Source organism: Synchiropus splendidus, chromosome 1, assembly GCF_027744825.2.
Source record: "Synchiropus splendidus isolate RoL2022-P1 chromosome 1, RoL_Sspl_1.0, whole genome shotgun sequence".
Lineage (NCBI taxonomy): Eukaryota > Metazoa > Chordata > Actinopteri > Syngnathiformes > Callionymidae > Synchiropus > Synchiropus splendidus.
The window spans coordinates 41374993-41489052 of NC_071334.1; the positions used below are offsets into that span (position 1 = coordinate 41374993).

Below are 114060 nucleotides of genomic sequence, written 5' to 3' on the forward strand. Positions count from 1 at the left end.
TTGTTGCTACGTGTCGTCCCTGCAAGGGTGAAATATGCAACAGTGGCAAATCAATAGCAAATATTGTCATAGAAGGTCACTTCTGGACCTTTCAGCTTTGTCGATACACACACCCTGCACTGAATAGCAGCCACATAAAAGACACAATAAGATTTTATTAAACACTGACAAATGACAAAATGACACACAACAATTGTAAACTTGCACACACTTGCACTTTGTGCGGCTGAGCCTCCCTCACGTGTGAACTCGGCAGGCTACTGAGGAGTACTAAACCTCTCTGCTTGGCTTCACTGTGGTTTCCTTGACGCTAAGTGTCCCTCTCTTCTCTGTGCCTGGGGTGAGCAGAGGTAAAAATAAACAAATAAAGAGACAAACAGCAAGAGCCACTTAGAGCCACTTAAAGCCAAGGCTCCTTCCAACAGTGAAGCACTTCCCCTGGGCTACTGGTGTCTGCTTGCCGCTGTGGGAGATGAAGACAGAGAAAGACAAGAGGCAGGGAAGAACATAGCCATGTACCATGAAGGAGAACGTCCAGTGTCATGTAAATACAAAAAAGAAGAGCACGCCTTTCATGTTGCAGACACAGATCCTATTGAATCCTATTGTCATGGCACCAGCTCCAGTAAAAGAGTGCATGCAGCAGGTTGGGGAGAGTTAGTCTACATTTACAGTAGTGAACTAATCACAAATTTTGTGCTGAAACAAGTAACTATTTTTCATTTCAAATGAGCTGCTCCAGCATTGCAGTAGCAGTTCTCCAAACTATGGCAAACTGAGACTGCTACCAGACACAATAGCCCCACTGGACCAAGCATTTGACATGACAGCAGACATGACCTATGTGAGCATGCAATTACTGCTTGTGTGCTATCCAACAACTTCCTCACAGTGGATCATTTCGAGAACACCTAATATAGAATGTATTCTGGACTGAACTGGATCAGATTTTCATGCCACATCCATCATCATCTATGAGCAATGACAATGTAATTTGGTTTCTGTCGGATAGCTGAACTTCTATGTGTAAGGTAGTAGTGTTGTAGTACTCAAGATCGGTCTCAAGACCACTTTTTAATGGTCTCTGTGATTGGAGGCATTTGTACTCGGGCTTGTCTCGTTCTCAGTCTGGGCGGACTCTGGATTTCTATTCAAGACTGGTCAAGACCTACAGAGAAAACTGTCATAAATAGCAAAAGAAATCTGGCTTTTTCTTCAGTTTTGTTGATTTTCTTCGACAATATTTATCAGGAGTCTCAAACTGATCTACAAGAGGGCCAGTGGGAGCTGGTTTTGTTGTAACTTATCAGAGAGCGAGACGCCAATAAGGTGTCAAAAGACTGTTGCTTGTCAGACTGTTGTTTGCTTTTTTTCAACTGACACCTGATTGGTTTATCAATATGTTCTTTTTTTTAATTCATTGAAACACAATGTATGTATGTGTGTGTGTGTGTTCGACAAAGGTTTTTTTTTTGCTTTCTCTGTTCTAAGTACTTCACCTTGTATACCCCCCTTCTCCTTCGCTGTCCCTCCACTCTTTCATCCCCCTGACTGTGAACACAAAGGTCACCTCTCCCATGAGAGCACTGTTTTCCTGAAACGCTCCCTTCTTTTCTGACATTCACTTACTTGGACAATAAAAGAAAAAATAAGTGGGCCGAAGAGACACTCGCCGAACAGAATCGCTGAACTAATTCAGCTCCCCTTGGATCGAAGGTCTCTCACTTATTATAAACCTTTATTTGGGTTTAAATAGAAAATGTAATCATCACAAAGATTCTTCTTTTTTCGCTGGTTATCTCCTCCAATTATGGAGGTCAAGTTCAGGTTACTTTACTCAATGCCTTAACTTTCACAATAATCAACAATCATCTTTAATGGCTCTCAAATACGGTGGAAATGTTAAGAGGTAAGCTGTGAATTCAGTCACTTGTCACTCAATGTTCCTTATCGATTCAACTAAGACAGTTCTTGGATATAGTAGATGTGTGAGTAATTTATTGTCTGGCCCAGATGGATGGACTGCAGGATGAATTTTCTCATTTGAGGAAAACGATGGAATGTAAAATGCCCACCTCAAGTCAAGTCGATATTTGGATGGATTTATATGGGTTATGGATGGCCTCATAGCTAGACAGATGGAGAGATATGGATGAACCAACCTGGGACAACAGGACGAATGAATGAATTGTTCACTGGATAGACACACAGTTGACTAGATGATAGCCTGACAGAAACTGAGGTTGGAGGACTGAAAGGAAATGTGAAAGGACTGACGGATCGATGATTGATTGAGCCAACAATCATATACATATGCATTGATGGACTGACTATGTAGATGATAATGTAGATGACTAGGATAGAAAAGAACAACAGCAATTTTGGTTTCATGGATTGTTAAAAGGTTGGGTCAATGGTTGAACGGTCAATTGGATGGATGGGTGGGTGTATGGAAGGAAGGGTAGATGGATGGCTGGATGGAAGGATGGATGAATGAATAGACAGATAGATGGATGGATGAATAAATGGATGGGTGGATGGAAATGGACTGACAATGAAAACAGATCAGAACAACTGCAAAAAATTCAAATGACTCATGGATGACGAGTTCACCTAACACATAGATTATGGATGGATGGTTGCGGACCCAAAATAAGGATGGATGACAGGTCCAAAATTGTACCTCTTCTGATCATGAAACTATTAAAACTCATCAGTAGAATGTGGTGCTGATGCCATCACTGTCCGTTAACAAATTTATCTTTGCAGATCTGTTTGTGCATACTGATGGTGACTCAGAACCCCATTGTGACCTTCCTCAGAGACCCTCCACTCCAGGACTGAAAGCAGCAGGGTGGGGACCAACACAACTTTGTGATCCATGGAGTCCTGCATGGCCATATCCATTGGCAAGCTCAGCATTGTGATGTCGTGAGTCAACACGAGGCTGAACGTTGAATTTCGGTATTACGGTCAAGCATGCTCGACAAAATTAAAGACTCACACAGAGACAGGGAATCAGACCTCAAGCTGCTTGTGTCATAGACCTTCACTTCAAACCGACATTATCCGAGGGAATGACCTTCTGGGAGGCGGTGGGGTGTGTGTGAGACAATGTCTGTGAGAGAAGGTGTAAGCGAGATGATTAAAGTTGGAGACTGTTAAATGGCATGTGAGTGTACAGTGGTGATGTTTTCCTTAGATTTGTGTTCACGAAATCGCATGCAAAACTGTTTGCTCATGCTGAAAATGAGACTTTTCAAGCAGAATGGTGGGTGTCTTTCAAAAGGACAAATGCAGAGGATAGTGCATATTCCTTTTGATTCATATTGTGATTTCTGGAGATGGACAGGAATTGGTTTAATGGATGTATAACATGGTAGACAGAACCTAAGATCAGGGAATAATAAAAAGAAATAAGTGGAAAAGTTGAGGTGGACTTACGCACCGTAGGGTGGGTGAGTGGATGGATAAATGATGTACTACATAACGAAGTGTATAGATGGTCAGATGGACATCATGCTAATTGATTGATAATCAAATCAATAGATAGTTAAAGATAGTTAATGGCTCACCAATAAGTGGAACAACTGAACAACTGATGGATATGCAAACCTGACCGGTTTCCTCAGTCTCATCTGTAACTGTTGATGTGTTCCTCATTGATGACACGCAGACAGGCAAAAGTGCTTGGAAAAGAAGGAAAGGAGGTTCAAACACAGGGACAGACAGAATAAAAACATTTAAAAAGTGATCTGCTTCTCACACAGTAAAGGTACGTTCACACCGGCAGCAACTTTTTAGTTGTGGTAGTCTTTAGTCTTCAGTGGCTGGTTGCTTGCCCAGGTTGTGATTAGTTGGATCCTGCCCGATTCAAACACGTCGCCATAGTAGGTCAATTGTGGGGGGGGCGTGGTCTCAAGTGGTTGTGGATGGTGGATTGAAGATGGGGGAGCCGGTCGTCAAACTATCGCTACTCCTCCATCACCTGGATGCGCCCACAACAAGTGGTACTTCAGGCAGAACCGCCGCCAATTGGACGACCTATTGGTCCGGATCAGTGGCCGAATACTGGGCACCAAGTGCCCATGGCCTGTCCTCTGACGATCGTCTGTCTTCAGTAAGCAACTCGATGTGTAGTTATGTACGCCGAATTGTGTACAAGTCTTACTTAACTGCTATCAATTCATAAAGTCCGCAGTCGTGTTTACTGCGTGCCTGAAGTAATTTTCGGAGATACATAATCTGTCATCGTCAATAATTTGTGCACGTAAACTATTTGAAACAGTATTTGTATTTTCTTTGATTGTTGTCAGAGAGTGCTACTTTGTGGTGAAAAATTAATCCAACAGTTACGTCCACTTCCAGGAGCTGACCAGAGGACCTCAGCCACCACATATGTTTTCGTTGCAAATCATGCTTCTCCTTTTTGGAAAAAGCAGTTATCAGTGCACCACAACTGCTCATTCAAGAGTCACCCACCTATTTTAACAAAACATGGGCCCTTGCATATTATAATTCATTCATTTGTTGACATTTTACACAGTGCTTCAGTGCTTTTGATTTTGTTTTTTTCTGTGAAGCCATTTTTCATTCATTTATACTCATTCAATACATACAGAATCATAGTCAAACTTGTAGTTTGTAAGATCTAGAGGGATGAGGGTCAAGAGAGGGGGAGGAAGTGGGGCGACGTCCGAGTTCAATTACATCCTGTGGTGATCAATAGTAATAATAATCTGTATAGGACAGCAAGAGAGTTAATCAAAATGTTGTGTCACTATAACAGTGCTTAAATGACTACAAAAACATTTAAAAAAATAGAATAATGCTAGATTTTTACATACATACATCAGGACCAACAGTGGATGAGGAGGGGCCAGTGGCAGGTGGAGGAAATGAAGCAGCACCAGGTGAGGCAGGAGGAAGGTCCATCAAGAGAAGTTCCATCCACCTCCTCATCATCATCATCACCAACATCATGAGTGGATCCATCCTCCTCCTCTCATTAATGACAGCATAGCATGATTACGCTATTGTACTAGCTATACAGAAAAAAAGCTATACAGAAAGCTGCATATTTTTTTCCAAATATTTAGCTAGTATTCAGATTATCACCAATGGGTTAACATACAAATCTACCTGCTACCTTGCTGCAGCTGATGCATCTCCACTCATGTTTGCCGAGGTCTCCCTTGGAGATGAAGTGCTCCAGAGGAGAGAGGACGGCGAAGAACGGTCACTTCACGGCACCAGATGCCGCTGGCCACTCCGGTCTCCTACCTCTGTCACCATCCTCCCCTCATATATACAGACCTTTCCACTTTTCCAGGATGTCTCATCTGAATTGAATTAAATCAGAAACAGTAATTATTCATCCCATCGTCATACATACGTAGTTCCTACAGTAGCAGCAGTACATTAGCCATGTAAACTAGGTAGACATTGTGCTTAGGCGAATATAACTTAAGTTAACTTAAGTAAATAAAGATCTCAACTCACCAGGAACGCCACCGTTGTGGCGAACTTTCCCTCCGGACAAGATGCTTCCTTATGTTCCGGTGGAAGTTAAAAAATGGACAATTTGTGTCACTCACGACAGGATGTCGGAAAACAAATTGCAATTGTAAACAATTGCAGCGATTAGATTCTACACAATAGAAGTCCAGGTGAACCTTGTAGAAATGTTGATGAGGTTTACATTTTCTATAAACTGCAGCCTGAGTTAGAGCTGAAAACATGACTGGATAGGTTTGTGTATCAATCTGTTAGCGCATGGAAGTGTCTACATGTGTGTGTTGGCACATCATCTGCTTAACAAGCTGGACCGTTAACAGCCCATTATCTGGAGCATGGCAGCTTGCTCATACCTGCAAGGTATATGTGAGAGTGTTTGTGTGTGTGCATGTGATTCAGAGCATGGCAGCTGTCCTACCTGCGAGCGCCTTAGGATCCTTGGATGAGATGAAGGAGAGGTGGATGAAGCTCCTCCTTCATATTTCACATGACTAGCAGCAGCCACAGGTTCTGTCGCCCCCTCGCAGGACAAAGGAGATACAGTGCCAGAGGCCATACATACACACCTTCAGAAAGAACATGCACCTCTGCAAGTAGACCGCCGTGTGTCAGTGTGTCTTGATTTACAGGCAGTTATTTCCCCACATGCTCCGCTTGAATATGCAAATCCAGTTCTGAGCTCCTCAATTACCACGAGAACAATATAACATTGTGCCACTCATCATTGCAAAATAACTAACGTTTATATATATATATATATATATATATATATATATACATATATATATATTAAAGACTTAAAGATCTAAAATTCACTCCAGATACACAATATCACTATTTCTCGCAAACATCACAAATTTGTCTAAATGTATCATAGTGAGCCCTTCTGCTTTGCTGAGATAATCCATCCCACCTCACAGATGCGCCACATCAAGATGCTGATCTGACATCGTGATTAGTGCACAGGTGGGCCTTAGACTGTCCACAATAAAAGGCCACTTTGAAAAGTGCATGTTTTCTTTGCTTTATTGGGGTTCTGGGGACTCAGAACCAGTCAGTATCTGGTGTGACAACCATTTGCCTCATGCAGTACAACACATCTTCTTCGCATAGAGTCTATCAGATTGTCAATTGTGGCTGGTGGAATGTTGGTTCACTCCTCTTCAATGGCTGTGCGAAGTAGTTGGACATTCATGGGAACTGGTAAAAGGTGTCGTATATGCCGGTCAAGCACATCCAAAACATGCTCACTGGGTGACATGTCCGTTGAGCATGCTGGCCATGCAAGAACTGGGACATTTTCATTTTCCAAGAATTGTGTACAGATCCATTGTAAACCAATTGTTTAAGCAGCTGTCTGAGTGGCTGGTCTCAGACGATCTTGGAGGTGAACCTGCTGGATGTGGAGGTCCTGGGCTGGTGTGGTGACATGTGGTCTGCGGTTGTGAGGCCGGTTGGATGTACTGCCATATTCGCCGTTGGAGACGGCATATGGTGGAGAAATGAACATTCAATGCACGAGCAACAAATCTGGTTGACATTCCTGCTGTCAGCATGCCAATTGCACACTTCCTCAATGCTTACGACGTGTGCCATTTTGCTGTGAGACAAAACTGCACATTTCAGAATGGCCTTTTATTGTGGACAGTCTAAGGCCCACCTGTGCACTAATCATGATGTCAGATCAGCATCTTGATGTGGCGCATCTGTGAGGTGGGATGGATTATCTCAGCAAAGCAGAAGGGCTCACTATCACACATTTAGACAGATTTGTGAACAATGTTTGAGAAACATGGTAATATTTTGTGTCTGGAGTGAATTTTAGGTCTTTAAGTCCATCTCATGACAAATGGGAGCAAAAACAAAAAACAAAACAAAAAAAAGTGTTGCGTTTATATTTTTGCGTTTACATTTTGTGTGTATATATATATATATATATATATACACACAGTGATTTCCCATCTCTCTATATTTGAATTGTGTATACATCACTCTTTTTTTTTTACTTTTTTTCGAAGATGTCAAGCATACAATATGCAAACATGTTGTTGTTAGTAGTAATAGTTGCAATTATAAGTTTGCATGTTCTCCCTTTTCTCCCATATAATAATAATAATCATCATCATCATCATCATCATTCATAATAAGAATATGATTTATTTTTTTTTATTGATTGATCTCTAAATGAAACTGGCTATAACCTTTGTGTCCTTCTACCCATCACACACAGAGACCAGAGAAAGGTCTTCTGCACTGTTGCTCCTCCATCCTCCTTCCAAGCAGAAAACCTGCACAGGCCTCCTATTACACACAGACAGTCAATCCACCTACAACCACACACAACCCTGCCACATGCCTGTCGTCTCACCAGTACAGCCACCAGCGGAGGCCTTAGGGCTCAGCCATCTGCCACCACTCAGCTACTCTCCACCACACGGTCCAACCCACCTTCTCAACATATGCAGCCCTTGCCCTGGGTGAGGTGGCTGGGGCACAGGTCTCGGGCCAGGCCAAGAATGAGGGATGAAGGGGCACAGATCCAGACAGTTTGTTAAGGCTCTTTTTTAGGGGCTAGTGAGAGATCATTTCCTCATTATTATCGCTTTTTCTGACCCAAATGGTGGACTTCTATGCTCGGCACAAGAGAGAGGCCCCCTATGAAGGTCTAGTGAGGCCTGAAGCTTAAGAAGAGAAAAAGGAAACAGAAGCTTGGTGGAAAAGTGGGGAGGGGGGATGATGGGACAGCTCAGCTGGCACTGTCACCTCAGACTCTGTGTGGGTTCTCTTTCCCTTCCTGCTTCTTCCCTCTCTTTGTTTTTGCCTCGGGGCAATCAGCGGCACAAAGTCGAGTGTTGCACTTTCATCCTTTCATCCCCACCTCCATCCATCCACCGTCTGTCTTTTTCTGCCTAAGATGTGTGTGCGCCACAACAAGAGGTGTGACAGCCATGGTGGACATTTTTTCTTTTATTGCTCGCATTAATTACATGCAAAACTCTTCCATATTTCATGATAGTTCTTTTTGAATAAACGAGCAGCAGACCACTCTCCTATTCTCTTTAGTATTCCGGTATCTCTTTACGCGTTCCAGGAATGCCACAAACATGTCACTATTATGTGGGGATAGAAATCCATGCGGGAATTGTGCCATTAATACCTTGGAAAGTTTAGAAAACCAGCTGTGCTCATTGTCACTGCTGTCCAACCGTATTTGAAGTTAAAAGCGGCATAAAATCTGCATGTATGGAAACACTGTTGCAGCATCGAGCTATGAGTTCTCTTCTCTTGATACACTTTTTATTCATGAGCGAAAATTCAGCAAAATTTTGGGCCTACGTTATTTCAGAGAGCATGAGCCTCCTCAGAGACCAGTGGTCCGGCAAAACAGAACAAAATGAAATTTCTTTGAAAAAAATTCTTTGAAGTGTGGACAGATGAAATAACTTGTGTTGTGAGACTGTTGGAGAAAGAATTTGTATTAAATTACTGGCAAAAGAAAATGCACAGTACTCTCACAGAGTCTAAGAGAGGGTAATGTGGCCACACTCTTCTCCTTCACAAAGTTCACAAATATTGAAATAAAAGAGCATCAGGCAAAGAAGGGGGGGTCGTCTTTTCCTTTGTGTGTTGGCTCAGTAATTAAATAAATCATGTTGACCTTTCCTGTACCCTTTCCTCACAACCCTGTCCCCCATCTGACCTTATGAGACCCACTCACATTAAACAGCTCCTTTTTCTTTCATCTCCCGCCTTCTCATCCCTCCCCGCCACCTTCATCCCTCTAATTCTGCCTTTTGTTCTCGTTTTGCTTTCATTTGAACATGAATATTTTTGGAATGTCACCGTGGCGAGGTTTTGTTAAGGAGGCTGTTCTCACAGTGAGAGTCTTCATGTCCTGGATGGATAACAAATTGGTGTCTGAGTACGGAATCTTTTGGAAAACCCTCCGCATTTGTAAAAGGCCTTTAGTTTGTTGTTACAAAATAGATTAGTATTTTTGCAGACCATCATTAAATCATGACGAAGTCTTGTTTTAAGCCATCCAGGTTATGTCATTGGAGACAGACGTGGAGAGCCTGGAAAACATGTTCTTGATTCACAAACTATCAAGAATGACATGAATAATCTCATCTAATCTTAATGAACCTGCAACTCTGATCGAATACACTCTTGAGTCTCGGGATTTGTTTTGGTTTTATTAGTTCTAGCAGTCCAAATACTTTCTCTAATACGATCTCACAGCTTTCTGACTTGGATCATATCAAGATCACGATGAATAATTGCATATTCAACACTTAACGACTCTAGTATTGGCGATGTTCTCTGTTGCAACACCATCAATACCATAACATAACACAGGTAGCAGTAACGCTACAACACAGCGTCAGTTACGGACCATCAACAAATTGTCATTTGGTCAAAGTATTAAGGAAATACTCAAGCATGCTGAATGGCACTTTGCATGAATAATTTTGAGAATTTAATATGAATTGATGAAAATGCTTTCACATTATTAATAGTATTTTTTCAACAGCATCCATGAAATGTGTTCAGATAGGTTCAAAGTAATGATGACCTGTGAAGGATACATTGTGGGCAGCAGACAGACAGCCACAAATTTAACCTCCCAGAGAAAACTGGCTGAGCAGTTATTTAAATGTAATCAAATGATGATGTTGGCGACTCCAGTAATGCAGAGAACAGATCAGTTTGTGACAGCAAAGTTAATCCAAAAGTACAAGTGTGACAAACAGAGAAAATTCATTTATAGTGACATTTAAAAAGATGTTTAAATACTTCAGTTTGGAATGAATTCGACCAATTACAAACTTTTCACTTACATTTACATTTTTTGTTAAATTTGTGTAATCGCAGTGGAATCTTTGAGATTTCTCGTTCAAAGAGTTCTACTCGCCATGCTTTGCAACTGAACTCCGCCAGAGACACATCTGTGCACTTAAGTGTGTGTGTTTGTTTTTGGATGTGTGAGAGCTGACTCCCTGATCTCCTGCTTTAATATCCAGAGGACCTTTTGGTTCCTTAACTACAGGCGGTCAGAGTGACACACCCCACACACACAACCATACACAGATCTTCAGAGGATATCAAAGATTAGACATCAATCACTCTGACCTCTTTAAGAAGAACCAGCTCCTCATTTGAAAGGTCAAAAACCCCTAGAGAGTGCAAACAAATCAATATGCAATGATGGAGAGGAAAGGGAATCCAAATTCACAAGTGGATATGGATCATGAATGTTGCTGTTCCTTTTTATTAAGTTACATTATTATACATTATTATGTATGCACTCCTCAATCGTGCTCTAGTCAGCTCAATTCAATAATTCACCAGTTTCACAAATGCAAACAAATATAGTCAACAGGGGTCATGCCAACTTCTTGTGCCGCATAAAAGCAATTTTGTGGATAAAGTTTGCAATGTTGTTTCACTCTGCCATCCCACTTTAAACGCAATGTACTGCAAAAATCTGAGTTGATTAATAGCCAGGCACACAAACATCTCATGATGTGTGTTTCTTGGAGAGATACACAATTACGTAAGTGGCACATGCAAGTGCATAATAACAGGAGGCTGGAAAGGTGTTTGTAACCACTTAACTATGGCAAAATAAGAATTCCCAGTTGCTCAAATGCATTTAGCCAGAGAGAGGTCTTGAAGGAATGTACTGTAATATGAAGAACAGAGGCAGTCATGACACCCATATGTAGAATTGATGCCCTGCCATGCAGAATTAAAGGGGTCCTATTGTGCCTTTTTTGCAGTTTCAACTGATCGCAGAAACATGTAAAGCTGCTCAAACAAATGTGTTTGGCAATTAAAAAAATAAATCAATAAAAGTGACTCACGCCACCATGGCAAGATATCAACCAAAAACACACTTCACCTTTCGAGAGAATAGTTGGTCATCAATCCCATAATCCCCAATAACCCATCCAAATTCCCATGGCATAGCATATTGACGTTGAGAAAGTGTGACTGACGAAAAAGGCAGCCTTCTGCGTAACATGTTGACGCAGACGCATTGGTGTTTCAATGGACTAAAAGAACATTTCCATTCCTGTGTAGCATTCCAGGCGGGGAATGCTACATGCACACACACACACACACACACACACGAGAGCTATAATGAGAACTTCTGGCTCAAAGAATATTTGTTATTTCTGAAACAAAATTATTCTGAAATGGAAAGTGGAGCATAACATGGCCCTGTTCAGACCAGCTCGTACTGATTTCAGGTATGTCGACCCTGCAAAAGACTACATGACATCCTTGGTTCACAGGGAGAGACTCTGACCTGGAACTCGTTCAGGTCAGTTGCTACACTTGGCTGTGGCTGCCAGTGTAGGGGATTTTGTTTCAGTAAGGCTTTGTTCAATGTCTTAAATTTAGTTTCCAGTAACGCAACACAATATTTAGTGGACAGTCAAGTTTTGTGACTGCACTATATGCAGATGAAGAGCTAATGCTGTTTTTTCCTACTTATTTTCCTAAACTTTTCATCAGTTATGTTGCCGAACTTCTCTTGGCCTGGAAAGACAAGTAAGCGATTGAGATAGCGGCAAGGCTTATCTCTCTATGCTTGGTGTTTGGATGGCTATGATGTCAGACCAGTTCTCATAAAGCTTCTGTGCTGGCTGCACAGATAAGCTCAGGGATCTGGAGGAGGTAGAGACATATGCAGGTAGCAAACAAGACACAATTGAAATTGGAGCAAGAGAAAGGGCCCGCTTCCGTTTTTTGTTGAAGTGTTGTGTTTGTGCAGCACGTCCTGTGATGTTCTTCACACTGGGCCTACTTTAGCTCACCGTACTCCCTGAGCAGTGACCGGAGCGGCTTGTGCACGTCCAAGCACTTGGAAACTGGAACGAGGCGAGGAGAGGAGAAAGAAAGGATGGATAGGAAAGAAAGAATACGAGGCGACGTGGGAGAAAAAGGATGGAGCGCAAAGAAAGGCGGATGGGAGAAGAGCGCAGGCAGCAGCACATGGAACCGCACAAAACAGAAAGAACTGACGAACGAATGGAACCAAACAAAAGGAGGAGAAGAGTTGGATTGAAGGATAAGAGGGAACGCAAGGCAACCTCTCCTTCCCTCTCTCTTCCTCTTGTTCCTCCTCTTCCCCCGTGAGAATGTGTGTTTTCTTCCTCTTCAGATCTGTGGTGCTTTCATTCGTACACAAAGACAGGACGTAAACGTACCTGGCACAGGGGGGCGTGAAGGAGCTGGCAGCTCTGTTCGCATTAGAGAGAGTGAGAAACAGATAAAGAGACACCGGCTCACCTGTTTGGCAGACAAGGGCGCCGGAGAGAACGCAGGATTGAGACGTACTAATCAACAGCAGCATCCACTCCCTGCTTCCTATTGTCTCCGACACTCTGGAAAACTGAGAGTCACATCATAAAAGTTGCCTCAAGTTTTCTTTTTTTTTTTTCCTGCAATACACTGACTTTAATTATAGGCTTTTAGTCACAGCAGCTTCCTGAATATGGGTCATTAAAACTATAAAATGATAAAAAGAAAAAAAAATCCTTATTTTATCATTTTAATTAAAGATATCAGTGGACAATTTTAGGGGTGTGCCAAAAAATCAATTAATATAAAACTCACGATTGAAATTGGGATTTTATAAGTCTCAAAATCAATTTAAGAATGAAAATAAAAATCTGTCAGCCATTCACTGCGAAGCCTGTAAGTGAGACAGCACTACCAAGAGACTGAAAGAACGGTCGCCAAGACACTTGCCTCCGAATTTAACTAATGTTTTTTAAAGTACAGTGGAACTTTTATTAGTTAGTCAAGTAGTGTTTGATATTTCTTTTATGTTAACAGTTGCAATAATTCCATCTTAAGCATGGATAAATGATTAAAATGTCTAACTTTAATGTCTCTATTTGTCATTCTGACAGCAAAGTTAATGGGAGTAGATCATGATCAGAAATCATTATCAATGAAATCATTCTGAATGGCCCCCAAAATTGGAACTGAATCCTGAAATAGTAAAAGATTCACATACCTCCACATGACCATAAAATTTCTAACAAGCACAGTATTTTCACGTGCCAGACTTAATGAGAGAGATACTTTTTTTTATTGTTGCTGTTGGTGTTTTTCCCTGCATTTACACGTTTCTCCAATAAGATCCGAGTGGTTAGTCTTATAATAAGTTGACAAAAATGTGGCTAAAACATCACATGTGCATAAAATAAAGCTCTCTTCAACTGTATCTAGTTACAATTTGGTTACAGAAAGGAATGGATGACTGAATGGGGGTGAACTTTTCCTCGTTGATACGTATGAAATAGTCACTAGGTGAAGATTTGATTGGAATGTGGAATAAGTCTTGCCCATAGATTAGAATTGATGATATGACCATTGATTCTTCAAATGGATGTACAAACCAACTCACATCCGAACCTATGCAACTGTGAGATCAAAGGACTCTGTGATTAGTGAATGTATCACAATTAAAGTTGCGCAGGAGTCCCAAAATTCTTAAGCTAAAAAGAGAGTGGGAGTGTTGGGACAGAATCATGTCTCTGTCTTTAGTCTGCCAGGGGTGAGCACAGGCTCTCTTCAATTATCGTTTTAATTCCATTGATCAAAACTTGGCCAGATACCAAAGTCTAAATCACATGAACAATTAGATATGGTTTAGTGCCATTGGCCACAGACTTTCCAGGAAGATGGACCCCCAAATAGTTCCAGCGGCATTGATTACAACACTTAAAGACTCCCTGTGTATTGTTTCACACCAGATGGAGTTTAAAAAGCAACAATTTTGCCGGGTAACAATTATTGCTTTCAAAGCATGTGCAGATAATTTCCATTTTTGTTTAAGAGCCCGATTTTGCTTTGAAATTGGATGAGAATTCAAATTGCCACCCTACAGCTGTGTGATTTTTGACTGCGGCGCTAAAGTGTGTGCATGCTAAAGAAATAGGAGGAGGTCTGCAATGCGACACAAACAAACAATGAAGAGAGAAAGTAGACATATTGATGCACACATGGACACACACACACAGCAATTGGTGATGTTGCAATTAGCTTGTTTAAAAGAAAAGAAATAACTGTAATTTCAGCACAACAGCATCCATAACAATTCACCCCTAGAGGGGGATCAGCTATTTTAACACACACACACGCACGCACAACCAAGAGTTTCACACAGACAGCAACGTAGTATGTGTTCTTCTCGCCTGTGCCAAAACACACACCCACACACACCTCCATTAAGTGTACTTGAGAGCATCAGAAAGGGTCAGCTCAGTTATTACACTACTTTGTTCTGCCTCAGTGAGAAGGAAGCCACACATGCACAAACACAAACACAGACACACACAAAGAATATTATCCATCAACACCGAAGGTGCAAATATAAAAGCACTGGTCTGATAATGGATTGGAAGGGATAAATTAAAAAAAAAAAAAGTAATGGATGAAATGAAGTGGCTGCTGTGTCTTTGCATGCAAGCAGAAGTTTGCTGCAGTCTCTTTATGTCCCTCCACCTCTCTGTCCATCAGTGCATCTCTGCTCTGGATGCACAACAATGGCATGAAACATCTGCGGCTACCAGGTAATTATGACCGAGCCAAAACAGTGGGCAGTGCAACGGCAATGAGCCGTGGCACCCCGCAATTAGACCCACATCTCCATCTCCCCTTAGCCTGTCTGTCTCCTCCCCAGTGACCGCCGTATTATCTCGCTGAAGAGACCCCAGCGGAGCCGAGTGGAGTGGGAAATAGACAGATGAGTGGTCTCAGGGGGTGTGAGTGCTGAGAGATAAGCACCACCATAACTGCACATCTGAACAACTCTGATTTTACAGCATGTACTTTAATTTTGACAGACTCTAATGCACACATCATTTAACCATGATAAGTTTACTGCGGAAGAAACCAAACCAGTGGTGTGAAGTCCATCATTTAACTGTAGATCCATCATCGTTTTCAAATGCATGATCGCTGTCATCTTGGCAAGTCCTGCAGTTGTCTTTCTGTGACTGGTTATATTAAACTGAATTACTATGTTAGTCCGACTAAGTTTGGACTTCTAAAATGCATGTGAACTGCTTATTCCAACTCCTTGTTTGTAATTTCTCTTAGTCGGACGAGAGGACCTGCATAACGCAGTTAATAGCATGTAGCCAAGTTGCTGGACTGGGTAATGTCCAGCTGCGTGGGCTTCAGCTACGCAACATAAGTAAACAAAGTCTGAGACTAGTCACGTTCTAATGATGTCTAATAACCTTCATTTCAATCGAGAAGTTGTGTGTGTAACCTGATGCAGTATGTGTTTTCCTTGGTCTCAGCCAATGCCTGCGGTGAACACTTGACAAACCTGATATCCGTGTTCTCCACAACGATGATCTGCTGATGTGTAGATTTGTCTTCAACTTCCTTCACCCAGGTCGTTTGGATTGTTAGTTCCCACAAGAAGATTAGAAGACGTGATATGTTGGTTTAAGGAGACGACATAATCACTAAGTCATCAACCGTTAGCATGGCTGCTAAGTGAGTGGAAGCTCACAACAATGATCAAAAGCACAACTCTCTACTTACATACTCCACATCTATCATTCTTCTGATACACAGACGACACAATCTCCAGAATATTTTATTTTATTCAGAAACTTGCGAGCTTTAATCCAAAACCTGCAGCAGGAATCATATCGACTGATTCTGGGCATCTGACGTTTTAGACATGCGAAGCCCGGTCAGAGTGGTAAGCACACGGAAAATAGAAAGCAGGGTTACTGAATGTAACATCCGTTCTATAAAGTGCGCAATGTCCTCTGACCTCATTGCCCACCAGCCCCTCCTGCTTGGAGGAAATATTGAAGGGGGATTTCTGGGGCGGAAAGCCTCTTATAGTGGAGGGGCGGAGCCCTATGCTGCTGGATTGGGCAGCAAGTTGATTTGTTTTAATGACTGGCTAAACAGAGGTTTACCAATAGTGAAGCCCGGTCAGAGGGCTAAGCAGGCTAAAATAGAAGTGAAGAGCTCACAGCGCCACCCCTCATCACGGAGGTGAACTACCCCAGTTCAATTGTCTGCACTGCATGTAAACCTGGAGAACATGGCACAATCGGACTCTGTGGCTTAATCAAGCTTTTGTCTTACTCTGGCTGTTCTCTGCATGGAAGATAGATTCAGCATGGAGTAATAGATTCAGACAGGTGTGTGGAAAACATGGATAGACACTTCAATGGGATTCACTGCTGTGGGACTTAAAGCACTTAAAATGGAGCTTTCACTCTTTTCCATCAGAGGCACATTTCGGCACGTGCAAACTGGGCAGCCGCCCGTTTTGGGTTTTTTTTGTGGTCATAATGGTGGTGTTTTGATTGCACTAATAGCAAAACTCTTTGAGTGATTTGGTGTTTTGCACTGTAAATAAAGGCGCTCCCAAGATGAACCCTAAATGTCATTCATTGGAATTCATTGGTACAGTGCTTTCTAAACATCTCACTGTGGACAAAGAGTGGATTCCCTGCCACACCCAAGTTGGGCACCTAGGGGCAGACTGTAAAACTGTATCCTGATGGCCGCATATACCCCACAGCCACTAGTTTCAGTTTCCTGATCAACAGTCTCTTTTAAGAAGTGTGTGGGAAGGATGGCAGGCACCGAGAGTTCAGCCTCTCATGGGAGATTGTGTTTGCAAGTAGCTAAAATTGTATGTGCAGATTGCATTGCTTGAAAGGATTTGTGGTCTCTTATCATGATGACCTTTCTTTGTATGTTTCTGCGCATCCAAAGTGGAATGGCAGGAATGGCCTGCCGTTGAAGACAAGAAAAATACTGTTGAGCTGCGAAAGCAAATTCTTCTGGCTTCCTTTACTGCCTTTTGGTAGTTCATTAAACACTCTGTCTGTTGGGGTTCGCGGAGCGGGACCCAAATGCCTTAATGAAAAAGACTCACGGAGTAGAAATGAACGATATTTAATCTCAACAAAAACTCCACAATAATCAATACCAGAGATCAAAACTACAAACAGAAGGCGTCACCGAACCGGGAGAAGAACACAACGGAGATAAGTCCAACAAAAAGCGTCACCGAACCGGGAGATGAACACAAACGGAAATCAGTCCAACCAAAGCGTCACCGAACCGGGAGATCACGAATGAGGAATCTGAAAATACAAGATAATGTTGATCAGGGACAAATAGTAAGATCACAAACGCGGTTGTAAAAACGAGAATACGAGAATAACTAAGCTACAATCAGAATAAACAAGAAGTACACGGAGATCTGAATTAAACGAGGAATAAGACAAACCTAACTCAGGCACCAGGGAGACTAAACCAAGAGATTCGAAAATACAGAGCGAGCGGACAAAGGGAAGAAAACGCGGAAGCCAATTACCTAGCAACAAGTTGATTCGATCTGGCACTCACTGCTGGAACCAAGGTGCTTAAGAAGGGGAGGGATGATGATGTGTAGATTAGTTCCAGCTGAGTGCCGGCTCCAAAGTGAAGCTCCAAAAAATCAGAGGAGAAGGAGACGAAAAGAGGAAGTGGTGCAAAATAAAAGCGAATCATGACAGAACCCCCCCTTTAAGGAGCACCTCCAGGTGCCTTACCCGGTTTACTGGGGTTTAGTTGGTGAAAGTCATTGATGAGCTGACGGTCCAAAATGAGAGATGGAGAGATCCAGGACCTCTCCTCTGGGCCGTAACCCTCCCAGTCGACCAGATACTGGAATCCACGACCACGCCGTCTGATGTCGAGAATCTCTCTTACTTTGAAAGCGGGGTGGTCATCGATGATGAGGGGAGGAGGAGGAAGCTCGTTGGGAGGACTGAGGGAACTGGTGGTGACAGGTTTCAGGAGAGAGACATGAAAAGTGGGATGAACATGGAGAGAAGTGGGGAGCTTAAGGCGGACAGCAGTGGGATTAATTATCCTTTCGATTTCAAAAGGACCGATGAACCTGGGACTTAGCTTGCGGGTTTCGCCTGGAATGGGAAGATCTCTGGTGGAGAGCCACACCTTCTGACCTGGCTTGTATTCCGGAGCCGGGATACGGTGTCTGTCAGCCAGTCTGCGGTTTTGATCAGCAGTTCTTGAGAGGGCGGCTCTGGTGTGACTCCAAATGTTGTGGCATCGACGCAGATGGTGATCAATAGAAGGGACGGTGGCTTGTGCCTCTTGGTAGGAGAATAAAGGGGGTTGGTAGCCATAAGCCGCTTGGAAGGGTGACATCCCAGTAGCAGAGGAAGTCAGGGTATTGTGTGCGTATTCGACCCAGGAAAGGTGTAGTGACCAGGAAGCAGGGTGTTGAGAGGAAACGCATCGGAGAGCAGCCTCCAGGTCCTGATTTGTCCTCTCAGTCTGCCCATTAGACTGAGGGTGATAACCTGAGGTAAGACTGGCTGTAGCCCCAATGGCTTTACAGAAACTGCGCCAGACTTGAGAGGCAAATTGGGGACCACGGTCAGAAACAATATCGATAGGAATGCCGTGAAGTCTAAAAACCTGAGAAAACATGATCTCTGCCGTCTCCAGAGCCGAAGGAAGTTTAGGTAGGGAAACAAAGTGTGCCATCTTAGAGAAACGGTCAACAATGGTCATGATGGTCGTCATACCTGCAGAGGGTGGTAAGCCAGTTACAAAATCCACAGCGATATGCGACCAGGGACGACTGGGGATAGGTAGAGGTTGAAGCAACCCGGCAGGAGGTCTGTGGGAAGACTTGTTTCTGGAGCAGGTCGTACAAGCTTTGACAAAGTCCTTGACATCACGGCCAAGCCCTGGCCACCAGAAGCGCTGGCGAATAAGGTTGGTGGTGCGGGAAGAGCCAGGATGACAAGCCAACTTAGAGGAGTGACCCCATTCCAAAACCCGAGTGCGTACCTGCGCAGGGACAAACAAACAGTCCTTGGGTCCTTGACCTGAATCAGGGTCTTCTTTCTGGGCTTCCAGAACTGCCCCTTCGATGTCCCATGAAGCAGCCCTGATAAAACAAGAAGCAGGCAGTATATTGTCTGAATCTCCGTCACTGACGCAATCGTCATGAAGTCTGGAGAGAGCGTCTGGTTTGGTGTTTCGACTGCCAGGACGATAAGCGATGGAAAAATCAAACCTGCCCAGGAATAGAGCCCACCGAGCTTGACGAGCATTGAGGCGCTTAGCGGAACGAAGGTAAGTAAGATTCTTATGATCCGTCATGACCAGGAATGGAACCTTGGATCCCTCCAGCCAATGCCTCCATTCCTGAAGGGCAGAAACCACTGCCAATAGTTCCCTGTTGCCAATGTCATAATTGCATTCGGCCGGAGTTAGCTTCCTAGAGTAGAATGCACATGGGTGAACCTTACGATCCGAGGGATCCCGTTGTGAGAGAACAGCTCCAATGCCAGAGTCTGATGCATCCACCTCCACCAGGAACTGAAGAGAAGGGTTGGGATGGCGAAGGATCGGAGCTGTGGAGAACAGGTGGAGTAGTTCTTTGAAGGCAGAATCTGCCTCAGGTGTCCATTGGAAGGACTTCTTTGTAGACGTCAGAAGGGTGAGAGGAGCAGCCACCTTGCTGAAACCTCGGATGAATCGTCGGTAGAAGTTAGCAAAACCCAAAAACTGTTGCAACTGTCTGCGTGTGGAGGGAACTCTCCAATTGAGCACAGCTTGAATCTTAGCAGGATCAGGTTGTAGTTGACCTTGACCGAGAATAAAACCAAGGAAGGTGATGCGCTCCAGATGAAATTCACATTTCTCAGCCTTACAATAAAGTCTGTTCTCGAGCAGTCTTTGTAGCACCAGTCGTACATGTTGCTGGTGTTCTTCAAGAGTTCTTGAGAAAATAAGAATGTCGTCAAGGTAAACAAACACGAAGAGATTGATCATATCCCGGAGAACATCATTAATTAAAGATTGAAAGACTGCAGGAGCATTAGTAAGTCCGAAAGGCATGACAAGGTATTCAAAATGACCGATGGGGGTCTTGAAAGCGGTCTTCCACTCGTCCCCCTCCCGGACTCGTACAAGGTGATAAGCATTTCTGAGATCCAGCTTGGAGAAAATAGTAGCCTGATTTAGGGGTTCAAAAGAAGGGTCCATTAGAGGAAGGGGATAACGATTCTTAATCGTTATGTTGTTAAGGCCTCTAAAATCAACGCACGGTCTGAGAGTTCCATCCTTCTTAGAGACAAAGAAGAATCCTGCCCCAAGAGGTGAGGAAGAAGGCCGGATGAGGCCGGCTGCAAGAGAGTTATTAATGTAATCCTCTAGTGCCTCCCTCTCAGGACGGGAAACATTATACAGCCGACTAGAAGGAAGTGGGGAGCCCGGAATTAAGTCTATAGCACAATCGTATGGTCTATGAGGGGGAAGAGAAAGAGCCTTGTCCTTGTTAAAAACTTCACTTAGGTCGTGATAGCAAGAAGGAACAGTCGACAGGTCAGAAGGAGCAAGAGTGGGAGTAGGACTGCAACGGAGAGAGAAAGGAGCTGAACGGAGACAATGGGCATGACAATGAGTGCTCCACCCAGAGATCCTAGTATTGGACCAGTCAATGTGAGGATTGTGGAGCGTGAGCCAAGGAAGACCAAGAACAATAGGAGAAGAAGCGGAAGTAACTAGAAAAGAAATAGCTTCTGTGTGGTTACCAGATATGGTTAGTTGAATTGGAGCAGTGCGGTGAGTGACTTGAGGAAGGGCGCTGCCGTCTATCGCACAGAGAAAGCGAGGTGAGTCCAACCTAATGAAAGGAATGGAAAGGGACTGAGCAAAAACCGAGTCAATGAAATTGTCATCTGCCCCTGAATCAATTAACAATTCTACCGGAGAAACTAAATCATTAAAACGTAGTGTGGCAGGTAACAGGATACGATTCAATTTAGCAGGAGGAGGAGTATCTTTACTGACCTGGGTACGAGTCACAGGAGGAGAACGAGAGCTCTTAGGACATACAGGACATGTCCTAATGAGGTGACCAGCAACACCACAGTATAAGCAAAGTCCATGAGTGAGCCGGTACTGCCGTTCCTCAGGTGAGAGACGAGCTCTCCCCACCTGCATGGGTTCCACAGAGTCATAAGTTTCCAGGTGTAATGCTCTGCTTTGACCGGCAGATGGCAGTAACGTAGCGTCAGTCCTCTGGATACCGGTCTGTGTCTCCCGGCGGCGTTCCCGGATGCGATTATCTATCTTTATAGCCAGAGTGATCAGGTCCTCCAGTGACTCGGGTTCGTCCCGAGTGGAAAGTTGGTCCTGTATCTCGCAAGACAAACCTCTAGAAAAAGCGGACTTAAGAGCAGGCTCGTTCCAGCCACTCTCAGCAGCAGCTACCCGGAAACGAAGAGAATACTCTGAAACCGGCTCAGATCTGGCGCTTTGCTGGAGATTAAGAAGACGACGGGAAGAACAAGCTCCGCTCTTGTATGGAGCGTCAAACACGCGGCACATCTCAGTGGAAAAAGAAATAAATGTTTCAAGCACCGGTGACTTAGACTCCCACAACGATGCCGCCCACTGAGCCGCTCGGTCTCTGAGGAGATTAATAACGTAAGCAATCTTTGCCCGATCAGAAACATAGGAACGTGGCTGCAGTTCAAAAACCAGACTACACTGTAGTAGAAATCTGGAACATGCCCCGATCTCTCCAGAATAATTATCTGGTGAAGGAATTTGGGGCTCTCGAGCAGAGAAGGAAAGCGTCTGCTCACTCGCAGGGGGAGTGTCTGAAGGAGCAGCAGAAGCAGTGGGGGAATCGGGGCGTGAGGACAGACGTTCAACCGCACCGGACAGCGTCTGTAACTCCTTGATAATAGTTTGGGTGGCATTCTCAAGTGTCCTAACCCTGGTCGCCTGAGTACCTAACGCATCCTGAAAGTCTTTCATTAAGGCTGGGTCCATGTTTGTATGGCCAGATCGAACTGTTGGGGTTCGCGGAGCGGGACCCAAATGCCTTAATGAAAAAGACTCACGGAGTAGAAATGAACGATATTTAATCTCAACAAAAACTCCACAATAATCAATACCAGAGATCAAAACTACAAACAGAAGGCGTCACCGAACCGGGAGAAGAACACAACGGAGATAAGTCCAACAAAAAGCGTCACCGAACCGGGAGATGAACACAAACGGAAATCAGTCCAACCAAAGCGTCACCGAACCGGGAGATCACGAATGAGGAATCTGAAAATACAAGATAATGTTGATCAGGGACAAATAGTAAGATCACAAACGCGGTTGTAAAAACGAGAATACGAGAATAACTAAGCTACAATCAGAATAAACAAGAAGTACACGGAGATCTGAATTAAACGAGGAATAAGACAAACCTAACTCAGGCACCAGGGAGACTAAACCAAGAGATTCGAAAATACAGAGCGAGCGGACAAAGGGAAGAAAACGCGGAAGCCAATTACCTAGCAACAAGTTGATTCGATCTGGCACTCACTGCTGGAACCAAGGTGCTTAAGAAGGGGAGGGATGATGATGTGTAGATTAGTTCCAGCTGAGTGCCGGCTCCAAAGTGAAGCTCCAAAAAATCAGAGGAGAAGGAGACGAAAAGAGGAAGTGGTGCAAAATAAAAGCGAATCATGACACTGTCCTGATCGTGTAGAATAATTCTTGGCCATTTACTCATTTTTTTAAATCAATTTAGCTGCTGCAACACTATCAACAGCAAATGGACAAGCATCACTGAAACAGGACACATTCTTTGGGGGCGTGACTCGTCTGTAAAGTAGATAAAAGTGTGTGCGGTATAAATTCAGAGAATTTACTGTCTGACTGAGAGTTAAAAGAGTGGACTCAGGTGGTTGTGTATTTATCTCTAAGAGCATTAGTGCAGTACTGAATGGTCCGACACACAGACTACAATGTTAGTAGGCTTGGTACCAGAGTGAATAACAGAATATGACCTTGAGTTGGGATTAATTCTTGTATTGCCTGTCTGAGGATGAAAGAAACTAAAGTGTCTTAGAAGTCAGCAAAGGTAGGTTGGCTTAGGCCGGAGACATGAATGTTACAGTTACCTGAGAGCGTAGAAAACTCCTCAATAAAATCACAACTGGCTTATGTAAATGGTCAAATGTTCAAAGGACTAAAGGATGCACCCACTGCGGCCCTTTGAGGACCGGTTTGACACCCCTGCTCTAACTCCTCCCTTGTGATAGCTTGGGTTAGTGCCTGTGGGTGCAGTCAGATGGTGCTGCTTCTACAAGTGGGAAGCAGTCAGATGGAGTGATGCAATGATAGTAATACATTCAAATTTGTCTGAGGCGCACTGGTGGTGCTGATTGGATGGAAAAATCTCAATGAAATTGTGATGATAGCCATTGCTGTTTGTGATAATTAACTGGAAAAAAAAAAACCAAGTCTCGAATTTTGTTTTGTTCTGTTTTGTTTGCAATGCAAAAAGCACATAAAATGAAGGTGTGCTGTGGTGCCATGACATGGGAGACAGAGAGAGCTAGTGCTCACAGCAGACGTTAAAGCTTCCTAAAACAAGAGCACTTGCAACAATCCCAACTTTTTCAAAGGGTGCCGATGAGGACGGTACCGATACCCGTCGTCACTAATTCATCAACCTATGTGAACTTGTGATCATCCCCTGTCCGTAGCACACAGCCAGAAGATGGTCTCTGTCCACAAAAGAGATTACCCCATTGTTTTGAGGCCATCCTGTCTTTTACTTTGTTACACAGTTTTTACCATCACTTGCCACAACCTGAGTCAAAACGTGAACCTGCTCCCATGGGCTTCAGGAAAAGGCACTGGACTGTCAAGAGATGAACTTACCTGGATCAATCGGAATAAACGCAGCATTGATATCATAAACTATGTAGACATGATATCCCATAAAGTCTGCTTCACGCCTGATTACTTCCAATTCATTAGATTACAAAATGATAATAAATTAAAATTAAAAAAAAGATGAAAACCAGTGGATCTGGTAAATTTGAATTGAAGTACAAAACACTATAGGCAGCCCCTGAATCCCATTTTATTCAGAAGCACAATTATGCTGTATACAAGTGCGTTACGGTATACCAATCACAATCGTCGGTCACTAAATTATGAATTATGCAAGCAACCTAGCTTCATTGCACTGCCACTGTTTCCATCCATATATTTTCTTACTTTTTATTCTACCCTTGTCCTTTCTGTTCCCCTTCTCTGCTCAGCTGACTGGCTGTAGCGGCAGAGCCATGTTGTAGCTATCAACCACGGTGATTGGTTGAACTGACTGCACAGCATTAGGGGAACTGTTTAGGCCACCGTAACTGAGTTTTTTATTGCTATTGATGGGACCAATGCTGCTCTGCTCTAAGGTTCCCGACCCCTGGTATAAGGGGAACAAGCTGTCCAATCCAATAAACGCAACACTAGTAACACAGGAAGTTGGTGACATAGTGAACTGCTGCTGCTATTGACAAGAGTCCTGAATTTTAGATTAGATTAGATGGCCTTTAATATTCCTTTACTAGTGGGGAAATTCAATGAGTCACACCAGCCAATGACAACGAAGACACTAACACATGCCAAAGACATTGAAGGTACACAACAAACATCAAAGACATCCACAAACCATCAGCAAAAAAAGTCACAAGCCGTCAAACAACACTAGGCAAATAAATAAATACCCATAATACATTAAAAACATCATGACAAAATAAATAAAAGTAAACATAAGTAAATATATACATAGATAATACATAGATCATGAAAAATTCTATAAATAATACATTTAATTGAGTGATCAAGTGAACTGGGGAATCCAAATCCTGCGCCAGGGAATTGCGCTATGAAGCACTCCTTGAGTGACAGGGTGCCAGGCAGCCGTAGTGTGAGACACGCTTTTGAAGGGGTCAGTCTCGCGGCAATCCACTATTCTATAAAATTACATATACTGCTGTGACATTCTAGGGGCGTGGCTACGGGGAAATGTTTTGGTCAGACCAAGCTTTGTGTCCCACCATACGTAGCAAGGAGCTTCCTCTGCAAGAGATTCACTTGGTCACTGAAAATATGCATAATATCAGTACTTGTCACAGCCCAGATGTGTGAAACTGCTTCCTTTAATCGAAACTTGAGTCAATTTATCTAATCTGAGATCTGATATGAGCTGCTCTCCATGGCTGTTTGCATTATGTATTTTTATTTTTTTTTCTGACACACAGCTTTCAGAGACGTAATACCAGCTTGTAAATTTCTTTCCAAACTTTTCCATGGGTGCAGCTTCCCTCTCCTTGCTTATACCCGTTTCGCCACACTGTGTTTGATTTGAGCATACCCACATCTCACTTGTCCTTTTGTGCTCCTCTGTATGCTCACGCTCATGCACCCATGTGTGAATGTGCACTTCTGTGTGTATTCATGATGCACACTTTTTTTCTTTTTCTCTTCCAGGTCCAGGAGTCCCCGTCAGGACCCCTAGGCATCCCTGTGCCTGCTTGCCAAAAACGTCTGCATCTCCAGGAGCCCCCTGAGGCAAAGGGACATCCAAATGTCACTTGGACCCTCTACAGAGTGGTTAGAGAAGGAGGGGGGACTAATGGGAGGAGAGAGTGCAGAGCGAAAGCGGAGGAGGCAGCAAAGCAGGAGTGACAGCAGGTTTGAGACAGGCACTGATTGAAAGTGAAGACCAGTCACAGGTAACAACATCAAAAACAGAGTCAACTATCCTCCTATCAGCGCTCAGTATAAATCTGTCAATCTGTAATGAAACGTTTTTGCAAGTTTCTAGACAGTGTACGATGTTGGCCAGGCAGGCAGGTAAATGACAGTAAAATAAGAAATGTGCTTGTGTGGTTATGAATTTTGACATTTGGACAAAATAACTCAAACATGACTTTATACGATTACTGACAAGTGTTTTGTGATTTTTCTCTGTTTTCTTTTTCTCCTGCCTTTTCAGTATTGATGGAATTTTTCGATGGAGTAGTTCCATCCTCACTCTTACTTATTATCATATATTAGTGTTATGAACGACAGTTACAACCATGTGACCTTCATTTTTTTGGGTGATGAACACTACACAAAAGCGTCCTTTCAAAAATGCGGAAAAACTACAATGGCTGTTCCATCCCCAATTGGACTTGTATTTATGATGACAGATGTGAATTAATCGGTAAAATGTGAACATCTGGTGAAAGCTCCTTTTGGATAGCGAGTTATTTTTCATGAACATGACAAGGCTGGGTAAGATGTTTGCTTACGGACATCTAGTGGTACATGACTGAAATTGCAGGATCTTTTGCGAATATAGACTATAGAGCGTTCTAAATAGTGCCAAAGTCTCGTAAAATAAATCATCATCGAGTTTAATTTTAGATGTTATTCTTAGATCATACTTATTTTCATTTATTTGATTATTTTGACGCGTAGGTTTGATCAGCTTGTGACCCCCGCGGGGATTTTGGAAATGGAAATATTTTGTTTACATCTCTGGCTTGAATTTTATTTATTCATTTTATTTTATTATAGCTGTGTAGTGGTTTTTTTTTTATCTTTTTATCTTTCGACCCAAAACGCTACGATAAAATTACCATGAAACGACTAACAATTCGTGACCGTGCTATAAAAACAACTGCGTTCGTAACTTCCTGTTTACCTTTCAGAATAATGGCTTGCTGTGAACGTACGGTAAGTACTTGCGAGCAGCCATTGTCCGATGATGTTTAAAAACCCTGGAATTATTGCTGCGGGTCGCAACCGGAAATGAACAGGTGACATAACATGATCACAAATACCGTCAGGCATGAGAGGAAGTGTTGGTAGGCTAGCTGTCGAGCTAGCTGGCTAACTGGACTGTCAGCGTCGAGTGTCGTCTTTCAAACGTCTGTTTATCGTCAGTGTTGTCATGTGCTAATTCCCACCGAATGTGATTGAACGTCGATTGTTTACCAGTTACAAACGCAGGTGTGATGTCATAAGGTTCCATTTTGCTTACAGTCGGGCAAACATTGGAGCTGAAGTTTGGTGACGTCTTCAAATAACGCTTACGGTCTCCTCTGTGTCACTTGTCGCATCTTCCCCAGCGTGTCATGAAGTTATGGAGGAACGAAAGTTGAAGAGGAAGAGTCCCAAGACCCCCACCACCAACCCAGCGGCCCCGACCAGCGGTTCTACCCGGAAAGCCAGCTCTTCTACCGGGGGAAGGCACGTCGTCTATAGCCATTCTACGGGGGCTTATTACAGTCAGAGGAGTAAAAGTAAACGGTAAAATTATGTGAAATATAGAGCTCACTAAACGCCTGTGAGCGAATTAATGACATACCCATCAATTCAAATTTTAAATGCCTTGAATAAACACATATCCGCCTGGTACCTACAAATACCAGCCAAAGCACAACTCGCCGAATCATAATGACCACCTTGTTTTTGTGTCCTTGTGTTATTCAGGGGGCTCCGAGACAAAGCCAGGGCTCAGCAGGGTTCAAGTGGTCGCAACAGTCAGAACCAGGGTCCACCCATCGTCCAACACTCCTTCCTCACTGACGTTTCAGATGTTCAGGAGATGGAGAAAGGTCTTCTCAGCCTTCTAGATGACTTCCACTCAGGGAAGCTCCAAGCATTTGGTAACTCACTCAGTTACTATTTTATTTGGATGAAGTCACACCACTATTTCCCCTAAGCATTTCTTCATACTGACACGAATTTGGTCATTTGCAATGTTTAACTGCTTTGGTGAAAATGCATCTCAGTATTCTCATGTTTTTAATCTTGTTTTTTTTGCGCTAATCAGTAACACTTGAAAGATAAATATTAGGAAATATTTTCAGTGCATTTTACTGTGACTACTACTTGCTGTATTACGAGAAACATAAAGCATGGTTTACTTACAGTAGCTGTACTATTTCTTTACATATTTGTTGTCCTCCCTTTTTCCTTAGCATGATCTGTTACTATTTTTCAAAATATTGACATGCATGGAAACACAATCCCAAGTGCATTCCTCCACCTACCAACAATTGAAGCATGAAGTGTAAACATAATACAAAAACAGACAAAACACTAATAATGAATGCAAAAACTCATTTGTCTACCTTACATTCACACTCCACTTACATTCATGTGTACAGTACATTGTAGTAATGTAAATGTAAGTACTCTTTCAAGCGAGCTGCAGGTGATCACTGATAAATTGCTGCCAGTTTCTTCCAACATAAGAGAAACGTCTTAGTGAAGTGGATATCTGCTGAAGGGCCCCCAGATATCATAAAAAATATGCTGTTTGCCTTTGATTGCTTTTATCATCTTTTCAAGGAACTCGTATTAATTCAGAGGGATGTTCCTGCTTTTGTACTCACCTCTTTCCAAGCCGTTGCGATACCTGTTTTGGCCAAGTATGAGATGTCTGAGACAGAGCTTTTGGGCTGTTTCCCACATCCCAATAGGAATATTCCCCTGTAGGTCTCCTAGCTGGACATTTATTTTTTTAAAGATGATTTGGGAGATCGACTGTCCAATTCACGATAGATTTTGGAGATTAAACTTTGCAATTGGGCATCTTTTACCATTATTCTTCAAGGGGATTTAGTCTAGGAATAAATAAGGACTGGTTTTCTTGAGTTCTGATAAAATAAAAGTAAATATCAGGAAAAAAAGTTAATCGTCAAGGTCTCCAATTATCTCCTGGTGGGAGACAGGTTTTTTCCTTATTGGACTACATTGAAAGTGAGACCTCTTCTGGAAATTACATTAAATTTAAATACATTAATGGTGTTTTTAACCATACCATCATTTATTTGCTTTTTGAATTGGGTTGAGTGCAAGTGAATGGACAATGGCATTTTCGATGTATACTCCTTCATCTCTCTCTACAATGGGGCCTTCTCTGTATTGTAGAACATCATAGCTCTCAACAGTGATGCCCCTTGTTACCATAAGCAGAACATTTCAAGCTTCCTCTGTCATAAAGCAAGTCAAATAATGATAGGTGTGTCTTAAGGCGTTTATTAGTGGTACATTACGTTTCATGACACATTGGTGAGGTTTTCCTGAAACAGTGTGCTGATTTTCAGTGGCCAACAGATGGCACTGTCTGTTGAAAAATGGACTTGAACGAACTCATTCAGTGAAAGCTCACATCATTTCTAAACCAAGAGCGCCATCCAGTGGTCTCTGAAAATTAGGATGCTATTTCATCAACTTTGCAATATCGTTTCATGATACCTCATCGATCACTAGCGTTTATTATTCCCTTTTATTATTGCCTGTCTGAATTGGTGATGTTAACAGCAAGCTTTGTAAAAGATATAAAAACTCAGGGAGAATTCATTTTGAGCATATTTATTTTCCCCGTCATTAACTGACAGATTTTTGCATTTGTCTAATTAACGTGAGATGCCTTGCATTGCTGGTCTATAATTAGCTTGAATGATATTATAATAGTCTTGACTAATCAAGTCTAATATCATTGATGCTTCCGGTATTGTCAAGTAATGGTACTATTTGACATTTGCCTTTCTTGTCCATTTGATCTTGCATCTGCATTTTTATTTTATTTATAAATCTACATAGTGATTCTTTTTTCTTTTGCTCGCTCCTGTCAGGCAATGAGTGCTCCATTGGGCAGATGGAGCATGTACGTGAGATGCAGGAGAAGCTTGCACGACTGCACTTTGATTTATACGGCGAGGTAGATGAGATGCCAGAGGACCAAAGGAAAACAGCCTGCGATACAAACATGGATAAGCTGCTGCTCAATGTAATATTTCAATTCAACCAAAAAGCTATCTGAGAATTTCATCTTTTGACTGAATGTTTGCCTGCTGCACATTTACTGAACAATATGTTTGACTTTACAGCTGGAAGAGCTCAGTTCTTCAATGTATCCTTTTGACTTATCGGGTGTGACTAATCATGAACTTTTTATAGAAGTGTATGTGCGACATGTATTTGTTTTTTGTGTGTACACACTTTTTGGCTGTTCCCTAACTCTGAACTCAGACAGAAACTGAATCTACCGGACAGCCAGGAGATCACCAGAACCGCCAGTATGTGATATCTTTGTCATCACACATCGCAACAAATCCAGATGTTTTCTCTATTGTCAGTCTGTTTTTTTCTCGTCCTCTGTGCGTTGCCAATGGATGTATTAGGATTAACCATTAAATTGATTACTGATTGATCATGTGTGACTAGATTGTAAGAGCCATGTTTTGATGACGTGTGAAGGGCTTTATGAAAGTTTTTACAGCCTTGTTTTGGCTTTGTGTGAGACCATCAGGTCTTTCGAAGCATCAGAAGGAACAAAACATGTTCAACTTGATGGTCATTAACAACATTACACTCTTGGACATTTGGAAATTAATTCTTTAAACAGTAGCTGACAGAAAAAATCTTCTTGTTATTATTATTAATAATAATCATTTTTTATAAATACTTAAGAATGGACAGTTTGGGCAATAGACGGTAAACCTCTGTCCAAATTGAATGCAAGTTATATTAGAAAATTAAGATAACATTGAAAAATCAGAAGGCATTGCAGAGGAATGTAGCTTTTCACTTTATGATCCCAATATTGTACTCTTTAGGAAATGGTGCCAGACATTGGAATTATGGCGACGATCACTGTTGCTCCCTTTAAACTTTCACTTCTGGCAGTATTTTGTTAAACTCCATTGGAATACTGCCATCTGTCACAATCCCTTGAGAAACTGTTGCACTTTGATCCACAGACCACGTCAACAATCATTGAAAGCTGATTGTGTGACTCTGTATTTATCTTTTTACCAGTGCAAGCGTGGACACTTGCAATGCATTCATCAGAGAGTGAGTCTTTATATGCCAAAAAAGGAGCTGAAGCTGTGATTCAATTGAAAACATTTGCACATAATCACTCAACCACCGGCTGTGTTGAGTTGGAATGATGTGGCCCAGGACGTCACAATCCTGCCTTATTTCAGAATTTTGCCTTCTCAGTTTGCAGCTTTGATCGTCCTCTTGATCTTCCGCGAGCAGGATGCTGCTTCGATTGTAACTTCTGCATATTTTCAAAACAAGTGATCACATTTTGAACTCTTTTGTGATTCGTTTTATGATGAATTTTATTAATAAATGTGTCTGAGTACCTGTGTCAGTGTTTACTAGTGCTTTCTTTTGGAGGAGTCCCTTTTCCTGTCCCCTTTTTTGTACTAGCTTGGACATGAGAAAGGTTTGTCAAGTTTCACAGAAGGTGAAATGGAGTATTATGACACTGATTTCAAGAGTTGATAGTTTTGTCAATTTGTTCCGCTGTTTTCCTGCTGTTTTCAGATTTATTTCATTGGTCGCATTTCACCTTTTTCCACATTTGTGTGCTGTTATTAATTTATCTTAATGTTAGCACCCATTATTTATAATGAAGGGTCACTCCTCAAACTGCATTGTAATAGACCGCAGATGAAGGTCAAAGCAACTGAAGGTATGTTGAATTTAGTAAAGTCTGTTAACTCGATCTTCAACTTGTCTGCTTGTTTCCTATTCATGAACCGGAGTGTTGTGGTGGCTGTGAAGAAATGTTTGGTGACTTTGTTGATGCGTCACTATGGCAACAGGGCAGTTTGGGAGTGCTGCCTGCAGCACAACATAAAGTCGAGACAATCCAACACATAATGTTCAACTCCATGGATCTGAAGTCCCGTTCTCACTCGGTGAAGCGCTGGCAGCTTAATAGAACTGACTGTGGGGGGAGCGTTTCATGGACACATGTTTCAGTGCGTGGACACCACTCAGCCACAAACAAAGTAATCAGCAGGTCGGTGAAGCATGTTTCAGTGTTTCCAAATAAATGTGCTGTTATGTGTGTAATAAATGTATTGTTATTGATGTATTGTAGATGCATCATCTGTGGTTAGCCTTCATATCTTGTGTGGTTTTCGTGCTTTATTATCTTTGCACAGCAAAGGACAAAGCTGAGCATGTAAACTTGCTCACTTGCTACATAAAGACTAAATTGTAGCTAGAAAATAGCTTTACTGAAATAGAATGATCACAATGCTAGGAACTCAAATCAAATTAACACTGATGAGATAAACCAGTTAATAAATGAATCAAGTTGACTGTAAACAAAGGCTCTTGTCCAGCAGTTGTAGCTCTCTTGTGTGATGTTCTTTTAGATGCTGTAAAAAGCGTGAACAGGGTGAATATGTGAACAGGATTGTGTTCTCATCCCTCCAGCTATTTGCCGAGAGGATGAGCCTGGTGATGCACTGGTTTGACATGTGGACGGACAGTCAGAGGAAACATCTGCTGCACTCTCTGCTTAGCTGCAGCAACAGGAGTCAGATCAAGTAAAGCCCTGAACACGCTTGTCTTGTTTGTAGTTCACACGACTCCACCTTTAAGCCTACTTTTGCTCCCTAACAGCAGCTCACGTGGGACGTTCCTGTTGTGTGTGCTTCCTGGTGGCAAAAGGCTAATGCATTTGATTGTATCTTATAATGCGAATGTACAATGCAATATTTATTTTGGCCACCACATGCTGTCAAAGAAGCCTTGTCAATGTTACGATGCATATTTTTGATGGAGGCTTTGCTTTGGACAATGTGTTGTTCCATCGTTTGTGTGTGTGTGTGTGTGTGTGTGCGTGTGGCTTGTTTATCCTACTCTGTGGCGACCAATTCTTCACTGTACTTGTGAGGACCGTATGGCTTTGTGGGGACATTTGGCTGGACCCCGCGAGGTTATGTCTCAATTTAAGGATTAAGACTTCGAAATAATAGGATCATTATGATTAGGTTAAAGTTTGGTTCAGTTGTCTCAATGTCAATGAAATGCTTTTGTCCAGATTCAAAACTAGAACAGGTGTACCTGCCAACCAGGAATGAGCCAAGCAAGAGAGGAACCAGTAGCTTGTTTATGTGTTCTCTGTAACCTCCGGTCGAGACAAAGTCTGAATGGGGTGGTTTTGATTCCGCAGAAGGATATCTGAAGGCTGCTGTAGGAATACAGTCCTCCAGCTTTCTTTCATGTGTCACATGAGGCCTTGTGTCACTGGCCTCTTCTTGTCTGATTGTTCAGATGTGCTTGACGACATTGAGCTGTGCCCTAGATCATTGGTCTCCACACGCAGTCCCTGGATCTGGTCACAAGTGTGGGAAATTCTTATTGTGGTACTGTTTCATCCCTGTAATCTTGACCTGCAGGAGACCTGTGTGGAGGGAGTATTACTTGTCAAGACTTGAAATGTGTGGGACCAGTATCTGTGCAACCTCCTTGGTCAACAGTGGATGTATTTTCTTGATGTTATTACAGCAATTGTATGACCCTGAACAATTGAGTTGTTGCATTAATTTTTGGCAGTCAGGGTCATTGCCGTTGCATGCAGAGAGTAGCCTGACTGAGGTAATTGCTCGATTAAGCTTCTGAGTGTGATTGCATCATGTACTCCCGGTTTACGTGTAGTGCAGAGACAATTGACCTATGAGTAGTTCACCTCCGTAACGAGGGGTGGAGCAGAGAAAGAGCAGTCAAAGCTGACAGATACTGTGAGCCGGACATGGAACTGTCATCACCGTCAACATGCTTCCTTCGGCTGGTTTTGGAATCAAAGCCGCAAGTTTCTGAATAAAATTAAACATTCCTAAGATCGTGTTGTCTACTTTATGTATCTCAAGAACGGTAGATGTGGAGTGTCTAAAGTACAGAGTTCTGCTTTTGATTACCGCCGTGAGTCACTTAGCAACCATGCTAACATGGCGTTAGTGTCGTCTCCTGAAACCAACAAATCACGTCTTCTTTTGAGAACTAATGATCAAAATGGCGTGAGTGAAGGCGGGTGAAGACAAATCTTCAGATCATCGTTGTGGCGAGTTCCAAAACACAGTTGATATCAGGTTTGTCATGCCACGACCAAGGAACACACATAATGCATCAGGCTACATACACAACTTTTCCACACATAGAAGGTTATTGGACATCATTAGACCATGATTAGTCGAGGAATTTGTTTACTTCCGCTGTGTAGCTGAAGCTTGCGCTGCCGCACACCACCCAGTCCGGTCATAGTCCAGCTATCTACTTGGCTACATGCTAGCTGAGTCCAGCAATTAACCTCATTATCCAGATCGTGGAGTCCGACTAAGAGAAATTCCAATTTCTTTCCAGTCATCGGAATGAGCTGTTTACATGCATTTTGCCAGATTAACACAGTAATTTGTTTTTCCGTGTGATGTCAGCAAAAGAATCCTAGATTTGGTCTCCAGCCTTTACTTCAGACAGAGGAAATGAGAAACTCCATTGTGATCATTGGTGTAGCCATGAAACAAAACGCCATGGGGGTTCATCACGAGTTTGTGTGCAGCGAGAAGAGTACCAAGAGGACCAGACACTTCCACCCCAGTGGAAAGTAACGGTGCAATATTGTTTTTAGGATGTCATCATTGAGAAGCTGAGCCAGAGATAGGAAGTTGCTGTATTGCAAATCCTAGGGCTTACAAGATTGGTTGTAGCTTCCATTGTTCTTTATTGAGCAACACGATGGACTGAAAAGAGTTCTTCAGTTTTTTGTGTCTGGATGAGTTTACTTTTTAAATGTTCCATGGTGGGCCCCTCTGACAGAAAAAGTTGTCATCAGACCAAAATATCTGTATTTCGCTCGGTTTCAGGTTTCTGAAACACTTAACAAACATGTTAATTTCATCTCTTTGGGTTCAGGTTCTGTCGAGATTTTCTGATGGAGACACTTCCTGTCACTCATCTGAACTTCACCTCAGTCTTGCCTCGTTTTCTATCACTGCACGTGATGTCTTTTCTGTCCCCTCGTGACCTCTGTGCCGCTGCGCAGGTCAACTGGCACTGGAGAGTCCTAGCCGAGCAGGTAAAGGCAGGTCTAGCCACCTCTTTATTCCGACATGTGGATTTGCTCTACAGCTTTGATCCCTCATCCTAACCATAGGACTGTCTCTGGGCCCGGCGCTGTGTCAGACTGGGCTGGTTCCTCCCATACACTCCCGCTGAAAAAGAGTTTGGGGCCTGGAAGAAACACTATGCCCGCTGCTTCTCCACCCTGGAATCTGTGTCTCCTCGCGAGGTGAGACCAGAGAAGCAGCAACACCTAGATAAAATGGAGGAGGAGAAGGAGAAGAGAATGGAGTTGATGTACAGACGGATGATCCAAGAGAAACTTCAAGAAGACAAAAGTAAGAAACAACTCTCATTGGGGTGATGTATTGCAGAGTTATTGAAGTTAGACTTTGAATCAATCATTAGAAAAGAAACTGAAGTACCGGGAATAGGATGAAGACAATATTGGGGTTCCTGGATGTGATAAAGGAAGACATAAAGAGGACAGGTTTGATGACGATGAAGGTAGAACATGGGGGAGGAGGCTGACTTGCTGTGACACCCTGGGATTTGCTGAAAGAGAGAGAAGAAGCAGCACCCTAGTGCCCTCAAATGTTACCGGAGATACAGTATCTGAAATTCTAACATGTGGAACATATTGACTCATACATTGACTGACTATTTCTCCTCAGGGTGACATGATCATGCTACCTATTCAGCTGGAAAGCCTGCTGATTTGATCTTAAAATGCATTGTTTTTGTCATTGTCCCGTTTTCAATTTCTTTTTCCATTTTTCCCATTATCATATTTGTCTCCTTGCATCAGCTCCAGCTAGATGCGGTGCCCTTAGGAAGTCATGCCTCCCTTCATTGGAGGGCATAATCAATTTTTTCTGACTCTTGAAACAATTTTATCCACAACATTCTGTCACAGCACATGAAATGGTGCTCTTCAGTCTCTATAACTGAAGAAACCCTTTAGTGTAAGGCTTTAAGTACCATTAAAATGTATCTTTATACTTTGAAGAACTGTACTGTCTGTTTTTGATGCAGGAACCTCTCTGAGAACCAGGAGACCATGGGGGAGCTCCATCAGGTCAGTGGAAGATGTCACAAGGCTCGTCCAGACAGGACTCTCTAGCTCTGTGGCCACACTCACCCCAACACTGTCAAGCACCTCCACGAACCCCAATCTGGATGTAAATGAGACTGGGATGTCAGTCCAGGCCAGCAGGTCTGACTCCACTAACAGATTGACTCCACTAATGAGTCTGGCAGAGTTCTAACGGCAGGATGTTGTCCACGCAGCATCCACAAAGTCAGTGAGTCACTTTCCTCCTTAATCGTAAGACCTGCACCAGAACCAGCCACCCGGACCATTTTCTACTCCCATCCTGTTCTTCTGCTGCTGGTCTCCAATATGATTCCGGCTTATGAGGTCAGAAAGTGATGTAATAGCAGTATGCAGTTGCATGCAGCTTCTAAGCAACTTGAGAGAAAAGGACTGTTACAGAAACAACAAACAATTCTGAGCTTATGTTTATTTGTTATAAAAAGAAGAATGTCTGAGGAAAAGAACCAAAGAGCATTTCTCTCCACAGATGGTGTTAAGCGGAGTGAAGTCAGGCGTGATTGTGGTTCTCTACGACCACAGAGGGAGTTTGTCTGCACTGTTAGCCCAAGTGAAAAGAGCCATTTGTGGACAGAGAGCACAGAGACTGGGCCTTCTAGCTCCTGGAGGAACAGAGGAAATGCAGATCTTACACAGTCAGTGTTTCATTTATTCTTCCACTCTGTCAATGCACACTTTCCTTGTACTTTTTTTTCTTTAATTAATGAAATGTATTCAGACAAGTTGCTTGAGCCGGAGCGTCAGGGTACAGTGCTCAAATTTGGCGCAAGTGTTATTGTTTGATGTAAGTTCTGATAATGGAATGCATGAGTTTCAGCCTACTAAACACACCACAGCCTCACAGGGAATCAGGATAGGCATTTGAGACTTGTTCAAACATAAGCCAAGGAAAGTTACATTGAATACTAGGACAACGATTGGATCCACATCATCAAATTGTGTCAACTTATAACTGCTGATCTTTGATTGATTGCAGCAAGATTGGAGCAAAGTTCCTTGCCAGAACAGCAGATTGAGATTTGTTCAGTGGGAACAATAAAGTCCTCAAACCAAATCCATTATTGTCGATCATATGTTTATTGTCTATCTATTTATATGATTATTTTTTGCAGAAATATAATTTATCATTAACTATATTACTGTTATCTATTTACTTATAACTATGTATATTTTATTTATATATTTTTGTAATGATATATGTTTTTATATTATGGGTTATTTGTCTTGGGTTGTTTGATAGCTTGTGACTTCACTTATTATTATTATTATATTTATTTATTTTTAATACTGATGCTTTGTGGACATGATTGATGTTTGTTTTGAATCTTTAATGTCTTTGGTATCTGTCAGTGTCTTTGTTGTCATTGGTGTCTGGGACATGTTGAAGTGCTCCACTGTGGGACTAATAAAGGCCGTTCAGAATGGTGTGTTTCTAGCAAAGTCTTCTCATGCTTGTTTCGTATCTGATATGAACCCAAAGGCATAGGACGCACTGACATGACCATGTGTAGAGAGTGCCTCATTGTCCAGCAGAAATTCCAGAATTAGACCATGTGGACGAAGAAATCACCACAAGAGGGCAGCAGAAAACAATCGTCCATCACCGAAACCCCATGTTCTGTTTCCTCTTTTCAGATAGCATCCTTTCAGAAGAGTCTGTGGTGACACAGAGCCATCGCAGGTTCTGGTTACAAATACTTGGCCATATGTTGCCTCCAGGGGACGGTGGTGGGATTGACTTCTTCTGTCCGCTGGCAGCATCAGGTAGGTGACCACCTGTGACATGAGCGGTAGTCCGTACTGAACGAGCTCCCAGCTTCAATTTCTGATAAGTGTCACTGCCGTGCTTTTCCTCCTCTGCAGCTACAGGTCTTTCCCTGCTGCAGACTCTCTCTACTCTGACCAGTCTGAAAGTTTGTGCTCCGATGGGACTAGCCAGTGGAAGTTTTCAGAACAGTGAGTGTTAACTGCAGCTAGAAGAGTACAAACTTATGATGCACTTCATTCTGCTTTGCTTTGAAGTTTTGGGTGAGTGGTCGGATGGAAGTGTGTGTGCTGGGCTCTCACATGATCAGCCTGGCGGTCCAGCACTGGAGTACCTGTGTGAGAGCGTTCTGCAGGGATGGTGCTATCAGGCTCACTGGATGGAAGACGCTCTGCTTGAGATGAGGAGGATCCTGGGCACCAGATTGCAATGTGTCAGTCATGAAGCCAGGGGCCGTGCTCTGGGTGAGGCTTACACTGGTGATGGGTTGATGAAGATGCGTGAAGCAGCACGGTCGTTTACAGAGCTAGGTGGCGCTCCCATTCCAAAATAATTCGCTATACTTAATAGTTTGCTATACATATACATAGGGTGCATCCATAGTCAGTATACATACATGAACATGAACGATCTTAATCATCATGCATATGTCTCTGTGTTACTGTAAATGTGATAGTGATTTCATATTCTATTCAGACTTGATATTAAATCTGCCTCATTCCAAGTCTGTCCATAACAAAAAGCCAATAGGAGGGGCTGCAAGCTGACTCCTGGTACACCCCTACTCTCTTCTTGAAGGCTTGCATCACTTCAATAGCACCTCACCACCGTTTCACTATCCTCATATACGTACTCCACAGCATCCACATACGATCTGTGAGGCTCCTGATTTGCTCTTACAAAACCACCTTATTCCTCTAAAAATAAACAAATTATGATGTCATTGGAATCCTTATATGTTGTTATTTGAGCTGCGTCCTTGTCCAAGCTGTGATGACTCTGTACCTAACTTTTTTCCCCCAGGTCACTTTCTGTGGAGGGAGATGAGCCTGGAGGATCTCAGTGAATCCGAGGATTTCAGTTTGGCTCTGACCGAAGGACTTGCTGCTCTTAGGGAATATACAGTGGTCCGAAACATGACACACAACTTCTCTGTAGTAGCAATCAAAGGAAGGGTCAGTGGAACCTGTTTGTCTACAGGTAAAGCCGGTGGAGTTCCTGGCTGACTTCCTGAGCAGATGGAAGAATGACGGGTTGGACAGAAGCAAGAATGTAGAAGCATCTGTTCCATCACCGCTCTCCAGCATCAGACATGCGGAATCTGAGGTGTGGATGTTGCCACCAAAGAAAAGGAAGTGTCTCTAGGTCTGTTCACTCTTCACAGCACCCCTTAGACTGGAGAGGCGTCATCTGCAGGGAGCTGCACCACAGCGAGTGTGTTTATGTCAGCAGACTCAACAGCATTTTGAAGGTGCAACATTTCACTTTCTGACTGAAGTAAATTTAAATGTCCCATCCCTACAAGCCTCACTGAGTGACGACTTAATGGTCCATTGCTGTGCAAAAGCAGAATAGCTGACAAAAGCAGGTGCAACACACACTGCAGTAGACTTAAGTTGATTTTGTGATTTAAGACACACTGGGGGAGCTGAACTACATTCAGTAAAGTCATACGATAAACATCAATCTAGTCCAGTTCATCATCTTGTTCATGTGTGCTGATCACACCAGTGGTTCGGTTGCTTTGGTCAGAGGAACACAATGATTTAGTGACATGACAACTCACACCACAGACACAACTGATGTTTGTGTTGCTTGTTTATTTTTAATGTGTCCACATTCCTAGCTTAAAGCATTTATTTGTTTGTACTGTACATTTTTGTAAGCATTTCCTGCCTGTTTTTTTCTTTTTATTTATTTATTTACTTTGTTTCTAAAAATGAATATCATTTATTTTTCTCTGCCTTTTTGCTATTGTATAAGGTGCGGATTTTTACGATTCTATTTTTTACTTATTTATTGATACAAATGTTGTTGGCTTTTTTGCCACCCACACTGCTGACTCACTTCTCACATATCATGGTGATATGAAAAATTAATTTCAGGCTAGCACATAGTCCAAGAAAAGTAGCGTTCAGCATTACACTTTGCCAAATTGATACGTGAATACGTGGCTGTCTCCAATACAGTAGGTGCAGCAGACTGTGATCACGTTACTCTGGGCTAATCTGCTAATACTGCACCTTTAAGTACACATGACCATGGAGGTTTTCTGATGGCTTAATTTAGTTTTGGGGGGGCAGAGGGAATGGAATTTTCCTAGAAAGCTTTTGAGCAAGGAGAACTCTAGTTATTGTTGTGTTTGTGCTGTTGTGTTTAGAGTTCACCCCATTCTCTTTAATGTTATCTGTGTTACGTTTTCCTCTTGTTTCCATTTTACTTAAATGCTTTCTCATGTGGCACCATGACTTTGCATCACCCTGAGTGGTCCACGGCTGAGAATGTGGTTGAAGGTTGAATCTGCATCCTGCGTCTGACGCGATAAAAAGAGTGCTTATTAAAGAAGTCTGGCTTTCAGCTTATTCAGTGCAAAGCTCTAATATTACCCATGTCAAAGATGTGTCATCATTGACTGCAGGGTTTGTGTTGGGACTAAAAGAGAGATCACTGCCTACAGGTCCATATGGATGACTGTAATGTATTATGGAAATGTTCTTATTATTCACTGATCTCAGAATGTGTATTCATCGAAATCACGCTCAAATATTGTAAGTCGACGATCTTATTACAGATACAAGTTGAAAGTTGCATATCAGTTGACACAAACAAAAAAGTTCCATTGTGTCACTTATGACTTGCAGGAGTACAGAGATCCTCTGAGAGCAGCTCTGGACTCCCACAGAACTATCCTGAGCACCACTGACATCCTCATCATCTTTAGTCCCGTCACTCAAATGCTGCAGCTCCACAGGTAGACACGCCCACATTTGCCCAGCAATAAGGTGCTGTGCTTGACTGTGGTGGCTCTCAGGACGTTTGTGCAGGAGCTTGAGTTGAGGCTGCTGCAGTGGGGAGCAGGGCAGTGTGTGGGAGACGTGTGTGTGAAACTCTGCTCCCAGCTCAAGGTCTACACCAACTACTTCAACAACTACACAACTGCCCTCAGTACCATCGACCAGGTAAATGACTGATCAGGATTAAGAGGGTGTGTTGAAGACATACCGTGCATGTTGGCATGTTCTGCCATATTTGTGAGTTCCATGTCTCGACAAGCCTGTGAGGACATTTTGTCCTGTCCTCACAAGGTATAGAGGGTTAAAACGTCAGTAAAAGTTGTTTATTATAATTAGTTTCAGTTAATGATTAGTTTTCAGTTGTTCAGGTGAGCCACATGTTTTGATTGTTTAAGGTGAGAGACTGGGGAAGGCATGATGTCAATGAGAGGTCCACAAAGTTGGTGTGACAAACGTGTGTGTGTCTGTGTCTGTGTATACCTGGTTTAGCTACACTTGAGGAGGATCACACAAGAGGATCAATTCTTGGAAACACACCTCCTTGTGGGGACCTGCTGCTATTTGCAATTGAAGCCTCAATTTTAGGATTACAACGTCAAAATAACTGGGTGATTATAATTGGTCTTCAGTTCAGAGTCCTGGTTATGGTTAACCATGTGTTTTAGATGGTTAGGTTTAGGGTGAGAGGCTGGGGAAAGGATTATGGCAATGTGAGGTCCTCACAAAAGTGTCTAAACAAATGTGTGTGTGTGTGTGTTTCAGTGCACTGAGCTGAAGCCTTTATTCAGAGCATTCCTCAAGAAAACAGACAGGACTCTTGCAACACACATGATGAGGTGAGCAACACTGACACATGACCAAATATATCCATGCTTATTGTTGTGATGCGTTCGTGTGTTTGTAGCCTGCAGGAGCTGCTGCTGTGTCCTGCGTGGAGAATTTATGAATATGTGACTCTGCTACAGTGCCTGAGCTTGCACACGCATCACACTCACCCAGACCATATGCACCTGAACTCTGCACTCACCACACTAAGACAGTACAAAGAATTCATTCACAAGGTACAAACACAATTGACACAATCATTTGTTGTTTTATTCTCCTCATATTTCGATGACTTCAGGACTCACATCTGTTTGCAGCTAAAGCAGAACTCAGAACGAGTCGCACTCATTGAAGAAACCCAGCAGCTCATCCAAGGATGTCCTGTAAGTCACATTGCTCTGCAGCAACATTATCAATCGCTCCAGACTGCACTTCATTCGCCATCATCTCCTCAGCACCTGGACGAGGGAAGCAGGCAGCTACTCATAACACAGGATGCTGCGTTATTCCAGAGTCCGGATGATAACCTCCCTGAGTCTCTCAGGTAGAACTCAGAACCCCCTGGTGCAATTACAGATGAACAACAATTTAGATTAGATAGAGATGGAGTCATTAATGAACCTCTGAATTTTAAAAATGGTTATTTACAGGGACTCTCAGTCCAAATTTAGCAGGATTGTTTGAGCGGTTTCGTCTTTTTCCAGTATGTCATTTGGGCTTGGAGAAACCGCAGTGCCTGTTATGTTTCAGGGAGTACGAGCAGACGTCCGATATCAGCCTTTTTCTCTTCAATGATGCTCTGCTGCTGACACAGCGACAAGTGAGACACTCGCCATTCACTCTGTCCCACCAGAGCACATACACTTTCCTGGCGTCTGTAGCGCTCAGCAGCCTGTCTGCCAGGAAGGTTGCCTACTCTCGCTGTGAGTCTTGATCGACACTTCTACACACACTATCACAACCTACAGTAGATGTGTGTCTGTGGTGTGCAGACATGAGTCATGCCTTCGTGTTGGAAGGTCCGCGTCGGTCCTGGACCTGTGCCACTGAGACAGCGCACCAGAGAGACCACTTCCTGGCTGTGCTGGAGCCAGCGATAAAGAGCGTTCTATCATAGGTATGTCACACTTCAGGTTTCTACACCAATATTGATGAAGGTAGAAAACTTTATTGACCAGAAATAAACACATCACATGTACAAATGAAGAAGTTAGATACAAGAACATTTTTGTACATTTTTCCTCATAATTCATTCGCTTTGAGTCTTACCCCTCAAACAACAGCCTCCTGAACACATTTTTTTTAGAAATGGACTGACAAATGCTGACAGCAACATTGAAAGACCTTTGTTACAATTAATCACGTGAAGCTCACGTTGGTCGAAGAGACCGAATGACTTTCCTACTGAGACTTCCTCTGAGGAACACGTAATTCTGTGGATATTAAAGGTCTGCTGAAGTACCATATTATTTTATCAGTATTACTGATTTCTAATAACTTGCTTGCAAACCTCAAGTAGCACCTGTTGACAAGGGATTCACTATATAATTATGAGAGCACCAATGTTGGAGGGTGATGGAGTCATCAAGTGGTTGATGAGGTATCAAACAGTGTTGCAGGGTTGATGACACAGTGGCGTAATTCTCATTGGCCTCTAGATGGCGCCCTTGGTTTAGAAATAAGTGAGGTTTCACTGAATTAGTTTTTCAAGTCCTAACATTTTACAGCAGACAGCGCCATCTGCTGACCTGAAAATCAGGAAACTGTGTCATGAAACCTCATCTACCCATCACTAGAGTACCCCCTTAGACAACGTGTACAGTCTGTCTGGATTGTCGTACCAACTCCCTGAAAACAAGTTGTAAATAGTGAAATCACAGTCTGCGGTTGACCAGGTTTGGATTGCTGTTGTTGTTACCAGCTGGGGTGTGTGTGGTCGAGACATTCCCTGTTGGTTGTCCCAGATGGTTCCCACCCTTGGGATGGAGTGCGGTGTTTGCAGTTGAACCATTTGTCATCCCCTTCTGGCCACTGAAACCCTTCGGTTTGGGGATTCTTGTGGGTCCTGGTCGTCGGAATGCTTCCAGAGGTAGCTGTACAACAGATGATAGAAAGAGTTGACACCGGGTCTGGGCAGTGTTTGGGACATACAATTAAAGACAGTTTAATGCAGCACTAATCCATTGCAGCTACTGTACTGGAGAAAATGCATTAGATTAGATTAAATCAGATGGCATTTATTACTCATTTTTACTCAGAACTGCAGGTGTGACCGGCAAGCTTTCAGTATGACGAGCAGCAAACATGAACACTGACATGCTGTGGACATAAATGAAACACTCTAGAGAAGCCAGTGACAAACACAAGTTTAATATTTCCCTCTAACGTTGAAGTTGTGATAGCACCATCAAACAAGAACTTGAGAAACACAGGTCCCTGGCCACTCTCTCAACTCGACTTGTCGTTGATTGTGTGACACATAACGGCAGCTTTTCCTCATTGTCGGTTGACACACGCACATCTGTTTGCTTTGTTATGCTACTGAGCAAGCATAGCGCTAAATCTTCCAATGCGCTTGTGCAGTGTTGTCTATTTTACTAGTTGCTTGGGCATTACATTAGATATCTACAGGTCTGGCTCATGTACTACATTGTTTCTGTGGATTTGTCTGAAGGCCTGGAATGTCACAATTATATTATTGTACAATGGGTGTGTGTTTTATTTTATTATTTTGTATTTTTACAACTTAACCAATCAAAAAGTACTTTGTCTCACTAAAGTCACTAAAGTTGTCTCACTCAGCAGAAGTAATTCAGCGAGTTACACAACTATTACATTTAAATCAGTGTAACTTGTAGAAGACAGGTTGATGAGACTGTCCTCATATTCAGAGCTCAGTAGGTGGCACTCTCCGTTTAAAGAGGGTGTGAGATTTCAGTGAAATAATTGTTCAAATCCATAGGTTTTAGTGCAGGGAGGACAGAAAAATAGCTGTCGACATTTAAACGAATGAAATACTCGTAAAGTCCACTAGATGGTGCCAAACGATTGGTATAGGCCATCGTAAGTGATGGCTTTTTTGGCCTTTAACCTTTTTTCCATACTCCACTTCTGCTGTTTGTGCTCTCCTGAGAGATTCCTTGGGCAGAATGCTCCTGTACATATACCATACCATACCCATACGTTAGGACCACTTGAGACACACATCTCACATCTCACACACAACAAGGAAGGTGAGAGGCAAAATTGTGAGACTGAAGAGTTTAGACTCAACGCTGAAGAAGCTGGTGGTTTGTGTCATGGGGCGTTCATCTGCCCGTGATTTGTTGACCGAAATGAACGTTGGGGGATTGAACTTCATTTAGTGACAAGTGGTCCAGTCTGAAACATCTCGTTGTGACTGTGGCCACGAGACAGCGCGATCAGCATTGCTCACTACGGTCGGAGTTCAGCAGCTGTCTCCACGGAAACCAAACAAGCAGGACTGTTGTGAAGCCTCGCCTGGTGACGGCACTTCTGCTCTCGAACTTAAACTCGTACTCTTGAACTCAGAGTGACTAAGTGGTAATGGTACAATGGTGTGATCCCAAGGTGAAGTCATCATGCGAAGTGCCCTTAGGCAACACACTGTAGCACCTGAATTTATCAAAGCTTCTGTGAAACCCCAGCTCAGCCTCATCACTCACTGCAGGTGGTATGATGCTAGCATGATCCTTAACTTCACTTTGGCAGTTGAAGTATCTCATGAGCAATTTTTCACAATGTAAGCGAAATATTACATATGCGATGTAGGTGTAGATGTAGATGTTTTCACTCTATTGAGCAAAGACAACGACTTGCCCCATGTGTTTCTATTGTGCATTCAGAGGTTGGGATTGAATCTGAGCCATCACCTTCACAGTGAACCTATATGGCTTCTACTGGATCTCATACGTCTGGCAGTTGCTAACTCAACTTGGCCAAAATCAGGTTGAATTGGGGTCGGTTAATTGAGGTCAGCGACAGCTGCTGGATGCTCTGCTCAGTTTGATGAATAGCATCTTATTCTGTCATCTTGGCTTCCCTTCATCCATCCCAGACGCTAGTCTCCACTTCCCCCAGCCTCCACATCAGTTTACAGCCTAATCTCACCACCTTGTTGTGACGTTTCTTTGAGAGTTTGGACGACTTTACTGCAACACCTTTTCTGAGCCCTGTCCCTGCTGTGTGGCTGACATTTCAGTTTGATGAAAGACTTTTTGCCTTTCATGTGGCTTTCAACTGGAGTTCTCCAGGCACCCTTTATAGTCTATCTATCCCACGTGAATTGATAATGTATTGTATGATCATGTACAACATCTGTTTTTTGGTTTGGACAATACATTATTTGTCTCTGTTGCATTACTAATTGCTGCTAGTCAGACATAATATAACAGACATAATATTATATATTATAAATTACATTCTTTTTTGACTTAAAACAGCATTCAAGGGTTTGGTAAAGGCAAACATATTTCATACAATTACTTTTGCATTATAGATTAGGCACCAATATACCAGTCCTTTAAGAGCAAAATCATTGCTCTTCAATCAACGTTCAAAATTAAACACTTTGAAATTATAATCCAACCTACGCACTGACATACTCCTGTGTTCCATCTATCAATCATATGAAGTGAAACAGTAACACAAAACGTTTGTATGATTTAATGAAGCCCAAAGTTATTCACAGACTTAAAGGACAAGGTGACATTGTAGTACACACATGCCATTTAAATATCTATGAGAGTTAATGGTAACTGCATGCATGACAGACCTGAACTGAACCACTGCTGTACACGTTCCAAACATGCTGGATTAAATGAATCCACGAACTCATCAGGCAGGGCCTACAGTATAGACAGGCTTCCATTTCCGGATACAACATAATCACAGTTCATGACTGAAGTATAAGAAGTTGCTGATACAACAGTGTTTGGATATCTGCATGGTAAAGGTTGCACAAGAGTCAGTGCACGTTAGAAAAGTTAGAAAACTCCTGTTAAGTAAAAATGAAAATCAACTTCTCATGCAGACGCACACTTTTAAAATGAGCACATAAACATAACATGAACACAAGACACAGTTGAAGTTGTCAAGTAAAACAGACATTCAGGATGAGCAAGTGTCAATCGTTGGATGGGTCTCTCACAGGGGGAATGGGATGGTGTTTTGAGGGGTGATGATCGGGTCAGTCATAAGCATTACTTACTGTAATCTGTGACGGTCTTTGGATTTGAGAGGAGGTGGGCTTAATCATGATGCTACTTGTAATTTTGCTGCTGCTTTTGACGGTAGCTGTGTTACAGTCAGTCACAGTCCTCTGCTTCTGATGTCCAGGCCCATGACTTAAAGTTTGTGTTGGGGTGATGCTCTGGATGTAGGGGCTCCCTAAGTGGATGTGGATTTTGTTGTCTTCTGTTGTTATAACATTGGGCCCGTTGCTGTTGGGCCTCTGGACCTGCCAGCTGTTGTGTCTCTCAGGACTGACGCGAAAGACAGCATGTCCTCCGACAACCTCCAGGGGCTCTGTTGACACGGACCTCTCAGGGGTACCTGTTGTGACTGAGACGATTTGAATCGGGGACACTGCTCTATCTGGCGTGAGGGACCCGCTGGAATTGGGGGTCATTGACCTGGAGTACGTCGCCATGTTGACAGGGGACAGGGCTCTATCTGAGGAACAAGGTTCATCAGAGATCGGTGAACACACATTTGAAGAAGGGGAAATGGATTTCAGATTTGGGGACATGGAGGCATTCTGGATAATTGTGATTCTCTGCTTGGATGGACCTCCACTTGTGGGTATTACCGCTGTGCTGGTGAATGACTGAGCATTCTCTGTCGTAGGACTAGTGATCTCCAGTGTGGCGGTGTTGTGCTCACGGTCTGGCGTTACTTTAATGTGCAGAGGCTGTCCAGGACTCTGAGTCAGCACAACATCTCCAGACTGGACATGGTTTCCATTTTGGCGTGTTTGCACTTTACCATTAACCAGATGGGCACCATCTTTGTTCTTCAGTAGCGGGACACGTGCTTTCCTGATGTTGTTGAGGTTGTTGTTGATGAGGGAAGCGCTACAGTTTGTGAGCTTGTTGCTGTAGTTGGCATTGTCCTCAGGTTCACTGTCGTCGTACAGTTTCCCGTTAACAACAGCCCGTTCCAGGGGGACCAGTGTCGTCTGAGACAAAAGGTAAATAGGCTCTGTCTGGACTTCTTTGGTGGATACATGCAAGTCAGAAAAGCGCCTCCCATTCATGCCAGGGCGCAGGCTTTTGCTGAATCGTCTGTATCTCTCCAGCTCCCGTGTGAGGGTCTCCATCTCTCTTACAAGCTCCTTGTTTCTGACTCCCTGCTGCGTCAGTTTTCGTTGGAGAGTCAATTGGTCAGTTTTCATGCGACAGATCGAGTCTTCCGTTCCCATGTATTCATGGATCTTCTCCTTCAGAGCAGCTACCTCTTTGGACAAATGACTTGACTTTGCTTCTTCCTCCTTTAAGCGTTTGAAGAGAACCTGCTCTTGGTTGCTGTCATTCTTCTCTGCCAGCTGACACCTAGTCAGCTCTTTCTTGGATGATTCTAGCTCTTCCATCAGAGCCTGGGCCTTCTCCTGTTCATTGATGAACTTTTTCTCCAGTAATTCCAAATCCTCCGTTTTAAACATGTCACCCTCCGCAACCTTCATGTCCTTTAGCTTCTGTCTCAGACGTTCCACCTCTTGAGTCAAATCCTTCACTTTGTTATCCTCTTGCTGGAAACGGTTAGTGATCGACGTTGTTATGTTATCCTCTTTCACTTTGTTCCTCAGGTACTCTTTCTCAATGGTCTCCAAAGACTGCAACCTTTTCATCATCATGCTTACTTTTGATTCTAAGTCAATGTTCTTTTCTTCCTCCACTCGCAGCTTGGCCTTCAGGCCATCTCTTTCCTTTGTGGCAGAACACATTTTCTCCTCCAGCTCAGCTTTGGACTTCAGTGCCATCTTGCTTTCCTCAATGAGCTTCTCTGTGACAGACATGACCTTGTCCTGCTCTTCTTGAAGTTTGCCGTTGCTGTTCTGCACCTTGTGTTCCATTTGCTTGAGCTTCTCTGCCATTACCTTTCTGTCATCCACGAGCATAACTGTCAGAGTTTTTAGCTTGCTTAGCTCCTCCTTCAGGGTCCCTTCCGTTCTTGCCAGCTGACTCTCAGCAGACTCCAGCTCTTTTACCCGCACTTTCAAGACCTCTAACTCCCCAGTCAGGACCTTTGACACAGACTTCTCCTTCTCCAGGTTACTCTTAAGTGAGCAGCATTCCTGCTTGCTCTTGCTAAATGCGTCCTCCAGCTTCTCCAAGTCCATTATTCTGTGGTTAAGTTTCTCAACTTCAGCTTTTAATGTTAGACTTTGGTTGGCCTCATTCTCCAGTTTCTTGTTCAGGTCCCTGCAGTGGTCCTCCATCCTGATGAACTCCTCATCCTTCCCCTCCATTTCGAGTACTCTTTTCCTCAACTCTTCCAGCTCAGACATGAGTCCAGAGTTACCACACTGTCCCCGGCCGATTTTGTCCCGGAGCTCTTGCAGCTCATCTTCTGCCCTACGCAGAGTCTTATTAGTCTCCCCCAGTTCATCAAGTTGCCGGCTGAGAGTCAACAGTCTGTGACGCAGCTGCCTGTTCTGGAAGTCCTCGTTGGTCAGCTTAGCGGTCATAACTTCTTGTTCCTGTTGGTATTGGATGACTTGCTCTTGGAGCTTGGCCTCCAAGAGAATCACCTTTTGCTCCTCTTCCCACAGACGGGCATTAGCTGAGCTCAGATCCAGCTGGGCCTGTGAAGTGCTAGCTGTCAGTTCTTTGACCTTTGCTGTTTGGAGGTTCAACTGATCGGTGAGACGCTGCTGTTCGTCCACCACCATCAACGCAAAAGACTTCAGTTTTGTCAACTCCTCCTTGAGGCCAGCCACTTTTTTGTCATTTTCTTCGTCCTTGATTTCACGATAAGCCTTCTCTTGGTCAATGAGCACCTTCAACCTGAAACACAGACACAGCCCTTGTTAGTCACTGGACAGCGAAGGCCAAGGTACTTCTTTTGGTGCACTATGGTGGACTGTCTAAGACCCTCTTTACAGAAGTTACATTGTTTTCCCATGGCATGGCTTCAGTGTTTACGGAGGCCAGATTGCTGTGGACCAGGCAGGCAGCTTTTTCTGCAACAGTTACAAATGCACCAACACTGGACACTTCCCACATATTTGGTGCAGTTGTGAAAATGAATAAGAGCTCTTTGGTTAAAGAATGTTTTCAACCCCTCAGTGGAGTACTTCTTTCAGTACTGGGTCTAGCTTGTAATCCATCTAAGACGTATGATGATGAGACCCAAACATAATTTTTCTGAAGGAGATACCAACCCCACAAAGTGTTGCCATCACAACAACCGATAGTTATAACCGATAGTTGCTGGATGCTCCCAGCTCTAATAAACTAAGGGTTGAAAGACACACTCACATTTCTCACTATCTCACTTCTCAGTCATTTCTCACTTGCACACAGCAAACATCACCATATTGCCCACCCAGCATTCGTACCGTAAATGACACACTTCTGCAAAACTTATTTTTATGCAAAATTTATTTTAGGGAGAATTTCACACTTAATCAAAACATGGCAGTTGTTCCCCATACAATAGCAATACTCTCAATTACTAACGCACTTTTTTTTGGTTCCCTTGTTGCCAGATCCACATGAAATTGGATCTGGCAACACATGAGTTGCTGCTGCGAAGGCCGTTAACAATCGGTGCAGTGCTGGAAACAGCATGTTCCAAACTATGAGCAAACAGCCCGTTGGGAAATTAAGAAGTGACATACACCACGCTGGAATGCTGATCATTGACCTGTGGTGTGTTGAGCAGACACGGGGGACAGACATGAGACACAAAGTTAATTCAAGCTGGGACGTTTTTTTAGTACAATAGTTACCTTCATGTTGACTATCACTCATCAGCCAGTAAAAAAAAAAAAAACAATGACAAAAACTGGCATCAATATTCAAGCAGCATCACTCCGGATCTTTCATGAACAATTTCAGTGTTCACTTTCAGATTCGCGATTCAAAGTATGTGGGACTGATCAATGATCAGTGACTGATTAGTGATTACTCATCTTAATGACTATAAACACAATCTCCAACTCTGAATTTGATTAAATGCTTCCTGGACTCTTAGTATTAGTCACTTTCTGGTAATGTTAACCCTCCCATCTTGAGTGTGAGAATCACCATCATGAATTTTGACAGCTCTTTGTGTTGACAGCTGTTGATATGGGAGAGTGTGTGCTCTGGGTCTGCAGCACCGTCTGGCCTGCAACTCAGCAACTGTGTGCGCAGACGGCGGGCACTTCCTGATGGCCCACTGGCATGGAACAGTCCTTAAAGGGGTTCCATTGCTACCCTCTGTGCCCCTATTTCCCCTCACCCAAACCAGCAGCAGCACCTCCATGATTCCTCCCTCCTCTTCTTTTTACATGTTGAAGGAATTCCCCAACTCACAGAGGCAATTAGACCCCCTCCTCACACACACTCTTGCATGCACGTGTGTCTTCAGTAGCTGCTCAGTGGTGAAGGCAGGTGAGCACATGTGCAGTAAGTGTATCCATGTGCGTACTCAGAACACCACCGTCATTGAAGAGCGTGATGATGAAATTGTTATCATATTATTTCATTATTACCCTGGTCTTGTAGGATTTTGGAAGACTGTGTTTCACCACCCACTATATGTGCAGGTCCATCAGCTACTGACAACTTAGTGGCTCAGTGTCTTTCCCATACAAAGGTCATTTGACCATACTTTATATACAGTATTTACAGTTATTGTGAGCATCGCAATTGGATCACTGGCAATGTCAACTTCTCTTATTCTAAATAACCACCGTCTGTTACTCCTTCATCGACCATGACGTGCTAATCCAACCCATCCTCACTCCCATGACGCTGGGAAAGTGGATTTTTGTGTCCTGTACTGATGAAAAAGGCAGCCTTCAGCATTAAATGTTGACACATCGGTGTTTCAATGGACCGAAAGAACACTTTCCTTCCATAGCTTTCGAGGCGGGGCGCCGCCGATCATGCGTTGCACAGGCCTGCATAGCACATCGTGCACGAGCGCATGGCGCATCATGTGCAGGGGCAAAAAAAAAACACATTTTACTTCCATGTAGCGCTAAGCACGCAATTGGCAGGTTATTAAACGTAATGAATGGAGCACCATCCAATGGCTCACCCTAACCCCAATGTACGTCTTTTTTTCATGTGTCGTGCTGCCATGTGTCAACATGCTACCCCAACGAAGGCCGCCCTGCTCGTCAGTAAGGGATGTGAAAAGGCCGCTTTCCCAACGTCACTATATGATGCCACAGGAGTGAGATCGTGTTGGCTAATTCAATACTCCAGAGTTGAGGAGTCATTTTGATATCTGACTTTCACTGCTACTATGTGAAATCGCAAGAAAAAAGTGTTCTTTTTGTTTTTACAGACTACATCAAAGAGTGTTGGAATTAAAGGGTTATTAGACAGCCTTGGAATTCAAAGTTTATTTGACTCATTTATATAACTGTGAATGGACACAGCCCCTAAATCAGAGTAATGGAATTCTTTCTTGTATGACATGTTTCACAAACAGCTCAAAGATTTGTTGATGTTTTCAGCCAAATGACACTGTTGATGTCAAAAAACAGGGATGACAAATTTCAAAGTGGTTTTCCTTTTGTACTTGGAAACTTCTTGACATATGGCGTGCACAGAACTCAGCAGCCCTTTAAATAGCAAATAGCACACAATAAAATTTAACAACCATATCTGACATGATAACAAACCACACAACGTGTCATTACTGGTCCATATTTTTTCTTTTTCCAATTTGACATCATTAATTTCATCCTGACAAAGAGGGGTTGTCTCAAACGGATCATTACACCCAACATTTTCAGTCTCTTCTGCAGTCACAGGATGAAATAATTGTGAGCACAATCTTCATGCTGACATAGTTGGACCAACTACTCATGGGGAGACACACCACATTCACACGGTTCCTCCCTGCTGTTGGCGCTGGAAACTGTGGCTCACCCACCACTGCTAACTGCGTTACACATCCCATAGGTCACGGCTGAGCCAGTTGCTCACCACAAGTGGTTAGGTCATCCCGAAAAGACGGTACAAGTCCCACGCCGGCACACAGAGGCACCTCCGGAACTCTGTGTCTTGATGTGCATTGCAGTCTGCAAAAGCGGAGTGATGCAGTCTGCTTGCTATATTTTAAGTCCACGGTGGTGAAGTGATACGCCCATGAGAGCCATCAGCATTTGTTAAAAATGTCAGTGGATATTTATTAACTTCCTGCTCGTGGGTCTACGGGCAAAAGTGGAACAGCACATTTAAATTACTGAAAGTAGATCCTGCTTTAAAAACACCCAGAATAGAAACTCAAACTGTTTTTCGTTTTGCAAGACTGAAGAGAAACTCTATCACTGTCATGCGATTACATAAGAGCTTATCTTTCATATCGCCACAAGGACAAGCCCTTTTGACGCAGAAATCCAAACAGTTTGAAAGGGAAATTAGATGTTGAACAGCTCAAAGGAAAATGGAAAAAAAAGTTAGATGTAAACTGTAAGATAGGTAAATGCAGTCATTAAAGGGGTTAAAAGGTTATATTTTCAATCCACACTGTATTTTGAAGGTACAAATATGTATGCCAAGTTTCTTTTTTAATTAAAGCATAGAAATATTTCATCAAAATAAAACCCTGACTTTAAACAGTAGGCCATTAAAGATGCAGTTTGTTTAACAAGATAACTTCTTTACACTTGTCCACATTGTGGGTGATTATGAATTAGTTTCTAAAACTTGCATACAAATGCAGACTAAATTAAAGTTAATCGAGAAACATTTGCTGAAAATGGCGGAATTCATTTTTGTCGGTTATTTCAAAAACATACCAAATATAAACAATCTAGAATTTAGAATGTGGAAATAATAATGAAACTTGCTAGAGAATTCAATGTTGCCATTACTAATGTGTAAGATTTTCCTGGTAATAGCTCTTCATATTTGCCTTGTAATTTTACTTTTAAAAATTAATGAATACATGTCGAACTTCACATCGACAAATAACTCAACAAATAACCCATCACATGTCCCAAAACTCCTTTCTAGCAGCACCCTCAACTCTTCAGCCAAAATGCTTTGAGCGTCAGCACAAAAATAAGAACTCATGGAGCTGAAGATCTGACATTCCTTCTACATCTAAATCAAGAGTGATATTTCAGGATCCTACCTGTGCCACAAAGTTCATCCGCTTCACCAGTGTGATAAGTTTCTGTACGTGAGCTCAACTCTTCTCATGCCTGAGCGGCGCTGTGGATGTTCCTGCTCTCAGACCAAACAATAAGGGATGTGCTCCTGCCAATGGACCATTACATCATCAGCATGTCCATATAAGGAGCTTTGCATGTCACACACTCACAAGAGGGGGTGTTTTGCCTGTGGAAGTGTGTGTGTGGTGCTGGATGAACTTTCAACAGCAGGAGGATGTGGCTTTGTGCCAGGAAAGGACTTTTTTTCTGTAATGTGGACGCTCTGTTAGCGCTCTGCAGGCATGACTGTAGGTGAAAAGAGACAAGGAGTTCTGGTGACAAAACCTCCTCCTGAATCCTGTAAACTTAAATCATTACTACAGGTGAACTGGCAGGAGTGTGTGAGAGGGTTTGTTATTCCCTACAACTGTGCATTGAACACTTAGTGTGTTGGGTTGAAGTATGCTTGGAATGTCCACTTCACTTAAGGGCTTCAAATTTAATTCTGACCCAGGATTATATTTCTACTGTTTTGGTTGGGAGAGGCCAAGTTGACCACTGGACGGTAGCTGTGTACCTCTGTCCTGGAGAGTTCAGGGGACTTGCCCCACAAGCTTCAGACTTGAAGATGACCCCCTTTGTGTTGCTGCTGACTAGTGATGGGTTGATGATGTTTCATGAAACGGAGGCCACCAGATGGCACTGTCTGCTGTGAAATGTTTGGACTTGAACAGCCAATTCAATGAAACTTCACATCATATCTAAACCAAGAGCGCCATCTAGTGGCCTCTGAAAATTAGGACACTGTGTCATCAACATTGCAACACTGTTTCATGACACTTCATCTACCTAGTGCTGACCTAAGGTGAACCAGACACTGTATAACGTCACATTAGGGCCCGAATTACAGAATGGATCCACGCAACACTGTATTCAGGCATTGGTGGCATATGACCTAATGGTAGGCAGGTTCATCACGAAACATTAGGGATTAAAATGGTTGCTAGATCACCACCTACGGTATGATTGTTTTGAACAGAGCTTAATCGCCAGGAAAATGTAGTCTAGTGGTTGTTCTCCACTAAAAGTTTCAGTGTCGAGCACATCTGCTGACACGAGACGACAAAGGGTTTCTTGATCATTTCACGATCAAGCTCTGTTCAAAAGTTTAAATCAGGCCGTGGTTTATTGTGTCTAGATTGTCGTGCCTCTATGTAGGAAACTATGTCTGTCCTACATCGTAGTCACAGAGGTGAAGAGGTCAGCCCTCATCTGCATTATGTTTTTATAGGTTATAGCTTCAAGTCCAGAGGCTACAGTTGTCAACTTGTTTTATGGGACATCCAAATATGTCGGAAGGGCTAGGTTTCCTGCTGTCATTCCTTTGACAGCTAGAAACTGATCATTGTGTGACACGACCCTCAGGGATTTTCTGTCCTGTAGGCTCGTATATACTAAATGGATTATCTGCCTGTATTGCCTGGTTACAGGGGTGTCTCAAGTCTGCCACTTCGTCTCCTACCCGTTGGACCAACCAGGAAACTCAGAAGATGTCGGACTGAGTCATTGGGACTTAATTTCAGTTGAATTTGTGAACGATTCATCCAAACCAAGAAGACCCTACTGTTGACAATGAATTAAAATGATTAAACTGTGGCGGCTGGATAATTTGTGTGAAATCACTGTTGTTGTTCACTGCCTCCACAACATATGCCCTGTCCCCTCACACATGAACAAGAACCAGTGATGGAGTGTTTCAGGGGCAGTAGCTACAGCAATGGTTTGAGAGACATTTGCTCTCCAGGGTGTCCTGTAGAGCTTCCTTCCACTTGGATTGGACACTTGACTTAGAGAGTTGTCCAGGTGCCACACTATCCTCTCTGTCTTTCAGCTGTTACTGAATGTCAACAGTTTTGACTCAACTCATACAGGCAGATCAAGACTTTTCTGGTCACTTGGGTCCCCATGACACCCCAGTGAAGTAACCAGCCTTAAGAGGCGAGATCATCGTGAGGGGCCTTCAGTTGTGGGAGGTTTGTGATTCCTTCTTTTGTATGTCAGCTGTGTTAAACAGTCCAAGTATTGTGTCACATGTGATTTCACCACTTTCAAAGGTTAAACATCACCTGTGCTAGGTTCCCATTGAACCTTGATGTGAAAGAGTGTGTGTGTCTTGAACTGAAATCATTCCTCAGAAGGACATCATTTCACAGTGAAAAGTCGTCTACCATTCACTTGAGGTGCTATTTGCGTCTGTTCCTGAGTTTATTTAAGATGTCCTGCATTAATGAACACACAATCAGAGGGTGAGCTGGTTGACACACCGACACAATGACTGTTTAATGACTCATTCTTGTGCGTTTCAAGAATAGTGCCATCGATCATTCAGTGTTTTCAAACCGAGAATCTTTCAAGTGGTTTGGAGCCTCCTAGCTTTGTGGCTTTAGGAATCAGAGTACCCCTCGAGTACAGATGGGTTCAGCAGGATTGATTTCATGCTATTTATACAAAAGAATTTCGCAATCCGCAGATTCAGTGGTCCGCTTTATAAGGGGAGTTATTGGCAGAGGTTGACAGGTATGAAGTTTGATGTTGGTTTTGATGAGCGATGTGTGCGGTTCAGCTCGGTCAAGTCCAGTCGTGCCTTTTCAACTTCCTGGAAAGTAGCTGTAGAATTGTCAAAACACTAGTTTATTGCACAAATCAGTTGAATTAAAGTCTGATAGCAACCTTTGTGAACTTATTTAGAAAAGTGTTTAACACAATGATAATGTGTTTGGCTCATGTTATAAATGGCTAATTGCTTGTGTTCATTTTTATGTATTGTGCATTTAACATAGTCCAAGTATCAGCAGCTGGTCCAGACTATTTTCACAAAGCACGGTGACTTGCACAAGGAGTTGAAATAGAACAAATGCTAGGTTCTAAGAATATGTGAACATGTGTGTAGGCCTCTATGGGCCTTTGCTATTGGTTAAACCACCTCGAGGCACTGGCCTGGGACTTCGGTTGATTGGCTCTCCGCCCAGGAAAGCACCTCCCACCACATATAGGACACCCCCACTCCCGCCACTCTGCTCCTTTTGTAACTCAGCGAAAGTCAGGCCTGCTGGGCAGCCTGTTAGAGGACGACCCACATATTCATAGAGCCTAGGTTACGTGAGTAACCAGCATTTGTATTTCATATGTGCTCTACGCTCTAACGGCCTTCGCTATTGGTTTAAAACCACGGCAAAGGCCATTGTGTCCTCCCAGGATGGCCTGGCAGAAGACCAAACTACAGAGACCAAAGTTCATCGACCAGAAGGTTCAGCCGTGGACGAAGAACCACCTCCGGACAAGACAGTGTGGGCCACCGAAGTGTCCATCATGTCCCTCAGATAACTCTGAGCAGAGGTCAAAGCAGTTGACCGAGAAGCTGCTTGGCAGATGTCTTCCATAGAAGCACCACCAAAAAGTGCAAGAAATGAGGAGATGGCCCTCGTCGAGTGAGCTCTGACGAAATGGCAGCTGCAAAAACATTGAAGGTAGAAGCTGCCCGACCCCTGTCCAAGAGCTCCTAAAGGAAGGACAGAACTTCAGCAACAGAGCTGAACACCAGTTAGAAAATACACCCCACTTGGAGGTGTAACGTTTATGCCCAAGCTGAACAACACAAATAGTGTGCAAGCACAACAACTGCCCAGGTACTGGGAGGCGTCATCCAGAGATCGCAGACACACAGAGCCCTTAGGGTTTTCAGCTGCGCCACAGACAGAATGATTGGCAGTAAAGGCACTCCTCAACACATTTAACTTTTTTGTTTTTTAACAAAGAGGCAATCTTATTTTGTTACTTAAGCAGTATCTGATATTGGTTTTATATAACCTTAACCATGTACTTAATAAATATATCGAATCCAATCGTGGCCCCAAAAACTGGAATCGAGTCGAGAGGTAAAAGATTCCCACCCCTACCCACCTGCTTCTTGGTGATTTGGCGATGTAAATGTGGTGACATCACAAATTACGACACCCAAAGAGTAGTTGGAGTTTTGCACAAGGCAGAACATCGGGCTAAGACAGCAGTGGAGTCACAAAAGGTGGCTTCCAATACTCCGCCATATAATGACGTTGGGAAAGTTGCCTTTTGTGACCCACACTGTCGAAAAATGCAGCCTTCAACGTTGCTTGTTGACACATTGGAAGTGTGACACATGAAAAAAAGACATAGGTTGGGGGTATGGCGCTCCATTCATTTTACATTTAAGTGTCAATTGCTTTTTAAATTCCATCAAATGGCTGTGTGTTTTAGTCACCGTGACCTTTAGTACCATCATGGAGGAGAGCCACGTAAGGGGTTATAAATAGCAACTGACATCTAGTCTACTTAAGTGTCTCCCTGTCTCCCCATGATGTTCCTCAAGCTCCATGATGCGCGATCCACACGTGTCTGGAGCTACAAGTACAAGTTAAGCTTGCCAGCTGTATAGATAGAGGGAAACTATTGAACAAGAAGTGATGTCCAGTACAGATGGCCATCCTGGAGTTCATACGTGTCTCATTAATGAGCAACAACAGATGTGTGAATTGTGGTGCTCACCACACAAACACGAACTCCGCAATCGTACATTCTGTACTGAGTGATACACACAGCCCAGCGGCTGATTACCTGACATCCATGATGACATCACCGCCCTTTAATCAAATACAAATGTGTCCTTCCCTCTTCCTCTTCTTTGACTATCTCTGGAATTCTTTTAACCCGCCTATAAAATTCTCTTCATGTTTTCCTCCTTAACCCTTTGCTGTCTCAGGACTGTGATCACACAGCTCAGAACTTGTTGTGGACGTTGGCTGGTATCAGTTTCCTGGTCAGGCTGTTGAACTGGATGGATGTTGTGGTGTCCAAAATGCAATCAGGCAGTTATTGTCTTCAACTTTCTCTGAATGTTTGCCATGTTCTTAAACCCCTACCCGGCTTTATTGTCTACTGTAGTTGTCTGACTCAGATGACTGGGCTTTGTTAACCTCACCAACCACCACTAGGGAGGTGTCTCTCCCAAAAGATTTGTGTTGTTTCCATTATTTACTTCTATCCTCTTTTCTTGTCGACCCTTTGTTTGCCCTCTCCACCACCTGACGGTCATTCTGGTTGAATTACATGATGTGTATTGTGTGTGCATGTTTGTGTGTAGTGTAGCAGGCCAGGTATATGTGTCCTGAACCCAACATCTGATTACCATTGGTTCCTGGGTGCACAACACTTGGATTTCAAAAACACTTAAAGTGAGAACCATGTTAGAGTTTGTTTGACGAGACACAGCAAATTGTCAAACAGCCTCCACACAACCCGACTCGCTTGTGTTCACATCTGGGACTTCTGAGCTCTCTGTCTTGAGACAAAGCACACAGTGTGAAACAGCCCTCAGTAGATGCCTTGTTCTGCACCCCAAAAGTAGTCAGCACGCATGAGATTAGTGGGCTGCACCACAGACATCACCATTAATACCAGAATTTTTTGTCCCTCTTTGCTGACACTGACAAATGGATAAAACTCAAAAGTATTTCACCATCCGGTCGTTTTTTTTAGTCGATTGCATTAAAAATGTTAAGCGTTCAGTAACAAAACAAGTTATCTATCAGATGAATCCCTTTTTGCACTCTTTTTCACAGAAAGGCAAATCCAAAGAACAACTTTAACCCTCCCTCCCCCGGTGGTGATGTCATCTCCAACTTCACAGTCAAGGAGAAGATCTTTTGATCCTCTAGGGGAGCAGCTCTGTCTGCTGTGATTTAGATGTTGACTTGTAGATGAAGACCACACTTTGACATCAAGCTCTGTTTACAGGTACGGATAAATACTTCCGGCAGAAGTCGGCTAATCTTTTAATATACATGTCCCAACATCCACACCCAGCCTCACCTTTTATCTGCAAACATAATTTAAAATAATCAGCATTTACTCTACAGCAGTCCTTCTGAAATAGTTGGGCGGGTCCCCTTTGCAGGGCGCGCAGCAACGCTGGGAGTGGGGCCCATGTGACCTCGGGGAACATACTTTTTGCTGTACTAGAATAAAGTGTAATTGCACATCTACTCATTATTATTTGTTTTTTATTTCCGTCAAATTCATGCATTTTAAGTGTTTTCTGTTACAGACAAAAACAATGTTAATAAATGTATTCTTTATTGTAAGTTGATCTATATTACTGTCTTTTTTCTTTTCCCATCGCTTTCAATTTTAGTCCTGGAATTTTATTTTCTTACGTTGTCTTGATAGTGTTTGTGATGCATGTCATACAGCAACCTATACTCACTGCTATTGATGTTGGGAAAGTGGATATTTGCGCCCGATAGTGACAAAAAAGGCAGCCCTCAGTGTTGCATATTGACACATTGGCAGTGCAACACGTGAAAAAAAAAGACGTCGGTTGGGATTAGGGTGAGCCTGAGCCATGGGACGGGGCGGCATTCATTTTAGTCACAGTGACTTTCCGTACACTCACTAAGGAGGAGAGTCATGTTAGGGGTTATAAATAGCAACTGACTAGCACCTGGCAATGTGGAAATGGAAGATGTTTTGTGTAACTTCAATGAAGCTCAATTAAGCAAATCTTCCATGATGTTGCTTCATTATTCGTAAATTTCATGCTGTTCAGATTTGGATTTGACGTTTCCAACTCTCGCTGAGTTCTGAAGGCATTTATATTGCAGTGATCAAGTACACTGGAATTTACTGAGCAAAATGTAACATTACTTCCTTTCCCACAGGGATTGGATTAGATGAGACGGTAACATGCTTGTGGACTGTCTGCTCCCTTCCTACTGAAGCATTAAATGATTTTTCAGTTTTAAAAAAATGTTGTCCTTTATAGGGAAGGATTCATTGCTGGTGTGTCATCCTTCCATCATTGTTATTCCTCACATTTTACATGTAATATGATGGTCATGTAAAAAAATGATGAAAATAATGTATAGGTCGTTTGCACATAATTCTAGATTGTGCATGCCAAATCCTATGTGCGTACGTGGCCCTCTGTAAACCTGCCCCATCAACTGTAATTCCCCCCCACTTGGATGTGGTTAGCTGCAGCCTCATAGCATAGACGTTGATTCCAACTTGAGGCAGTAAACTTGAATCTGGGTCCTCCAAATGTTATTCTCACAGATATTCTGGTTAACTCTAACTGCAAGAAACAGACACAGTTGAAAGGCAGGCTCTAAATTATCCAAAGCCATGAAGTTTCATGGTTGCACCCAGTAACCCAGGAGTCGTTTTCTTTTGATACTTTCAGCTTCAAAGGCTAGCTCATTATACACGCCAATATAATATAATACAATACAATACAATACAATACAATACAATATAATATAAAAGGGGTTCATTCTTTTTCCTATCAACATAATTGAAAAAGAAAAGTAAATAATTAAATAAAATACCATGAGGAGTCAGACCAAATGAGAGACAATGTCTTGAAATGTTTCGGAACAATGCCACCTGGTCTCCCCACTCAGCAGAAGGAGGACCAAATAATCAGATTACATCACCACAATGTCTGGAGCACAAAATCTGTTTCCTCATATGATGCCCATAACACCACCACCTGGCAACACACGATTGATGGAGGGTGAGATGAGAAGTGGACGCACATCATCGCTCATAATGTCAATTGGTTTGAGTGAAAAGAAAACTATGACGGGAGCACTTGGTGTCATGATTAGTGGAAGGATGGACCCAAGTGCAGTCGGTACTGGTCGACAGACGACACGTAACAACAAGATTCATTTTAACAATTTAATCAATGAATACATATAAATGAATATACAGGCAACCAAAGCGCGGACTGGGAGGAACACACAGGGAGCGAAGAATCTGGAACACAAGAAAGGCGGATTAGAATCACAAGCCTTAAAACTGGGAGAACAGAAAAAAAAACTTGACTGAGTTAAGCTTGACGTGGTGGCAAAGAACTGAAAGCACTTGGTGGAGGTGGTGTCACACTCACGCACACGAGGGGTAAACTAAGCGGATCCATCTTAACTAAAAAGTGAGACCAATAACTGCTCACACGCGGAATGAATGCAAGGTTGGGAAGATAACGAAGAAATAGCAAGGAAGGACGTGAAAACAAAGGGTTGCGACAGAATAGGAATTCAGCACAGTAGGAATTTATAAAAGGTCGAAAGCTAAACACGGAAGTCTTGGCAAGAGATACCTGAGTGGAGAGTCGAAATCTACCATCTGGAAAACGCAGCTGGCGTCAGGAGGAATATATCCGAGGAGGGACTGATGAAACAATGAGAGCCAGCTGCCTTTGCCTGTGAAGTTGGATAGGAAGAGCGGAAACGGAAACGAGAGGGAGTAACAAAATAAAAGCACGAGGAAGGGGCGCAGAGAAAATACAAACAGAAAAACGAAACAGGTTAAAGTGCGGACATGACACCTGGAGGACACTGTGGTGTCTCTAGCTTTATGCTGGCAGAAACTCCATTATCAGAATGAATTTTGCCATGATGTCAGCATCTGGATAGGTGTGACTGGTCTCTCCTCACACAGGGGACACAACAGGTGGTTCCCAACTGGAGGGGTCCCAGAGGGTCACAAGCTTCAGATAAATTTCACTTTGTTTCAGTGCAAGCAGTGATCCCCAGTCAAGGCGTCCAGTAGCGTTCCTTTTGAATAATAATGGTGTTGTTATTACTTTGTTTTCCAAAGTAATAAAGAAATTTACTGTATGGCATGATGCAACACTCTGCCACATCGTAATATCAAATTAAAGCTCAAATCACAAAATACTAATAATCCACCATGTAACAAACTATTGCCAGTTATGCATTTTTATGATCAATGCCACTGAATTGAGTTATGTAAAAAATGCATAATGGCATCTGTGCCGCGCCACAGAAGAGTGATGGCTATGCCAAGCTTCCAATCAAAGCCATTGCTCATGTTGATATTTCCGAGTAAACAAAGTGCTTTTATCTTGTAAACTGACCAGATCAAACTCTGTTGTCTCTGACTGACTTCCTGTCAAAATTACTCGATTGGCAAGGTTTAAGATTGGTCATTTTTCTTTTTGGGCAGCTTTTTTGAACTGCCATGGCATGCTATTTTGCCGTGAGAGACTGTCTGGTGCTCCGCAGATAGAGGTAGGTGATATGATGACAGTAAGTCATGAACCACGAGAATGTGTTGGCGATCTCCCAACCTGAGCAGATTACATGGATTTGGTCAAATTCTTTGTATCCACCATAGATCTGCTCAACATCCAGTTGTTTTTAAACCCGATGTGCCTCTAACTTGACCACACACCTTGACGACAGAATTATGGATTGTTCCTCCGTGGACCCGCAATGCCGAAGACTGTCTGCACAGCAGAGCTAACAGAGTTAATGGCAAAGGTGACGTTTCACTTCAAAACTTTATTAACACTCGCAGACCATCAAAGTTGGTCTGCGAGTGGCAATATGGCAAAGAATGTTTTTGCCATATTGCCCACTTGCTGTCTTACTGTAGACATTTTTAAACAAATACGTTTTCTGTAATTAGTTTCTGTAAATAGCATACAATAGCTATAATTTTTCACAAATTACATTTTTAAGATCATCTTTCCACTTAGCACAATTGCTCTTTAGCCAAGGTTCCTTTGGTGGTGAGCCTCGGGATTTGAATTACAATGATCTGTGCCGTGGCTGAAAAAGGTTAAAAGTCAAGCACAACGATCCTGATGGGAACCTTCCCATTGACTACAGTTGAAACGATAAGCTGCAGCCTTTCCGATCATGATGGAGGTGCTTTCTGTGAAACCAAACATTCATCCTCATCATCTCAGAGGGCGTCGGGCATCTCCAGCAGGGCCATTTTGAGACAATACTTTAACTTTCATATCCAATCTCACAAACCTCTCACCACTAGTCCAGATCAACACTACACTTCTCAGGTGAGCAGGGATAAGCAGTGCACGGTCATGGCCTTTTTAAGTGAATCCATAAACCTTGGTGAGGCCAAACCTTCACTTTGCAATCCTGGTAATGTTGAATGGCCAGCTTAGTAGGCAGTCGCAGCAGCAACTAAGAAGGAACGAGAACAGGTTGTTGGACTCCCATGAGCCTACACATGAAAACGAGCAACCCCCCAGACAATCAATAGACATTTTCGTCAGTCACATGAACACACATTCTTGTTGAGAGGAAACGTGCAAACTTTCGACTAAAAATGTTTGGTCTTTGAACCCTGTTCTTGTAGAGTGAAAGTGCGAACAACTTTCTAAATAACAACAAATGCTGTATGTGTTTCAAGTCGGATCTTTAATTACTGCTTTTTTTCCCCATTTAGACTTGAAACACTTCACTTTAAAATGTCTAATCCAAATCTGGGCACACAACAGTCTCTCTGAAACCACGTCTAGGAAAATTGCTGCAGAAGAATTGTAGTTAAAGTTCTGACTTTTATGCAATTTTCAGTGAATGAAATCCTCTGTAATACGCATCTTCCAACGATGAGCTCATGACTTGATTTAAGAAATGTGTTTTGGAATGAGCTCACGCTATACTTACATAAAATTAAGGAGATCCAGGCAGCATTTATTCTCTCTTGTGGTCGCTCTCAGGTCAAACCACAAATCAGCCTCTTTTTGACATGTTACATTTTACAGAAACCCAGCAGTTGAACAATGTGAACAGATTGCAATAGATATACTGTTGAAGAAAAAAACATCTGTCACTTTATCTTCAACTACGCCTGTTGCAACACAGCAAGTTTGGTACGCATCCATTGCTTTTGTGGCTTTTGTGGCCATGAATGTTTGTGTTACCTGTCTGCTTTAAAAGTAGTGAGCCTGTAATCCCTTCCTTGAGAAAGTGACAAAGATTTATCAAGGTGCTTTTTTGATTGGATGGTCACGCATCAATGATATTATCCCAAAGATCCTTTGACTGACAAACTTTGACTTGATTCAGGTCTTTCCCATCAAAATTCTATACACCTGAACCAAGTAAGCTGCTCTGATATCATAATAATTTTAGTTCTTGACGTGCGACCACACATAGGACAACCAAAAGATTTCCTACAGCATTTATTGCAATTCTGCATTACCATTTAAAGAGTCTACACTTTGGGAACATGGCACTGCTCCAGTCATCAGTACTGATGAATAACTTGGACTGGAGAGAGATTAACGAAGGTCCAGTGTCCATTTCACTAACAACTGGAGAGTCATTACTCAGCTTAACATCTTCTTACTGTCAGTGTCTTCTCACAATTCCACTGTCAAGTCGGTCCAACCCATCCTCACTCTCTTGGCATCATATATTGACGGTGGGAAAGTTGCCTTTTGCTTCCTATACTGACAAAAAAGGAATATTGACACATTGGTGTGCTACACATGTCAAAAAGACAGAGAATGGTGCGCAATTCATTCTACATTTAATAGGATGTCAGATTGCTATTTAGAGGCCATCAAACAGTAATGTGTTTTAGTCAGTACCATCACTAAGGAGGAGAGCTGCATAAGGGGTTATTAATGACATAAATGATCTCCCTGTCTCCCCACAATGATCCCCTGTGCATCCCCACACCCGCATGTGTGCTGCTCCTTGCGCTCTGCGACACGCGGTCCACACCCGCACCAGACTTTATATGGAAATAAACTTTTTTTTTCTCTTCCCCTGTGCATGATGCGCCATACGCTAGCGTGCAATTCTCTGGGTGTCCCAGATCCACATCGTCCTGCCTGGAATGCTACAAAAGAAAATGTTCTTTCAGTCAGTGTGTATTATACTCTATCTCAAACTTGAAAACCATGACAGCAGCAGAGGATGAACTCTACCGGAAGGATTCTTCAACCACCTGGAATCTTATGGCCAGCCAAACCAGAAGATGAGAAAAATCAAAGTTCTGTAGAGTCCGGTCAAAGCCCCAGACGCACAGAGCCATTCCAGTGACTTAAGTCAAGCCATGTCCTGCTCAAGATTTACATTGATGATAAAGTCCTTTGGTCCAATCTCTTGCATGTATCTGAACGATTTACAGCAACAGACATGAGACCCAAACTAGTTGGGATAAAACACCCTGGTCTCTATCTCTAGTCTAAATCTCACCAACAGGGAGTTGTTAGCTCTTGAAATATAAGTAGAAGATTTGTGGCCCTGCGTTGAATGGATGGAGTGTATTGAAATTCACAACATTTTTTAGTAAGTTTCAAGTTAGATAATTAAATCACTTTAAACGGTAACAAAATGGTAAAAAAAAAAAAAATCCCAACAACATGAACAGCATGTGTGTGTTGGTTTCTGAAAATGCTGTCTAAAGTATCCATCGTACTTTGCGATGCGGAAAATGCTGTGTCCTTCAGGCAATGGATTCCATTATTGCTGATAGGATAAACAGCAGTTGTCATGTATCCATTTCATGTCTGTGATTGGCTGATGATTAGTTACATAACTCATTCACTCACTCTGACAAGGACGGTAGAGTTTGCCAGTCATAGGCAGAGGCAATGATACTCTAGATCATTTTTTCAACCTGTTTTAGGCACACTTGGTTTATTGGAAAAAAAAGCCTGAGTCACACCGCAAAAGGAACTTCGGCCAAAGAGCAATTGTGCTTAGTCGAAAGTCCTGTGGCAAATCCCTTTTAATTTGTCAAACATTGTAGCGACTGATACTTGGCGATTTTGGCATGTTATTTGCCGGTACAAATTTCAGAAAATGTTTCTTTAAAGCTGTCTACTGAAAGGAGTTGGCAATATGGCAAAAAATACATCATGTATTATTTATTTAGGTTCAATAAAAGTTGTGCATTCATCACAATCTCACATCTCTTTTGCATGGTTTTATTCTAGTTAGGAGAATTCCTTGACAAATCTTCATTCTTTGCCTCAGCTTGCTCTATTACTACAGTTATTTTTTCTCTCTTCACATTTTGGAGCAAATTTGTTTGGTTCTGCATTTAGTTTTTAGCTAACTTTTAAACCACAAAGCACACTTTGACTTCTACGAGTGCCAATAAAGTTTTGATGGCAGACATCATGTTAGCTGTTAGCTCTGTTAGCCCTGCGGTGCAGACAGTCTTGGGCATCACGAGGCTGACAAGGAACACTCCATCGTTTTGTCATAAGGCTTGTGGTCAAATTAGAGGCACAACAGGTTTCAAAACAACTGGATGTTGAGCAGATCTACGGTGGATGACTGGCTTGTTCACTGCATGTGTGCGGGAAGAGTAGCATTGAAAAGCATTGTTGAAAAACACTGACCCCATAGCTCCACTCTCATTTTTATTTGCTGTCACAAACAGAAGATTAAGTCATACATCACTCTGACAGATTCCCCGTCTGCATTGTAATTCTCTTTTCAGCGAGACAGATGTTTGAATTAACAGATCATGTGTCATGTCACCCTGAAATCACTTTGGCTTTTCATGTCTGTGGAAAACTAACATCTCCTGAATCTTATTCGCGTCATCTCAGTATCGCAAGGAGCATGATGTCACCCTACCATCTGTCAGGCAGTTGTTTCCTGATCCTTGTCTGGCCCCACATACAAAGGCTGGGAAGTATTTACTGTCTCGCTAACAATGTGGCATAAATAAAGATAACTGAATTGGGAGTATTCATAGTTCCAGTACAATAATGTTATCAAATTAAAGTCAAGATGTTGTAACCATTCAGTATCCTCTTCAGTCATCTCACCCTGTCCTCTGTATCCTCTTCTCTCAAACCTACAAACCTCATGTCCTCCTTCACCACCTCCATAAATCTCCTCTTTTGGCCTTCCTCTCCACCTTCTACCTGGCAGTTCCAACCTCAACATCTTCCTACCAATATACTGGCTATCTCTCCTCTGTACATGTCCAAACCATCTCAATCTAGCCTCTCTGACTTTGTCTCCTAAACACCTGACCACATGTGCTGTCCCTCTGATTTACTGGTTCCTGATTCAATCCATCCTGGTCACTCCCAGAGAGAAGCTCAGCATCTTCATCTCTGTTACCTCCAGTTCGGCCAAACCATACAACATTGCTGGCCTGACCACCGTTTTGTACACTTTCACTTTCATCCTTGCTATGCTTCCAATGCTATTTATATTTATACATGATGAGAAATGTTATTATTTCTTATATTTGACAATGACAAAACAAAGCAGGCATTTCTCTGGAAAATCCAGACATTAGAGCCAGCTAGCCACGATGGCAGTTGTTTTCACGATGCTTCTCTGTCAAGTGAAATGACGACCGAATTGCAGTTCGCGATGTGTGCACCCACCCAGACGCAGCGTTAAAACACCTGACACAAGCCGTGTCCTGTCAGCATGAAATCAACGAAAAGGGAGCGGTCTGTCAGGTTAGAAGACAACATTATGCTATTTACCAAGTGAAGTTTACACAGTTTGCACTTTGCCTTTTTTATAGTTTATTTGCTTTACTAGTCGCAATGTATTCTGTTCAGCGTTGTTCAGTATTTTTATTTTGTAGATTTGTGTCATCAATCTAAAAAAAGGGATTTTTGTGGGTGATTTACTTGAGGCAGAAAAAAAACGATGGGCAAAAAGAAGACAATTGCAATTCTGCATTACATACTGCAAAATTAAAATGGCGATCAGTGCACACCAAATTCTATGAGTAAATTTCCAGTAGTTAGTAAAATACACACCAAGAACATATGATAGAAACAAACAAAACATACAAACATACTACACACTGACCCCATTGTAGCTGACATTCATTAGTTGTTGTCCATCTTCCTCCCTGGTATCACCGTGACAGAACAACTGAATTCTATGACCACCTACTGTTCTGTTTTAACTGTAATCCATGTGGCCATCCAGAAATGTGCAAATCATGCATAACTGGATGTGGAGAACACGCTTTAAGGCCACTTCTAAATAACATCTATAATGCACTCGCATCCACAGACAATCTAGAGTCACCAAAAACCATCTGTGAGACTTTGGACTGTGGGAGGAAACCAGAGTCCCTGAAGAAAGCCCATGCAATTACAGGAAGAACATATGAACACCATGAGTAACAAACGCAGGGTCCTTAATGCAGTTCGGCTGCAGCACTGTTGTAATTCAAGTATGTTCCTGACTTCTAAGGACAGCTAAATTAATGCTGTTGTTTAGTGTTCCTCAAAAAACGTCTGGCATTGCTCTTCGGGACCAAGCAATAAGGAGGCTGCAGGCTGTCCTAGCAACCTAGAGGGAGAGCTGGGGGACAACCTGGACAGGTCGTCAGTCCACAGCAGGCTAAGAGCCACGAACACAGGCACAAATGCGTATACTGTAGTGCACTTCTCTGGAGGAAAATCTGTACTAGATTTAGATGCTCATATTAGGGCTTGTATTTTGAAGTTCATAACGATGTGCACATTTATCATATGCAGAGTTAATATTAAGACAAGCATCAAAACCACAATGTTGCCAACTTGGTATTGAGCCTCATCCACTTTTACAATGCTCTCAACAAATTTAAGATATTTGCCAGTTTGTGCTTCTGAAATAGTCGCAATTGTAACAGGAAATCTACAGCTACATTTTCCTTTGCAGATGGCTAAGATTTAAACAGCTAAGAGCCATTACATGAGCTATTCATGAAACAGCTGTGAGAATTCTATTCCAGACTGAATTCTTCAGGCTTTATTAGAACACTTAAAGAAGGTAAAAAAAAAAAAAAAGTAGGAGCCAGTGTTTTTGCATCTGTGTGGTTTGTTGTCTGTCAGAGAGCGGTTCTCACATTACGCCATGAGATGATGACGCTTCGCCTTAATTCGCTCCATGTATACAGGTGTAGAGAAGCGATAGTTAAGGATCTCAGACGGACTATCAAAGAAGACGCTTGATTACATGGCAGAAGACTGGCTTCTGTGTCCAGGCACCTCTGGGATAGAAACCAACACATCTGCATTACTGAGAAGCGTAAATCAGGAAACCAACCAGGCAAAATAACATTATCCAACAACCAGCTTCTTTCTAAATGGCAAACCACATCTGATTGCTTTCCATCTACATTAGAAACCTATGGAGACTACACTACAATGATGGCATTAAATCATGAACAATTAGATCTACCAACGTGAGGAGATTCCATGGATTTGCTCTCATTCTTTCGATTAACTATAGATCAACGAGTCACTGCAGTGCTCCTCTACTCACTCACACTCAGCAAAGAAGCCTGAAATGCGCAATTTTCAGTTGCGTTTTCTCGAACTTGACCACACACCTTCACAACAGCTAACATGACATCTTACTTTAAAACTTTTGTGACACTTGTAAACTATCAAAGTTTGCTCCGTGGTTTAAAAGTTGGCTAAAAGCTAAATTCAGAATCAAACAAATTTGCTCCAAAATGTGAAGAGAGAAAGAGTCATTGGAGTTAAGAAGCAAGTTGAGACATATTTGTCTGGAAACTACCCAAACCGGAATAATAAGTAAATAAATAATCTTGGTCTATATTGACAGATTTGTCTTTTCACTTTAGGACTAAGACTGACAAGAAACTTGCGAGTTTTCTCACATTTTCTCCAATTTGTTTCTGCAAAAGGCCTCAGTTGCTACAATTTTTCATGAATTAAAAGGGATTTTCTACAGGACTTTCCACTAAGCACAATTGCTCTTTGGCGGAGGTTCCTTTGGTGGTGAGCCTCAGAATTTTTTAATAACCCAAGTATGCAGTGGCTTAAGAAAAGGTTGAAAAACATTGCTGTAGAACACACTTACATGTTATTTTAGTCCACAACAGTACTAAACGTTGGATAACACCAGCGTCGCTCCATGTAGAGTCTGGTCCAGCCTTCTCGCTGACAGAGCTGCTGGCAACACCGTGCAATTTTTCCTTAACATATGTCCCTCTGAAAGAGTGTTTCGGCCGCATTATGCAGAATTCTGCATGTAAAACACAGTAAATTTTTTTTTATCTGCCAATTCCGTGATTCCACTTCAGTCATCTGAAACCAGAGCAAACTAATAATCATGTGAGTAGAATTATTCAACTAAACAAAGTCTTTAGGTGTAGAGAGCATTTTGGACATCAAAGCAAGGAGCCGCAAGCATTTTTGGGTGGGGTTACAAGTATTCACAATTTCGAGCTATTCCCTGTTGTCTTTGGCCCCTAGCCTCCGTGAATGCCAGGGCCCCACTGTATTTAGCTTTTAAAGCAACACTTATAGAACCTACAGGAGACATTACTATGCAATCCATTCCATGTAAACCGCAAGATGTCGCACGCAATGTGACCGCTGTCACTTAACAAGTTCATAAACTCCTCTTGGATGAATAAAACTGTAAATGTGTTGGAGTCCCCGACAAGAATGAGTGCAAACAGAGAACCGTTTCATTAACTTGTGCCTTGAAACGCAGCAATGACGTCTCACAAAGATGACACAGTCCGGTTTGTTTTTAATTAACAAAGAGGTTCATTGAAACTGCTTTAAATGCTTCAGTGATTGATATTTCAATTCAAAACCATACAATTTTATCAGTGGAAACTGGAAAAAACTCATAGACACAGCTCATCTAATCAGTCTGACACTTGACCTTGTCGCAAGGGCGCACCAAAATCTTGTCATAGACCTTTTCCCAAATCTGTTCCATCAAAAGAAAAGTTACACCCAGACACGACACTGACAAAATTCATGAACATCCCATCTCTGCTCCAGGATTTTATCATGTAAAACCTTGCAGGAGAATGTGAAGTATGCACAGGCTCGTGCACAGGTGTGCTCTCCCTCCAAGTCACTAAAGACGTCACAGTCTTCCTGGAAAACCTAACCCCCACGTATCAGCCAACGTTGATGAATGAAGTGGAATTCTTTGTCTCTCCAGCATCTTTCCTGTGCTGATATCAGTTAACAAGTGTATGTGACGAAAGGCGCTGCTCAGGCATGCAGCAGCATCTGTGGAAGACAACAAGCAGCTGTTCGCCAGCCTCCTGAAACATTTTCTTTTAGCTGAAAGTTCATGACCAGGTGAGACAGCTGATTCCTAATTCCACATCAAGCCTGAACATAAAAAGTGAGACACTCAAATAAAAACGCTGTGCTCTGTGTAAAAGATCAGAACAGGTCTCAGTAATAAGCATCTCAGTGATGGTGAGGGCATTGCTGTGGAATGTTCTAGATCTGATCCACATGAGTGATGTCACCACGGCTGCAATTAAGTCAACCAGATGGCATGAAGTTATACAAATACCCTTGGGCCAGGAGGCGAACATGTCTTGTATCGCTGCTAGTGAGGTTGACATTGCGCAACTAAAGTTATGAAATATGGTACCAGACACTGGACTTGGGTTGTCACATAAGATTATTTTAAATTTTAGCTCACGTCCTTCCTTCTGAGGATGAATATCACAGTCATTAAACTGAATTGAAATCCAATCTGCTGTGCATCCGCGGCCACATGCAGTTACTTTATTCAGCCTGTAGTTACACATTTATACAGCATTTGAATATATATCCACTCTTCTAAGGATGGGAATTAATAAGATTTTAACAATTCTGATTCTGTTATTGATATTGCTTAAGGATTTGGTTCCTTAGCGATTCTATCATCAATTCTCAACAGGGAAAAAAGGAAGCAAAACAGGTCAATATATATTTGGGTATCATTTTAGTTTCGAGCAGTTCTATTGAAGATACTACTCAGATAAACTGTTTTGCAATGATTGTCAGTTTTTAAAGAGTCAAAGAGGATGTTTTTCTTGATTCATGTTCTTCTTGAACTTCTTGATCCATTTACTGTGCATTTAATGACAAGAGGACTTGAATAACTGTAAGAGTTGAAAAAACTCTGTTTGGTATCAGAGAAACAGGAATGAGTGGCGCTGCCTGATCTGAAACAGAAATGTACCCTCTCTGTACCTGCTCCAGTTCTTTTAAACTGAAGTCTTTATTGGTCCATGTGAACAGTTTAAAACATCAATGTACATGTATGCATCTCATTTAATATATCTACTCATCATGTTTAAACGGTCTTATTTGAATAATTATATAAACATGACATCTAAGATGATGCATTCAGTGAAGCTCCTGTGTTCAGTTGTGGTTATTATGATTGGTGCAGGACATTTCCCGAGGAGACAGACTGGAGACTCACTACAACACTGTAAAAACAAGCATGGTACGTCAATGTAGCTGTTAGCTCAGGGTTGTCAACTGTCACTGATCAAACACAGAACACTCTTTCATCATCATTATACCATGATGTAGAAGGGGTTCGGTCGCCCTACAGTCGCATTGTTTCTGCAAACAAAATGAAGCCTTTTGTACGCTTTACCATCCGTCTCCGCTCAAACTCCTCCATGACTGTGATCGGCTGCAGCCAGTGGCGGTTATGCGGCTCCCTGAACAGGCAGTGATGGCAGCAAGTAGAGTCAGTCGTCACAGTTGTGAAATCGATAAGAGGAACACTTCTGAATGATCCCAGAGAATCAGATTATTTTGAATCGGCTCTTCCTTAGAATTCAATGATTTTATTAGAATCTAGATTGAAAACTTGGTTGGGTCGTAGTGTCAATATGCAACACAGTTGTGCCGTACTGTGATGGCTACGACATAACTTCCTGGGCCAGGATCACAACCATTCTTCTGGATGCCTACTAAAGAACTCAAGTGAGCATAGCATAGCTTCTGTCTCTGTGTCACAGTCATGTTCACAGCCACATCTGGTCATTGTTAGGGCATCGCTTTTGTTCTAACACTCCTGCCCAAGAAGAAAAAGACCATCCCTGTCTCCCAATCCACAACTTACTTTTTAGTTCTTCCGTTAAGAAGGTAAATGTGCCTACTATTCCTTCCTATTATTATGAAAGTTTGTGCTTCCATTCTGAAGGTACAAACGGTTTATCCTTTTCCAAACCCTGCTGCTCACTCATTACTCAAGGATGAAATCATCATATGGGACAGATGGGAAAAAAAGTAGTTACACCATGCTAAAATTCAGCGAACCAGAATAGTACAGCAGGGGGGAATTAAAGCCTCGCATGAGGGAACTAGTCTCAAAGCTATCCTGTGATAACAGCGTAGCCTCTCTATACATCAATCTTATCGGGCAGTACAGAGCTCCACCCTCAGTGAAGACACAGAATAAGGTTTTTCTAAAGACCCTCAGGACAATACGTTCCTTACTGCCAGAGATGTTCTAATGACACACACAACTCAACATTTTCAGTGGACCGTGTAATGGGTGGGCTATATCTTGTATATGTCTGTATATGTCATGTCAGTTTTACGACTGCTACAACGCAAGTCAAGACAAGTCTTAAATACTGTACATGTAACATGACGGTCAAATATGAATTCATGGAGAAAATAAAAACACTGATAATTATGGTTTAAATTGAAAAGCATTTGAATTTTTTACTGCTCAAGGACACGGCAAATTGTGTCTGTCCTTTGTGAAGACTTTCTGCCATCTGCCCTTGACATGCATAGATGTTCTAATAGCAACGGCAAGACGGACCACGAATTATGAACAGCCTGAGAAACACTTACTACTCAACCTTAGCATGCATATCTCCAGCACTGCAATGGCAACATATTATTTACAGAGCTCGTTCCACATGTCCAAAAACCATTAAAAAGATAATATTCTTTATTCCTGTCACATTACAGGACTAAAGCAAAACACTATCCTTCCAGTGTGGTGATTCTCTCATGGACGTTTGGCTACTTCTACGTGCACCATGGCAACGCATAACGAATAACCTGCAGTGGGTTAAGTGAAACATCAATACCACCAGGTGATGTGGTATTGTAGCAAAAAATGTTTATTACTAATGTAGCGTAACCCCCAAATGTCCACTCAATCATGTACTGACACTATCATATTACCAACTGGTAACCATCAAAAGTCAAACGTCTCATGTGGATTGTGGACAAACCATTAAAAGGAGAGTATGCAGGAGAACTCCACTTACTTAGCCTGAAACACTCAACTATATAAACAGAGCCGTCCAGCCTTTGAAGACAAATGACGATGGCAGATGTTGTTGAACATACGCTGGTCCCAAAACTCCAGAGCACGTCATCATTAACTGTTGCCATGGTAAGATCGATGAACACAAGCTGACTGCATGATCAATTCCTCTTATAGTCATCAGACTACTTTTTTTCCCCCATTTCCCTCTCTGTCGTGAAGTATTTGGACTCTTCTCCTGTGGTAAGTAGCTTGACTCAAGTCAGCAGTGTGTTTTTCATGGCAGTCTGTCCTTCATGTCATTCTCAGTAATGAAACACAGACACTTTTACAACAAGCGTCCTTCCAAGTCAAATAGTCTGTGTAGGATTAGGACAGATGATGTGACTCTTCCCAAAAAGGTCAAGGAGCAAAACCAACTGTTTCCTAATGGAATCCTTTGTATGCATTGTGACCCCAGAGGTCGGCTCTTAGTGCTGATACATTAATGCAATAGAAAAAAATCTCATCCCTCTGATGCCTGGTCAGGCACGTACAACAAGAAAAGCACTGAGGAATAGAGACCTCCTCGCCCTGACCAATCCATATATTATTGCCTGCTGCAGCTTTTCTCAATGGAGGAGAATAAGAGAGAATGTATGTGTGCTGTTCATTTATATGTGTGTGTGTGTAGCCGCTGCATGTGGGAGCGGTTACAGGATGAGTGATGACTCTCGGAGAGTGTAGAAGTTCCCAGCTGATTGTCCAGCTCTGAACAGTTTGTACAGTTTGGTTGTGACGGAAAATGAACCAAAGTAATGTTCTGTTGACAACTCATCTCGTCCCTGCCCGAGCTCCAGCCGACAACGGGACATTAAAACCCAGGAGTGCACGCTCCAGCCCTGGAGGTGTTGAGACTGAGCATCTCTCCTGTGACGCTTGACCACGGTCCAGCGTTTTTAAGTCGGGTGCACCACGGACCTTTCTACGGCAAAGACAGCACCACTGCACCCGTAGCTTATAGACCGGTGCAGCTTATGTATGAACCAGATCTAGTTTGGCGTAGTGGGTGCGACTACAGTGATCAACCTCGGATCCGGATTTATCTCGGATACCTCGGATTTATTTTTTTACTGAACTCCGGGCCACTGGGGGTCATTCAGACAGGGAAATGTCATAATGAAACACTGTGTGTATACATTATTTGCATTTTATGGTGTGTTCCGTGTGAAGGCAGACACCAAAGCTGAGCATGCTAGAGTTCACAATTGTGGTTTTAATTGTATTTTTTGACACTTGAAATGCAACAGTTGACACTGTTGATGTAATTCGATTCACCCGTGTGCCCACCCTGATGAGTCAGCTGACACGGTGTCTTTGATCAGCTGATTTATGACCTGCACCAGCTGCTGTGAGAGACTCAGATACTGGAGGATTTATTTTCATGATCGCAGTTTTAGGCATGTTTAATACATTAGTAGTTACAGAGATTGCAATTTGAGCTGATGACCTGCTTCTATCATGTTTGGTCCTGGAGCATAACCCCTGCTTTTAACAAGAGAACACTGTACATGTAAACCATTGTGCGGCACCAGGATCTTATATCTTATATATCAGCTTATGCATGGATTGTCCGGTGGCAGTCATGTTTGTTCAGGGAACATGTGCTTTATATATATATATATATATATATATATATATATATATATATATATATATATATATATATATATATATATATTAGCCGAGAGTTACTTACCGCTCCCGCTCCTGCTCCAGCAGATTGGTGAACTCATCGCTCTTCCTTATAAACTCTCCGTGGTTTCTCTTCTCATCTTCCAGCTTGTAAAGAGCCTGTTTGTGGGACTGCTCCACTATCAGGAGCTGCTCCAACATGCGTCGGTATGTTTCCCGTTGCTTTTCCACCAGCTTGTCCAGCTGAGCAAGAAACGTCAGAGATGTACAGTTTATTTCACCATGGGAACTGAGTGGTCTGTGGTGGTGGCAGGTGTAAGCTCTTACCTCTAACATGGGCCTTTCGTAGATGTCTTCTTGGAGGCCATCAGCTTTGCCCTGGACGGCATCTCTCTGCAGAGCCTGCAGGACCTTGTGTGGTGTGACAAATCCATATTTGGCCTCCAATAGGGCCAGATCAATTTTTTCTGCTTTCAAAACTGTAATCACTTCATCTCTGGCCTGCAGGTAAAAGAGTTGGTATCCTGTCAGAATATTTTCTCTAGTCTATCAAGACGACGACTTCAAACTTTTAATAAAGTATGCAGAAGAAAACCACTTTCAGCGGTGTGAGGTAAAAGCATAGTGGTGTGTGTGACCCAATGACACTATAACGCAATCAAACAGCTTGCAGTAGGCATGAACGATTATTGTAATTCACATTGGCAGTGTGAAATCACCAAGCATGCAATATGAAAAACACAAATCCCCTGCGGAGGCAAAGCAAGCTCCTGTGTGTGTGTGTGTGTGTGTGTGTGTGTTTGTTATGGGGACATTTTGCTACTTGGGGCTATTTGTGGGGTCCTTTTGCCACATGAGTTTAAGACTCAAATTTGAGAATTAAAACTTAAAACTCACAATTACTGGGTCATTATCATTGAAATAGTTGTTGAAAGCCAAATAGAACTCAACAATGTTTGCTTTTTGTGAAAATCATGTCTAAAAATGTATTCCAAACTATTTATGCAATATTAAAAGAAACAGTGAAAAACTTACAAACCACATTTGATATTCTGTATTTGTTAATTCAATTATTCAACTTCAATTTTGGTTACAAGTTTTCATTTTGCTGTATCCCTACTTTTAATCCAGAATAAATTTGAGCAAAGTGAATATTAATGTTGTCACAACTCAAGTCGATATTTTCGTAATACATAAAGGAGCCACCATCACAATCCTGGATTTGCAATGCAAATCTTCCAGAAACCATGAGAAAATTTTTTCCTCTTATATACATATATACATAAATGAGCAATACATCTGATTATTTTGTGCTTCAGTGAATTATATATGGCCATTATTTTCTCTAGATCATTCATCCTCCTGAGCTGATCGCTGTATATGTACGTCTTCACTGACCACTCAAACTCCAGCATGTGGATGTCTTCAATTAGTTGCCTTAGAAATGATTAATGTTCCCACAAATGTTTTCTGTCTACCATCGTTTCTTGGATAATCTTCTCACAGCATCCACTTCCTCTCGAACATTGCTGCCAAATAATTCCCGAATACTGCCTAGTTATAATGACGGGAAGTTGCCTCCACTGTCAAGCCTCTGTTAACATGGGCTGTTGGTCCATCATGAGTGACCGCTGTTACAGGGCCAATATGTCTGACTGCATGTCCGACTGGGGTCAGTGCCATGCCTGCAGGGCTGCAAACTCTGTAACGTTCCCATCGCTTTATCCAAGTTCCTGTGCTGTTCCTGTCACTTTGGATTACCTGAAGCTCTCCTTCCAGCAAGCTCAGCAGAAACACCAAGTCGTCTCGGGAAAGGTCTCGGCCCTTCTCCCTGCGGCCTCCTTTTGTAGCCGCACTCGCGCTGCTGCTGCTGATGCAACAGCTGATCTTGGCTGCCTTATGATTCCGCTGGATTGTACCTGTGTCATCTGGTGGCTTCCGGTGTCGACCCCGGCGCTCTGCTCTTAGCGAGGGCTCATCCTGCTCTGTGCTTCGTCTCTGTGTGTCCGCTGGCTCATGTCCAGACATGGATTTTGTCACATCCTCCAGACTATTGCTGCGGGATCGCATATTCCCCTACCTGCACGAAACACAGAGGAAGCTTTATTTTGATATTCTTAGAGTAACTCCAAAGTTAAACCTTACTGAAGTTGATTTTTCTTTTTCAACCAGCAATAGTAGCTGTCTGTATTGTACTGCTGAAGAGCAGAAGAAATGTATTAAAATATGATAATTTCAGACAAATATCACTCATTTTATGTGAAGTACAAAAAAAGACTCAGAGACGGCAGAGATGACATGGCAGGTCAGATCGGAAAATTATGGGTGCCAAGCATGGGAGCACCACTACTCTAGACTCTCCTCACGGCATCTGGTTGGGTGCCATTATCGCAGTATTATTGCTGAGCAGAATGCAGGCAATTCATTTAAAAACCTAAAAACCTTATATATATATATATATATATATATATATGTGTCATATATATATAAATCATTTAAAAAACTACAAACCAAACAATGAGCAAGAATTTAAAAAGTGCCGAGGACGACAGTTTTACTCACTAACATTGTCACTTCACACTGTGTCAAAAAGCATGTGAAAGCGTGTTTGTGTATGTATGCTGCTCCTTTTCACGAATGTGTATGAATGCCATGCTGTTGTTCCCTCTTTCACTACATAACTTCCTGACGTGAGACCTCTTTGTCCTGGTTAAAATGTTCCTGTTGTTGAGCTTGGAATTGGCACTCAGAATGCATCGTTGCACATTATGAGTCACCGACATAACCAGAAACCTTTGAGAAACGATTGAGCGGCTCACCAACTACAACCTGCCAAGTTCCATTTACAGTTACTTAATTTCCTGCAGACTTTTAAGGTGATGATAGATGTGCTCATGAAGCGGTGTACCAAAGATCATAGCTTATAAAGCCATGCAGAGTCGCTCGAGGTGAGTGAATGGGCCACTCGCTGAGTCACAGATCCATCACACTGTGATAAAAAATGAAAAGATGTGCAGTCAAAGCCCGTCTGCTGCTATGCCAAGTAATATATGACTTTTTCAGAAGAATGCCCCTTTAAAAGTAAATACAGCTCAGGAAAGAAAGCAACGGTGAAGCAAGACATGCCGGGACAGATCTGCAAATGTTTGATGTGAGAGTGAATAATCTATCCAGATGCATTACATCACCATTTATCTGGTTTGGCTTGCCTTACAAAGTTTCCTTCAATCTAAGCTGCAGTGTTTCACAACGACTTCGTTTTGATGCTCTCTTTTGTCACTCAGCATCAAGTACAAAAAAGAGATGGCACACCAAACGATAAAGGCTTCTTGCTAATATTTGTTGGAGGGATATTTGTGTTCCTCTGATGGCACTTAAAACTTCCTAACGCTGAATACAGTCGAACAACAGTGTATTCAAGAGGAGGGCAGCCTGCTGGGGTTGTGGTCAGTGTTGCACGCTCAGCATTAGATGGGCAGTTTGCAGTTTTGACCTGTCTATTGGGAGTGATGACATTTGCATCATCACTAAACTTGACTCCACAAAACTAGGCAAAACTGGGATCTAGGCAGGACTCCTCATTGGCAACCAGAGTTTGTTGTGTGCTGATGACTGGTAGATGCACCTGTTTAATATATAGCGAGTACATTCTTTTGTCATGGTAGTGAGCTATCATAGAACAATACTATCCCGACATATCCCAATCTTCGGTCTTTTACACAACGTGTCAAGCACCACCAGCTATGTTGTGTTTGTTTGTGAAAGTGCTCAGTTATCCGGGTCAACACGCAGCAAAGGTTTGAATCAGGTCAACTAGTAATAGTCAAAGAAAATGTTTGTCAGATCTAAAAAGCCGGGTTGGAGTTCAGGCTTATATTAGGCCAGTTGAATGGGCAAAGTTGTTGATGGACATGAGAAGAACCAATTCAGTACAAATCAAACATTTTGTGATTCTCTGGATTTTTTCTTCTCATTTTGTAGTTGAAGTGTACCTATGATGAAAATTACAGGCCTCTCTCATCTTTTTAACTGGGAGAACTTGCACAATTGGTGGCTGACTAAATACTTTTTTGCCCCCCTGTATGTGATGTGTATTGCATGGAAATTCTAAGGTGAAGTCAATGTACAAACAGTGAGAGCTAGTGTCAACATGAAAAGGTGTATAACTGGGGTTTACATGAGCAAGTGTCACGAAAAGAAGCCACACACCTTCCCACACACATTGATGTAAAGATGATGAAGCAGTGCACAGACTGTTAATTTTACAGGACAAAGGTGAGGAAGCAGGTGTTGCACCACACCCACTGCTGCACATACACGCATGAGCATGCATGCAAACGGACACGGAGATTCCTTCAGAGTGACATCATGCTGGTGTCAGAGTGATTTAGGAGCAGGGAGAAGAGAGAGAGCAGGAGTGCGGCTGACTCGTCTCTTCCACATGAAACCCCTCACCACAGTCCAAGCCACACTCAGTGGTATATACTTTCCTTGACAGTTTTAGCTTCTTGCTTGACTCACAACATACATCCAGTAGTCTATAAGGAGTTTTGATTACAGAGGTCATTGAGAAAACATTTTTGGGGGAATTTTGTTCCTAATATTTCAGAATAATGAAGAGATTGTTTCAAAAGGATTTCCCAGTGGTGTGTAGGAAATAAACTGGGTGAACAGCAAGGAAAACAAGCCTCTATGTTGTAGCCTACAAATGTTCTCACTCATCTTCTCTTTGATCTCTGAAATTGCCAGGATGTCTCCGAAGTATTTAGACTTAGTGTCCATGAATAATTGCGTTTGGGCGTCTGTTGCTGCAGGTCAGATCAATTCAACTAATTTTATTTTGATTTATTATGGACTACACAGACAGATACATTGAAAGTGCTTCAGTGTACAGACCAGATGCTGGTAGTGTGTTACCACTGGGCACAGCAGTGTCATTTATCCATACAGAACAGGTCAAAAGTTTGGACGGGCCTTCTGATTCAGTGTTTTTTCTGCATTTTTACTACTTTCTGCATTTTAGATACACACCGAAGACATCAAATATATGAAGCAGGATATATGGAGTTATATAGCATAGTAAATCATGAATGACCCTAAATATGTTTCAAAGTAGCCGCCTTTTGCTTTGTTGCTAGTCACCTGTTGGAAAACCTGATCAGGTGACAACATCATAAAGCTCATCACTAGAAAGCAATGTTATTTTTAACAATTCCAGATGGCTCAGTCGTAATTGCCATTTCAGTATTATGAACCATCAAACTACTCATGGTAATTTTAGAGTTTGAAAGTAAAAATCTAGATGATACAGTAGTGCCAGTGGTCAATGAGGTCGATACACGATGAGATCCACCCCGTCATTAAGAAGCAGGATTTACTTGAACGTTTGAGAGAACATTCTATCTGCCATCCACTTTCTTTAGTGTGACAATTTAATTAAAAGATTAATTGAATTGCAGGGTTGATGAAACAGTGTCCTAATTTAGAGAAGCCACTAGATGACGCTTTTGGTTGAGAAATGTGAGGTTTTATTGAATTAGAGTTAACAAGAATAGAATGTTATGTGGAGGGCGTAACAGAAAATAATTGACAAGCAGTGAATTAGAGGCACAGCTTACCCTGACAAGTTTGGAGACAATGATCTTATTTTCCTGTATGAAAAATCTGTGTTGACCAAGCACGAAAAGAAAATGTTGTTTACTAAAAGTGCTAATGGTTGAATAGAAAACGGTTGCTTGTAACTACACAAGACAAAGCACCAGGCAAGCACCTGCAATGCATTTATGCTGTTTATACTGTCATTTTTGTCCATTTTTTTAAAGTATTATTAATGTGTCTATTCTTGTGTGAACACAGCACTATTCACTCATGTTTCAACCACTGAGAGCGAAACACTGACCACAGGAGACGTTGCACCACTCCTTGGTAAATAAGTGGCTGGCCAAAAGACAACGTTGAGGACACTCCTGAAGTGATAATAATATTTTGATTACCCCACCTGCAATCATATTAATGTTACTGCTCGTGTGTCAGACGGCAGCAGAGCGAGACAGATCTGTTCTAAGGTGTGAATAGCTGAGGTGTCACCACAAGGCCCACCAGAAAAGACCACCAATCCCCACCAGCCGGATACCAAGATCTCGTCTCTTCTTTCCTCCAAATATGTTTAGACACACACAAAGCCACAGACATAAACATGAAAACCTCAGCCATGTTGCCTCAAACGTTACTATGTTATGATCAACCACAACGTCAGAAAGTGTCCCTAAATATTACAGCGCAGTTAAATGTCACAATTTACAACCGATTGTCACCCGAGCTGCCTCATAAAAGATATATATATTACATTTTAAAATGCTGCAGAGCAAACAACAGGTTGTCTCACTCAACGTTATAAGTGCATTTTATCTTCAACTTAAATTCCTATTCAGTTATTTGATTTAGAAATGCAATACACTAACCATCAAGCAGATGGCGCCAATATTTCTCTGAAAAAAAAAGGAGTTCATGGTGCTTACTTCAAAGGGGGCTTTTTTGAAAGTATTGCCGGTATTTTCATTGAATGTATTTATGTTTTTATGTATTTATCTTTGTTTCATGTTTCACAATTGTTTTTATTATTTATTTATTAGTTCTTGAAGGTAGTGTTGAGGATCTACAACAGTATATTAGGGTTATGGAGAAAATGCAATTACATGTCCCATGATTGAAAATGAAAAAAAATGTAAATTAAAAAGCAAACGCTGAAGAATTTTTCACTTAAAGTGTGTTCTGGTGGTTCAGTTGCTATGCAACCAGCTTGTGTCACTGGCGTATGATGACTGAGAGGTTTTTCTGCAGCTGAATGTCTGCACTCTCACTAAATCACTGTCACAACACTTTTAGTCGCCATTATCATGCATCCAGTGATCACATCTGCAGTTATCCCTCTCCAATCATCAACGACTGTAATCATTTATTCATCCAACCATGACTTCAATCATCGATCGATCATTTTAACAACTGTATGTCGATCAAGCACTCCGGTCATGATTCTGGTTATTTCGCTATCCATCCGTCTCATCATTTACACTCTCCCAAAACTTTCCTCATTCTTTACGAAATTCTATCATCTGGTCAAAGGAGTATTTCTTATTCATTCAGCCACCCATCACAGTGGTCCTCAGCCACACATTTACCACTCTACCACTTAATCTGCATTAATAAAGCACCAAAAATGTTATTGATTTTTATTGCCCGCATGTTAGTTAATGAAGTGTTTTTCATTTGAACCACAGCACACTTTGTTCATTGAAAAATCTCGTAGTCCCAGCACCAAGGGAACCTCGGCCAACATGCAACTGTGTCTTAGTCGAAAGTCCGATAGGAAATCTTTTAATTTGTGAAAAAATGTAGCTGCTGACCCTCGGCTGTTTTGAATGCTATTTGCTGAAAACAGATTTGCGTATATATATGTATATATATATATATATATATATATATATATATATATATATATATATATATATATATATATATACTCTTGTCCTCAAAATTATTCATACCCTTGCTAATTCTTGTGATTTTTTATTTTGTGATGAAATTAATGATTTTATTTTTTTTTTTCATTTTTTTTGTGTGTCAGTTATATGTGGGCAACAATTGAAAGAATGACAAAAATATTACATTTTTTAAAAACATTTATTTCTGGGGTATTTTATTTCTGGCGCCCCCAAAAATGGCATGTTCAAAATTATTCATACTCCTGACAATCTTTCAACAAAAATGTGCCAGATGTGGTCATTTTTGTCTAGTACTGACTTCAAGATGTCACAATGAAGTAAACATTGTTGGCCAAATGTTAAAGCGAAAAAGGACATCTGTCCAGAACAGTATAAATAGGGGGAAAGTGTTCAGGTCATTCTTAATTTCTGGTCATCATGATCAAGAAGAAGGAGCTTAGCGAGGACCTGCGTCAGCGTCTTGTTCGTAGCCACAGTGAAGGAAAAGGTTACAAGACTATTCCCAAGCAGTATGATGTCCCTGTTTCAACCGTCCAGAGCATCATCAACAAGTACAAGAGGTTCAACACCGTTAAAAATCTCAGTGGCTGTGGACGGAAGCGTAAGGTGTCCCCCAAACTTGCGAGGAAAATGTGCTGGGAGGTCAACACCAACCCACAGATGGCAACCAAGGCCCTAATGGAAACACTTGACCAGGCAGGGACAAAGGTGTCACGGTCCACCATTGATGTAAACCTCGGAAGACACCGCTGCTCGGTAAGAAACATCTGTCAGCTCACCTGGCCTTTTGTAAACGTCATCTGAAGCAAGATCCCAGCTTTTGGTCAACTATCCTGTGGTTCGATGAGACAAAGTTGGAGTTATTCTGTCATATGGACGCTCAGTATGTCTGGAGGAACAAAGGAGAAGCCTATAGGCCAAAGAACACTGTGCCTACTGTCAAGTATGGTGGTGGAAGTATAATGTTATGGGGATGTTTCTCCTCCAGTGGCACAGGGAATCTCGTCAAGGTCCAAGGAACCATGAAAAAGGAGGATTACATCAGGATACTTGATGAAAATGTGAAGGCATCCGCTGTGAAACTCCAGCTTGGCCACAACTGGACGTACCAGCAAGACAACGATCCTAAACACACTGCCAAGGCAGTGAAGAAATGCTTCAAGGACAATGATGTCAATGTCCTGGAATGGCCAAGTCAAAGTCCTGACCTCAATTCCATTGAGAACTTGTGGCATCACTTGAAGACCAGAATAATGGCGAGGAGAGCAACAAACCAGACCCATCTTGAGGAGGAGTAGACCAACATCCCACAGGAGACATGCAGGAAGCTTGTGGACACGTACAGGAATCGTCTAGTAGCGAAGGCTATGCCATTCACTATTAAATAAGACAATGGACTGGGGTATGAATAATTTTGAACATGACATTTTTTGGGACTCCATTAATAAAATACCCCAGAAATATATATATATTTTGTAATTTTGTATTTTTGTCATTCTTTCAATTGTTGGCCACATATAACTAACACAGAAATTTAGCTATGTCGTCGGGGGCGTTATGCCCCTGGTAGGGTCTCCCATGGCAAACAGGACCTAGGTGACGGGTCAGACTAAGAGCAGTTCAGAAGCCCTGATGAAAAGATTACCAACAAGGACTGTGACGTCACCGGCGTGGCGCAGCCGGGGCCCCATCCTGGAGCCAGGCCTGGGGTTGGGGCTCAAATGCGAGCGCCTGGTGGCCGGGCCTCTGCCCATGGGGCCCGGCCGGGCCTAGCCCGAAAAGACGACATGGGCCGTCCCTCCTACGGACCCACCACCAGCAGAGGGAGTCATAGGGGCCGGGTGCAAAGAGGAGAAGGTGGCAGTCGGGCGACCGGACAACCTGGTTCGTGTGAACATTCTATGGCTTTCGGAACATGGAATGTCACTTCGCTGGGGGGAGGAAAGAGACTGAGCTTGTGCGGGAGGTTGAGAGGTACCTCCTTGAGAGAGGTTGGACTCTCTACTTTTCTGTTTTTTCTGTCTTTTCTGAGTTGGGTTGGGGACAGGTGTCTCATGGCGGTCGCGGCTTACGGGCCGAACAGCAGTGCAGACTACCCGGCCTTCTTGGAGTCACAGGGAGGGGCACTTGACAGTGCCCCAACCAAGGACTCCATTGTTCTACTGGGAGACTTCAACGCCCACGTAGGCAATGAAAGCAAGACTTGGAGGGGCGTGATTGGGAAGAACGGCCTACCCGATCTGAACCTGAGCTGTGTTCTACTACTGGATTTCTGTGCCACCCACAGTTTGTCCATAACGAACACCATGTTTGAGCACAAGGGTGTCGATAAGTGCACATGGCACCAGGACACCCTGGGCCGAAGGTCTATCATTGACTTTGTGGTCGTGTCATCTGACCTTCTGCCACGTGTCTCGGACACTCGGGTGAAGAGAGGGGCAGAGATGTCAACCGATCACCACCTAATGGTGAGTGTGATCCACTGGCAGGGGAGGAAGCCGGTCAAACCGGGCAGGCCCAAACGTATTGTGAAGGTCTGCAGGGAATGCCTGGCGGAACCCTTTGTCAGTGGAGTCTTTAACTCCCACCTCCGGGAGAGTTTCTCCCAGATCCCAAGGGAGGTAGGTGACATGGAGTCTGAGTGGTCCATGTTCTCCTCCTCCATTGTCAGTGCGGCTGTGCGTAGTCGCAAGGTCTCCGGTGCCTGTCAGGCCGGCAATCCCCGAACCCAGTGATGGACACCGAAAGTAAGGGACTGACCTCGACTAGTGATGTTGTCGGGCGGTGGAAGGAATAGTTTGAGGGTCTTCTCAATCTCCCAATCACGTCTTCCATTGAGGAAGCGGGGGCTGAGGACTCTTTCATCACCCGGGCCGAAGTCACCGAGGTTGTTCATAAGCTCCTCGTGGTAAGGCCCGGGGGGTGGATGAGATCTGAGTATCTGAAATCCCTGGATGTTGTAGGGCTGTAGTGGCTGACACGTCTCTGCAACATCGTGTGGCAGTCGGGGACAGTACCTCTGGATTGGCAGACGGGGGTTCATGGGAGTTCGCCAGGCAGTCCACATGTGCTTTGTGGATTTGGAGAAGGCATTCGACCATGTCCCTCGTGGTGTCCTGTGGGGGGTGCTCCGGGAATATGGGGTACGGGGCCCTCTGCTAGGGGCTGTCCGGACCCTGTATGACCGGAGCAGGAGCATAGTTCGTATTGCTGGCAGTAAATCGGTAAAAACTCGCTGTGTGGTGGCGCTGTGGAGACAGATACAGAGAGATACAGAGCGACTCCCCTCCTCCCACTAGGGAAGTCTGATCACAACCTGGTTCAACTACAGCCATTGTATATCCTCCTGGTCCAAAAGAAACCGGTGGAAACCTGATTCATCAGGAGGTGGTCCCCTGAGAAGGAAAGTGCCTTGAGAGACTGCTTTAACACCACAGACTGGGATGTACTGTCGGACCCGCTTGGTGAGGACGTAGAGGAGATGACACACTGTCTGGCCATTCATCCTAAAGACTTGTGTGCAGAAACAGTAGAACAGGTGGTTTTGGTTCTCTTATTTGCCAGGACATGTAGTTATTTTCACCAAAAGCATGATGATGATTAAAATTCAATTTGCCCTAATCATAGCATTTAATATTTGTTTTGTTTGCAGGTGCAGGCGAAATATCGGGAAAGTTGGAAGTAGTTCCCCTGTGAACATTCTTCATATATGTCATGAAATACCTAAGTGGATAAAACATGTACAGTAAATATAATTCAAAAGCCCTTTATTTCAGGGGGCGTGGTCAAGCATCTGATGGAGTAAGATGCATGTTCATGTAATCTTAAATCACTCCAGATTGATTCAACATGGCAAGCAAATACAGCTATTCCCCAAATGGAATGAATGACATACTGATGGCAGATATTAACATATTGCCAGTATTGACATTTGATTTCTGGTACAGATAAAAACAAAGAGCAATATATGCAACTCATTCCGGGCCACATGATTGTGAAGCCCATATTAATTCACCCCTTGTTTCTTGGTTGGCTCACTTCTTGACTGGCTATGTTCTTTTCCACGTCTCAGTTCAAGTTCCGAGCCATGACTACAAACGATTTTGAGGGATGACTTTCATGGTGTTACCGCCTCATGCAACAGACCAAGTGTTTTATTGACATTGAAGCACTCAATGCCCTGTTTTTGTCTATATATATAACCCGGTCACCTCTCCGGAGTTCACGCAGCTCTTACTCCATAGCTCATCTCAGTGGCAGCAAAGGGATGAACATCGGCGAAGGGACCACGGATACACACGGGGGCTTTGGTGTAGATAAAACTCTTGTGATTTCAAATTATATTGGCAGCATGATGCACGATCAGAACATCGCTTACATCAGTTTCTGTTTTTAAAAGCAGTTCCGAAGTGATTTCACGTAACCTTGTTACCTACATCCATGGCATAGACTGCACTGCTGCTTATAGACCAGTAAACAAATTTGCTTTGTGTTATATGGTCTATGGTCCTGTGTCCTGAAAGAGTTACGTGAAGAAATGTGAAGTCATATTGTTTTATTATTAGACAAAAATAGCTCTGGTTTAATTATATATAATTTGACTGATATTTCCATATTTCCATTGTTTGCATTTTTCAGCAATTTCAAGATACTTTGTGGATTGTGTCAGCATCCAGTCAGTTACCTGCTGCAGCAAGAGAAAGATTAACAAACAGGAATTATACTGTAAAGAATACTTAATATATGTATAAATAAATACAAGGGCTGTCAATCGATAAAAAATGTGATTATTTATTGCTTATTGTTTGAACAGGAATACAGCGCTGGTCATGTAGTCAGAGTAAGAGAAAATCCAATTTCTCCACGGTAGTTGGACTTTAAAAGAACAAACTTAGCCAGACTTACACAGTAATTTTGTTTTCTGGGCTGTCATGTGACCACAGACCACTGACCTTAAGTGGGTTGCATAAATAATGATAATAATAATAGGCTAATAAAGGCTAATAAAACTAATGCTAATAAAAGGCTCCCACAACAATTGATACCAAAAAACAGTGAAAATCCCATTGGATCTGGGAGTCCCTGATAGAAGATGCGCTGAAGCTGGAGAAGGAACTGCAACTGTTGTTGGGCTGTCAGTGAAGCAAAGGTTCTCTTCAAACAAGACAAGCGGATAGCTTTTGACGTGAAGCACTGTGTTGACTACTTGCAGAAGCTACATGCTGGGAACCTGAGTGAACTGGCTTTTTTGCTGAGACGCATCCAAATAGAACTCCAAATGAATCGCTGACACTGACCTCAGCTGTTTGGTAAGACTGTGTTGGGACAATGATAGACCGGTTTCTGAAAATAGACCAGTAATTGACTGTGTTACATGGTGAATGCAAACACTATGTAAAGTCAGAGCTAAACCCTCACCATCCCCACTGAGCTTGTAACTATAACAACAGTAAACATGCAGTGGAGCAACAATAAAAGCTAGCTGGGGTCCACAGAGAAACGGGCCTCAGCTCAGGGCTCAGATTCTACCTTAAGTGCATATTATCCCCAGCTGTGTGCACTGCAAAAGTGTATTCCAAATTTAAGATTTTAATACTAATATTAAGCATAAAAGTGCTTGATTTTAGTGAAATGATCTGTCCTCTGCATTGAGATATTTTTTTCTTAATAAGTGCTTGAAATTAGCCTGAATGCAAGCTACTGAAAGCAAATTCAGATATATCCATTATTTGAAATGACTCTTTAAATCAAGTATAGAATCAATATAATGCATACCAAAAAAGAGTAAATGCGTGGATATTAGTTTTGGTAAAATAAAGTAAATCTTAAGCAAGTTTCCTCATCACAAATTAGTATTTATCAGCAAACAAGCTGTGAAAAAAGGATATCATGTAAACAAGATTGAACACGCAAAGTTAGATTAGCTTACATCGTTATACACATCGTTATGCACATCTATATACACAATCTTACAGTGCTAACTGTATTTGAAAGAAAGGGATACATTCACATTATATTCACATTATCTCTTGTTCTCCAATAAGAACAAGACAGATAATTCACATAATCACATAATTTATCCGTTTCTACATGTTAACACAACTCCCATAATCCTTTGCTCCACATGCAGCCTGGATCACTACAATGTACTAAATATAAGCATAGAATAGATAAGAAAGAAAGATAGAATAGCAGAAAGCATTTGGTTTTAAGATGGTAAAATAAATGACTGTTTGAAATGAGAACAATAATAGACACTTGAATGAAGTTTTATTTTGATGTGACAGGGACAGCGATGTAAAATTAATTTTACCAGTTATTTACCTCAATTTTAGATTTCCTGTCTTTTATAGACAAAAAAGACGAGGTTATGTTTGAGATAAGATATTAGTGTGAAGTTTAACGCCAGAAATAAGAAACCCATGCTTTATATAAGATAAAGCATCTAACACTTCTATATCGAACTTTCTCTGATCTTGTCAAGAACCACATAATTTTCAGTGTGGCTCAATCTAATTACGTGACTTATGGCAACAATTTCTCAGCTACATACAGTATGAACACAGTGTGCCAAGTTCAAGTGCGACTTGTGACTTCCACTGCTTCACTGCACTCAGCCACACTTGTTTCCAGACACAGGATGGCAGCGGTGTTTGGCCTAGTAATGAGGACTCAACATCACTTTCATCTGCATCAGAATGTCATTTATGGTAGAGAATGGAAAGAAAAATGTATATATTTTCCGTATACAGAGAATGAAATCACAGTTTTCCTTTCTAATCTTGTCTTAGTTTAATTGATGTTGGTAACTCTTTTAAGACATGCACAACCAGAAGACCATGACTGGACAACAGCATTGTTTCATCTGGTTTGGAGTATTGTTAATTTTGTCAGACGAGGTGAGACTTATGCCTTAAATATGTTTGTCAATGACCCTTTTTCCCATGATGAAGACAAGACAATGATGAGAGGGAATCAATGTTAAAACAACGCAAATGATAATTGTGTGAATGTGTATTATAGTTGACGAATAAAAGCAAGACTTAAATACTGTGTAAGGAATAAAAAGTAAATAAAAACTCACTCCTTGTTTTCCTTCAACCCAAGGAAGAAGCACAATTTGTTTGTATTGTACCAGCAGAAGTATCCTCCAGTTAGTCAGTTTGCTGCACACCTGCAGCTTCAAACAGAACTGCATGCAGGAGGATTACCGCGAACGCTGGAGACAGTACAGTAGGTCTGTCATTCCAGGGTTTGAAATGAGAGCCGCCATTCCTTCAGAATTAGGACCCCCTCAGTAAAGATGGAGTCTCATGTGACCAAACGTATTAAAACGAAGTGGAAACATCTAAATAAGCAGAAAACACATGGAGGCATGGTGATGGACTTGATGACGGTGGTTTTTGGTGCATTTTTAATGACAAATCCCGATAGAAACATCATAATAACTGATGTTTATTGTCCGTGGAATTGTGCACCCAGACAGTCAACTGTACAGATGAAAGATGGCAGCAGCAGACAGAAGAGACATTTAAGTCTCCTCATTAAAAACTACCTTTTTTATCGTTATTCATTATAGAACACAGTTTAGACAGACAGTCCACGTCCAGAAAGGTGGGGACGAGCTGACTGGACATGGGTTTGACTGGTTCTGCAATAATTGCAGAGTCATGGAAAGTTCTGTCTTGAGTTCTGCTGCAGTAAAACCAAAATAGAGAGTACATGTACTGCGGTGAGTGGGGTGACCCATTCACGCATCTGACGTAACTGCTCCCACTCTCAAAAAGTTTCTGTACATATACTAATGCCAGCGGTTTGATACAATGAAGAAAGATATACAGTGATTTTAATGTATTGATTATTAGTAGTTGTAATAGTAACGGTAATAGTAGTGGTAATAGTCGTAGAAGTAATATTATTATTAATAGTTGTATTTTGCACTGTATGAATATGGAAAAGGTTTCAAGCATGCTTAACCTTGTGGTGTTTGTCAGTCATGTATCACATCCCACATGTTAGAGTAGAATCAGACAGCGCTCTCAGTTTGATGGGCTCATTTCAAGCGATGAACGGCGTGAGTGCAAAACCCAGTGCTCAAGTGCTCATGTCTCACAGCGAATATTCCTTTCTGCGACAACACAAGCTCCTGACTGTTAATAGTGCATTTGTACAATAAAACCTTGCTTCACTAATAAAGGACGACCCAAGTGACTGCATATTTTTAATTTTGTTTTACAGTTGATAGTGTGGACATTTCTGGATTCTTTAATTATTCCTTAACGAGACACTTCTTGCCAATGGCACCAATAGATACCAATACACAAAAACCCACTGCACTGTTTCAGCCATTGACTCATCAATAAGAAGGTGCAGATGCCACATCCAGACTGAAGGTAGAGGGCTGCATGAATGTGACAACCAGGCTTATGTCTGTGCTACAAGTCGACCTGAGGTTAAGTTCATGAAGTAGAGGGAACTGCAGTAGACTACCAGACAGTCACAAGAGTTTGTACTCCCCTCTCATTCAATGTGCTATGCTGGCACTATACATTAACTATGGTGACTAATTTGCATCTTTCCTCCATCTTCTTCAGGATCAGAAATAGAAAATGAACCATGAGCATTACAAATAACACCTAATATGTGCTTTTAATAACCTTCTTCTTTGACTACGAAGTCCTCACCAGCGGGGTTGGTTCTGCCAATACTCTGGTCCAGCTGATATCTCACTGCCGGGGGGGGGATGGGGCAATGTGGGACAACACTGACGTTTCTGTCTCAGTATATATAGAAATCTGTTCCCAGAGGTCTGACTGAAGGGTATTCGGCGAGAGAAACATGATCCACAGTGACCAGCATGTGTTCTTTTATGTACCTGTTGACCCCATTCTGTGCACCCAGAACTCAATTATACTTTCAGGCACAATCCAGAGAGATTTTTAAGAAGGTCTCTCAATCCTGGACAAAGAATAAGAATTGGTTAATGAACTGTGCAGCAGTTGAGGTAAGGCATTGGCGGAGGCTTTGGAAATGAAAATAACAAAAAATTAATGCATTTCCCTGGAAAACCACATTCCCAACTGTGACTATACAGTCAGCCATTATGGCCCCTTCTGCACATGGCTTTGAAAGGCTGACATCTGATTCATGACCATGTGTTTTTAGACACAACTCAAACATCCAACTTCACCTACCACACTGATATTGGGCACCTATGTGCTCATATTTTTATTCATTTTTTTCCTCACACCAAAGCTGAACATCATGTCCTCCTGTCAGTGACGAATACGCTCCGATTATCTACATATTTGCTAAAAAAATGTAGATTCCGATGCGATGCAAGAATCTATCAGAGGTGCCATTGCACGTTTGCACGTGTTTTTTGAGATATATGACATCTGGAGTAACCATATCTATCATCATGAGATGGCAAAAATGTTTCCTGGGAAGAAAAATTCAGTCAAATTCAGTCAAGGACTGAAAGCCAGACAAGACAGTGTACGGTGCGGCGGTAGTTCTGAGAAAAAAATAAACTAAAAATAGACTAATTAAATCCATTGTCAATGCTTTTGTTTGTCGACATCAACACCACGTGTCAACTGATCTTGACTGTCCTATTTCGTCTCGATATTGAGATATCTGGCATGGTATATCAAGATGAGAAATTTTGTCCACTGAGGTTTTATTTATTTATTTTCATTTTGTAAGCTCATTCATTAGAATAACTATTATTTCAGATAACCGGTTCAGGTTATAATTAGGTGATAATTATAGTTTTGTATGGCATGGTGAAGCATCGTTTATGTTTAATTATGTGTAAGGTCCTGTCAGAATCACGCATGCGGCTCGCGCTGGCTGATTTAGGAAAGGTTCCAGCACTAAATAGGGTGCAAAATGATTAATTTACCCTTACTGAAGCACAAACATGCCACGGTTTGCTTGCTTCAAATTCAGCTATTTACTGTTTTAGGTTAGATTACATTGCCTTTATTGTTCCCACAGCAGGGACATGCAAACATTACATTGAGGACAAACATTGAACCTGAAAGAAATAGACAAAGAAATAGACAAAGCAACAACACAATCAACATTGAAGCAAAGAAAAACAGTGTGGAAAAAGAAAAATCAAACAAATTGAAATATACCTAAAACTAACTAAATATATTAATAATAACATATAAATGCAACAGGAATGTTCAGAGATGCCCACCAATGAACACTGAGTCCAGTCAGAGTCCACCATTGTCCTCCACAATGACTGGCCAGAGTGAGAGAGCACCCTGGAAACGAGAGATGGAACCTGTATGACGCTCGCATCCGCTGCGACTAGCATAGTCAGTATCATACAGAAGAGGATTAGGGCCAGTGAAGAAAAAAAAAAAAAAATGGCAGAATTCTGACTTTTAAGTCAGACAATTCTCACTTTTAAAGTCAGAAAACATTAATGTCAGATTTGTGACTTTCTGATGCTGAACTATGAATTGTGTAGCTGTGAGGAGACAACATGTCATCAACCAGTGACTATTTGCCCAGTTGAGGACATCATCTCACTTCTGGAGGAGCAGAGGGTGAGTACACATATTGCCTTCATTCTGTGACTGTTGAGTCCTTAAAGGAAATGCTCCATGGACTGTAGCTATTAGCTTCGTTGCTAATTCATAACAAAGGGACTGACGTGATAATCCAGATATGTCACAGTGATGTCATATACGCATAGACACATGTATGCATAAACACATCTGTCTTTTACTACTAACTGGGAAGGTTGATGAGTGTAGTGTAGTTCATAACTGGCACAACACCATAAACAAGAACATTATTACTTATATATACTAATACGTATACTGTTTTGTCAGACACTACATTATTTCAGTCACTCTAAAATGTGATTGTTTCTTTCCTTTCTTGTGCAGATGAAGTGACTGATGGCTACAACTCACACTGAGGTGGCTGAGAAGACAGATTTGGATGACTTCATCAAGCTTTGCTTTAGACTTTCACTTAGCACATCATGCTCAGACTGTTATGAATATTTGGACTCTGAGAATATGTCGAAAACTTGGTTTATAATCTGAGAAAGGCACTTTAAATCGAGAGGATAAATATTGAAGATTGTTTGCTAAGTGTACTTCAGCGTCTAACTCAGCCATTAAGAGAATGAATTCAATGTTCTTTTCAGAACCTGACAAATTAGTTGTCCTTTTTCAGTTTATGCATTGTGAGTTCTCACACATTTTAAGCTTATTTTCTGTAAGCCAATAAAAGGCCACTAAATATTTCACTTTAGTTGACTTTACTTTCGGAAATAAGTGGCAGAAATTGTTTATTTAGCGGCTCTGTGTCAATGTCTTGTATAATGACTCTAATAACCTCAAGAGTCCCCTCCCCCCAAAAAAACCTAAATATATATACACTCGTCCTCAAAATTATTCATACCCTTGCTAATTCTTGTGATTTTTTTATTTTGTGATGAAATGAATGATTTTTTTTCAAATTTGTGTGTCAGTAATATGTGGCCAACAATTGAAAGAATGACAAAAATATATATATATTTTATATATATATATATATATATATATATATATAAATAAATAAATATATTTCTGGGGTATTTTATTTCTGGCGCCCCCAAAAATGGCATGTTCAAATTTATTCATACCCCTGACAATCTTTCAACAAAAATGTGCCAAATGTGGTAATTCTTGTCTAGTACTGACTTCAAGATGTCACGATGAAGTAAACATTGTTGGCCAAATGTGAAAGTGAAAAAAGACATCTTTCCAGAACAGTATAAATAGGGGGAAAGTGTTCAGGTCCTTCTTAATTTCTGGTCATCATGGTCAAGAAGAAGGAGCTCAGCGAGGACCTGCGTCAGCGTCTTGTTCGTAGCCACAGTGAAGGAAAAGGTTACAAGACTATTCCCAAGCAGTATGATGTCCCTGTTTCAACCGTGCAGAGCATCATCAACAAGTACAAGAGGTTCAACACCGTCAAAAATCTCAGTGGCTGTGGACGGAAGCGCAAGGTGTCCCCAAACTTGCGAGGAAAATCTGCCGTGAGGTCAACACCAACCCACAGATGACAACCAAGGCTCTAATGGAAACACTTGACCAGGCAGGGACAGAGGTGTCACGGTCCACCATTGACGTAAACCTCGGAAGACACGGCTGCTCAGTAAGAAACATCTGTCAGCTCGCCTGGCCTTTTGTAAACGTCATCTGAAGCAAGATCCCAGCTTTTGGTCAACTATCCTGTGGTCCGATGAGACAAAGTTGGAGTTATTCGGTCATATGGACGCTCAGTATGTCTGGAGGAAGAAAGGAGAAGCCTATAGGCCAAAGTGTGCCTACTGTCAAGTATGGTGGTGGAAGCATAATGTTATTGGGATGTTTCTCCTCCAGTGGCACAGGGAATCTCGTCAAGGTCCAAGGAACCATGAAAAAGGAGGATTACATCAGGATACTTGATGAAAATGTGAAGGCATCCGCTGTGAAACTCCAGCTTGGCCACAACTGGACGTACCAGCAAGACAACGATCCTAAACACACTGCCAAGGTAGTGAAGAAATGCTTCAAGGACAATGATGTCAATGTCCTGGAATGGCCAAGTCAAAGTCCTGACCTCAATTCCATAGAGAACTTGTGGCATCACTTGAAGACCAGAGTAATGGCGAGGAGAGCAACAAACCAGACCCATCTTGAGGAGGAGTAGGCCAATATCCCACAGGAGACATGCAGGAAGCTTGTGGACATGTACAGGAATCGTCTAGAAGCGATCATAAAGAATAAAGGCTATGCCATTCACTATTAAATAAGACATTGGACTGGGGTATGAATAATTTTGAACCTGACATTTTTTGGGACTCCATTAATAAAATACCTCACAAAAATATATATTTTTTTTAATTTTGTATTTTTGGCATTCTTTCAATTGTTGGCCACATATAACTAACACAAATTTGATTTTTTTTTTTTTTCTCTGGTGTCACAGGTTGATGACATGTTATCTCCTCACATTCTGAGATGAAAGTCAGAATACTGGAACCTGCCCCTAGCAGAGCACTCAGAGTGCACAAACCTGTGCCAAGCAGCTCCAGCCAGTCATGGCAAAGTGTCCTCCAAAAAAAAATTCTGGATACCAATGCCAATCTGGCACAAATGCCAAAAATGTCTCCCAATATTAAAGAATCTCAATAAAATTCCTCAATCCAGATGGCGCTCTGACTCAAACAAATCTGCCCAAGTTATTTTGAACACAGACAGACAGAGAAAACCAACACTATTGAAAAAATAACCTCCTTGGTGGAGGTAATGATCCCATTGTAACCATGTGAAGTTGACAGAGAAGCAAGGAAGGATGCTTTACATCTTATTTAAGACTGTTTGAGTTTTTGTTGAAGTTAAAGTGGTTGACTTCTTATGACATACTGATGTCATTCAGCATCCAGCAGAAACCCTTATAAGGAATAACTCAAGCAATCGGCTTATTACACGCAGCCTGATGAGAAATACAACACAATGGCTCAGCTTTGATCTGAAAAACTAGCAGCAGCACTTTTGGACAAGTGCAATCTGCTCACCCATATGGAGAAGCTCAGACTGCCAGCAGGTTGATCTTAATGCGTGAATGGATAATGATCTCTGTCCCACTACCCTGGATCTGTTAATCAGCCCAGGGTCAGGAAGTTTCAGCAGACAACTAAGGTGAGTTAAGTTTGGTTCCTACGAAAGTCCTCGCAACAGGTGAATGTGTTTGTTAAAGTGTCATATCTTTGAGCTCTTTTGGCCATTTATATATCTTGTAATATTGATGCATCTACAGATGGTTGGGACTGGTGTCAGGCGCCTTCTCTTACCACAGATTAACCATGGCAGAAGGTTCTGGCTCTCAGCACAGCCACTGTACGTAATTAAACAAATTAACCTGTCAAAGTCCTTTAAGGCTGCATCTGGAAGGAGCCTCCCTCTCACAACAGAAACATTTACTCACCATACGGACAGGACAACGTCCTTATACTCCATAAATGTGATAAAAGCCTTTTGTTTGTTTTCTTCATCGTTATGTGAACTTTATATATATATATATATATATATATATATATATATATATATATATATATATATATATATATATATATATATATATATATATTGTTGTATTTTATTGTTTTCAAATGAATATTTCCTGTTGCATGAGTGCGCTAATCTGGCATCCTTTAAAAACTAAACCTAGAACCAAAAACACATGCAGATCAAAAATGTGATTAGAAAAAGAATCATTGTTATGAAGCAAGTTGAAGCAAAGAATGTAAAAGATTTTTGTGGAAACTCTCCAATGTCGAATAAAATCATGCAAAAGAAATTGTGTTAAAAGGGAAACAGTTATTCAAAGTAAATAATTCATTATATATGTTTGCCATATTGTCCACCCATTTCTGGAAACATCTTTAAATAAATTTGCTTTCTGCAACTTGTTTCTGCAAATAACATGCCAAAATTGACGAGAGTCAGTAGCTACAGTTTTTCACCAATTAAATGGAATTTTCTACAGGACTTTCCACTCAGGACCATTGTAAGGTTCCTTTGGTGTTGTGCCTTGGGATTTTTTTTCAATGAAGTGCGCCACGGCTTAAAAAAGGTTGAAAAACACTGGTCTAAAACATATAACCACCTTGGAGGAGGATAGTTAGGGTAATTATTTAACTATACTGATCACCAATGGTCACATCCGTCATGGGTCTGGTACTGATGATAACCATAACTTCACATATTTTTCGTTGCTAGGGAGGATTCCTGGTGCTCCCTGAACAGTAGTCGACAAAGCAATACAAGACAGTGAGATTTCAGAATCCTGAATCAGCACTATAGTAGTCTCTAATGCTAATTGGGAGATGGAAGGAATGGAATTAATAATTGGGACATGACACTCAGACGCTGCAGTTTGCAAGCTGCGGTGTGACCCGAGTGTTTTCCAACTCTCCTCCACTTCTGTTTCCACAGCTCAGGCTTGGTAACCTGACCCAGCTTCCCCTCCCTCACTGGTCCTGCACGAAGCTACTGTTGGAGACCCCAGCATGCCCTTTTGCATGGCCTCTGGAAATCTGGAAGGTCTACAGTTATATTGATAAATTTTCCCCTTTACCTTTGATTTGGAGGACAAGAAGGTTGTAGAATACTGTCATTACTGACATTAATGCATTGATCTCAGCTGCAATTTCATTCCGGTCTTTTGTCGCCCAATAGCTGTGATTGCAGTCAATAAACAATCCTAAAGGATTAGACTGAGATTATAAGATATTCTTTGTGACCCTTAGAGACCACAGGTCTCTAATCTGTGTAATTAGCTGCTGAAATCTGTCACGCACATGTGCTCCATGAGTCTTCTCAAAAAAGACGTTTCTGTGCATCTTCACTTGGATGTGAGCTTCTTGATTGACTCAATTGGCAGCAGAAGCATTTGATGTAATCATGTTTAAAAAAAACTGATGCCTGAGGACTTTCATTTAAACACACACAACCAAACACACCCTGTTGTAGCTCCAGCTCACCTCTTGTTGAAGTGCGTTAGCCCTCAGCGCAATCGAGCCTCTGCAGAGCTGCAGATGGATCAGCTGTTATCCTCTCTCTTAATGTTTGCTTCTCTTGCCTCTCGTGTCCTTGGCTAGCCTTGATACAATCCAGACAGTGGGATTGCAATAGAGTCCTGACAGAGCTGACGCTGCTGGTGTCTGAACGCAGAGATGGTTTGTGTGTGCGTATGTGTGAGGGAGAGAGAGACAGAGCAGTGGGGGAGACAGGACCTGCCATGCAGATATCAGCCCTGTTGCAGTTAAATTTAAACACCCTCCCTTCTGACACCTTGATCCCCAGTTGCCCTCCTCTCTCTCAACACACACACACACAAACGTTGGTATTGCTATCCCTGTGGGGACATTGTGAGGTTTCCCATTGTCATAATGCCTTCCCCAGCCTCGAACACACACGCACATGTATCTCTGGCCTTGTGAGGACCTCTCATTGACATCACCCTTTCCCTGTCTACCCCTATACCTAACCATCCAAAACACATGACTAACCTTAACCAGGACTCTAAGCCAAACTGAAACCCAGTTGTGATGACCGAGTTATTTTGAGGTTTTCTCCCTCAAAACTCTATGTGGCCCAGCCAAAATATCCTCATAAGATCAGTGTCTTGTCAAAGATTGGTCCACGCAAGAATATCAATACAAGTTTAGCTACTTTTGTGAGGACCTCTCATTTCCATAACCCTTTCCCCAGCCTCTCACCCTTAACTAAACCATCCAAAACACAGGCTAACCTTAACCAATACTCAATCTTGCCCCATTATAATAAACTACTTTGACAGATGTTTTGAACCGCTAAACCGTGTAAGATCAGGGCAAAATGTCCTCAGAAAGCAAAATGTCCTCACGAGAACAAGGTTTGTCAAGACTTGGTACTTGGCAAAACACGCCCCGTCCCCAAATACACGCACACACACAGCTTTAATGCCACCATATGGCTCATGGCAGAAGACCCTCCTCACATCTGTGACTCTGAGGGTGAGAGGGGACGAAACAGACAAGTTTGTAGAACTTTCTGTGAATTTTGAATATTGTGGGAGACGATGGGCTTTTATCACTGTGAAGTGAGGTGTTGGTTTCACCAGAAATAGGCACATGACACTTTAAGTGGTGACCCCTGCACTGGTTTTAAAAAGTGGGTGAGGTTCTCATGCAGACTGTTGGAGACAGTTGAGTCACATTCATACACCCCGCAAGAAGTAACTGGATTCTTCTGATGAAGAATAGAATGCATTGTTTATTCACGATTGTTAACATAGAATTAATTTGTGCATGTGTGTGTACGGTATATGGGACCATGTGTGTATTTGACCTACAGTATACTTCATCATTCACCAGTCAATGGGTCTTCTGGCTAGAAATGCCTATATATATAGGCATATTGTTGCAAAATGTTAATAAACTACCTCTCGCCAAAGGTGACTCTGCGCTAAATGCTGGAAACTACGTGTCCAGCGCAACTCTGCACAAACATAATAAATGCTGGACAGTGAAGGGTGGACAACATTGTTCACAAACCACTTTGCAAAGTCCCTGAACACTGAGGTCTGCAGCCACAGCTGTGGGAGACTCACTCAGGGGCCTTTATTAGGCTGATAAACATCCACTTTTATTGACAGACAGAATAACTCAAATGAATAATGTTGGGATCTGACTGTTGCTGTGCTGTCACTGCTGTGACCTGCACAGCTGTCGGCATGAGGAGAACAGCGTGGAGGAAAGACGTCGTTTTTTCTGTAGTTACTGATAATCACCTATTTATTCATTCACTATTCATTGATCATTTTTGACTTCGGCATCTGTGCTTCACTGATTAAAACCGACTCGATTGTCAGTAATCTGTCTCACTTTGTTCAACTTGTGCGAGCAGCGCAGATAAATCAAGACGCGCCCTATTACACGGCTTGTTTTTCGCGATATAATTACTATTTTTTTTGTAAAACAAACATGTCACAGTAACATCCGTTCATGTATCCTGAGAAACACCTTCTACTACAGCCGTGGCAGAGGTCCGTCATCAGTTAAAGCGATTAAAGTGAAGAAATGACAGAGAGATATAATGGCCAAGCCGACGATCGTAAATAGGATGTCGCCCGACTTCCTTGAGACGTGCTTCATCGTGGCTCGCAAACCAGCTAATTTGCACTATTTTGTGAAAAGCCCCTTAGTGGAGAAACACTGAGGAGCCATATCATTTAGTATTGTGCAGCTAACCGTGATTAGCATCACATACGTTGATCCTTGTACGAGTCCTCATGTAATTTGTGTCAGAAATTAATGGTTCGCTGCAAATATTTAACTAGTGTTTTTGACAGCTCTGTTGAGAATGGTTCTGCATGTATCCAAGACTTAACTTTGAAAAATGTGTTTGTCTGGTACTGACGGCGCGTAAAAACTGGGAGCGGCATTCTACTTTTTGTGTGTTGAAAATTTTATGAGGTAAACGTCAGAAAAAATGAAACTTACCTAGATCACTTGAAATACTATGTTATCAACATTTCTTGTATACAATATTAGATTAGAAGGCTTTTATTAGTGCCACAGGGGGGAAATTCAACATGTCACGGCAGCCAATGACAACAAAGACACTGACTTATATCAAAGACATTAAAGATACACAACAAACATCAAAGACATCCACAAAGCATCAGCAAAAAAAGTGAAGTCGCAAGCTATCAAACGACACACGACCTAATGATAAACTACATGAATAATAAATTGTATATATGCATTGATAATAAATAAACAAATGATCGACAATTTCCATTTTCTAAAAGGGGTGCATAATTCAGTCTAAAGCACTGTGGATGCAGCAACATGTTTGCCAACTGGTATAGCTCCAGTGCGGCAGGAGGCGGTGGTATTGCTCCAGACCCATCACTCTGGGGTCCTGACAGTCCGTGAGCAGGTCAGAGACGTGTTGTAACAGAACACGAGTCACTAATCATAACATCACAAAAGTGACAGGTCGGCAGAAAGTGCAGGCCTGGAGGTGTCCAAGTGGCCGTTTCTCATCACTCGAGTGGCTGATTATGAGCTGGTTGTACGCGTATGTGCATACGTATCCTATGACTCTGCATTCCATCTCTATATACACTCCCATATTCAGTTATCGTGTACAGTCTGTTACGATAAAAATTAGGCTCATGTGGTGGGCATTGAGAGACAGTGGTGTCAAGGTTTGGAGGGCAGCTTGTATGTTCACCATCTGCAGCTCTCTCTCACCATAAGCGTTAATTTTGTCGCCCATTTTTCAATTTTGACAAGGTGAATTCATGGTCTTTAGTCACATATACTGATTTGCATATCATTTTTATTGGTTATGTTTTAGTTGACAAAAAGTCACAACAAATTGTCAAGTTTTAGTCAAAACATTTTAGTCATTATTTTTATTCCAGAAATACTTTTTTTCCAGTTGATGTGCAGTGTCCAGTTGAAGGTCTAAAATACTGACTAAAAATCGGGAATAATAAGCATCTTGAATAAACTGAATGCAGAAATCCTCAACGCAACTTTGCAGTTAGTGTTTTGATTCTTGACTCAATATGCATTTATAAATGATACACTTGTTCATGGTTCATATTTATTAGAAACACAAACAAAATATGCTGTTAAATTATATAAACTTTAAAGCTGGACTTTTGTAGTTGAGCATCAATAGGTTTTAAACAAAATACAAACTTTAAATGCAGGTTTTTGCCAGGATTTTTTTTAACCCTCCTCGAATAAATAAATAAAACTGAAATGGAAAGAAGCCAATCAAAGCGAAGCAAAGTTTTGACATTTATTGAATAGGTGACAGCGATTAAAGTAGTTTTTAATCATGAGAAATAAATCTCTGTTCAGTCTGCTGCTGTCATCACCAGGTCTGTCTCGTCATAGTTCCGGCTGGATGTGTCACTTAAGTTCCACAAGCTGAGGATGCAGCCCCGTCATTTCGGATGTTTCTCGAGTTTCTTAAGTGTTTTCCGCTTGTTTCGACATTTCCGCTTTGTTTTAATCACATGAGATCTCGTCTTTAACAAAGGGATCATTATTCTGAAGGAATGGCTCAAATTAACATGTAGCGCTGCGGCATTATTGTTAACAATACACACTGAATTGTCAGACCTGTCACCAGCGTTCATGGTAATCCTCCTGCATGCAGTTTCATTTTAAGCCACACAGGCACAGCAAGTGGACTCCTAACTGAAGAATACTTCTGCTGTCATCAACGTTTTGTTGTGCTTCTTCTCGTGCAGTAAACGAAAACAAGCATGGAGTTTTTTGTTTTTAATTTCTTGCAAAACGGCCTAGCCTTCTTTCCATTCTTCAAACACACTAAAACACACAATCACGTAGTTTTTGTCAATGTTATAATAACAATGGTGTCGTCTTGTCTTCGTGTTGTTTTCGTCATGGGAAAAAGGGGTGTTGACAAACATATTTCGTCTCGCCTCATTTTGTTTCGACAAAATAAGTCATATTAAGATTAAACCTGGAACTATGTGGTGTGATGATAGACAGAGTTTGGGAACTTTGTACTGAGTTAATGACAGAACTCTTGATGTGATACGTATGATGCATGTTAGTTGTGGTTATTGTGGTATATCCAGATCTGAAAGTAAGCTTTGAGCAAAATAGCCTCATTGTGCGAATGGTTTAAGATGGACCGTGTTTCTAGCTGCAATTCAGTTTAAGAGTTGAAAGCATCCACATTGTTTTCATTGGTTATTCCATTAAAGAAAGGAAGACAGGAGGGGCCCCTAGTTAATGTAAAAATATATTGTCTCTCCAAATTAGTGACCGGTCAACAGGTCTGTTAATATTGTTTTTCAAACTTCAAAGGAAATCAAACAGCCACAAAATGACTCTAAAAGGCATGGTGGACTTTTTGTTTCTTCTCATCATTAAATAGAAAACAAAACTCCCAACCCAGGACCAAGACTGTAGCTCAATCACCAGACTTATGACAGAGGCAGAGCTAATGACCAGTGTATGACACGTCGAACAAGATCAGTTGATCATGCTTCCCACTGATGCCAACATGCACATTAGAGCAGCCTCACTTCTTCTCTGACCCTCTGCATTCTGGAGTGGGCAGTTTAAATACAGAAGTATTTACGACTCAGCTGTATCCCCTGGAGTTCTTGGAGCTCCACGAAACATGCGGAACTGACAGGGTGTCAGCGGCCGGTGGGGGTAAAGATAGACACTGGTTCAAGTCAGAGAGGGAAATATTATCCATGAGAGCCCATGTGTCCGTCTGAGCACCTGCCTGTCCATCTGTCTAGAAGTCCAGTCCGAGTAGACAGACTAAAGGGAATCCCTGCTCCAACATGCCATCTAATTCGATCAATGTTTGACATTATTTGCTACTGTTGCTTCAGCAGCTACTAATACTTTTCAAAAATAAATTCAAAATTTTTTTTGTTTTACCCCGCTTGCTCACAACACACTAGTTGCTCTCCGGAGCTTCCATATCCCCACTCCCATCTTTGTTTCGACCCGCTGTTTACATGGACTGGAGGAAGCTCGTATTCACCACCGTTCAGTGAAACATGCTTTGTACAACGTGTTCCAACATGGTTTTCAGTATCAGAACCTAAGAGGAGCATTCTCTCACTCACGAAAGCAGTGGAAGTTGCTAATATTTTACCAAAATTAATGATTATTTGGATGTTGATCAAGGTATCACAAGAATTGCTCACACACAAGTTTAAATGTGGTGATTAAACGAAATGCTTCCTGTGTCACTGAACGCCGGACTACAGAGCGCTGGAGAGATTTTATAATCGAAGGAGGGACTTCTTCGATAAAGGGTCTCAGGAAAACTGATTAAAAAATGTTTGACATGTGAAATCACTGCTTATTGCATCAGAGCCACATGATGATCTTGATTTCAATACAAGCCCATGTGTCAGGTGAACTGAGGAAGGCCCAGATATTGATGACTAAATTGTCTTACAGCTTTAGTTAGTTTTAAAGGAATATGAAGTTTGACTGCATGATTCAGTATGTTTACATTCCCACCTTCAAGTTTATTTCTGTTAAAGCAGCTGTAGGTAAGGGTGAGGATATGTGCTTTTGGCGGCGCCACAGGTAAATGAGTGTAATTGCAAGCTGCCGTAAAGCTGGGTGTACGGTTGCCGCCCACCACCCCACACTTGTTTATGAGGAAAAACCGTGGTGAAACAGCAAAAAATGTAATCACAGAAGACAATATACACAACACTGTCCAGTTTATACTTGCGAGGGCAACTCTAGATGTTGAGAATTTCTCTTCAGAGATTAATAAAGTATTGTCGCAAGCAGTGGTCAGAGATGACACAATGCGTTGTCTTTCTGCATCCATAGGAACTCACAGACACTCTTCATTGAAAGCAACCAAACTGCAGCAAACAGTGAACACAGCAAAGGCATAAAACACAACAGCCACTTGAATTATGGTGCCCCAACATCTGAAAACCACCAAATGCATCATGGGTAGTCCACATCACTGCTGAATACAGCAGTCCACCTCTCAGTTGCTACAGTATCTATCTATCTGTCTATCTAGAAGCATCTACCATTCAACATCAGAGATGGAACTCCGTCATGCAACCAGTGAGGAGAGGCAGGATCCAGCGAGAGGCGGAAGCAGCTGCAAGGCTGACGGACCCAGATGATAAAACTTAATTTTGACTGCACATTTCATAATGAAGCAGAGGGGAAAGTTTGAACATTTACTGATTAGGTGACAACAAACCTCTCTTTTAGTTATGAGAAATAAATCTGTAAAATGCAGCCGTCATCAGGGGTCCATCTCCTTCACTTGTCTGGCTGGAATGCATTATGGAATGCAGTTCATCGAATCAGAATCAGAATCAGAATCAGAATCAGAATCAAATTTATTGCCATGGTCAGTGGGGAGCCCACCAACTAGGAAAGTGTTTTGGATTAAAATAAAATAAAATAAAATAAAATAAAATAACGGCCGAAGAAGCTGTTCCTGTGACGGGAGGTTCTGGTCTGGATGGACCGTAGCCTCCTGCCAGATGGAAGAGGAACAAACAGTCCATGTCCAGGATGAGAAGGGTCGGCTCTTATCCGACCTGCACGTCTCTGGGTCCTAGAGGCATACAGGTCCTGAAGAGGTGGTAGGCTGCAACCGATCACCTTCTCAAGCAGAGCTGGAAGAATCGTGTTAAAGGCAGAGCTGAAGTCTACAAACAGGATCCTGGCATAGGTTCTTGGGGAGTCCAGATGCTCCAGAACGAAATGAAGGGCCTGGTTCACTGCATCGTCCACAGATCTGTTGGCTCTGTAGGCAAACTGCAATGAGTCCAGGTGAGAAGCAGTGATAGATTTCAGGTGAGAGAGAACCAGGCGCTCAAAGGACTTCATGACCACAGACGTCAGTGCCACCGGTCTGTAATCATTCAGTCCTGTGATCCTGGCCTTCTTGGGAACAGGAATGATAGTGGAGGACTTAAAGCAGGCAGGTACATGACAGGACACCAAGGAAACATTTGATGTCCATGAGCACTGGAGCCAGCTCAGCAGCACAATGCTTCAGGATGGCAGGGGAAACTCTGTCTGGACCCGCAGCCTTCCGTAGGTTCAGCAAGAGAACAACGGACATCAGATGTTTCTTACGGGATTCTTCCCTAAAAACATGCTGAAAACCGTCAGGTTCATCACACCGGCTGTCATTTAAGCCATGGCGGTGCCCCACCGTAATGAAAATAAAAATACTAATCACATTTTTTTTAAATGTATAAAATTGTGAATTTTTTTTTTAGGCCATATCACATAGGCCTACCTTCTTCTAATACTACTCTTACTCTATGGTAATACAATTCTACTGCACGTAGACACAACAATTAAAAACAAGTGTATCAGGATCTTCAATCAGTCCGAAGTAAAGACCAGGCAGAAAAAAACTCATTACTGCGGTCCCCATTGGTCTACAAAATGTACAGTGTAAGAACTGATCTAGGAGTATTTGTTTAAAGCAATGAATCATCTGTACTGCAATGACATTTGTTATACTTCATTATTGTTGTAAGCCCCAACAAATTTGTTATAATGTGGTGTATTGGTAAGTGATGTAACCTCATCTACATGTATTTCACGCAGTCAAACATCCAACAGTAGATAGATAGATAGATAGATAGATAGATAGATAGATAGATAGATAGATAGATAGATAGATAGATAGATAGATAGATAGATAGATAGATAGATAGATAGATAGATAGATAGATAGATAGATAGATAGATAGATAGATAGATAGAGTGGGGCAATTCAAACAAACAATTGAGTCTTTCTCCAGTTATTTCAGCTCAACCTATCATTTTCATTTGTATTTGAGTATGAAAGGATTCTTTAAATGTTGCAGAAGAGCTAAATGTGTGACGTTTATGACATCTCAAATTGGTCAAAAATCCGTGAATAATTATATTTAAGCTTGTAGAGAATCTATTAGAACCATATACCTTCACTTCCGCCTCTGTGCCAAGTTCGACATGCCCACCTTCACTGTAGCATCAATTCATGAGCTGCTATGTGATATTTACCTTGATTGCGTCACGCTTGTGCCTGCAGACGGAGCCTTGAACTCTTTCTGCCATCTAGAGGTTATTGAGAGTCACTACAGTCACAGGTGACCACAATAACAGGCTGATGATTTGCACATATCAATGTCGCTGTTCATCAAAGTTGGAAACAGTTTCATTGGAACTTTCATCATGTCAGAAGACTATGCTCAAGTCCTAAGGAGTATTGCATTATGCAAGAACAATATTCCGTCAGGGCACCAGCTGCCCAGGACGCCTCCTGTTCTAGAAGTGGAGACACACTTAAATTTCTCTAATGAAGGTGAGGACACAGATGACCTAGAGCATGAGGAGGTAGATGCAGGTCAACTTTCTTCTCGGCGATTATCATTCAACACTGTGGAAGAAACTGGAACTTGTCTGAAGGCAGGACGAGAAAATCAGCCGGACGATCCAAACTGGACATTCTGTGTCGCCGTTGAAGACATAAAACCTCGTAAGTTTGAGTTAAGTAACCATCAAATCAAATAGAGCTGCAATTGGCGTCAAGTATGCTTGATTTTCAAATGAGAAATTATTTATGTGAAAAATCCAGAATGCCTCGCTTGTTGTCTCTTGCCACTTATATGCTGTTAAAATCCGCTTTGAAATTTTACATTTAAGCAAGTAAAGTGGCAGTTAAAGTTGTAAGATCTTTTGAAGACGACACTTTCTCAATTTAAGATGATTTTTGCCACTACTACACAAGTGAAAGTTCTAGTCAGAGTAAATGGACATCAGAACCTGTGAAGGTTAATGAAAACTAAGTCTAAATTACTGCACGATCACCTGCACCTTAAATGTGAACATGACTGCTTTTGTCAAATGTGAGTGAGAGCGGACGACCAGAGTTCATTGCTGAAAGGGATGACTGGCTATCAGCTGACACCAGGCGACCAGGAGTTCATCGAGATGATGAAACGTGAAAAAATAATAAAACAGATGCAGGTGAGTTTGTCTTCATATTACCATCACCAAAGATTTTAAAACACAGTAGATTATTGATGAGACCTTGTTTCCAGGAGCAACTGAATGAGATACAGCAGCTGATAAGAAGTGAGACCATGGCCTTGGAGATGTCTCTGGCTTCTAAGGAGAAGGCTCTAGCTGAACTCCACAAAGTAAGAGGAGCAACACATGTTGAGTGTAAACTGGACATCTAATCTAATGTGCATCAAATTGCAAAGCAAAAAATGTAAATGGTCGAATTGGAAAATATTGCCAAAACAGCTGTAACAATTTGCTAATAAATATGATGACTACTCTGACAAACGGCATTTAATCAGCACTGAGCTGTGAGCGCTCGATTTGCTTTGTTAGTTTCCATCACGAGAAGAACTTGCTGAGTGGCTGATGGCAACGCTGGAGGTGACGGCGCCATCTGTGGACCTGCCAAACCTGAACGTAGCGGCCCTCCTCGCCATGGTGGCCCTAGACGATGTGAGGAAAGCGATGGAAGCCAAGAGAACCAGCATCGAACAACTGCAGAAGAGCTTGATGAAAAAGTTTGTTTCTACAAGCACATCCATTCTCTTGGTTGCAAACAACCAGGTCCTTTTTTTTCTGGTTTCATCATTTGGTCCTCAAAACTGTTTTGATTGCATCCAGTGTCATCCTATGCGTTTACATTCCAAGGCCACCCGATTCCAGTGTGCTGTCATTCCTGCGCACTATCATGGCAATGGTGTTCTTTCACCCATTTGTATTTCCCTCACTGACTAAGCTAATTTCCGTCCACCATTTGTCATTCTGCTACCTTTTAACATCTACATGTGCTACCCACACAGAGGCCTTTCACACTGACATGGTGCTGTTTGGGACTCTTAGAATCTCAGTGTTTTCTGTCGAGCCAGCCCCCGTTCAGACAGCCACGAAAGTGAGAGGGCTCAAACGTGTCACTTGGGCGAAAGAAAACACTACACACCAGCAAAATGACAAGTTGCTCCAATATTCTGCAGGACTGCCGACATTTTACACTTGGGCGCTTGGAAATTGCGTTAGGGAACCGGCACAGCGCTGTGCTGGTGTGAAAGGCCACTCAGTGAGTAGTAAAGGGGAAGTTGCACCAAACAGGGCTTCCCCAGATTAGTGTGTCACAGGTGGGTGGCCAACCCATCGTCACTTTTGCGTCCTACACTGACAGAAAGGGCAGCCTTCAGCATTGTATATTGACAGAGGCAGTGTGGCATGTGAAAGTATTTAATCATGATTAAATGATTAGATACATGCTTCTGGTGTATTAAAGAGGTGGGATAAAGTTCCTGCGTAAGGTTGAGACGCCAAATGCACAACCTACCACTTGTGGTTATGCATATATGCATGAACACATCTGGCTGTTCTGCTCTAGAAAGTATGGCGCACTCAATTCTAGTTGTCTTTTGAACCGACTTGAGTCATTCTACAATTTAACTTTTGCAGTAGAAGCCAATGCCCCTCTTTTCGTGTGTTCATAAGGAGGAAGGATGCCGCAAAAGTGGAGGATCAGCTTGAGAGACAAATAGCGAGTGGACAGGTATGGATGCAGCATTTTTCACTTCATTATCTGACTTAAGATTGGTTTTGTGAAACCTTATTACAGGCAAAGATCCAGCAATTGATGAGTCAGCTAACGGAGCTGAAATCCCAGCTTGCAAAACTCAGAAACAGCCAGTTGTCTGCTAATGAGGAGCTTCAACACAAAGGCAGAAATAAGGTTGTCATGTCAGCTGGGACTAGACGACAACCAACCACCCAGCTCAAGCAGACCAGGATGAATGCCAAGAAGAAAAGCAGCGATAGTCTGAGCGTCTTGAAGGATGGCAGAGAGGTGGCCCCGGGAGGGATGAGGAAGGAGACCAGAGTGAAATCTGAAGAAACTAGGTCAACAAAACGTGTCGATGCAGCAAGAGGTCTCCTGGAGTTGCCAGGCAATTCACCAGAAGGGAGTAGACAAGTTTCTCGACCCACCAGAAACCCAGCTCCAAAGCTGGACAGGAGCACCACAGCAGTAAAACAGTCAGTTCTGCAGAGCAGCCTTCAGACCAATAAAACTGAATTCAGTTCTGCAGAAAAGGAGCAGAGCATCGGACTGAGGAGGTCCAAGAGGATTGCCAACAGACGGTGAAAGTCTGGAGTTCTTGATGGAAATCATTTACCAAAAGACCTGCACTGTCTTGGTTTGTTTTTTTTTCCCTGATCAACTGCAGCAAATAAATAATGAAAAATAAGTATGTTGGTCCAAGAGTAATGGAGCTAAAGACAGCAGGAAGGATTAAAAAGACAGTTGTGAGACTCTCTTTGACAGGAAGTTGTCCACCCCAAAAAGCAAAGGTTGAGTCAGGAAAGGCAAAGTACTGTTCAGTTGACATTGTCATGTCTTTTGTCACCAACCGGTTTGGTTTATTCCAATTTTCATCCACGTTAGGGTTGTTGTGAGAGACCATGGCCGATCTGGGAAAGGCTAGTTGAGAAAACTTGGACGTGAGGAAACCATGCCTGGACAGGGACAAGGATATCTGGGCAGATGTTTGTAAGAACTCTGCTGAAACTCTGCTAATCCACAAGCACAAAGCTTATTATATTAAAGCTTATTATTATTATAGCTTCACTACTTCAACTTCCTGCATCTTCACCCATCCTGCCTCATCCTTCCACCCACGTTGTCTTCTACTGATCCTCACCCCCTTTTATACTGTACTTCTACTGCCTTATAGCCACACTATGGTGTCATCTACTGCAAATTACACCGATGTCTGGAAATTTAGGGCAGATACACCTTTACAAGCTGAATTTTTAGCGAAACAATCTAGCATCCCCAAACAGACTAGACCAGGGCTTTTCAACCTGTTTAAAGCCATGGCACACTTGGTTCATTGAAAAGAGTTGCAGCAATTGACACACTATTTTGACATGCTGTTCGCAGGAACAAATTGCAGAAAATAAAAGAGGTGGACATTAATGCAAAAATATCAGGATTTATTTATTGTAACAATCACAATCTAACATGTATTTTTGGGATTTTTGAGAAACTTGCAGGTTTCTGTTCAGTGTTCATCCTAAAGGAAAAAGAAATATGAGAATTTTCTAGTTTGACAAATGTAATGTTCTTTGCCTCATAACTACAATTTTTCTTTCCCTCTTCACATTTTGGAGTGCATTTGTTTGGTTCCGCATTTAGTTTTTTGCCGACATTTAAACCATGGAGCAAACTACGATTGTCAAAATTTTGAACTGAGACTGAGCTCTGGTGCAGTCTCTGGCGTCGCATCAAGGAAGTCTTTAACATTCTGTCGTGAAGGTTTGTGTTAGCGGCTCATCAGGCTTAAAAACAACTTGAAATTGTGCTCGACCGGGTTCTTTGCTGTGAGTGTCTGGAAAGAGGGGCACTGCAGCAACTCATGTGACCGAAATCCATGTAATCTCTCGTGGTGGTAGATCGTCAACACTTTCTAATTGTTCATGATTCAAAGTCATATCACCCACCTCTATCTCCGGACAAGTGATGTGAAACGGGACTGGACAGGCCGAGAGAAATGTGGCAAATCGAGAAGCTGAAGGGACTAAAGTCGTACGATTGTAGATCAGTTTAAATCTAGTTCTCAGTGAATTGAAGCCAGAACCACAAACAAGCCTTTGTGATGTCACTGGATGTGGATGCTGTCAGTGCACATTTAAAATACACAAAATTAAAACCCATTACTTCTTTATTTCTAATTATGTATTGGTTTTGTGTTCTGAAATCTCAGAGAATAAATTCCTCCGCCGGTGTTATGGAGCACATAGACAGCAGTCACTGTCGCAGTCACTTAAGTGCAGCAACTGCCTCCTGTTAGCCAACAGGAGACGTGAAAGACAGGCTTTGTATACGTGTCTTGTTGTGGACCAGGATATCAGCCAAAACACCTGGGGCATTTCCTGCATTTTAAACAGATATTTATATTTATAAACAGATATTTTGTTTGGAAATGTTTGAACGTTTCTGGCAAAAGAAAAAAAATCGTATTTGTGGATTTCCCAGAGAGAGATATTCTTTTCATGAATGGATTGTGTGTGTGGTTTTAGCTCCAATGTGTTAATACAGCATGTGAAAATATACTATTAACTCTGTAGTCATATAGCTGAGATTGTCCATGACCCAACACATGACCAGGAAACAGTTTTTAAAGCTCAGATATACACGGGTTGGACAAAGTAATGGAAACACCTTAAAGCTAAGAAAGCTTAAAGGCGTTTTCATTATTTTGTCCAACCCCTGTAGAAGCAACACCTCAAAATTGCTCTTGCAATTTTGCTTAGCTGGTGAGGGCTGTAAATGTAACTTGCAATCTAATTTAGTTACTTTTAAATTTAAGTAATCCGTAAAGTAACTAAGTTAACGTAAGTGTGGCAAAACTGGTGTTGCATAAGCATCTGCTCAATGTGTGTGAAGAAGACCAATGCATCCCTGGGTGTTTCTGGAAGCAGCATCCCCTGTGCCAGAATTCATTCAAAATTGCCAGAGATCCAGATGAATTTGCTCTGGATGAATCTGGATG

The 114060-nt window shown here is 42.1% G+C and overlaps 3 protein-coding genes across 10 annotated transcripts; 2 read left to right on the forward strand and 1 right to left on the reverse strand.

The window, feature by feature from the left end:
* The first annotated feature begins 27127 nt into the window (after window positions 1-27127).
* Window positions 27128-31572, forward strand: ccdc28a (coiled-coil domain containing 28A). 3 transcript variants are annotated; one of them, XM_053866467.1, is made up of 6 exons: window positions 27128-27218; window positions 27531-27711; window positions 27895-28070; window positions 30048-30202; window positions 30303-30325; window positions 30445-31572. In XM_053866467.1, the coding sequence occupies exons 2-6, from the start codon at window positions 27545-27547 to the stop codon at window positions 30497-30499; spliced, it is 576 nt and encodes a 191-aa protein (XP_053722442.1). In that variant the 5' UTR covers window positions 27128-27218; window positions 27531-27544; the 3' UTR covers window positions 30500-31572. The 3 variants fall into 3 exon arrangements, with proteins under 3 accessions (XP_053722442.1, XP_053722433.1, XP_053722450.1); XM_053866458.1 differs by lacking the exon at window positions 27128-27218 and adding an exon at window positions 27226-27411; XM_053866475.1 differs by lacking the exon at window positions 27128-27218 and adding an exon at window positions 27226-27411 and having other exon boundaries at window positions 27531-27651.
* Window positions 31573-31735: 163 nt separating this feature from the next.
* LOC128759183 (epithelial cell-transforming sequence 2 oncogene-like) lies at window positions 31736-56953 on the forward strand. Its single transcript, XM_053865959.1, has 22 exons — window positions 31736-32233; window positions 32656-32768; window positions 35134-35296; window positions 35375-35618; window positions 36316-36496; window positions 36571-36700; window positions 36864-37029; window positions 38030-38158; window positions 38258-38350; window positions 38417-38623; window positions 39183-39286; window positions 39360-39485; window positions 39544-39630; window positions 41021-41130; window positions 41191-41338; window positions 41936-42009; window positions 42078-42234; window positions 42316-42381; window positions 42454-42542; window positions 42749-42921; window positions 42991-43115; window positions 55832-56953. The coding sequence occupies exons 1-21, from the start codon at window positions 32177-32179 to the stop codon at window positions 43113-43115; spliced, it is 2742 nt and encodes a 913-aa protein (XP_053721934.1). The 5' UTR covers window positions 31736-32176; the 3' UTR covers window positions 55832-56953.
* On the reverse strand, window positions 43164-102513 carry filip1l (filamin A interacting protein 1-like). Of its 6 annotated transcripts, XM_053865907.1 has the most exons (7): window positions 102455-102484; window positions 79049-79101; window positions 78665-78983; window positions 77231-77404; window positions 76968-77146; window positions 47229-50025; window positions 43164-44091 (listed from the first exon to the last, which is right to left on the reverse strand). In XM_053865907.1, the coding sequence occupies exons 3-7, from the start codon at window positions 78971-78973 to the stop codon at window positions 43873-43875; spliced, it is 3678 nt and encodes a 1225-aa protein (XP_053721882.1). In that variant the 5' UTR covers window positions 78974-78983; window positions 79049-79101; window positions 102455-102484; the 3' UTR covers window positions 43164-43872. The 6 variants fall into 6 exon arrangements, with proteins under 6 accessions (XP_053721882.1, XP_053721865.1, XP_053721873.1 ...); XM_053865890.1 differs by lacking the exon at window positions 79049-79101 and having other exon boundaries at window positions 102455-102513; XM_053865898.1 differs by lacking the exons at window positions 79049-79101; window positions 102455-102484 and adding an exon at window positions 99953-101354.
* Window positions 102514-114060: the final 11547 nt, after the last annotated feature.

What these genes read in the sequence shown, in the direction of transcription:
- ccdc28a (XM_053866467.1), top strand. Translation starts at nt 27,545, where the DNA reads ATGGAGGAACGAAAGTTGAAGAGGAAGAGTCCCAAGACCCCCACCACC. An exon ending in CAGAGGAGTAAAAGTAAACG is followed by an intron (nt 27,712 to 27,894) that starts GTAAAATTATGT and finishes TGTGTTATTCAG; the next exon opens with GGGGCTCCGAGACAAAGCCA. An exon ending in AGGGAAGCTCCAAGCATTTG is followed by an intron (nt 28,071 to 30,047) that starts GTAACTCACTCA and finishes CGCTCCTGTCAG; the next exon opens with GCAATGAGTGCTCCATTGGG.
- LOC128759183 (XM_053865959.1), top strand. Translation starts at nt 32,177, where the DNA reads ATGGACACATGTTTCAGTGCGTGGACACCACTCAGCCACAAACAAAGT. An exon ending in GAAACTTCAAGAAGACAAAA is followed by an intron (nt 35,619 to 36,315) that starts GTAAGAAACAAC and finishes TTTTTGATGCAG; the next exon opens with GAACCTCTCTGAGAACCAGG. An exon ending in GGAAATGCAGATCTTACACA is followed by an intron (nt 37,030 to 38,029) that starts GTCAGTGTTTCA and finishes TCCTCTTTTCAG; the next exon opens with ATAGCATCCTTTCAGAAGAG.
- filip1l (XM_053865890.1), bottom strand. Translation starts at nt 78,973, where the DNA reads ATGCGATCCCGCAGCAATAGTCTGGAGGATGTGACAAAATCCATGTCT. An exon ending in CTGGAGCAGGAGCGGGAGCG is followed by an intron (nt 50,026 to 76,967) that starts GTAAGTAACTCT and finishes TCTGTGTTTCAG; the next exon opens with GTTGAAGGTGCTCATTGACC. An exon ending in AAAGACCGTCACAGATTACA is followed by an intron (nt 44,092 to 47,228) that starts GTAAGTAATGCT and finishes TCTGTTGTACAG; the next exon opens with CTACCTCTGGAAGCATTCCG.